At 50.0% G+C, this 144,179-nt stretch overlaps 1 protein-coding gene across 1 annotated transcript; it reads left to right on the plus strand.

The window, feature by feature from the left end:
* Window positions 1-14,644: 14,644 nt before the first annotated feature.
* LOC132386070 (glutathione S-transferase theta-1-like) lies at window positions 14,645-94,040 on the plus strand. The gene is made up of 5 exons (XM_059958357.1): window positions 14,645-14,791; window positions 33,643-33,730; window positions 47,867-48,017; window positions 91,175-91,351; window positions 93,693-94,040. The coding sequence occupies exons 1-5, from the start codon at window positions 14,680-14,682 to the stop codon at window positions 94,038-94,040; spliced, it is 876 nt and encodes a 291-aa protein (XP_059814340.1). The 5' UTR covers window positions 14,645-14,679.
* The last annotated feature ends 50,139 nt before the right edge of the window (window positions 94,041-144,179 follow it).

Below are 144,179 nucleotides of genomic sequence, written 5' to 3' on the forward strand. Positions count from 1 at the left end.
GTTTTGTGGGTGCACCATGGTACGTAATTCCATTTGGTTGTATATATGTACAGTCAGATGACAACAAACAAACTAGAACTTGAAAACAACAAATTTCATGACATATGCCAGAGATATTAAACCTGATTTTGATTCCAACACTACCCAACACCCCTTTTGGAAAGTGCTCTAGGGCTATTAAAATAGAAACTTAATGTCATCTTCAAAGACTTTTCTCTAGGTAGTTAATCTGATCAATCATTCTGAACAGCACCTGTCACCCTCACCCTTCACTCTTCACTCCCCACCCCTCCACCTTCACCCCCACCACTCATCCCCCATCCCTCACCCCCACCCTGAGTCTGCTCTACCATTTCAGCATATCTGATTTATTACCCCATCATCCCCATTCTTGGCCTCCCCCAGTAAACCCTAATGCCCTTGTTAGTTTGCATCCAGAAGACAAGGGGGTATGTACAATGAACTTTAACAATGTTGTTGAAGAGATTACAACTTCTTTTTAAGTTAGTTGTTTGGGAGATGGTGATGAACAGTCGGCTTCCAGCAGAGAAAACAAAACACTGGCAAAGACTACAGGCTGAACATTTTCTTTCATTCTGCTCTGCTCGAGTGATGACTTTTTTATGTGGTCTTTATGCAATTTTTATTCCAAGTCTGTGTTTGACCTACAGTCGTCGAGGCTATCCCTCGAGGTCGAGGATGATGGTCTTCGTTCCATTGATCTATCACAGAGTGAAGACACCTGTGCGTGTATTTGTTTAACGTGTACTCGATATTGCACTCCAAGAAGCACACGATATTTCACAAATCAGCCAACTGATTATAGTGGCATGGAAACCACGACGACTGGAGCTGATGGATTTGTTGCAGCCTTCATCCGCCTTCACAGCCATTGAGTTTGAAGTAACTTCGTCTGCCTGTTCCACCGTTGAGGTTCTTTGTCAGGGACCTCACCCTCGACCTTACCGCCATGGGTGACCCTACCAGGAGCAAAGCGCCAGACGGCATCACTCTCGGTATCTCAGGACCACACAAGCTTCTCCAGCACGACAAGGTGACAATCCACGGAGAAGGTTTGACCTGTATTTATATTTGATATCATTCTTTATCATTGTTGAAAGTTGCAGATTCCTAATCTAAATATACTGCACCAAGTACACCAGTGGACCTGCTCGTTAGTACAATTATCTAAGCAGCCAATCTTCGTAAAGTGGCCACTGTGTACATTGATCATTGAATCCCACCAGTCTCACCTCCTCCCCTCCTCACCCCATCCCCTTTGTAGAAACTTCACCCCTGTTCGTCCAACTCCCAGGTGGCCGTGCGCGTGCCACACTCACAGGAAGTAGGCTCGGTCTCGTGACCGCGCTTGGCGCGAGAAGGGCCTCGTTTCGCATCCTCTCCCTTTCAGCTGGGTTCAGCAGTGGGCCGTGGAAGGCTTCCAACCGCACTACCTGGCTTGGCCCCCTGGTGGCAGCGGTTAGCACGAATTTGCAGCTCTCCCCCAAAGAGTGAATGATAAACAGAAGAAATTCTACAGAGGCACGCACAAGGCACTGGTGGGACTCAGCAGGCCAGGCAGCATCAATAAACCGTCAACGTTTCATCCGAGATCGCTCTTCAGGACTGGAAAGCAAGGGGGAAGACGCTCGCATGAAGAGATGGGGTGTCGGGGAGGAGGATAGCTAGGTGATAGGTGAAGCCAGGAGGGAAGGGGAGGGGCTGGAGAAGAAGCAATCTGATAGGAGAGGAGAGTGGACCACAGGAGAAAGGGAAGGGGAGGGGACCCAGGGAAACCTGATTCAAATGCCCTTAACTATTAGTTCTACTCTCTCCCAAGCTCAGTGGAAAAAGCCTGCTTGCATTTAACCTTTCTATAATGTTGTAGACCTCCATCAAATCTCCCCTCATCTCCTGTGCTCCATGAGTAGTTATTCACCTTTCCCCGTAAACCAGGAAACACCCTTGCAGCCACTCCTTTGAGGATTAACATGACAGAGTCACCGGTTGCTGTTGGTAACACCAGCTGAACTGTCAAACACCATTCTGTTTTCTGACCATGGCAGCAGCTCATGCTGAAGGGCTGAAACATCAATGGTCTCTTCCCCACATTGATTGCGCCTGGCTGGCTGGGTTCCGCAGTAGTTTGTGCGCTACTTTGTACGGGCTGAGGTTGGGCTCCATGAACCTTCGTCCACAAAGGGAGCAGATCAGGAGCTAGTGGTGCTGACCAGGCACGCGCACGGGGCTGCGTGGCCTGCTCCTCGCATTTCTTGTGCTCTGATGAAGCATGAAATTGAGAGTGGAGATGGACATCATCGCTGTTGCGGGTTTGAAATGGTCAGTAGTTCAAGGAGCCCCGGTGGAGAGAGAGGCAGGGGAACCCCTCCCAAGAACCACCCTGCACCCACTCCTGCCCTGAGCCTTTGCTCTGGACCCCACTTTCCCCTGCCATCGAGCCACACAGGCCCTCTGGCCCATCAGATTTGTGCCAACCATTTACACTGATCCTACATCAATCCCAGATCTTATCCTGCCCACGTTCCCATCAGCTCCGCCCTGCACCCATTCACCAGGGGCAATTAACTCACTGAGCTGCGTGCCTTTGGGTTACGGGAGGACCCGGAGCACCAAGAAAACTCACAAGGTTACCGGGAGAAGGTGCAAAGTCGAGGTTGAACCGGTCTCTGCTGTTGTGAGGTAGCAGCCCTACTCGGTGTGGTCCTGTACAGCACGTCTCCCAGCCCACAGACTGGACGGCATCCCTCCCTGGTCCCCTGCAACACCAAGTTCTCATGACCTCCTGCTTTCTCGAGTCAGTGAGGGCAGTGTTTGGGGCCTGGTGGTCGAAGTCCCATGATCAGCGAGGCCTAGTGACTCACTGGGGCGGTGGAAGGTTAAGGGCTGTGCTGGAGCTGGGGTTAGAAGGCTGGCTGTGTGAGGGAGGAATGGGGCTTGTTTTGTTGCTGAGCACCAGTTGGAACGTGTGGCGATGGTAGTCGGCAGCCCCGAGCACCACCCTCGTGTGTGCTGGCTGTCACTACTAACGCTGCCTTTCACTGTGTGTTTCAGTGTAAACGGGAATCCTGAATCTTGCTCCTTGTGGATTTATGCGACTCTGTGCTGCTGGAGCACCAGACTCCCTTCCTCCTTCCACAAAGATAGACAATAGACAATAGGTGCAGAAATAGACCATTCGGCCCTTCGAGCCTGCACTGCCATTCTGAGATCATGGCTGATCATCTACTATCAATACCCGGTTCCTGCCTTGTCCCCATATCCCTTGATTCCCCTATTCATGAGATACCTATCTAGCTCCTTCTTGAAAGCATCCAGAGAATTGGCCTCCACTGCCTTCCGAGGCAGTGCATTCCAGACCCCCACAACTCTCTGGGAGAAGAAGTTTTTCCTTAATTCTGTCCTAAATGACCTACCCCTCATTCTCAAACCATGCCCTCTGGTACTGGACTCTCCCAGCATCTAGAACATATTTCCTGCCTCTATCTTGTCCAATCCCTTAATAATCTTACATGTTGCAATCAGATCCCCTCTCAATCTCCTTAATTCCAGCGTGTACAAGCCCAGTCTCTCTAACCTCTCTGCGTAAGACAGTCCAGACATCCCAGGAATTAACCTCGTGAATCTACGCTGCACTTCCTCTACAGCCAGGATGTCCTTCCTTAACCCTGGAGACCAAAACTGTACACAATACTCCAGATGTGGTCTCACCAGGGCCCTGTACAAATGCAAGAGGATTTCCTTGCTCTTGTACTCAATTCCCTTTGTAATAAAGGCCAACATTCCATTAGCCTTCTTCACTGCCTGCTGCACTTGCTCATTCACCTTCAGTGACTGATGAACAAGGACTCCTAGATCTCTTTGTGTTTCTCCCTTACCTAACTTTACACCGTTCAGATAATAATCTGCCTTCCTGTTCTTATTCCCAAAGTGGATAACCTCACACTTATTCACATTAAACGTCATCTGCCAAGTATCTGCCCACTCACCCACCCTATCCAAGTCACCCTGAATTCTCCTAACATCCTCATCACATGTCACACTGCCACCCAGCTTAGTATTATCAGCAAACTTGCTGATGTTATTCTCAATGCCTTCATCTAAATCGTTGACGTAAATCGTAAACAGCTGTGGTCCCAATACCGCGCCCTCAGGCAAAGTGGGCTTGTTGAGGGAGAGATTGCACACCCCCAACCTGATTGACATCTACGACCCTGCGAGTCAGGATAAATGAGGGTCTGTAGGAACAGCCCCTCAGATGCACCAGAAGAAACGTTAAGTAACAGCAGGAAGTCATCTGACGGAGGCCACGTGCGTTCAGTTCCGTTGCTGGAATTGGTGGCTGGAACCACGGAAAACAGCTTTTAGCTAACAACGGGGAAGCCCGCTCCCCTGACTCAACGGATTGGCATCATAAAAGACCTGGGGCAAGTTTAAAACGCATCGCTCTTAAACCCAAAAACGCTGCAGCGTGAATGAACTAACAGTGACTGTTATCTTTCCATCGGACAATACATTAGCTCCTAGACAATGATAGAGCGATTTCTTATTGATTATTATTATACCCACGCTTTAGATTTAGTATTGACGACGTATATTATCTGTATGTTTGCATTAATCTTATTTTTGTGCCCTTTATCAATAAATACTTTTAAAAATAGTACCATCAGACTTCAACGGTCCTCTCTATCTTTGCTGGTAAGTGATCCAATTACGGGATTTCATAACAAAATTGGGGTTCTCGCCTTGAGATTTGACACCAAATTGGGGAGCCAGTGAATCGGGCTTGTAAGTCCAAAACTTGGATCTGGTACGCGGGTAGCCAGACGGGAAACCAGCAAAGATAGACGTGGGTGAATTTATAGAAAACCCGACTCTGGAGGCGCTGGAGGTGGCCTCCAAATCGGACTTGATAAAATTGGCGAAGGAGTTAAACCTCGCAGGGGAGAGGTTGTCAATGAAAAAGCAGGAGGTGCGAAGGGCCATAACTCAGTATTATATCGGGAAGGACGTGTTTGCAGCTGCAGTGTTGGAGAACATCTCTGAAAAGGTACCTGCTAGTGGGACGGCTCAGTTAGAGTTGGAGAAATTAAAGTTGGAACATGCAAATAAGTTAAAGCAGCTGGAGGCAGCTGAGAGAGAGAGAGAGAGAAGGAAAGCGTCGAGAGAGAGAGAGGGAGCATGTGCTCCAGCTGAAGGAGTTAGAGGTGAAACGAGAGCATGAAATTCAGTTAAAACAGCTGGAAGCAGCTGAGAAAGAGAAACAGAGGAAACATGACTTGGAGATGGAGAAGTTACGGCAGGAGCCACGAGTTCCGGGGTCAGACCGAGAGGAGTGGTTCAATGTTAGTCGAGAGTTGAGGCTAGTACCTCCGTTCGAGGAGACGGATGTGGATAGTTATTTCTTGCTTTTTGAAAAGATGGCCGTGAATCAGAAGTGGCCCAGAGGTCAGTGGGTGGTGATGCTACAAAGTGTGTTAAAAGGGAAGGCACAGCGGGTATATACGGCGTTGGCCATGGAGGAGGGGGAGGATGAGAGTTATGACAAAGGCGGCCATTCTCCGGAGTTATCAGCTAGTACCTGAGGCGTATAGACAAAAGTTTAGAAATTTAAAGAAAGGGTGGAATCAGACATATACTGAGTTTGCCTATGAGAAGGGGGTGCTCTTGGACCAGTGGTGCACCGCAGAGAGAGTGGGAGAGGATTATGGGCGTCTCAGGGAGTTAATTCTGATTGAGGAATTTAAAGGTTGTGTTTCAGAGGATATCCGGACGTATTTGAATGAGAAGCCACATAAATCCATCTCGGAATTTGCTAGGTTCGCAGATGAATATGCCCTAACACACAAGACAAAGTTTTCCTCGAATAAAAGTTCCCAGAGAGACCGTGGGAACGATCGAGAAAGTCCACCGACTGAGGCAGAGGTCCCGCTGGAAGCTAGTGGTAAGGTTGAGGGGGAAAGGCCAGACGGCCAGAGATTTCCGGGCTTGACCTGTTTTAATTGTGGAAGGGGGGAGCATATTGCATCTCAGTGCTTTGCTCCGAGGAAAGAGACAGGAAAAGGGAAAGCAGCAGTCCCTATCGGATGTGCCGTGGTAATCAGTAAATCGACAAGAGAGCCCCGGGTAGACAGAGTACGAGAAGGGTCTGAGACTTGTCTGTCACACGGAACCGTGTCTGTGAGGGAGGGGGACACACCAGTTCCCGTACGGATCTGGAGAGATACGGGGGCTGAGCTGTCGTTGATCAGCAGTAAGGTACTAGAGTTTGGTCGCAAGACGAGAATGGTAGCTGTGAAGGGAATAAGTAAAGGGACAGAAATGGTGCCCTTACATAGGTCATTATGGATTGTGAGCTGGTGTCTGGACCAGTTGAAATAGGGGTGCGGTCAGAATTCCCGAGAACTGACGCGGACGTCCTTCTCGGTAACGATTTAGCAGGTGGTAAGGTTTGGGCAGCAATGATGCCGACCCGCCGACCGGCGAGTGCGGTGGCCCCGTCCCTAGAGTCCCAGATCTATCCCGCATGCATGGTCACTCGCAGCCTGCCAAGAGAGGCAGCTGAGAACGAGAGCAGTTTAAATCCGGCCAGTTTTGATTTGGCCGAGACATTTCTACTGACCCTGTACCACGAGGGTTTAGAGGGTGGTAAAACGAAGAGTAGTAAAATGGAAGAGGGTAAGGGAGAGGAGGTAGACCTGCCCTTAGCGAGGAGAAAGGTCCTAGAGGCAGAAAATAAAGATGAGGAACTGATAGACCGGTTAAGAGGTCCAGGGTTGGACAGGGATGATCTGTCTGGTTTGGCAGAACTGTTTGAAGAAGTTGAAAATTCTGAAAGTGTTCCCAATAATGAAATGAGGACAGTCCTAGATGAAAAGGGTGCCCTTGCCTTGAAGAAGTCTGCTGGGTTGGCAGAGGAGGTTGTTTCAGCCCACGGGGTTGAGTTTACTCCGGAAGGGAGTTGCCCAGAGAGTAACTGGGAGGATCGGGGGAACTTAGAATTTGAAATGGGTACGGGTATTGAAAGCCTGGAAGAGGCCAATGTCCCGTTTGAGTGTGTCCAAGATGGGGATGCACGTGGTACTGAACCTAGTAATGGAGCTCAGAAAAAGTCTGAGGTATTTGATTCAGTGGAACGAGACGGCCGTCCTCGTGGGTCAGATAGATTTGGTTCAGTGAAGAAAGGGTTAGCCTTGGTAATAGTGGGAAGTGAGAGTTCCCAGGTGTTTGTGCTTGAAAGTGTGTTGAAAGTTAATGCGGAGTTCACAAATGGGGAGATAAATATTATCATTGAAGGAAACGGGAAATCTGTAGTTCCCAAATCGAATGAAGAAATTTTAAACCCTGCCGATCGCTTACCGATTCAGCCGGAAGGTGATGGGGCCCCCCACACTATTATTATTCCAAAATGCGGTGTGAAGAGGCAGAATTTGAAATGCTGCTCGAGCAAAGCGGTCAAACGAGAAACACATAGCCTGAAGGGTCCTGACTAGAGGGCTAGCCACCTGTGTAAAATTAAAGAGTTGGGTGGAAATTCAGAAGATGGTCTAAGTTTGGGACACGGTGTTGATAAAATAATTCCTATATTTCGCCACATTACCCAAGCTCCCCACGTGGGAAGTACCTGGAAACAAGGCGAGGGTTAATGGGGACCCCATTTTAAAATAGCAAAGCCGGTTGTACGGGATTTCGACGCAGCCTGTGAATAATAAAGACAACCCCCTGGAAGCCTGTCTGTTCAGTTTGAAAACGACAGAAAGATTAGTATTTACATAAACTTTTGTAGATGCGCGGAAGCTAAGATCACACCTCCTTAGTTTTGTTGCTGAAGGAAAGAAATAAAAATTAGGTGGTTATTAAATTGAAGTCTGATGCTACAAGACTTTAGTACGGTACACGATGGTAAGATATTGAAGAAAGTGACACTGTAATCGTTAACTGTTTAGATACTGAAGTGAATGTATCACTGTATTGCTCCGTAGAAAAAACACTTTGGTGTTGTGTTAGATTCTAACACCCTGTAAGACTCTGTATTATTTCGTTTTTTCCCGATGGTAAAAAAACGCGGTGAAGAAAGGGGGTGTTACGTCTGTAGCCCCCTCCTTTGTGAGAATCGCAAGATCACTGTTTGGTTGGGTGAAGGGGCCCAGGAAATGAGAGAGAGATGTGCAGAATGTCTCATTTCCCCGGCGATGTAAAGCTACGGGACATGGCCATTGTCTCCGGAAGACAAAGTTGTGGATTGAGATACTATGCTGCTACGTGAACGCCCTCAGGCAAAGTGGGCTTGTTGAGGGAGAGATTGCACACCCCCAACCTGATTGACATCTACGACCCTGCGAGTCAGGATAAATGAGGGTCTGTAGGAACAGCCCCTCAGACGCACCAGAAGAAACGTTAAGCGACCACGTAACAGCAGGAAGTCATCTGACGGAGGCCACGTGCGTTCAGTTCCGTTGCTGGAATTGGTGGCTGGAACCACGGAAAACAGCTTTTAGCTAACAACGGGGAAGCCCGCTCCCCTGACTCAACGGATTGGCTTCATAAAAGACCTGGGGCAAGTTTAAAACGCATCGCTCTTAAACCCAAAAACGCTGCAGCGTGAACGAACTAACAGTGACTGTTATCTTTCCATCGGACAATACATTAGCTCCTAGACAACGATAGAGCTATTTCTTAATGGTTATTATTATACCCGCGCTTTAGATTTAGTATTGACAACGTATATTATCTGTATGTTTGCATTAATCTTATTTTTGTGCCCTTTATCAATAAATACTTTTAAAAATAATACCATCGGACTTCACCGGACCTCTCTATCTTTGCTGGTAAGTGATCCAGTTATGGGATTTCGTAACAATTGCAACAGACAGCTACGGATTCGTTGGGAACATTTAAAGCAGAGGTTGATAGGTTCCTGATTATTAAAGGTGTCAAAGGTCACAGGGAGAAAGCAGGAGAATGGGGTTGAGAAGGATAATTAATCAGCCATGATCTGCTGTGGAGTAGACTCGATGTGCAGAACGGCCTAATTTTGCTTGGACAGAACGTCTCAAGGTCTCATGATCTGACCTCTTACTTCCACCAAGATCGATTGAATCACCAACCTTCGTCCAAACTTACTTCCTCGTCCAAGTCTGAAATATTGTGAGGGTCTCTGCCCCCACCAACCCTCAGGCAGTGAGAAATCCAAACTCCACTTTCCCTCAGGGGCAAACATTCTTCATCAGTTACCCTTCAAACCTTTTACCACTTAAATACAATGCAATGGAATCAATGCTGTACCTCTCCTAATTTTGTATCTCCCCATCAGGTCCTCCACCTCAAGGGAACAGAAACGCTTGTATCCTGTCAGTCCTCCCGCTTCACACGTAGCGGTACTAACCCAGGGGATGTAGAGACCAAATAGCAGGGCACTGGAGAACACAGTCAAACAGAGAGACCTTGGGTACAGGTACACAGTTCCCTGAAAGCAGAGACACAGGCAGACAGGGTGGTGAGGAAGGTGTACAGACACAGCACTGAGCACGGCAAGTCCATCTCTACCATGTGTTGGTGAGAGCTCAGTGCACAGTTTTACTGCCAAACTCTGGGAAGGATGGGATTCAGTAAGAGAGGATGCAGAAAACATTCAAACTGGCGTTGCTGGGACTGGAGGGCTTGTGTTATAAGGAGAGGCTGGATTGGCTGGGATTGAAGGGCTTGTGTTATAAGGAGAAGCTGGATTGGCTAGGATTGGAGCAGTGGCATATCTAAGGTATGGCAGGTATGGCACGTACCCTGGGCACCACTGAGTAGTTTCTATTAAAGTCAGACAAGCCATCCTCGGATAGTGAAAAAGGAATTTTCTCCAGATGTATGACCTGTCTTTGATTATCATGGGTGAGAAGCACTAGGATGGCCTTATTTCAGAGCATTGTGTAAGACCATGAAACGTTTCTTCACGAAGAAGAAGGAAAGTGGAGCTGAAGGACAGAAGAGATGAAAGTTGGAAGTGGAGGAAGCCAAGAAGTCGAACAAGTTCTTCATGCCCTTCTTTGAAAAGCCCGGAACAAGTAGTTCGACACGTTCCATGGAGTCGCCTGCACCTGCTACAAATTTGTTAGAATCCGAAGGTGGATCAGGTGGAAATGCGTCACAAGCCGAGGAGGAAGTCAAGTCAGATAAATCCGAGTATGATGAGATAAGAGTGAGGCTGCCACGGAGAACGTGGACGTGACAAGAGGGGAAGATGATGGTGGTGGTGGTGACGTCAGGTTTATTGACGAGATTGTACCTGACGACACTGAGCCCAGTGAACTGGATGGTGTCAAAGAGCCTCAAACTGTCATACCAGAAGTGATTAAACTGCACGATGCTGGACTTCTGAACTTCGACTAGGATACTGGAAAAGCAATTCTGCCTGAGGCGTTGAGAACAGGTATTGTTGAGAACAGATGTTGGAGCAGCATCTCCAACACCATCACACTGAGCACGAGGGCTCCCCAGGTTTGCGTGCTCAGTCCACTGCTGTTCACTCTACTGACCCATGACTGTGCTGCAACACACAGCTTGAACCACATCATCAAGTTCACCGATGACACGACCGTGGTGGGTCTCATCAGCAAGAACAACGAGTCAGCTTACAGAGAGGAGGTGCAGCAGCTAACGGACTGGTGCAGAGCCAACAACCTGTCTCTTAATGTGAACAAAACAAAAGAGATGGTTGTTGACTTCAGGAGGGCACAGAGTGACCACTCCCCGCTGAACATCGACGGCTCCTCGGTAGAGATCGTAAACAGCACCAAATTTCTTAGTGTTCACCTGGCGGAGAATGTCACCTGGTCCCTCAACTCCAGCTCCATAGCAAAGAAAGCCCAGCAGCGTCTCTACTTTTTGCAAAGGCTGAGGAAAATCCATCTCCCACCCTCCATTCTCATCACATTCTACAGGGGTTGTATTGCGAGCATCCTGAGCAGCTACATCACTGACTGGTTCGGGAATTGCACCGTCTCGGATCGCAAGACCCTGCAGCAGATAGTGAGGTCAGCTGAGAAGATCATCGGGGTCTCTCTTCCTGCCAACATGGACATTTACACTACATGCTGCATGCACAAAGGAAACAGCATTATGAAGGACCCCATGCACCCCTCATACAATCTCTTCTCCCTCCTGCATCTGGGAAAAGGCTCCGAAGCATTCGGGCTCTCATGTCCAGACTTCCCCCAAGCTATCAGTTTCTTCCCCCAAGCTATCAGTTTCTTCCCCCAAGCTATCAGACTCCACAATACCCGAATCCCGGACTGACACCTTGCCCTACAGTCCTGTTTATTATTTATTGTAATGCCTGCACTGTTTTTGTGCACTTTATGCTGTCCAGTGTAGGTCTGTAGCTTTCTCTGTGTTTTTTTAATTATGCAGTTCAGTCTAGTTTTTGTACTGTGTCATGTAACACCATGGTCCTGAAAAACGTTTTCTGATTTTTACTATGCACTGTACCAGCAGTTATGGTCAAAATGACAATAAAAGTTGACTTGACTTGACTAAAGCTAGGTTCAAAGTATTTCCAGAACAGTGAGGGGCCTTTCCTACCAACAAATAACCATTCAATGAACAAAACTTGATTGAAGAGGAAATTGGGAAATTGGAAGTGCTGTTGTCTTCTCTACTCCCAGTCAGAACACCAATCCTCATTGGAGCAGGAAAGTGGATTCAACCAGTGGAAAGCACCTGAAAGGATTAGTGTTCATGAAAACGCCAAGAATCATTGGGAATGCTTCACACAGTGGAAAGAAATGGCAAGACATTTAGCTGGAAATGGAGTTATTGACACAGTATTTCGGTCACAGATTGAGAAGGAAAAGCAGAAGTGGCGTGATATCTTGACAAGAATCCTTCACTGCATAAAATTCCTTGCGACTCAGAACCTGGCTTTGCGAGGACACAGGAAGTCACTTCAGCTAGACGATAAGTCCAATGTGGGAAATTTCTTTGGCTTACTGAAACTACTGACCATCTTTGACCCTGTCATAAAAGAACACCTCACTCATTTGGAAAGTCATCCTGGATCCACATCTTATCTTTCACCGGGTGTCCAGAACGAATTCGTCCACATGACGGCATCCACTGCTTGCCAGAGTTTACTGAGAAGTATTCGTAAAGCCAAGTACTATGGTCTCATGTTCGACTCAACTCCTGATCAGGCACACCTTTGGCAGATGTCAGAAGTAGTGGGGTGTGTGGAAGTTGATTCTGACAGGAAAACAGTCCGTGTTAGAGAGTCTTTCCTTGGTTTTATCCACTTAAGCCAGAAGGATGCTGAGGAACTGGTTGAAGACATCTTGGAACAGCTAGAAAAGGACGAAATGGAGCTACAAGATTGTCGGTCACAGTGCTATGACAACGCTCCTGTGATGGCTGGACACAGAAGTGGTGTTCATCAGAGAATGTGAGAAAAACAACCTGGCAGTGTTTGTGAACTGTGACAATCACTCACTCAGCTTGATGGGTGTACATGCAGCCAAGCAGGATACAATGATGGTCACATTTTTTGGAACCATCAAAGCTCTCTACATGTTTTTCTCTCATTCAACACAGCGCTGGGAAAAACTCAAAACTGCTGTGCCTGTGGTTGTTAAGTCGGAGTTGTTAACCCGGAAACCAGGTGGAGTGCAAGGACAGAAGCAGTGAAGCCCATCAGCAATTACCTTCAGGAGATACTACAAGTTCTCCAGGACCGGATAGAAAATGAAAACGAGACCAATGTAACAAGAAATGATGCAAGGCAGCTGTACAACTGCATGTTGAGTTAAGATTTTCTGATTTTGCTAGGATTTTGGAATAAAGTACTCATTTGACTGTGTTCAAGAGGCTGCAGAATCCTAGCATGAACTTCCACGATGCTGCCCTGGATTTGAAAGCCCTCCGAGATCATTTTTATGATGAAAGAGAAGTGTTGGTCAGTGAGTCACTCAAAGAAAGAGTCGGTCTCTGTCAAGAATGGAATATTGAAGTTGAAAGTCGTCAGAGACAAAAGAAGCGAATGGCTGATGAGAACTCGAGAGACGCTGGGTTAACAGCTAAGGAAGAAATGGAAAGAGTCATGAAGGGAACACTCGACCATCTTCACAGAGAAATGGATGAAAGGATCACTCGTTTACACGACACTGACGCCAAGTTTGGGTTCCTTCTCGATGTAGAGGGACTGTGTTACGGTGCTGACAGTAACGACCTAAAGAAGAAGTGTGAAAATTTGGGCGAATTGTACAGCTCTGATGCTGGTGGACAGCAGCTATATGAAGAAATTTTGGATTGCAGAATGTTGCTATCAAGGCGGGTCAACATGAAAATATCAAGGCCTGAAGAGCTTCTTGAATTTATTGTTCAGTATGGAGATGAGAGCATCTTCCCCAATCTTCGCATTGCTATTCAGATAACGCTAACCATTGTAGTTTCCATCGCCAGCTGTGAGAGATCATTCAGCGAGTTAAAACCAATACTTTGGTATTTGAGAGCCTCCACGGGTCAAGGCAGACTCTGTGATCTTGCTCTGCTGAGTGTAGAAAGAGAAACTGAGTTTGATCACATCATCGACCAACTTGCGTCAGTGAAAGCAAGGAAGGTGCAGTTATAATTTTCACATAGTGCCGTAATCTGTTAATTAAAAGATTAATGAGCTTGACTTGTATTTTTGAGCTGATATTATTGGTAAAGTTATCTAAAAGATGGGTGTCAGATGTTTGGACAGGGGCGCAATTTCAGTGCTTGCCATAGGCGCTATTTTCCATAGATTCGCCCCTAGATTGGCGGGTTTGTGTTATAAGGAGAAGCTGGATGGCTGGAACTGGTTTCCCTGGAATGAAGGAGATGCTTATCAGTCATGAGCCATGGGGATAAACTGAATGATCACTTTGTTTTTGGTAGGGGAACATAAAAATAGAGAGTATAGGTTTAGAGTGGTAGTGGTTGGGGAGGGGAGATTTAAACGGAACTTGAGTTTAGTTTTTCACACAGAGGTTAGTGCTTATATGAAACAAGCTCCCAGAGGAGATGGTACAATGACATATATAAAAAGTATTTGGGCAGCTACATGGATAGGAAAGGTTGAGAGGGACATTGGCCATTTGCAGGAAGGCAGGGATGAGTTGAGCCGAACAGCCTAATTCTGTGTTATATAACTATTCTCTCGCAGCTGGCCGACACCTCTCTGTAACCTCCACTGACTTTCCTCCAATTTGCAAACTTACTCCTGTACCCACACTCAAATCACCAACATAGATGACTCCTGTGCTACACTGTTGGTCACTGACTTCTAAGATATCCCTCCACCATCACCCTCTGCCAGCTGTCCCCAGGCCTGTCATTTATTCAATTCCCTGGATCCCTTGTGCTCTGGTCTTTAGGGCCGGTCCTTCTCAGAGACTCACTGAAACCCAGCTGGACCAAAGCAGCTACATTATACTCATGGGTACACTTCAGTAACTTTCTGAAAACATTCAAATCAACGAGGCCAGGTGTGGGAGGGGCATGAGGCCAGGTGTGGGAGGGACATGAGATCAGGTGTGGGAGGGGCATGAGGCCAGGTGTGGGAGGGACATGAGATCAGGTGTGGGAGGGGCATGAGATCAGGTGTGGGAGGGCCCAGGGATTAGTTTGGGTGGGGAAGAGCTTTAGGAAGTAGCCATGGCTCTGCAGCTGTATGGAGATCTGAGCTCCCAGCCCTGCCGCTCCGTCTACATCTTCCTGAAGAAGAATGCCATTCCTTTTGAGTACAAGGAGGTGCAGTTGTTCATGGGTAAGATCCATCTGTCTGAGGATGTGTGTGAGGTGGTGAGGGCTGGGGAAATATGGTGGAGGGGGGAGAGAGAGAGAGAGGGGGAAAGAAAGTGAAAGCAAGTGACAGTGAGATAGAGAGAGTGAGACAGACTGAGAGAGAAAGTGAGAGAGAGAGAGAGAGAGAGAGAGAGGGGGAAAGAAAGTGAAAGCAAGTGACAGTGAGATAGAGAGAGTGAGACAGACTGAGAGAGAAAGTGAGAGAGAGAGAGAGAGAGAGAGAGAGAGGGAGAGAGAGAGAGAGGGAGAAAGAAAGTGAAAGCAAGTGACAGTGAGATAGAGAGAGTGAGAGCGAAAGAGTGAGACAGACTGAGAGAGAAAGTGACAGAGAGTGAGAGAAAGAGAGTGAGATAGGGTGAGAGAAACTGAGAGAGTGAGAGAGAGAGTGAGAGAGAGAGTGAGAGAGAGAGTGAGAGAGAGAGTATATGAAGGTATCAGCAGCTTCTTGTTACGTCAGTCTCCCTGTAAGAATAGTTTTTGAAGATAAAGCTGCAAGGGCCAGTAAAGGTGAGCTTTATTTGTTACACACACGGAAACATATGGTGAAATATTTCATTTTGTGTCGAGTCAAACAAATCAGGGTTGAGCTGTGCAGTCCACACTTGCAACACCAACAGAGCTTGCCTGCAACTTTTTCATCTTTATTGTACTTCAGTGGAGTGTGGGAGGAAACCGGAGCACCCGGAGGAGACCCTCGCAGTCACGGGGAGAACATGCAAACTCCTTACAGACAGCGACGGGAATTAAACCCTGATCTGATTGGTGCTTTTATTTACATGAAGGCATTGGAAGTGAAGTAGGGAACTCTGCAGCAGACTCAGGGCCCAGGTTCTAGGCATGATCTGCACTGGCCTAGATGATTCTGAGAAAGATGTGACATAACGTGACCCTATTATCTAAAGTTGTGTTCATATTCCACCAATCAGTCATCCCGTGTGATATCTGCCCACATCCTCTCTGTTAACACGAGTCCCAAGCTGGGCCATCTCAGTTCACCCGACAGCGCTCACACGCAGAGCACCGACCCCCCACCCCCATGGCGAGTGGCTGCTCCTGCTAACACAACACCATCATCATAGTGTCCTACTGCAAGCAAACAGGCCACTCAGCTAGTCCCAAATACAGGCAAATGGAATGAGACAGCACTGTATCGGTACTACCATGTCAGCAACCCCGGCCCAATGCCCCCACTGTCTGTACTTTCTCCCCGGATCCATGTGTTTCAGCTTCTTGCTCTGCGGGTTAATCAGTAAATGGTAGCACAGCTTCCATGCTGTATCAGTAAATAAAATTAATTTCAACCTTTATATCTATACAACCGTCCAAAAGCTTTTTCAACCATCTCCTCTTCCAAATATCAGCAGTGAAAATGTAGGTTCATTGGAGACAGAACCATAGAACATTACAGCACAGAAACAGGCCTTTTGGCCCTTCTTGGCTGTGCCGAACCATTTTTCTGCATAGTCCCACTGACCTGCACCTGGACCATATCCTTCCATACACCTCTCATCCATGTACCTGTCGAAACTTTTTCCTTAAATGTTAAAAGTGAGCCTGCAATTACCACTTCATCTGGCAGCTCATTCCACACTCCCACCACTCTGTGTGAAGAAGCTCCTACTAATGATCCCTTTAAACTTTTCTCCCTTCACCCTTAACCCATGTCCTCTGGTTTTTTTCTCCCCTAACCTCAGTGGAAACAGCCTGCTTGCATTCACTCTATCTATACCCATCATAATTTTATACACCTCTATCAAATCTCCCCTCATTCTTCTACACTCCAGGGAATAAAGTCCTAACCTATTCAACCTTTCTCTGTAACTCAGTTTCTCAAGTCCTGACAACATCCTTGTAAACCTTCTCTGCACTCTTTCAACCTTATTAATATCCTTCCTGTAATTAGGTGACCAAAACTGCTCACAATACTCCAAATTCGGCCTCACCAATGTCTTATACAACCTCACCATAACATTCCAACTCTTTTAATATTTTGATATATAAAGGCCAATGTACCAAAAGCTCTCTTTACGACCCTATGACGCCCCTTTTAGGGAATTATGTATCTGTATTCCCAGATCCCTCTGCTCTACTGCACTCCTCAGTGCCCTACCATTTACCTTGTATGTTCTACCTTGATTTGTCTTACCAAAGTGCAATACCTCACACTTGTCTGCATTAAACTCCATCTGCCATTTGTCAGCCCATTTTTCCAGTTGGTCCAAACCCCTTTGCAAGCTTTGAAAATCTTCCTCACTGTCCACTACACCTCTAATATTTGTATCATCAGCAAATTTGCTGATCCAATTTACCACATTATCATGCAGATCATTGATATAGATGACAAATAACAATGGACCCAGCACTGATCCCTGTGGCACACCACTAGTCACAGGCCTCCACTCAGAGAAGCAAACCTCCACTACCACTCTCTGACTTCTCCCATTGAGCCAATGTCTAATCCAATTTACTACCTCTCCATGTATACCTAGTGACTGAATCTTCCTAACTATCCTCCCATGCAGGAACTTGTCAAAGGCCTTACTGAAGTCCATGTAGACAACATCCACTGCCTTCCCTTCATCCACTTTCCTGGTAACCTCCTTGAAAAATTCTAATACATTGGTTAAACATGACCTACTATGCACAGAGCCATGTTGACTCTCCCCAATAAGTCCCTGTGTATCTAAATACTTGTAGATCCTATCTCTTAGTATTCCTTCTGTTACATACTTGTGACACGTGACAGTGGTACCCTTGTCACGTGACTGGGGTTGAAGCTATACTGGACTTGAGGTAATGGTCTTGTGATGGTGGAGTGACGTCATTTTCCCACCAGTAGAGGTCATGTGACAGGTTTTTTTTACAGGGTATAAAAGGAGTGTTCCACAGGGGTCTGTATTGGGACAGCTTGTTTTTTACATCATGTATCAATGATTTGGATGGCAGAGTTGATGGCTTTGTTGCCAAGTTTGAGGATGATTCGAAGTTATGTGGAGTGCAGGTAGTGTTGAGGAAGCAAGGAGCCACAGGACTTAGACAGATGAGGAGAATGGGCAAACTGGCTGATGGAATACAGTACAGGGAAGTGTAGGGTCATGCACTTTGGTAGAAGGAATAAAGATCTAGATGATTTTCTAAACGGGCAGAAAATTCAAAAATCCAAGGTGCCAAGGGATTTGGGAATCCTTATGCAGGATTTCCAAAAGGTTAACATGGAGGTTGAATTGGTGATGTTAGGATTCATTTCAAGAGGACTAGAATATAAAAGCAAAGATGAAATGCTGAAGCTTTGAAAGACACAGGTGAGGCCTCACTTGGAGTATTGTGAGCAGTTTTGACCCCATATCTAAGAAAAGATGTGTTGATTGATGCACCATCAATAACTCTCGGAGACGTGAGGCGAGATATCAGCTTTCATTGGCTGGAAGAAAGAACAAGCAGCAATTGACCACCACACTACATCCTGGAGACTGAGGCCGGGGCTGTGTCTCCAATCGCCTTTATACTGGGGTCTGTGGGAGGAGCCACAGGAGCAGTCAGCGGAGGTGGGGGGGGGGGGGCATGTCCAGACAGGTATATGTAGTTCACCACACTGATATGGAGAGGGTTCGGAGCAGGTTCACAAGGATGGTTCCGATAATGAAAGGTTTATCGTACAAGAAGCATTTGATGGCTCTGGACTTGTACTCACTGGAATTTAGAAGAATGAGGGGAGATCTCACTAAAACTTATCCAATGTTGAAAGGCCTGGAGAGAGTGGATGCGAAGAGGATGTTTCTTATAGTGGGGGAGTCTAGAACCAGAGGACACAGCCTCAGAATAGAGGGGTATCCTTTGAGAATGGAGATGAGGTGGAATTTCTTTAGTCAGAGGGTCGTGAATCTGTAGAATTCATTGCCACGGGCAGCTGTGGAGGTCAGATCAATGGGTGTATTTAATGCAGAGGTTGACAGGTTCTTGATTAGACAGGGTGTCAAAAGTTATGGGGAGAAGGCAGGAGAATGGGGTTGAAAAGGGAAAATGGATCAGCCATGGTAAAATGGCAGAGCAGACTCAATGGCTGAATTGCTCATTTATCATCCACCACACAAGCTGCTCTGTAGAATTCTGACAAACTTTCATGTAGCTTTCTCTCTCTCTCGGCATACTCTGAATCTCTCGACATATGTACATGTCTCTATCCAGTACTAGTCCTAAGAGATGAATCCCTCTCCCTTTCTCATCTCTCCTTCTCTCTCTCCCTCTTCCCCCCTCTATTCCTCTCTCTCTCCCTCTCTCTCTCCCTCCCCCTCTCCCCCTCCAACCTCCCCTCCCCTGCCCCTCCCTTTGCCCCATTTTATACCCTTCAAACCCCCTTACACAAGTAATTCCCCATAATGTTCCCTTGCATTTGGTTCCTGCACCCACAGAATGCTCTCACCTTCCCCGGACAAACACATTTTTTACCATTATCCATAATCATGGCTGAAGCCTTGCACTCCCATAACTTTCTCAAAACATTGCTGTGGACTTGTTCTCTTGAACTTCCCCACTCCATGCTAACACCATTTTCTCTTACATACTTCCATTGTTTTTCAGCATACACCAATGGGGCATTGCATTTAACTCTTTCCTTACAATCCTCTTCAGCAGGAGGGGATCAGTACATTGGGTATGTCAGGGAGAGAGGGGGCCTTTCACCGCAGAAAAATATTGCAGGTGCTGGAAACTACAAACGTTTGTAGAAAGCAAAACAGAAAATCCTGGAAATACTCAGCAGATCCGCCAGCACATGTGGGGAAAGAAACTGAGTCAATGTTTAGGACCAGGGACTCTCCTACAGAATTGGAAAACTGAGAAAACTCCAGACAAATGGACTCAGAATGAAATGTTGACTGTTTGCCCGACAACCATAGATGCTGCCTGACCTGCTGAGTTCCTCCAGGTTTTGTGTGTGATATTCCGGATTTGCAGAATCTGCAGAGTCTTCTGTGTCTAGAAAACAAACATGATTACTGTTCTGCAGCAAAAAAAAACTGCTGGAGACACAAGAGACTTAGCACTAAATGTCAATGATTAGGAAATCTCCCAGTGGTTACTGAAGAGTATGGAATTCAGGAAATCTCCCAGTGGTTACTGAAGAGTATGGAATTCAGGAAATCTCCCAGTGGTTACTGAAGAGTATGGAATTCAGGAAATCTCCCAGTGGTTACTGAAGAGTAGGGAATTCAGGAAATCTCCCAGTGGTTACTGAAGAGTACGGAATTCAGGAAATCTCCCAGTGGTTACTGAAGAGTATGGAATTCAGGAAACCTCCCAGTGGTTACTGAAGAGTATGGAATTCAGGAAACCTCCCAGTGGTTACTGAAGAGTATGGAATTCAGGAAATCTCCCAGTGGTTACTGAAGAGTATAGAATTCAGGAAATCTCCCAGTGGTTACTGAAGAGTATGGAATTCAGGAAACCTCCCAGTGGTTACTGAAGAGTATGGAATTCAGGAAATCTCCCAGTGGTTACTGAAGAGTAGGGAATTCAGGAAACCTCCCAGTGGTTACTGAAGAGTACGGAATTCAGGAAATCTCCCAGTGGTTACTGAAGAGTATGGAATGAAGAACTCACACCTGGGTTAATTTCCAGAAGCAGGGAATCAACGTTCATGCCATCAGGTTGGAGGCTACCTAGATGGAGTGTGGGATGTTGCTCCTCCACCCTGAGAGTGGCCTCATTGTGGCAGTAGAGGAGGCCATGGACCGACATGTCAAATTGGGAATAGGCATTGGAATTAAGTTGTTTGGCCACCGGGAAATCCTGCTCTTGCTGGATGAAGCAGAGGTGCTCAACACAGCAGTCTCCGATTTATATTCTCAGTATTCCTTTTGTTTGCAGTTTGTCTTCTTTCTACGTCAGTTGTCTGCCAGTCTTGTATCTTTCTGGATAGCTTCCATAAAATTACATTTTATTGTTTCCTTGTAAATAACTGCAGGAAAATGAAACTTTCTTAGTAAATTTACTTTGCTCTTTGAATAATTACAGCCTGTGAGGAATATTTGCTGTAGAACACAAATTTGGAGTTTAATGCTGAGAAGTGTGAGGTTCTACATTTTGGCAGGAATAATCCAAATAGAACATACAGAGTAAATGGTAGGGCATTGAGGAATGCAGTGGAACAGAGAGATCTAGGAATAACAGTGCATAGGTCCCTGAAGGTGGAGTCTCATGTAGATAGGGTGGTGAAGAAGGCTTTTGGAACGCTGGCCTTTATAAATCAGAGCATTGAATACAGAAGTTGGGATGTAATGTTAAAATTGTACAAGGCATTGGTAAGGCCAAATTTGGAATATTGTGTACAGTTCTGGTCACCGAATTATAGGAAAGATATCAATAAATTAGAGAGAGTGCAGAGACGATTTATTAGGATGTTACCTGGGTTTCAGCACTTAAGTTACAGAGAAAGGTTGAACAAGTTAGGTCTCTATTCATTGGAGTGTAGAAGGTTGAGGGGGGATTTGATCGAGGTATTTAAAATTTTGAGAGGGATAGATAGAGTTGACGTGAATAGGCTGTTTCCATTGAGAGTAGGGGAGATTCAAACAAGAGGACATGATTTGAGAGTTAGGGGGCAGAAGTTTAAGGGAAACACGAGGGGGTATTTCTTTACTCAGAGAGTGAAAGCTGTGTGGAATGAGCTTCCTGAAGAAGTAGTAGAGGCCAGTTCAGATGTGTCATTTAAGGTAAAATTGGATAGGTATATGGAGAGGAAAGGAGTGGAGGGTTATGGGCTGAAGTCAGGTAGGTGGGACTAGGTGAGATTAAGAGTTCGGCACAGACTAGGAGGGCCGAGATGGCCTGTTTCCGTACTGTGATTGTTATATGGTTATATGTTATATGGTTAACACCCAAAACGTTACCAACTTTAGGCATGTTATTCAGGGAGGATGCATTCTGGCAGTGTGCCAGCGGTCAGGAGCGGCCAGTGGTATAAGAAAAATCTCGCAGAACCAGATATTGTTGCCAGGTTGGAACAATACTCATTCAGAACAGCCAGAGATTGTATTCTGGCAGAAATGCAGGACCAGAAAGGCTGCTCAGATGTGAAATCAAGCCAGTGATCTCAGTGAGTGGGAGAGAGAAGCAGCAGTGGTGGTCTAGAGCAACTAACAAAGTGCTGAGGAACTCTGTGGGTCAGGCAGCATCTATGGAAAGGAATAGACAGTCGACATTTCGAGTCAAAACCCTCTTCAGGATCGGAAAGGAAGGGTGAAGACACCAGAATAAAAAGATGGGGGGAGGGAACTGAGGATAGTTGAAGGTGATAAGTGAAGCCAGGTGGGTAGGAAAGGTCAAAGGCTGGAGAAGAAAGAATCTGATAGGAGAAGATTTTGGACCATGGGAGAAAGAGAAGGAGGAGGGGACTCAGGGGGAGTGTGATAGGCATGTGAGAGGAGGTAAGAGGCCAGAGTGAGGAAGAGGAGATAAGGGGAGGGGAGGGACTGCTTTTACAGGAAGGAGAAATCAATATCCATGCCATGAGGTTGGAGGCTACCCAGACAGAATATAAAGAGTTGCTCCTGCACCACGAGGGTCATCCTAGCACAACAGGAGGCCACGGACTGACATGTCAGAATAGGATGGGAACTGGAATTAGAATGTTTGGCCAATGTGACGTTCTGCCTTTGCTGGCTGGAGCGGAGGTGCTCGACAAAGCCCTCCCCCAGTGTTGTAGAGGAGGCATAGTCAATGTGGTTTCTTCAAGGGAAGATATTGCATGACAAATCTGTTGGAATTCTTTGAAGAAATAACAAGCAGAATAAACAAAGGAGAATCAGCGGATGTTGTGTACTTGTATTTTCAGAAGGCCTTTTACAAGGTGCTACGCATAAGTCTGTTTAACAAGTCAAGAGCGCATGGTATTACAGGATAGATACTAGAATGGATAGAGCATTGACTGATTGGCAGAAGTTAAAGAGTGGGAATAATGGGGGCCTTTTCTGGTTGGCTGCCAGTGACTAGTAGTGTTCCACAGGGGTCCAAGTTAAGAGCCCATGGTATTACAGGAAAGTTACCGGCATGGTTAGAGCATTGGCTGATTGGTAGGAGGCAGTGAGTGGGAATAAAAGGATCCTTTTCTGGTTGGCTGCCAGTGACTAGTGGTGTTCCGTAGGGGTCGGCGTTGGGACCACTTCTTTTTATGCTGTATATCAATGATTTAGATGATGGAATAGATGGCTTTGTTGCCAAGTTAGCAGATGATACGAAGATTGGTGGAGGAGCAGGTAGTGTTGAGGAAACAGGTAGGATGCAGGAGGACTTAGACAGATTAGGAGAATGGGCAAGCAAGTGGCAAATGAAATATAATGTTGGAAAATACATGTTCCTACACTTTGGCAGTAGAAATAAATGTGTGGACTATTTCCTAAGTGGGGAGAATATCCAAAAATCTGAAAGGCAAAGGGGTTTGGGAGCCCTTGTGCAGAACACCCTAAAGATTAACTTGCAGGTTGGGTCGGTGGTGAGGAAGGCAAATGACATGTTGGCATTCATTTCAAGAGGTCTAGAATACAAAAGCAAGGATGTGATGCTGAGGCTTTATAAGGTACTGGTGAGGCCTCACCTTGAGCATTGTGAACAGTTTTGGGCCCCTCATCTTAGAAAAGGTGTGCTGGCATTGGAGAGGGTCCAGAGGAGGTTCACAAGGATGATTCTGAGAGTGACAAGGTTATCATACGAGGAACGTTTGATGGCCCTGCATCTGTACTCACTGGAATTCAGAAGGATAAGGGTGGGGGATCTCATTCAAGCCTTTTGAATGTTGAAAGGCCTAGAAACATAGAAAACCTACAGCACAATACAAGCCTCTTGGTCCACAAAGCTGTGCTGAACATGTACTTACTTTAGAAATTACCTACGGTTACCCATAGCCTTCTATTTTTCTAAGCTCAATGCACCTATCCTAGAGTCTCTTAAAAGACCCTATCGTATCTGCCTCCACCACAGTTGTCGGCAGCCCATTCCATACACACACCACCCTCTGCATAAAAACTTATCCCTGACATCTCCTCTGTACCAGGCACCTTAAAACTGTGCCCTCTCATGTTAGCCTTTTCAGCCCTGGGAAAAAGCCTCTGACTATCCACGCGATCAAAGCCTCTCATTATCTTATACACCTCTATCAGGTCACCTCTCGTACTCCATTGCTCCAAGGAGAAAAGGCCGAGTTCACTCAACCTATTCTCACAAGGCATGCTCCCCAATCCAGGGAACATCCTTGTAAATCTCTCCTGCACCCTTTCAATGTTTTCCACATCCTTCATGTAGTGAGGTGACCAGAACTGAGCACAGTACTCCGAGTGGGATCTGACCAGGGTCCTATATAGCTGTAAAATTGCCTCTTAGCTCTTAAACTCAATCCCATGGTTGATGAAGGCCAATGCACTGTACGCCTTCTTAACCACAGAGTCAACCTGCGTAACAGCTTTGAGTGTCCTGTGGATTTGAACCCCAAGATTCCTCTGACCCTCCACACTGCCAAGAGTCTTACCATTAATACTATATTCTGCCATCATATTTGACCTACCACAATGAACCACCTCACACTTACCTGGGTTGAACTCCATCTGCCACTTCTTAGCACAGTTTTGCATCCTATCGATGTCCCACCATAACCTCACCCCAAGCCTTGGGGTTTTCCTTAACCCTGCTCACCAAGGCCTTCTCATGGCCCCTTCTGCTCTCCTAATTTTATTCTTAAGGTCATTCCTGCTGGTCTTATAATTTTCTAGATCTCTAGCATTACCTGGTCAGAGTAGATGTGAAAAGGATGTTTCCCACGGTGGGAGAGTCCAGGAAAAGAGGGCGCACTCAGAATAGAGGGGTGCCCTTTCAATACAGAGATGCAGAGAAATCTCCTTAGCCAAAGTGTAGTGAATTTGTTGCCACATGCAACTGTGGAGGCCAGGTTTTTAGGTGTATTTAAGGCAGATCTTGATTGGATCTTGATTGGACATGGCCTCAAACCAAGACCAATCAAGAACCTATCAATCTCTGCCTTAAATATGGGGAGAAGGCCGGGAACTGGGTTTGAGGAGGAGAGGGAAAAAAGGACCAGCCATGATTGATGGAGGAGCAGACTTGATGGAGTAGATGGCCAAATTCTTCTCCTATGTTTTATGGTCTTATGGCATCTGTGTAAGTAATCAGATTGAGTTAATTATTATTATTCTTTTTGTATTTGCACTATTTGTTGGCTTTTGCACTTTGGCTGTTGTCTGTTTCTGTGTGCAGTGTTTCACTGATTCTATTGTGTTTCTTTGTATTTACTATGAATGCCCACAGGAAAACAAATCTCAGGGTAGAACATGGTGACGCATATGTACTTTGATAATAAATTTACATTGAACTGTAAACTTCGAGTAAAAAAGTGATACAGAGAACATGAGATGTAGAGTCCTGATTTGTGAAATCAGCTCAGTGTTGAGGTGAGTGAAATTCTCCAAGCTGGTTCCGGAGCCTGATAGTTGTAGGATGATAAGCTCTGCTGAACCCGGTGGTGTGGAACCTGCTTCCCATTAGTATCAGGAGCTTGGCCTGGATGGTGGGAACCCATCGTGCCTATCATGGGGAGCTTTCCTTTGCTTTCTTCCCTGGATAACCCATTTCAGCCCCACTGTGCACGAGCAGAGAAGATGCAAGTGTGGTCAGCTTTATTATCACTGAGAAATGCCACAAAACGTGTTGCTTCATGGCAGCAGTACTATGCGGTACATGAAAAATCACCGTTACAATTCAGAGTATAACCCCCAGTGGAAAGGAGGGACAGTTAGGTCATGTTCACGGTCTGTTTAGAAATCTGAAGGCAGAGGGGAGAGGCTGCTCCTGACTTGTTGTGTGCATATCTCAGGCTCCCGAATCTCCTCTCTGATGGTAGTGATGACTTGTCCTTGACGGTGATGGTCCTTAGAGATGAATGTCCCTTTCCTGAAGCATTGCCTTCTAAAGATGTCTCCACAGATGGGGAGGGAGCTGACTGAAGCTGCCAGCTTTTTCCGATCCTGTTCAGTGGCCTCTCCACACCTGACAGCAATGCAACTCATCAGAATGCTCTGTGGAACGTTGCTAGAGTCTTAGGGAGCATCCTGAACCTCGAACGTTCTGAGACCAAGGCATCCACATGTGTCTGTGCACACGTACACTGACTCTTTCCAAGGACAAATACTGGGTCAGTGAGGCCTGTGCTGACACACATTGTCCACAGGTGACCTCTCCACACGTACACTGACTCTTTCCAAGGACAAATACTGGGTCAGTGAGGCCTGTGCTGACACACATTGTCCACAGGTGACCTCTCCACACGTACACTGACTCTTTCCAAGGACAAATACTGGGTCAGTGAGGCCTGGGCTGACACACATTGTCCACAGGTGACCTCTCCACATGTACACTGACTCTTTCCAAGGACAAATACTGGGTCAGTGAGGCCTGTGCTGACACACATTGTCCACAGGTGACCTCTCCACACGTACACTGACTCTTTCCAAGGACAAATACTGGGTCAGTGAGGCCTGTGCTGACACACATTGTCCACAGGTGACCTCTCCACACGTACACTGACTCTTTCCAAGGACAAATACTGGGTCAGTGAGGCCTGGGCTGACACACATTGTCCACAGGTGACCTCTCCACACAGACCCTGCCTCCTCCAGAACATCCCTATGTACACACACACACACACACACACACACACACAGATACACAGACACACACACAAACAAGTATATGCGCACTCACTCACATACACTCACACAAAACTACCAACATAAAAACATACCCACACACACATACACACAGACATACACAGACACATACACCCACACACGCGCACTCACACATACACACTCACAAACTGATGCACACACACAAAAATACCAACACAAAAACACACAAACACATATAGACACACACACAGATGCACACACAGAGACACACACACACATACACAAACACTTGCATATGCACACTAATGCGTGCACTCATACACACATGCACACACACACTCACAGACACACAGAGACTCATACTATACATGCACACTGACTCTCGCGCGCGCGCACACACACACACAAACACGCAGAAATACATACACAGACACTCACACACACATTAACATGCACACACACACACACAGAAGCACACATATAGACACGCATGCACACACACAAACACTTGCACATGCATACTAACATGCACACTAACACACACTCACAAACACACAGAGACACATACTACACACACACACTCACACATAAACACGCATGCACACACTCACTCACATATACATACTCACAAACTCACACACACACGGACACACACACAGACGCACAGACATGTACTGAGACACAGTCACACACACACTCGAACATGCACACTCACACATGCACACTCACTCACATATGCTCACACGTATACACTCACAAATTCACACACACACAAAAATACCAACACAAAAACATACACACACAAAACTGACAGACACACGTAGACACACACTCACACACACTGACACGCACACTCGCACACTCATAAACACACAGAGACGCATACTACACACGTGCACTCACACATGCACACACACTTGCACACACACATTCATACTCACGTTCACACTCATGCAGACTTTCACTCACATACACTCACACATACACACTCACAAACCCACCTACATACACACACAAATACCAACACAAAACATACACAAACACAGAGAAACACATTCATACACTTGCACACTCACACACAGACACACAGAAACACAAAAACACAGGGACACACACACACACACAAACACTCACACATGCACACTCACACACATGCATACACACTAACACACTCATGTGCACACACACACATACGCACATGCAGATGCACACACTCACATGTGCACACACATACTCACCCACAAACTCACACACACAGACAAACATACTCACAGATAAACATACTCACCCATATACACACACAAACACACTCACTCACAGATAAACATACTCACCCATACACACACACAAACACACTCACTCACAGAGATGCATACACAGACACGCATCACACAGAGACCCAGACCCATGATCTAGACCCAGTATTAGATCGTTCTTCTCTTAAGTCTGCCACACCTAATAAATCAGCTTTATTTATTCAATCCTTTCTAACAAAGTATGATATTGTTAATGTCTGGCAGTTTTTTCACCCAGCAGAAAGGTAGTATTCATTTTTCTCTCATGTCCATCATTCCTTTACCAGGATTAATTATGTTTTTATTGATAATCAAATGATTCCATTAGTTCGATCCACTGAATATAAAGAAATAGCTCTATCTGACCATTCTTCTGTATTTCTATCTTTAAAGCTTCCTGTTTTCACTCATATGTACAGATCCTGGCATTTTAATTTAACTTGGTTATGTGATAAGGACTTTTTTAAGTTTCTGGAGAATCAAATGACTCTATTTTTGAAGAAAATTATTATTATTTGGATGCTTTTAAGGCATATATTAGAGGACAAATTATCTCCTATACTGCGCATATTAAGAAAAATGCTAATAAAGAGAGAACTGATTTAGTTAATCAATTAAAACAATTAGACCAGAAATATGTTTTGGCACCAGACCCTGAACTATACAAAAGACGTATTGAAATTAAAACTAAATATGATCTTCTTAAATCATATCCAATTGAAAGCCAACTTTTAATAGATAGAAGCCAATTCTATATACATGGAGAAAAAAAACAAGTAAACTATTGGCTAATCAATTGAAGACCTCTATATCTAAACAGCAAATTAAAGAAATTTTCAAAACCAATGGTGATATGACAACTGACCATTTTGAAATAAATGACACTTTTAGAGAATTATATTCTAAATTGTATAGCCCTGATTCTGTTAAAGATAATACTGAAAGGAACAATTTTTAGACCAATTAAATATTCCTGGACTTTCAGTAAATAATCAAAAGTAGTTGGATCAACCTATTTCTCAGGAGGAAATCAATGAAGCTATACGTTTATTGTTTTCTGGGAAATCTCCAGGTCCTGACGGATTCTCTGGAGAATTTTATAGTCTTTTTCTTCATTGCTTGTACCTTATTTATGTTCTACCCTTTCTGATTCCTTCAAGATGGGTAGGTTGCCACAGTCTTTTCATGAAGCTTCCATTCCACTTATTCTTAAAAAGACTAAAAATCACACTGAATGCTCTTCATATAGACCAATCTCTTTACTCAATGTTGATGCTAAGATCTTATCTAAAGTTCTGGCCTGTAGACTCAAAAATATTTTACATTCTTTAATATCTGATGATCAGACAGGAGTTATTAAAATCGATATTCCCATTTTAATATATGGCAATTGTTAAATGTTACGTATTCACCATCTAAGGAAATATTGGAAGGTGTGATTTCTTTGGATGCGGAGAAGGCCTTTGATCGAGTTAAATGGAATTACCTATTTAAAACCTCAGAAAAATTTAATTTTGGGCCCAATTTTATTTATTGGATTAAATTACTTCACTTATCTCCCTCTGCTTGGGTCCTTACTAATTCTCAGATTTCCAAACCAATTAAACTCCAACATGGAACCAGACAAGGATGTCTGTTGAGCCCTTTGCTTTTTGATTTGGTATTAGAACCTTTAGCAATTGCCTTTCAAGAGTCTAAAGATATCACCGGCATCTTAAGGAAAGGTACTATTCCAAAAGTCTCGCTTTATGCTGATGACCTATTGCTTTTTATATCTAATGTTACAACTTCTTTACCCTCTAAGTTTCTTTTGCTGACTAATTTTAGTCCATTTTCGGGATATAAATTGAATTTACGTAAGAATGAATTGTTTCCTTTAAATAATTTGATACCAACCGATATTAACCTTCCTTTTAAAATTGTAAAAAAAACAATTTACATATTTGGGTGTAACAATCACTAAGAATTATAAAAACCTATTCAAAGAAAATTTTCTAACAAAGAATTATGTGAAAAAGACACTTTCTAATTGGTCACCTCTCTCTTTATCATTGATTGGTCGAAACAGTTCTATTAAGATGAATATTTTACCTAAGTTTATATACCTTTTTCAAGCCATACCTGTTTTTATTCCTAAGTCTTTTTTTGATTCTTTAGATTTGACTCTTTCTTCCTATATATATGGAAGAATGAAAAACCTCGATTAAATAAAGCCCACCTTCAAAAAATTAAAAAGAATGGAGGCCTTGCTCTACCCAATTTTAAGTTATATTATTGGGCAACTAATATATGAAATCTTATGTTCTGGTTATATTATATTAATTGTGAGGATTGTCCAGTGTGAGTCTTTTTGGAAGCCAACTCTGTTATGAAATTTTCTATTATTTCTCTTATATATAATCATATAACAATTTCGTCACAGAAACAGGCCATCTCGGCCCTTCTAGTCCGTGCTGAATGTTTACTCTCACCTAGTCCCACTGACCCACACTCAGCCCATAACCCTCCATTCCTTTCCTGTCCATATACCTATCCAATTTTACTTTAAATGACAATACCGAACCACCCTCTCTCACTTCTACTGGAAGCTCGTTCCACACAACTACCATTCTCTGAGTAAAGAAATTCCCCCTCGTGCTGCCCCTAAACTTTTGCCCCCTAACTCTCAACTCATGTCCTCTTGTTTGAATCTCCCCTCCTCTCAGTGGAACCTCTCTTCTTGGATCCTCTCTTCCTCTATCTTTAAATAAACTATCTGACAGTTCGGTGGTTAAACACACTTTGAGGATCTAGCTACAATTTAGAAAACATTTTGGTTTATTGAGATTTTCCCTTTCTAGTCCTATTTTTTCTAAGTTTTATTTAAACCATCTATGACCGATCTGGTTTTTAGAGAATGGGATAGATCAGGCATTAAACAATTTCAGGATCTGTTTGTTGGAGGGACTCTTCCTTCTTTTGAGCAGCCCTCAGTGACATATAACCTATGAAGTACCCTCTTATTTTGATATCTACAGATTAAAGATTGTTTAAGATTTAAACTACATATATTTCCTACCAACCCAGATAAGAACATAATAGATGTAATTTTTAATTTGAAACTTTTTGATAATGGCTCAATATCTTCTATTTATGGTCTGTTGTTGGGATTGAGAATGGCTCCTTTAGACAAAATTAAAAAAGATTGGGAAAAGAATTTACAGACTTCATTATCTGATGAGACCCGGAGGGCTATTTTCAAAATGGTTAATTCTTCATCATTATGTGCTCATCATTCCCTCCTACAATTTAAAGTGGTACAGAGGGCTCATATGTTTAAAGATAAGCTTTCTCGTTTTTTTGCAGATATATCTCCTTATTGTGACAGATGTAATAACGAAGAAGCTTCATTAATTCATATGTTTTGGTCATGTTCAAGCCTTGAAAAATTTTGGAAAGATGTATTCCAAACTTTTTTTGTCCTTTTTAAAGTTAATTTTAAGCCCAATCCTTTAACTGCCTTATTTGGTATTGTTGAGGAAAGAGCTCTAATTTTGGAGCCTTCTCATTTGCGGTACTGGTTTTTATTTCTCTTATGGCTAGGAGGGCGATCTTGCTTAATTGCTTTGTGGATCCAGAACTGGCTTGCCCACAGAAGGCAAAGAGTGGTTGTAGAGGGGTCATATTCTGCGTGGAAGTCAGTGACCAGTGGTGTGCCTCAGGGATCTGTTCTGGGACCTCTACTTTTCGTGATTTTTATAAATGACCTGGATGAGGAAGTGGAGGGATGGGTTAGTAAATTTGCTGATACACAAAGGTTGGGGGTGTTGTGGATAGTGTGGAGGACTGTCAGAGGTTACAGTGGGACATTGATAGGATGCAAAACTGGGCTGAGAAGTGGCAGATGGAGTTCAACCCAGATAAGTGTGAGGTGGTTCATTTTGGTAGGTCAAATATGATGGCAGAATATAGTATTAATGGTAAGACTCTTGGCAGTGTGGAGGATCAGAGGGATCTTGGGGTCCGAGTCCACAAAGCTGCTGTGCAGTTTGACTCTGTGGTTAAAAAGGCATACGGTGTATTGGCCTTCATCAATCGTGGGACTGAGTTTAGGAGCCGAGAGGTAATGTTGCAGCTATATAGGACCTGGGTCAGACCCCACTTGGAGTACTGTACTCAGTTCTGGTTGCCTCAATACAGGAAGGATGTGGAAACCATAGAAAAGGTGCAGAGGAGATTTACAAGGATGTTGCCTGGATTGAGGAGCATGCCTTATGACAATAGGTTGAGTGAGCTTGGCCTTTTTTCCTTTGAGCGACGGAGGATGAGAGGTGACCTGATAGAGGTGCATAAGATGATGAGAGGTATTGATCGTGTGGATAGTCACAGGCTTTGCCCCAGGATTGAAATGGCTAGCACTAGAGGGCATAGTTTTAAGTCACTTGGAAGTAGGTACAGAGGAGATGTAAGGGATAAGTTCTTTACACGGAGAGTGGGCTGCCGGCAACGGTGGTGGAGGTGGATACGATAGGGTCTTTTAATAGACTCTTGGACAGGTACATAGAGCTCAGAAAAATAGAGGGCTATGAGTAACCCTGGGTAATTTCTAAGGTAAGGACATGTTCAGCACAGCTTTGTGGACCAAAGGGCCTGTATTGTGCTGTAGGTTTTCTATGTTTCTAAATGGAAGGAGGTTACCCCCCCCGCACACATGCTCAATGGTTACGTGATGTTATGTCATGTTTAAGTCTAGAGGAGGTTCATTGTTTGATTTCTAATTCTAACCAAGATGTTCAAATGCTATGGGGACCCTTTCTGAACTATTTTAAAATATTTGAATTGTTATTAAAGTATAGATCTGGGCTATTATTATAAAACACAATGTGGTAAAGTACTCTTTTTTCTCTTGTTTTTTTTACCAACCAGCTTTGTCTTGGTAGTGGGTGTAGATTTTTTATATAATATAATTAACCATATTATTATTGTATTTCATAATTCAATGTATTTTATTTGATTGATCGTGAATATGGGATACCATGATTGTATCAGTGTGATTTATATATAGTGCATTTTGTGCTATCTTATTTTGATTTATAATAAGTATCCTTATGAATTCTGTATTTGTGTACATGAAATTTAATAAAAATATTGAAAGAAAGAAACACACACACCCATACACACACACAACCACACTCACACACAGAGATGCATACACAGACACGCATCACACAGAGGAACACACCAAGACACAGATAGACATACAGACACTCACACACACAGGTACTCACACAAGCACATGCAAACACACACACACACACACACACACACACACACACACACACACACACACACACACTCTCTCACACACACACACACACACACTCACACACACACATGCAAACACACACACACACACACACACACACACTCACACACACACATGTAAACACACACACACACACACACAGACACACACACACACACACACACACACACACACAGACACACACACACACACACACAGAGTCACACACACACACTCTCACAGACACAGTCACACACACACACACACACACACACACACACACACACACACACACACATGTAAACACACACACACACACACACAGACACACACACACACACACACACAGAGTCACACACACACACTCTCACAGACACAGACACACACACACACACACACACACACACACACACACACATTCACACTCACAGACTCACGCACACACACACACGCACGAGCCAGGGTGAATGAACGCGATTGGGGAAAGGCAGAGGGAGAGACAGGACTGACACAAAATGACCTGAAGCCATATGTTTCTACACAGGAGAACAGTATGCTGCACAATTCCAGAAAATCAACCCCTTGGGGAAGGTGCCAGTTATAAAGGAGGGGGACTTTGTGCTGACTGAGAGGTGGGTAAACTATGGCTTCTCTGATATCTGGAATGTTCTGCAACCACTGGGAGAGCTGGGCTGTGTGGAGGGGATTGGCTGTTGTGGGAGATGGGCTGTGAGGGGAGACAGGCTGTGAAGGGGGACGGGCTGTGGGAGAGACAGGTAGTGGGGGTGATGTGGTGTGGGGTACGGGGATGGGAAGGGAGGGATGTGGGGAGGGGGTATGGGGAAGGGAGGGGAGGGATGTGGGGAAGGGGATATGGGGAGGGGAGGGGAGGGATGTGGGGAAGGGGATATGGGGAGGGGAGGGGAGGGATGTGGGGAAGGGGATATGGGGAGGGGAGGGGAGGGGAGGGATGTGGGGAAAGGGATATGGGGAGGGGAGGGATGTGGGGAAGGGGATATGGGGAGGGGAGGGGAGGGATGTGGGGAAGGGGATATGGGGAGGGGAGGGGAGGGGAGGGATGTGGGGAAAGGGATATGGGGAGGGGAGGGATGTGGGGAAGGGGATATGGGGAGGGGAGGGGAGGGATGTGGGGAAGGGGATATGGGGAGGGGAGGGGAGGGATGTGGGGAAGGGGATATGGGGAGGGGAGGGGAGGGGAGGGATGTGGGGAAAGGGATATGGGGAGGGGAGGGATGTGGGGAAGGGGATATGGGGAGGGGAGGGGAGGGATGTGGGGAAGGGGATATGGGGAGGGGAGGGATGTGGAGGGGGGAGAATGTGTCCGTGAGGTTTTGGCCTGAGTCCTCCAGCTTCTTTTGTTTCCACTTCTTCAAACTGCTGTTTCATACCGCTAGGACGCTCAACAGGACATCTGTAAAAGTTTGTCAGATCAGTTAGTGACCAGCTGAACCTCCTTAGGAGTGCAGAGTGCAGGTAGTGTTGAGGAAGCAAGGAGCCACAGGACTTAGACAGATGAGGAGAATGGGCAAACTGGCTGATGGAATACAGTACAGGGAAGTGTAGGGTCATGCACTTTGGTAGAAGGAATAAAGATCTAGATGATTTTCTAAACGGACAGAAAATTCAAAAATCCAAGGTGCCAAGGGATTTGGGAATCCTTATGCAGGATTCCCAAAAGGTTAACATGGAGGTTGAATTGGTGATGGTAGGATTCATTTCAAGAGGACTAGAATATAAAAGCAAAGATGAAATGCTGAAGCTTTGAAAGACACAGGTGAGGCCTCACTTGAAGTATTGTGAGCAGTTTTGACCCTTTACCTAAGAAAAGATGTGCTGATTGATGCACCATCAATAACTCTCGGAGACGTGAGGCGAGATATCAGCTTTCATTGGCTGGAAGAAAGAACAAGCAGCAATTGACCACCACACTACATCCTGGAAACTGAGGCCGGGGCTGTGTCTCCAATCGCCTTTATACTGGGGTCTGTGGGAGGAGCCACAGGAGCAGTCAGCAGGTGGGGGGGGGGGGGGGCATGTCCAGACAGGTATATGTAGTTCACCACACTGATATGGAGAGGGTTCGGAGCAGGTTCTCAAGGATGGTTCCGATAATGAAAGGTTTATCGTACAAGAAGCATTTGATGGCTCTGGACTTGTACTCACTGGAATTTAGAAGAATGAGGGGAGATCTCACTAAAACTTATCCAATGTTGAAAGGCCTGGAGAGAGTGGATGCAAAGAGGATGTTTCTTATAGTGGGGGAGTCTAGAACCAGAGGACACAGCCTCAGAATAGAGGGGTATCCTTTGAGAATGGAGATGAGGTGGAATTTCTTTAGTCAGAGGGTAGTGAATCTGTAGAATTCATTGCCACGGGCAGCTGTGGAGGTCAGATCAATGGGTGTATTTAATGCAGAGGTTGACAGGTTCTTGATTAGACAGGGTGTCAAAAGTTATGGGGAGAAGGCAGGAGAATGGGGTTGAAAAGGAAAATGGATCAGCCATGGTAAAATGGCAGAGCAGACTCAATGGCTGAAGGCTTCTATAGCTAAAGCAAAAAGTAAAGGACTAAGAGGACAACCTTGTCTAGTTCTCCGCTGTAATTTAAAGGGCTTAGAAATCTGAGAGTTAGTAATAATCTGAGCGGTAGGAGACAAGTAAACTAATTTAACCCAACAAATAAAATTAGGCCCAAAATTAAACTTTTCTAAGGTCTTAAGATAATTCCACTCAATCCTATCAAAGGCTTTTGCTGCATCTAAGGATAATATACACCCTGATTTTTTTTTTGGTTGGTGAATATATCACATTCAATAACCGACGTATATTAAAATGTGAGTAACGATTTTTAATAAATCCTGTCTGGTCATGTGATATAATAGATGGTAAAATATTTTCAAATTAAAATCTCCACCCATCACTAAGGAATACCGATTCAAATCAGGCAGAAAAGAGAAAAGCCATTCAAAGAACAAGGAGTCATCTGTATTTGGAGCGTATACATTCACAAATACGATTAGTTTATTCTCAAGACTACCCAAAACAATAACAAAACGGCCATTTATATCAGAAATTACATTATGTTGAATAAAGGATACATTCTGATCAAACAAGATAGAGACGACTCTCAATCTAGATTCAGAGGGTGAGTGAAAATGTATACCCTTCCATCCTTTGAAAGAACATGAAATATCATCTTTACGAATATAGGTTTCTTGAAGAAAGATTATACGAGTTTTAAGTTTCCGGATATGAGAAAATCTTATTTCGTTTAACAGGGTTATTTAGATCTTTCACATTAAAACTGAGTACATTAATAAAAGAATCCAACAAGTATCCTTTAGTAATGTATAAAAGAATATCACAGACATGTAGAAGGCGAATAAATAAAACAGTAAAAACTTCCAATCAGCTTTATGGAAGATCCCATTTCCCCCCTCGTTCCCCCCAAAGAGAGAAATCAGCCAAGGGAGGCTGAAGACTAATTCTAACGTTCCCAACCCAAAACTCTGGTGGCTCCAGAAAATATATATGTGTACCTGTGCTGAATAAACGATTGTAAATATATATATATACAAAAACAAAATATCAAAGTAAATAAGTTCGCTATTTACGAAAAAAAACCATGGGAAGATATAAGTATGAGTCTCGGTAAAAAGGAAAGACAATAAAATCAAGTATCAGTAGAAGCCAATCAGGAAAACAACATATGCTTGCGGGTGTAAAAAGTAAGAAGTATAGTATACTATTGAAAACCAGTAAAAGACCGAAAGGTATATAAATAATCAAAAGATAGGAAAAATCAGAGAGAATTTAAAGTGAACCAAAACACCCTACAGTTTCATTCCTCAGTAATTACTACATGTACACCCTACATAATCACTTTCAGTCAAGTTACCAAAAGGAAGGTAAAAATCAACATAACACTGAGAGAATATAACATATTGTTTAAAAAGAGCTGCGAAAAAGTAACATCAGAGAACCCGTGTAATGGCGGAAAACAGCAAAAGAAAAATTGGATGCGATCTGCCTGCATATTTTGCATAGTTTGAAAGATAACAAGGCTTCAATTACTTAAATCAAACAAATAATTAAGGCTTCGTAAACCAAGAAACCTTGTTATCAACGAAGCGCCAATTACTTGATTGAACACCTGAAATTAAAACATTTAGCATCAAGCAACTCAAGGTTGAATTTAAGTATGGAGACTATGTAAAAATTTCTTAGCTTTTTCAGGCTTCGTAAACCAAGCAACCTTATTATCAGAAGTAGTAACCTTGAGTTTACACGGATCTCTGAGAGAAAGGCGACAGCCAAGCTTAAAAAGATCAGACATGAGACATGACCGCTTTAAAAGCATGTCTAGCTCTTAGAACTTCCGGTGGATAATCTTGAACGATCCGAAACTGTTGATCACGAAATTCACAAAGGATCTGTTCTTTAATCTGATAGTCATGAAAGTGAATGATAATAGAGCGAGGTTTGGCAGGATCCCAGTTAGGCAGGGTAACTCGGTGAAGGCGTTCAAATTTTGGTCGTTCCGATAATATATCAGGGAATAAATCTTTCAGCATTTGAGCACAAAAATCGGTAGGTTGATTCCCCTCCAGTTTTTTAGGAAGCCCAAGAATTCTGATATTGCACCTTCGGTTCCTGGTCTCCAAATCTGTCAGTTTCTTCAGTAACGTGTTGTATTTTTTAAGTTGTTCCTTAGAAGTTTTCTTGTGACCTGCAACACTGGCAGGGATTCTTCGTGTAGCTTAATACAAATTTCCTGGTCATTCACAGTCTGCTGTATACTTCCAAGTTTCCGATTAAGCGTTTTCAGTTCAGATTTAACCAGGTCGAAGGAATTCTGTAACAAGTCAAACTTGGATTCCAAGTCGTCCAGTTTATCCAATTTTTTGAGTCTCTCTGACATTTGTTGAAACATTTCAGTCAAAGTCTCTAAAGTAGCCTCTTTTTTAGAGTGTTAGGCCAGCTTAGTCACAGCCGGGCATAGGTGCAGGGGTCACTTGCTGTGTCAGTCTCGTTGGGTGTGAGGAGAGGGATGTTTCCTGGCTGGGTCCTTGTAGACTAAGGGAGGTTTACTTGAGGTGGGATCAGGAGGGAGATGTGTGATGCACCATCAATAACTCACACTGAGACGTAAGGCGAGATATCGGCTTTTATTGACTGGAAGAAGGAACCAGGAGTGAGTGTCTATCATACAATGTCCTGGAGACTGAGGCCGAGCGTCAGGCCTCAGATCTCCTTTATACAGGGGCCTGTGGGAGGAGCCACAGGAGCAGTCAGCAGGGGGCGTGTCCCGACAGGCACATAGTTCACCACAATGTGCCGTGAGGTGAGGCTCCTTCCCCAGTGTGTAGGGACTGATGAAGGAGGGAGCTGGAGGGCTGTGAAGAGCTGATGGTGGGCAGTGATGTCCTCTGGGCTGTCCCTGGATGCTGTCAGAAGATGTTACCGAAGTTCTGCCGTTTATGGATGGGACAGGACTCTTTCAGTTTGATGGGTTTCAGATTTTGTGATTTCACCCAGTCTTTCTCATTACTGTTTGGCAAGATTTTAAGCTTTTGTGCGGGGGGTGGGGGGGGGGGTGTGGTGTGGGGGGTTTGGTGTTCTTGTCATTTTGACCAATTCTGTTAGTTTTTGTGCAGGTGGCGCGGGGGGGGGGGGGCGGTTGTTGGTAGGCAGGGGGTGAGGGGGTAGCAGTTAGATTTTCTTCCCATTTCTACGACTTGTTTTTTGGTATGAGGAGGATGCTTGATGTTCTAGGTGCTGTTTGCACGATGTTTTCATATCGGGGGTGTGATGATGGTGTTGGCATTCTTTCTTGTTGCTGTTTGGCACAATTTGTTATTTTTTTGTGCAGGGAGTTGGGTTTAATGTTCTTGCCGTTTGCATGATTTGTTTTTCTGCCTGTTGGGAGGAGTTGATGTTTTTCTTTGTTTATGGCTATCTGGAGAAGAGGAATCTCAGAGTTGTATAGTGCACGTGTACTTTGATGATAAGTGAACCTTTGAGATCCAGGTGCAGGTGAATGACCTGCAGGCTTCCCTGCCTCCTGCTGGCCAACACATTACTGGAGCTCCTGCACTGACGAGTGAGTTCCTGGGACCTCAGCGGCTGTGAACTACATATCTCTGTTGTGCAAAGACTGTGGTGTCAGTGAGTGGCTCAGCTCCCTCCCCTTCCTCTGGAGGGTGTGTGAAAGTCACTGAGAGGGTCAGTTTGGGAAGGGAAGGGGGCAGACTGAGGGAGGGAGCTTAAGTACCAATGGGGGATATAGGGGAAGGAGAGGAACCGAGGACGAGGGTGTGAGGATATTCACGTGTGTGTGATTCAAGGTCAAAATTGAGTTTGTTTTCTATGGGATAACGGATAACCTGACTGGCAGACCACAGTCTGTGCGATTTCAGAGCTGTGTGTCAGACATGGCTATGAGCAGCACTGGGGCAATACTGAGCCATGTCATTCACAGAAATTCTCTGATGACTCTGGGTGTCTAATGGGAGGACGGGAGGATGAGTACAGGGCCCTGGTGGAGGAATTTGTCAAATGTGCAAGTTGAATCATCTGCAGCTCAACACCAGCAAGACAAGTGAGATGGTGAAGGGCTTCAGAAAGACTAAGGCTGCACTGCTCCCTATTATAGTTGATGGTGAGGATCCGGTAAGGGCCTACAAGCACCTGGAGGTGAAGCTGGATGACAGACTGTGTACAAGAAGGTGCCAGAGTCACCTCTACTTCCTGAGGAGACTGAGGTCTTTTGGAGTGTGCAGGCCCCTCCTTCACATGTTCTACCAGTCTGTTGTTGACAGTACAATCTCTATGTGGCGTGTGCTGGGGCAATGGCATCAGCAAAATGATTAGAAAGGCTGGCTTTGATATATGGACAAAATGGACCCACTGGAGGCTGTGGTAGAACAAAGGACCCTACTGAAAATCCTGGCAATTCTGGACATGTTTCTCACCCTCTGCATACCACCTTGGCTGAACAGAGGAGCAACTTTGAGCAACAGACTAAGACAACAGCGCTACTCCAAAGGGTGCTATGGGAGGTCGTTCTTACCCTTGGCATTAGGCTCTCTAATGATCGCCGGAGAAGTGATGACCCCCATTAGACTGTTCTTGGTAACCTTTTGTTACTCCTCTTTTAATATTTATTTAGCTGTGCATTTGTGCTGAATCAAAGGGACATTAGGACCGCTTGTGTCCTTTGTTTCATGGAATCCTGGTTAACCCTTCTGTGCCGGATGCAGCGATGCAGATCAACGGGTTTACTATACACTGCCAGGATAGATCCATAGATTCTCTCAAAAGTCAGAGGTGGAGGAGTATGTCTCATGATCGACTCTTCATGGTGCACAATTATATCAGTGCTGTCCCAATTCTGCTCACCAGACCTGGAATATCCAGCAGTAAAGTGCCATCCATTTTACCCACCACGGGAGTTCTCCAGGGTCATTTTGGTAGCTGATTACATTCCACCTCAGGTAAATGTCAATCGGGCTTTAGATGATCTGAGCAATGGCATCAGCATTCAGGAAACGCCTTTGCCATCGTTTTGGGAGATTTTAACCAGGCCAGTCTGAAAAAATCACTAAGTAACTACCATCAACAGATCACTTGCAATACTAGAGGAAACAACACACTGGACCATTGTTAAGACACCATCTAGAATGCCTACCGTGCTATTCCACACCCTCACTTCGGGAAGTCTGATCACCTGGCTGTACTTCTACTCCCCGAGTACAGGCAGAGACTGAAGGCTGCAGCACCAGCAGAGAGGACCAAGAAGGTTTGGACAAGGGAAGCACAGGAGCATCTGCAGGACTGCTTTGAATCGGTGGACTGGACTGTATTCAGGGATTCATCTTCAAACCTGGATGAGTATGCTGCAGTTGTTACCAACTTCATTAAAACCTGTGGGGATAAGAGTGTGCCCACAAAGACTTACTGTACATTCCCAAACCAAAAGCCGTGGATGAACCAGAAGGTTTGTCATCTGCTGAAGGCTGGATCTGTGGCATTCAAGTCTGGTCACCCAGGCCTGTACCTGGAAACCAGGTATAATTTGTGGAGGGCTATTTCAAGGGTGAAGAGACAATTTGAAATGAGGTTGGAGTCAACATTGGATGAACAGCAACTCTGGCAGAGTCTGCAAGACATTATTTCCTACAAAGCGAAACCCAGTAGCATGAATGACAGTGATTCTTCACTACCAGATGAACTCAACACCTTCTATGCCCACTTTGAAAGGGAGAACACAACTACAGCTGTGAAGATCCCTGCTGCACCTGATGACCCTGTGATCTCTGTCTCAGAGGCCGATGTTAGACGGTCTTTAAAGAGAGTGAACCCTTCAAGGCAGAAGGTCCCGATGGAGTACCTGGTAAGGCTCTGAAAATCTGTGCTGACCAACTGGGAGGAGTATTCAAGGACATTTTTAACTTCTTACTGTTACGAATTCCCGTAACTGGATCACTTACCTGGAAAGATAGAGAGGTCCGTTGAAGTCTGATGGTACTATTTTTAAAAGTATTTATTGATAAAGGGCACAAAAATAAGATTAATGCAAACATACAGATAATATACGTCGTCAATACTAAATCTAGCGCGCGGGTATAATAATAATCAATAAGAAATCGTTCTATCGTTGTCTAGGGGATAATGTATTGTCCGATGGAAAGATAACAGTCACTATCAGTTCGTTCAAGCTGCAGCGTTGTTGGGTTTAAAAGTGATGCAGTTTAAACTTGCCCCAGGTCTTTTATGATGCCAACCCGTTGAGTCAGGGTAGCGGGCTTCCCCGTTGTTAGCTAAAAGCTGTTTTCCGTGGTTCCAGCCACGGAATTGAATGCACGTGACCTCCTTCTAATGACTTCCTGCTGTTATGTGGTCGCTTAACGTTTCTTCTGGTGCATCTGAAGGGATTGTTCCCCAGACCCTCTTTTATACTTCCTCACGGGGTCTCAGAAGTCAATCAGGTTGGGATGATGCAATCCCTCAACCAGCCCACTCTGGTCATTCCCTGAGGGGCTTCAATGAATAGTACAGTATTCAATACACAACTTGGTCTTCCGGAGACAATGGCCATGTCCCTTAGCTTTACATCGCCGGGGAAACGAGCCAGCCTGCAGGTCTCTCTCTCATTTCCTGGGCCCCTTTACCCAACCCAACAGTGATCTTGCGATTCTCACAAAGGAGGGGGCTATGGACGTAAAACCCCCCTTCTTCAGGGCGTTTTTTACCATTGAAAAAAAACGAATACAGAGTTTCACAGGGTGTTAGAATCTAACACAACACCAAAGTGTTTTTTTCTACGGAGCAATACAGTGATACATTCACTTCAGTATCTAAACAGTTAACGATTACAGTGTCACTTTCTTCAATATCTTAACATTGTGTACCATACTAAAGTCTTGTAGCATCAGACTTCAATTTAATAACCACCTAATTTTTATTTCTTTCCTTCAGCAACAAAACTAAAGAGGTGTGCTCTTAGCTTCCGCGCATCTACAAAAGTTTATGTAAATACTAATCTTTATGTTGTTTCCAAACTGAACAGGCAGGCTTCCAGGGGGTTGTCTTTATTATTCACAGGCTGTGTCAAAATCCCGTACAACCGGCTTTGCTATTTTAAAATGGCGTCCCCATTAACCCTCGCCTTGTTTCCAGGTACTTCCCACGTGGGGAGCTTGGGTAATGTGGCGAAATATAGGAAAGATTTTATCAACACCGTGTCCCAAACTTAGACCATCTTCTGACTTTCCACCCAACTCTTTAATTTTACACAGGTGGCTAACCCTCTAGTCAGGACCCTTCAGGCTATGTGTTTCTCGTTCGACCGCTTTGCTCGAGCAGCATTTCAAATTCTGCCTCTTCACACCGCATTTTGGAATAATAATAGCGTGGGGGGCCCCATCACCTTCCGGCTGAATCGGTAAGCGATTGGCAGGGTTTTAAATTTCTTCATTCGATTTGGGAACTACAGATTTCCCGTTTCCTTCAATGATAATATTTATCTCCCCATTTGTGAACTCCGCATTAACTTTCAACACACTTTCGAGCACAAACACCTGGGAACTCTCACTTCCCACTATTACCAAGGCTAACCCTTTCTTCACTGAACCAAATCTATCTGACCCACGAGGACGGCCGTCTCGTTCCACTGAATCATATACCTCAGACTTTTTCTGAGCTCCATTACTAGGTTCAGTACCACGTGCATCCCCATCTTGGACACACTCAAACGGGACATTGGCCTCTTCCAGGCTTTCAATACCCGTACCCTTTTCAAATTCTAAATTCCCCCGATCCTCCCAGTTACTCTCTGGGCAACTCCCTTCCGGAGTAAACTCAACCCCGTGGGCTGAAACAACCTCCTCTGCCAACCCAGCAGACTTCTTCAAGGCAAGGGCACCCTTTTCATCTAGGACTGTCCTCATTTCATTATTGGGAACACCTTCAGAATTTTCAACTTCTTCAAACAGTTCTGCCAAACCAGACAGATCATCCCTGTCCAACCCTGGACCTCTTAACCGGTCTATCAGTTCCTCATCTTTATTTTCTGCCTCTAGGACCTTTCTCCTCGCTAAGGGCAGGTCTACCTCCTCTCCCTTACCCTCTTCCACTTTACTACTCTTCGTTTTACCACCCTCTAAACCCTCGTGGTACAGGGTCAGTAGAAATGTCTCGGCCAAATCAAAACTGGCCGGATTTAAACTGCTCTCGTTCTCAGCTGCCTCTCTTGGCAGGCTGCGAGTGACCGCGCATGCGGGATAGATCTGGGACTCTAGGGACGGGGCCACCGCACTCGCCGGTCGGCGGGTCGGCATCATTGCTGCCCAAACCTTACCACCTGCTAAATCGTTACCGAGAAGGACGTCCGCGTCAGTTCTCGGGAATTCTGACCGCACCCCTATTTCAACTGGTCCAGACACCAGCTCACAATCCATAATGACCTCATGTAAGGGCACCATTTCTGTCCCTTTACTTATTCCCTTCACAGCTACCATTCTCATCTTGCGACCAAACTCTAGCACCTTACTGCTGATCAACGACAGCTCAGCCCCCGTATCTCTCCAGATCCGTATGGGAACTGGTGTGTCCCCCTCCCTCACAGACACAGTTCCGTGTGACAGACAAGTCTCAGACCCTTCTCGTACTCTGTCTACCCGGGGCTCTCTTGTCGATTTACTGATTACCACGGCACATCCGATAGGGACTGCTGCTTTCCCTTTTCCTGTCTCTTTCCTCGGAGCAAAGCACTGAGATGCAATATGCTCCCCCCTTCCACAATTAAAACAGGTCAAGCCCAGAAATCTCTGGCCGTCTGGCCTTTCCCCCTCAACCTTACCACTAGCTCCCAGCGGGACCTCTGCCTCAGCCAGCGGGCTTTCTCTATCGTTCCCACGGTCACTCTGGGAACTTTTATTCGAGGAAAACTTTGTCTTGTGTGTTAGGGCATATTCATCTGCGAACCTAGCAAATTCCAAGATGGACTTATGTGGCTTCTCATTCAAATACGTCCGGATATCCTCCGAAACACAACCTTTAAATTCTTCAATCAGAATTAACTCCCTGAGATGCCCATAATCCTCTCCCACTCTCTCTGCGGTGCACCACTGGTCCAAGAGCACCCCCTTCTCATAGGCAAACTCAGTATATGTCTGATTCCACCCTTTCTTTAAATTTCTAAACTTTTGTCTATACGCCTCAGGTACTAGCTGATAACTCCGGAGAATGGCCGCCTTTACTTTGTCATAACTCTCGTCCTCTCCCTCCTCCATGGCCAACGCCGTATATACCCGCTGTGCCTTCCCTTTTAACACACTTTGTGGCATCACCACCCACTGACCTCTGGGCCACTTCTGATTCACGGCCATCTTTTCAAAAAGCAAGAAATAACTATCCACATCCGTCTCCTCGAACGGAGGTACTAGCCTCAACTCTCGACTAACATTGAACCACTCCTCTCGGTCTGACCCCGGAACTCGTGGCTCCTGCCGTAACTTCTCCATCTCCAAGTCATGTTTCCTCTGTTTCTCTTTCTCAGCTGCTTCCAGCTGTTTTAACTGAATTTCATGCTCTCCCTCTCTTTCTCTCTCTCAGCCCTTTCCCTCTCTTGCTCTCTCCCGGCCCTTTCCCTCTCTTGCTCTCTCCCGGCCCTTTCCCTCTCTTGCTCTCTCTCGGCCCTTTCCCTCTCTTGCTCTCTCTCGGCCCTTTCCCTCTCTTGCTCTCTCTCCTGGCCCTTTCCCTCTCTTTCTCTCTCTGGGCTGCCTCCAGCTGCTTTAACTTAATTGCATGTTCCAACTTTAATTTCTCCAACTCTAACTGAGCCGTCCCACTAGCAGGTACCTTTTCAGAGATGTTCTCCAACACTGCAGCTGCAAACACGTCCTTCCCGATATAATACTGAGTTATTGCCCTTCGCACCTCCTGCTTTTTCATTGACAACCTCACCCCTGCGAGGTTTAACTCCTTCACCAAATTTACCAAGTCCGATTTGGAGGCCACCTCCAGCGCCTCCAGAGTCGGGTTTTCTATAAATTCACCCACGTCCACCTTTGCTTGTTTCCCGTCTGGCTACCCACGTACCAGATCCAAGTTTGGACTTACAAGCCCGATTCACTGGCTCCCCAATTTGGTGTCAAATCTCGAGACGAGAACCCCAACTTTGTTACGAATTCCTGTAACTGGATCACTTACCAGCAAAGATAGAGAGGTCCATTGAAGTCTGATGGTACTATTTTTAAAAGTATTTATTGATAAAGGGCACAAAAATAAGATTAATGCAAACATACAGATAATATACGTCGTCAATACTAAAACTAGCACGTGGGTATAATAATAATCAATAAGAAATCGTTCTATCGTTGTCTAGGGGATAATGTATTGTCCGATGGAAAGATAACAGTCTCTATCAGTTCGTTCAAGCTGCAGCGTTGTTGGGTTTAAAAGTGATGCAGTTTAAACTTGCCCAGGTCTTTTATGATGCCAATCCGTTGAGTCAGGGGAGCGGGCTTCCCCGTTGTTAGCTACAAGCTGTTTTCCGTGGTTCCAGCAACGGAACTGAACCAACGTGACCTCCTTCTAATGACTTCCTGCCGTTACGTGGTCACTTAACGTTTCTTCTGGTGCGTCTGAAGGGGTTGTTCCCCAGACCCTCTTTTATCCTTACTCACGGGGTCTCAGATGTCAATCAGGTTGGGATGATGCAATCCCTCAACCAGCCCACTCTGGTCATCCCCTGAGGGGCTTCAATGAATAGTACAGTACTCAATACACAACCTGGTCTTCCGGAGACAATGGCCATGTCCCGTAGCTTTACATCGCCGGGGAAACGAGCCAGCCTGCACGTCTCTTTTCCCCTTTTCTGGGCCCCTTGACCCAACCCAACAGTGATCTTGCAATTCTCACAAAGGAGGGGGCTACAGACGTAACATTACTGCTACGGGCGGAAGTTCCCACTTGCTTCAAAAAAGCAAAAATTATACCAGTGTCCAAGAATAATCATGTGGGCTGCCTTAATGACTACTGCCCGGTAACACTCACATCGACAGTGATGAGATGCTTTGAGAGGTTGGTCATGACTAGACTGAACTCCTGCCTCAGCAAAGACCTGGACCCACTGCAATTGGCCTATCGCCACAATAGGTCAACGGCAGATGCAGTCTCAGTGGCTCTCCACACGGCTTTAGACCACCCGGACAACACAAACACCTACGTCAGAATGCTGTTCATCAACTATACCACAGCATTTAATACCATAACACATAGAAAACCTACAGTACAAAACAGGTTCTTCGGCCCACAAAGCTTTGCCGAACGTACTTTAGAAATTACCTAGGGTTACCTATTTTTCTAAGCTCCATGTACCTATCCAGGAATCTCTTAAAAGACCCTATCGTATCCACCTCCACAACTGCCACCAGCACCCCATTCCACGCACTCACCAGTCTTCTGTGTAAAAAACTTACCCCTGACATCCCCTCAGTACCTACTTCCAAGCACCTTAAACCTGTGCCCTCTCGTGTTAGCCATTTCAGCCCTGGGGAAAAGCTTCTGACTATACAGTGCATTGGACTTCTTCAACTGTGGGATTGAGGTTAAGAGCCGAGAAATAATGTTGCAGCTATATAGGACCCTGGTCAGACCCCACTTGGAGTACTGTGCTCAGTTCCGGTCACCTCACTATACAGGAAGGACGTGGAAAACATAGAAAGGATGCAGAGGAGATTTACAAGGATGTTGCCTGTATTGGGGAGCATGCCTTATGAGACTAGGTTGAGTGAACTCGGCCTTTTCTCCTTGGGGTGACAGAGATTGAGAGGTGACCTGACAGAGGTGTATAAGATGATGAGAGGCATTGATTGTGTGGATAGTCAGAGGCTTTTTCCCAGGGCTCCAAGTGGGGTCTGACCAGGGTCCTATACAGCTGTAACATTACCTCCCGGCTCTTGAACTCAATCCAACAATTGAAAAAGACCAATGCACTGTATAAGAACACAAAATGCTAGCAGAACTCAGCAGGCCAGACAGCATCTATGGGAGGAGGTAGTGAAGATGTTTTGGGCTGAAACCCCTCATCAGGAGTGAAGTAAAATGGGATGGCCGAGGGGGGATAAGAGGTGAGGGGAGGGATGAAGTAGAGAGCTGGGAAGCGGAAGAGGGTGTTTGATGTTGGCTGGAAGGTAACCTGATAAGAGAATGATGCTCCCTATCTCCTCCCCCCCCTCCCAGTGTGGCCATCCTGAAGTACCTGGCTGGTAAATACCGGACCCCCAACCACTGGTACCCCTCCGATCTGAAGCTGAGAGCCCGTGTGGACGAGTACCTGGCCTGGCAGCACACCAATCTGCGCCCACACGCTTCAAAAGTCTTCCTGCTCAAGGTGAGAGGCACTGGGATGAGTTGTCCAGAAATCTCCCCTGGGCCATGTTCGACAGTGACCCTCCTATCACACCAATGCCAAGTCACCAGTAGGGTTGTACTGGGTCTCTGAATACCCTGGAACAAGGACCTTTCTTGGTTCGATCCCTCTCTGTGAACAGCCTGGAGTCAGAAATAGACACTGAGATTCCTGTCCTCTAATTCCTCTCCCAAATCCATACCGTGCCCCCTCCCCCAGGCACCCGGCACTGGGCACACTGACACATCCCATGCTGGTTTTACTCCACCCAGTGTCCCCTCCCTGGGCACCGGGCACACTGACACATCCCATGCTGGTTTTACCACCCAGTGTCACCTCCCTGGGCACCGGGCACACTGACACATCCCATGCTGGTTTTATCACCCAGTGTCACCTCCCTGGGCACCGGGCACACTGACACATCCCATGCTGGTTTTACCACCCAGTGTCCCATCCCTGGGCACCGGGCACACTGACACATCCCATGCTGGTTTTACCACCCAGTGTCCCCTCCCTGGGCACCGGCACACTGACACATCCCATGCTGATTTTATCACCCAGTGTCACCTCCCTGGGCACCGGGCACACTGACACATCCCATGCTGGTTTTACCACCCAGTGTCCCCTCCCCGGGCACTGGCACACTGACACATCCCATGCTGATTTTACTCCACCCAGTGACCCCTCCCCAGGCACCGGGCACACTGACACGTCCCATGCTGGTTTTACCACCAAGTGTCCCCTCCCAGGGCACCGGGCACACTGACACATCCCATGCTGGTTTTACCACCCAGTGTCCCCTCCCTGGGCACCGGGCACACTGACACATCCCATGCTGGTTTTACCACCCAGTGTCCCCTCCCCAGGCACCGGGCACACTGACACATCCCATGCTGGTTTTACTCCACCCAGTGTCCCCTCCCTGGGCACTGGGCACACTGACACATCCCATGCTGGTTTTACCACCCAGTGTCCCCTCCCTGGGCACCGGGCACACTGACACATCCCATGCTGGTTTTACTCCACCCAGTGTCCCCTCCCTGGGCACCGGGCACACTGACAACATCCCATGCTGGTTTTACTCCACTCAGTGACCCCTCCCTGGGCACCGGGCACACTGACACATCCCATGCTGGTTTTACTCCACCCAGTGTCCCCTCCCTGGGCACCGGGCACACTGACACATCCCATGCTGGTTTTACTCCACCCAGTGTCCCCTCCCTGGGCACCGGGCACACTGACACATCCCATGCTGGTTTTACCACCCAGTGACCCCTCCCTGGGTACCGGGCACACTGACAACATCCCATGCTGGTTTTACTCCACTCAGTGACCCCTCCCTGGGCACCGGGCACACTGACACATCCCATGCTGGTTTTACTCCACCCAGTGTCCCCTCCCTGGGCACCGGGCACACTGACACATCCCATGCTGGTTTTACCACCCAGTGTCCCATCCCTGGGTACCGGGCACACTGACACATCCCATGCTGGTTTTACTCCACCCAGTGTCCCCTCCCTGGGCACCGGGCACACTGACACATCCCATGCTGGTTTTACTCCACCCAGTGACCCCTCCCTGGGCACCGGGCACACTGACACATCCCATGCTGGTTTTACCACCCAGTGTCCCCTCCCCGGGCACCGGGCACACTGACACATCCCATGCTGGTTTTACCACCCAGTGTCCCCTCCCTGGGAACTGGGCACACTGATACATCCCATGCTTGTTTTACCACTCAGTGTCCCCTCCCCGGGCACTGGGCACACTGACACATCCCATGCTGGCTTTACCACCCAGTGACCCCTCCCTGGGCACCGGGCACACTGACACATCCCATGCTGGCTTTACTCCACCCAGTGTCCCCTCCCTGGGCACCGGGCACACTGTCACATCCCATGCTGGTTTTACCACCCAGTGACCCCTCCCTGGGCACCGGGCACACTGACACATCCCATGCTGGTTTTACCACCCAGTGTCACCTCCCTGGGCACCGGGCACACTGACACATCCCATGCTGGTTTTACCACCCAGTGTCCCCTCCCTGGGTACCGGGCACACTGATAACATCCCATGTTGGTTTTATCACCCAGTGAACCCTCCCTGGGCACTGGGCACACTGACACATCCCATGCTGGTTTTACTCCACCCAGTGTCCCCTCCCTGGGCACCGGGCACACTGACACATCCCATGCTGGTTTTACCACCCAGTGTCCCCTCCCTGGGCACCGGGCACACTGACACATCCCATGCTGGTTTTACTCCACCCAGTGTCCCCTCCCTGGGCACTGGGCACACTGACACATCCCATGCTGGTTTTACTCCACCCAGTGTCCCCTCCCTGGGCACTGGGCACACTGACACATCCCATGCTGGTTTTACCACCCAATGACCCCTCCCCCGGCACCGGGCACACTGACACATCCCATGCTGGTTTTACCACCCAGTGTCCCCTCCCTGGGCACTGGGCACACTGACACATCCCATGCTGGTTTTACCACCCAGTGTCCCCTCCCTGGGCACCGGGCACACTGACAACATCCCATGCTGGTTTTACTCCACCCAGTGTCCCCTCCCTGGGCACCAGGCACACTGACACATCCCATGCTGGTTTTACCACCCAGTGACCCCTCCCTGGGTACCGGGCACACTGTCACATCCCATGCTGGTTTTACCACCCAGTGACCCCTCCCTGGGCACTGGGCACACTGACACATCCCATGCTGGTCTTACTCCACCCAGTGTCCCCTCCCTGGGCACCGGGCACACTGTCACATCCCATGCTGGTTTTACCACCCAGTGACCCCTCCCTGGGTACCGGGCACACTGTCACATCCCATGCTGGTTTTACCACCCAGTGTCCCCTCCCTGGGTACCGGGCACACTGACAACATCCCATGCTGGTTTTACCACCCAGTGTCCCCTCCCTGGGCACTGGCACACTGACACATCCCATGCTGGTTTTACTCCACCCAGTGTCCCCTCCCTGGGTACCGGGCACACTGACACATCCCATGCTGGTTTTACTCCACCCAGTGTCCCCTCCCTGGGCACTGGGCACACTGACACATCCCATGCTGGTTTTACCACCCAGTGACCCCTCCCTGGGCACCGGGCACACTGACACATCCCATGCTGGTTTTACTCCACCCAGTGACCCCTCCCAAGGCACCGGGCACACTGACACATCCCATGCTGGTTTTACTCCACCCAGTGACCCCTCCCAAGGCACTGGGCACACTGACACATCCCATGCTGCTTTTACCACCCAGTGTCCCCTCCCTGGGCACTGGGCACACTGACACATCCCATGCTGGTTTTACTCCACCCAGTGTCCCCTCCCAGGGCACCGGGCACACTGACACATCCCATGCTGGTTTTACTCCACCCAGTGTCCCCTCCCCGGGCACCGGGCACACTGTCACATCCCATGCTGGTTTTACCACCCAGTGACCCCTCCCTGGGCACCGGGCACACTGACACATCCCATGCTGGTTTTACTCCACCCAGTGTCCCCTCCCCCGGCACCGGGCACACTGACACATCCCATGCTGGTTTTACCACCCAGTGTCCCCTCCCTGGACACCAGGCACACTGACACATCCCATGCTGGTTTTACTCCACCCAGTGACCCCTCCCTGGGCACCGGGCACACTGACACATCCCATGCTGGTTTTACCACCCAGTGTCCCCTCCCTGGGCACCGGGCACACTGACACATCCCATGCTGGTTTTACTCCACCCAGTGTCCCCTCCCTGGGCACCGGGCACACTGACACATCCCATGCTGGTTTTACCACCCAGTGTCCCCTCCCTGGGCACCGGGCACACTGACACATCCCATGCTGGTTTTACCACCCAGTGTCCCCTCCCTGGGCACCGGGCACACTGACACATCCCATGCTGGTTTCATCACCCAGTGACCCCTCCCTGGGCACTGGGCACACTGACAACATCCAATGCTGGTTTTACCAGCCAGTGTCCCCTCCCCGGGCACCGGGCACACTGACAACATCCAATGCTGGTTTTACTCCACCCAGTGTCCCCTCCCTGGGCACTGGGCACACTGACACAACCCATGCTGGTTTTACCACCCAGTGTCCCCTCCCTGGGCACCGGGCACACTGACAACATCCCATGCTGGTTTTACTCCACCCAGTGTCCCCTCCCTGGGCACTGGGCACACTGACACATCCCATGCTGGTTTTACTCCACCCAGAAACCCCTCCCCAGGCACCGGGCACACTGACTCATCCCATGCTGGTTTTACCATCCAGTGTCCCCTCCCTGGGCACCGGGCACACTGACACATCCCATGCTGGTTTTACCACCCAGTGACCCCTCCCTGGGCACTGGGCACACTGACACATCCCATGCTGGTTTTACCACCCAGTGACCCCTCCCTGGGAACTGGGCACACTGACACATCCCATGCTGGTTTTACCACCCAGTGTCCCCTCCCTGGGCACCGGGCACACTGACAACATCCCATGCAAGTTTTACCACCCAGTGTCTCCTCCCTGGCACCAGGCACACTGACACATCCCATGCTGGTTTTACTCCACCCTGTGTCCCCTCCCTGGGCACCGGGCACACTGACACATCCCATGCTGGTTTTACTCCACCCTGTGTCCCCTCCCTGGGCACCGGGCACACTGACACATCCCATGCAGGTTTTACTCCACCCAGTGTCCCCTCCCTGGGCACCGGGCACACTGACACATCCCATGCTGGTTTTACTCCACCCAGTGTCCCCTCCCCGGGCACTGGGCACACTGACACATCCCATGCTGGTTTTACCACCCAGTGTCCCCTCCCTGGGCACTGGGCACACTGACACATCCCATGCTGGTTTTACCACCCAGTGTCCCCTCCCTGGGCACCGGGCACACTGACACATCCCATGCTGGCTTTACTCTACCCAGTATCCCCTCCCTGGGCACTGGGCACACTGACACATCCCATGCTGGTTTTACTCCACCCAGTATCCCCTCCCTGGGCACTGGGCACACTGACACATCCCATGCTGGTTTTACCACCCAGTGACCCCTCCCCAGGCACCGGGCACACTGACACATCCCATGCTGGTTTTACTCCACCCAGTGTCCCCTCCCTGGGTACCGGGCACACTGACACATCCCATGCTGGTTTTACTCCACCCAATGACCCCTCCCCAGGCACCGGGCACACTGACACATCCCATGCTGGTTTTACTCCACCCAGTGTCCCCTCCCTGGGTACCGGGCACACTGACACATCCCATGCTGGTTTTACTCCACCCAGTGTCCCCTCCCCGGGCACCGGGCACACTGACAACATCCCATGCTGGTTTTACCAGCCAGTGTCCCCTCCCCGGGCACCGGGCACACTGACAACATCCAATGCTGGTTTTACTCCAACCAGTGTCCCCTCCCTGGGCACCGGGCACACTGACACATCCCATGCTGGTTTTTCTTCACCCAGTGTCCCCTCCCTGGGCACCGGGCACACTGACACATCCCATGCTGGTTTTACTCCACCCAGTGTCCCCTCCCTGGGCACCGGGCACACTGACACATCCCATGCTGGTTTTCCTCCACCCAGTGACCCCTCCCTGGGCACCGGGCACAATGACACATCCCATGCTGGTTTTCCTCCACCCAACGACCCCTCCCTGGGCACCGGGCACACTGACACATCCCATGCTGGTTTTACCACCCAGTGTCCCCTCCCTGGGCACCGGGCACACTGACACATCCCATGCTGGTTTTACCACCCAGTGACCCCTCCCTGGGCACCGGGCACACTGACACATCCCATGCTGGTTTTCCTCCACCCAGTGACCCCTCCCTGGGCACCGGGCACACTGACACATCCCATGCTGGTTTTACTCCACCCAGTGACCCCTCCCTGTACACCAGGCACACTGACACATCCCATGCTGGTTTTACCACCCAGTGTCCCCTCCCTGGGCACTGGGCACACTGACACATCCCATGCTGGTTTTACCACCCAGTGTCCCCTCCCTGGGCACTGGGCACACTGACACATCCCATGCTGGTTTTACTCCACCCAGTGACCCCTCCCTGGGCACCGGGCACAATGACACATCCCATGCTGGTTTTACCACCCAGTGTCCCCTCCCTGGGCACTGGGCACACTGACACATCCCATGCTGGTTTTACCACCCAGTGTCCCCTCCCTGGGCACTGGGCACACTGACACATCCCATGCTGGTTTTACCACCCAGTGACCCCTCCCTGGGCACCGGGCACACTGACACATCCCATGCTGGTTTTACTCCACCCAGTGACCCCTCCCTGGGCACCGGGCACACTGATAACATCCCATGCTGGTTTTACCACCCAGTGACCCCTCCCTGGGCACTGGGCACACTGACACATCCCATGCTGCTTTTACCACCCAGTGTCCCCTCCCTGGGCACCGGGCACACTGACACATCCCATGCTGGTTTTACTCCACTCAGTGACCCCTCCCTGGGCACCGGGCACACTGACACATCCCATGCTGGTTTTACTCCACCCAGTGACCCCTCCCTGGGCACCGGGCACACTGACACATCCCATGCTGGTTTTACCACCCAGTGTCCCCTCCCAGGGCACCGGGCACACAGACACATCCCATGCTGGTTTTACTCCACCCAGTGACCCCTCCCTGGGCACCGGGCACACTGACACATCCCATGCTGGTTTTACTCCACTCAGTGACCCCTCCCTGGGCACCGGGCACACTGACACATCCCATGCTGGTTTTACTCCACCCAGTGTCCCCTCCCTGGGCACCGGGCACACTGACACATCCCATGCTGGTTTTACCACCCAGTGTCCCCTCCCTGGGCACTGGGCACACTGACACATCCCATGCTGGTTTTACTCCACCCAGTGACCCCTCCCTGGGCACCGGGCACACTGACACATCCCATGCTGGTTTTACCACCCAGTGTCCCCTCCCTGGGCACCGGGCACACTGACAACATCCCATGCTGGTTTTACCACCCAGTGTCCCCTCCCTGGGCACTGGGCACACTGACACATCCCATGCTGGTTTTACCACCCAGTGTCCCCTCCCTGGGCACCGGGCACACTGACACATCCCATGCTGGCTTTACTCTACCCAGTATCCCCTCCCTGGGCACTGGGCACACTGACACATCCCATGCTGGTTTTACTCCACCCAGTGACCCCTCCCTGGGCACCGGGCACACTGACACATCCCATTCTGGTTTTACCACCCAGTGTCCCCTCCCCGGGCACCGGGCACACTGACAACATCCCATGCTGGTTTCATCACCCAGTGACCCCTCCCTGGGTACCGGGCACACTGACACATCCCATGCTGGTTTTACTCCAACCAGTGTCCCCTCCCCGGGCACCGGGCACACTGACACATCCCATGCTGGTTTTACTCCACCCAGTGTCCCCTCCCTGGGCACCGGGCACACTGACACATCCCATGCTGGTTTTTCTCCACCCAGTGACCCCTCCCTGGGCACCGGGCACACTGACACATCCCATGCTGGTTTTCCTCCACCCAGTGACCCCTCCCTGGGCACCGGGCACACTGACACATCCCATGCTGGTTTTACCACCCAGTGTCCCCTCCCTGGGCACTGGGCACACTGACACATCCCATGCTGGTTTTACCACCCAGTGTCCCCTCCCTGGGCACTGGGCACACTGACACATCCCATGCTGGTTTTACCACCCAGTGTCCCCTCCCTGGGCACTGGGCACACTGACACATCCCATGCTGGTTTTACTCCACCCAGTGACCCCTCCCTGGGCACTGGGCACACTGACACATCCCATGCTGGTTTTACTCCAGCCAGTGTCCCCTCCCTGGGCACTGGGCACACTGACACATCCCATGCAGGTTTTACCACCCAGTGTCCCCTCCCTGGGCACCGGGCACACTGACACATCCCATGCTGGTTTTACCACCCAGTGTCCCCTCCCTGGGCACTGGGCACACTGACACAACCCATGCTGGTTTTACTCCACCCAGTGACCCCTCCCTGGGCACCGGGCACACTGACACATCCCATGCTGGTTTTACCACCCAGTGTCCCCTCCCTGGGCACCGGGCACACTGACACATCCCATGCTGGTTTTACCACCCAGTGTCACCTCCCTGGGCACCGGGCACACTGACACAACCCATGCTGGTTTTACTCCACCCAGTGACCCCTCCCTGGGCACCGGGCACACTGACACATCCCATGCTGGTTTTACTCCACCCAGTGACCCCTCCCTGGGCACCGGGCACACTGACACATCCCATGCTGGTTTTACTCCACCCAGTGACCCCTCCCTGGGCACCGGGCACACTGACACATCCCATGCTGGTTTTACTCCACCCAGTGTCACCTCCCTGGACACCGGGCACACTGACACAACCCATGCTGGTTTTACTCCACCCAGTGACCCCTCCCTGGGCACCGGGCACACTGACACATCCCATGCTGGTTTTACTCCAGCCAGTGTCCCCTCCCTGGGCACCGGGCACACTGACACATCCCATGCTGGTTTTACTCCAGCCAGTGTCCCCTCCCTGGGCACTGGGCACACTGACACATCCCATGCAGGTTTTACCACCCAGTGTCCCCTCCCTGGGCACCGGGCACACTGACACATCCCATGCTAGTTTTACTCCACCCAGAAACCCCTCCCCAGGCACCGGGCACACTGACACATCCCATGCTGCTTTTACCACCCAGAGTCCCCTCCCTGGGCACCGGGCACACTGACACATCCCATGCTGGTTTTACCACCCAGTGTCCCCTCCCTGGGCACCGGGCACACTGACACATCCCATGCTGGTTTTACCACCCAGTGTCCCCTCCCTGGGCACCGGGCACACTGACACATCCCATGCTGGTTTTACCACCCAGTGTCCCCTCCCTGGGCACCGGGCACACTGACACATCCCATGCTGGTTTTACCACCCAGTGTCCCCTCCCTGGGCACCGGGCACACTGACACATCCCATGCAGGTTTTACTCCACCCAGTGTCCCCTCCCTGGGCACCGGGCACACTGACACATCCCATGCAGGTTTTACTCCACCCAGTGTCCCCTCCCTGGGCACTGGGCACACTGACACATCCCATGCTAGTTTTACCACCCAGTGTCCCCTCCCTGGGCACCGGGCACACTGACACATCCCATGCTGGCTTTACTCTACCCAGTATCCCCTCCCTGGGCACCGGGCACACTGACACATCCCATGCTGGTTTTACCACCCAGTGACCCCTCCCCAGGCACCGGGCACACTGACACATCCCATGCTGGTTTTACCACCCAGTGACCCCTCCCTGGGCACCGGGCACACTGACACATCCCATGCTGGCTTTACTCCACCCAGTGACCCCTCCCTGGGCACTGGGCACACTGACACATCCCATGCTGCTTTTACCACCCAGAGTCCCCTCCCTGGGCACCGGGCACACTGACACATCCCATGCTGGTTTTACTCCACCCAATGACCCCTCCCCGGGCACTGGGCACACTGACACATCCCATGTTGGTTTTACCACCCAGTGTCCCCTCCCTGGGCACTGGGCACACTGACACATCCCATGCTAGTTTTACCACCCAGTGTCCCCTCCCTGGGCACCGGGCACACTGACACATCCCATGCTGGCTTTACTCTACCCAGTATCCCCTCCCTGGGCACTGGGCACACTGACTCATCCCATGCTGGTTTTACTCCACCCAGTGTCCCCTCCCTGGGCACCGGGCACACTGACACATCCCATGCTGGTTTTACTCCACCCAGTGCCCCCTCCCCGGGCACCGGGCACACTGACACATCCCATGCTGGTTTTACCACCCAGTGTCCCCTCCCTGGGCACCGGGCACACGGACACATCCCATGCTGGTTTTACCACCCAGTGACCCCGCCCTGGGCACTGGGCACACTGACACATCCCATGCTGGCTTTACTCTACCCAGTATCCCCTCCCTGGGCACTGGGCACACTGACTCATCCCATGCTGGTTTTACCACCCAGTGTCCCCTCCCTGGGCACTGGGCACACTGACACATCCCATGCTGGTTTTACTCCACTCAGTGTCCCCTCCCTGGCTACCGGGCACACTGACACATCCCATGCTGGTTTTACCACCCAGTGTCCCCTCCCTGGGCACTGGGCACACTGACGCATCCCATGCTGGTTTTACTCCACCCAGTGTCCCCTCCCTGGGCACCGGGCACACTGACACAACCCATGCTGGCTTTACCACCCAGTGTCCCCTGCCCCGGCACCGGGCACACTGATAACATCCCATGCTGGTTTTACCACCCAGTGTCCCCTCCCTGGGCACTGGGCACACTGACACATCCCATGCTGGTTTTACTCCACTCAGTGTCCCCTCCCTGGGTACCGGGCACACTGACACATCCCATGCTGGTTTTACCACCCAGTGTCCCCTCCCTGGGCACTGGGCACACTGACGCATCCCATGCTGGTTTTACTCCACCCAGTGTCCCCTCCCTGGGCACCGGGCACACTGACACATCCCATGCTGGTTTTACTCCACCCAGTGTCCCCTCCCTGGGCACCGGGCACACTGACACATCCCATGCAGGTTTTACCACCCAGTGTCCCCTCCCTGGGCCCTGGGCACACTGACACATCCCATGCTGGTTTTACCACCCAGTGTCTCCTCCCTGGGCACTGGCACACTGACACATCCCATGCTGGTTTTACTCCACCCAGTGTCCCCTCCCTGGGCACCGGGCACACTGACACATCCCATGCTGGTTTTACCACCCAGTGTCCCCTCCCTGGGCACCGGGCACACTGACACATCCCATGCTGGTTTTACTCCACCCAGTGACCCCTCCCCAGGCACCGGGCACACTGACAACATCACATGCTGGTTTTACCGCCCAGTGTCCCCTCCCTGGGCACCGGGCACACTGACACATCCCATGCTGGTTTTACTCCACCCAGTAACCCCACCCCGGGCACTGGGCACACTGACACATCCCATGCTGGTTTTACCACCCAGTAACCCCACCCCGGGCACTGGGCACACTGACACATCCCATGCTGGTTTTATCACCCAGTGTCCCCTCCCCGGGCACCGGGCACACAGACACATCCCATGCTGGTTTTACTCCACCCAGTGTCCCCTCCCTGGGTACCAGGCACACTGACACATCCCATGTTGGTTTTACCACCCAGTGTCCCCTCCCTGGGTACCAGGCACACTGACACATCCCATGTTGGTTTTACCACCCAGTGTCCCCTCCCCAGGCACCGGGCACACTGACAACATCCCATGCTGGTTTTACTCCACCCAGTGTCCCCTCCCTGGGTACTGGGCACACTGACACATCCCATGCTGGTTTTACTCCACCCAGTGTCACCTCCCCGGGCACCGGGCACACTGACAACATCCCATGCTGGTTTTACCACCCAGAAACCCCTCCCCAGGCACCAGGCACACTGACACATCCCATGCTGGTTTTACAACCCAGTGTCCACTCCCTGGGCACTGGGCACACTGACACATCCCAAGCTGGTTTTACCACCCAGTGTCCCCTCCCTGGGCACTGGGCACACTGACACATCCCATGCTGGTTTTACCACCCAGTGTCCCCTCCCTGGGCATCGGGCACACTGACACATCCCATGCTGGTTTTACCACCCAGTGTCCCCTCCCTGGGTACCGGGCACACTGACACATCCCATGCTGGTTTTACCACCCAGTGACCCCTCCCTGGGCACCGGGCACACTGACACATCCCATTCTGGTTTTACTCCACCCAGTGTCCCCTCCCCAGGCACCGGGCACACTGACACATCCCATGCTGGTTTTACTCCACCCAGTATCCCCTCCCTGGGTACCGGGCACACTGACAACATCCCATGCTGGTTTTACTCCACCCAGTGTCCCCTCCCTGGGCACCGGGCACACTGACACATCCCATGCTGGTCTTACCACCCAGTGTCCCCTCCCTGGGCACTGGGCACACTGACACATCCCATGCTGGTTTTACTCCACCCAGTATCCCCTCCCTGGGTACCGGGCACACTGACAACATCCCATGCTGGTTTTACTCCACCCAGTGTCACCTCCCCGGGCACCGGGCACACTGATACATCCCATGCTGGTTTTACTCCACCCAGTGTCCCCTCCCTGGGCACTGGGCACACTGACAAATCCCATGCTGGTTTTACCACCCTGTGTCCCCTGCCTGGGCACCGGGCACACTGACAACATCCCATGCTGGTTTTACTCCACCCAGTGAACCCTCCCCGGGCACTGGGCACACTGACACATCCCATGCTGGTTTTACTCCACCCAGTGACCCCTCCCCGGGCACCGGGCACACTGTCACATCCCATGCTGGTTTTACTCCACCCAGTGTCCCCTCCCTGGGTACCGGGCACACTGACACATCCCATGCTGGTTTTACCACCCAGTGTCCCCTCCCTGGGCACCGGGCACACTGACAACATCCCATGCTAGTTTTACCACCCAGTGTCCACACCCTGGGCACTGGGCACACTGACACATCCCATGCTGGTTTTACTCCACCCAGAAACCCCTCCCCAGGCACATGGCACACTGACAACATCCCATGCTAATTTTACCACCCAGTGTCCACTCCCTGGGCACTGGCACACTGACACATCCCATGCTGGCTTTACTCCACCCAGTGTCCCCTCCCTGGGCACCGGGCACACTGACACATCCCATGCTGGCTTTACCACCCAGTGTCCCCTGCCCCGGCACCGGGCACACTGATAACATCCCATGCTGGTTTTACCACCCAGTGTCCACTCCCTGGGCACCGGGCACACTGACACAACCCATGCTGGCTTTACCACCCAGTGTCCCCTGCCCCGGCACCGGGCACACTGATAACATCCCATGCTGGTTTTACCACCCAGTGTCCCCTCCCTGGACACCAGGCACACTGACACATCCCATGCTGGTTTTACTCCACCCAGTGTCCCCTCCCTGTGCACCGGGCACACTGACACATCCCATGCTGGTTTTACTCCACCCAGTGTCCCCTCCCTGGGCACTGGGCACACTGACACATCCCATGCTGGTTTTACCACCCAGTGTCCCCTCCCTGGGCACTGGGCACACTGATAACATCCCATGCTGGTTTTACCACCCAGTGACCCCTCCCTGTGCACCGGGCACACTGATAACATCCCATGCTGGTTTTACCACCCAGTGACCCCTCCCCGGGCACCGGGCACACTGACACATCCCATGCTGGTTTTACCACACAGTGTCCCCTCCCTGGGAACTGGGCACACTGACACATCCCATGCTGGTTTTACTCCACCCAGTGTCCCCTCCCAGGGCACCGGGCACACTGACACATCCCATGCTGGTTTTACTCCACCCAGTGTCCCCTCCCCGGGAACCGGGCACACTGTCACATCCCATGCTGGTTTTACCACCCAGTGACCCCTCCCTGGGCACCGGGCACACTGACACATCCCATGCTGGTTTTACTCCACCCAGTGTCCCCTCCCCGGGCACTGGGCACACTGACAACATCCAATGCTGGTTTTACCACCCAGTGTCCCCTCCCAGGGCACCGGGCACACTGACACATCCCATGCTGGTTTTACTCCACCCAGTGTCCCCTCCCCGGGCACCGGGCACACTGACACATCCCATGCTGGTTTTACTCCACCCAGTGACCCCTCCCTGGGCACCGGGCACACTGACACATCCCATGCTGGTTTTACCACCCAATGTCCCCTCCCCGGGCACCGGGCACACTGACACATCCCATGCAGGTTTTACTCCACCCAGTGTCCCCACCCCGGGCACTGGGCACACTGACACATCCCATGCTGGTTTTACCACCCAGTGACCCCTCCCCGGGCACCGGGCACACTGACACATCCCATGCTGGTTTTACCACCCAGTGTCCCCTCCCTGGGCACCGGGCACACTGACAACATCCCATGCTAGTTTTACCACCCAGTGTCCACACCCTGGGCACTGGGCACACTGACACATCCCATGCTGGTTTTACTCCACCCAGAAACCCCTCCCCAGGCACATGGCACACTGATAACATCCCATGCTGGTTTTACCACCCAGTGTCCACTCCCTGGGCACCGGGCACACTGACACAACCCATGCTGGCTTTACCACCCAGTGTCCCCTGCCCCGGCACCGGGCACACTGATAACATCCCATGCTGGTTTTACCACCCAGTGTCCCCTCCCTGGACACCAGGCACACTGACACATCCCATGCTGGTTTTACTCCACCCAGTGTCCCCTCCCTGTGCACCGGGCACACTGACACATCCCATGCTGGTTTTACTCCACCCAGTGTCCCCTCCCTGGGCACTGGGCACACTGACACATCCCATGCTGGTTTTACCACCCAGTGTCCCCTCCCTGGGCACTGGGCACACTGATAACATCCCATGCTGGTTTTACCACCCAGTGACCCCTCCCTGTGCACCGGGCACACTGATAACATCCCATGCTGGTTTTACCACCCAGTGACCCCTCCCCGGGCACCGGGCACACTGACACATCCCATGCTGGTTTTACTCCACCCAGTGACCCCTCCCCGGGCACCGGGCACACTGACACATCCCATGCTGGTTTTACTCCACCCAGTGACCCCTCCCCGGGCACTGGGCACACTGACACATCCCATGCTGGGTTTACAACCCAGTGTCCCCTCCCTGGGCACTGGGCACACTGACACATCCCATGCTGGTTTTACCACCCGGTGTCCCCTCCCTGGGCACCGGGCACACTGACACATCCCATGCTGGTTTTACCACCCAGTGTCCCCTCCCTGGGCACTGGGCACACTGACACATCCCATGCTGGTTTTACTCCACCCAGTGTCCCCTCCCAGGGCACCGGGCACACTGACACATCCCATGCTGGTTTTACTCCACCCAGTGTCCCCTCCCCGGGCACCGGGCACACTGTCACATCCCATGCTGGTTTTACCACCCAGTGACCCCTCCCTGGGCACCGGGCACACTGACACATCCCATGCTGGTTTTACTCCACCCAGTGTCCCCTCCCCGGGCACTGGGCACACTGACAACATCCAATGCTGGTTTTACCACCCAGTGTCCCCTCCCAGGGCACCGGGCACACTGACACATCCCATGCTGGATTTACTCCACCCAATGTCCCCTCCCCGGGCACCGGGCACACTGACACATCCCATGCTGGTTTTACCACCCAGTGTCCCCTCCCTGGGCACCGGGCACACTGACACATCCCATGCTGGTTTTACCACCCAGTGTCCCCTCCCTGGGCACTGGGCACACTGACACATCCCATGCTGGTTTTACCACCCAGTGTCCCCTCCCTGGGCACTGGGCACACTGACACATCCCATGCTGGTTTTACTCCACCCAGTGTCCCCTCCCCCGGCACCGGGCACACTGATAACATCCCATGCTGGTTTTACCACCCAGTGTCCCCTCCCTGGGCACAGGGCACACTGACACATCCCATTCTGGTTTTACCACCTAGTGTCCCCTCCCTGGGCACTGGGCACACTGACACATCCCATGCTGGTTTTACTCCACCCAGTGTCCCCTCCCCCGGCACCGGGCACACTGACACATCCCATGCTGGTTTTACTCCACCCAGTGTCCCCTCCCTGGGCACAGGGCACACTGACACATCCCATGCTGGTTTTACCACCCAGTGTCCCCTCCCTGGGCACTGGGCACACTGACACATCCCAATGCTGGTTTTACCACCCAGTGTCCCCTCCCTGGGCACCGGGCACACTGACACATCCCATGCTGGTTTTACCACCCAGTGACCCCTCCCTGGGCACTGGGCACACTGATAACATCCCATGCTGGTTTTACCACCCAGTGACCCCTCCCTGGGCACCGGGCACACTGACACATCCCATGCTGGTTTTACTCCACCCAGTGTCCCCTCCCTGGGCACCGGGCACACTGACACATCCCATTCTGGTTTTACTCCACCCAGTGACCCCTCCCTGGGCACCGGGCACACTGACACATCCCATGCTGGTTTTACCACCCAGTGTCCCCTCCCTGGGCACCGGGCACACTGACACATCCCATGCTGGTTTTACTCCACCCAGTGACCCCTCCCTGGGCACCGGGCACACTGACACATCCCATGTTGGTTTTATCACCCAGTGTCCCCTCCCCGGGCACCGGGCACACTGATAACATCCCATGCTGGTTTTATCACCCAGTGACCCCTCCCTGGGCACTGGGCACACTGACACATCCCATGCTGGTTTTACCACCCAGTGTCCCCTCCCTGTACACCAGGCACACTGACACATCCCATGCTGGTTTTACCACCCAGTGTCTCCTCCCCGGGCACCGGGCACACTGTCACATCCCATGCTGGTTTTACTCCACCCAGTGTCTCCTCCCCGGGCACCGGGCACACTGACACATCCAATGCTGGTTTTACTCCACCCAGTGTCCCCTCCCTGGGCACAGGGCACACTGACACATCCCATGCTGGTTTTACCACCCAGTGTCCCCCCCTGGGCACCGGGCACACTGACACATCCCATGCTGGTTTTTCCACCCAGTGTCCCCTCCCTGGGCATCGGGCACACTGACACATCCCATGCTGGTTTTACTCCACCCAGTGAACCCTCCCCGGGCACTGGGCACACTGACACATCCCATGCTGGTTTTACTCCACCCAGTGACCCCTCCCCGGGCACCGGGCACACTGACACATCCCATGCTGGTTTTACCACCCAGTGTCCCCTCCCTGGGCACCGGGCACACTGACACATCCCATGCTGGTTTTACTCCACCCAGTGAACCCTCCCCGGGCACTGGGCACACTGACACATCCCATGCTGGTTTTACTCCACCCAGTGACCCCTCCCCGGGCACCGGGCACACTGACACATCCCATGCTGGTTTTACCACCCAGTGTCCCCTCCCTGGGCACCGGGCACACTGACAACATCCCATGCTAGTTTTACCACCCAGTGTCCACTCCCTGGGCACCGGGCACACTGACACAACCCATGCTGGTTTTACCACCCAGTGTCCCCTCCCCGGGCACTGGGCACACTGACACATCCCATGCTGGTTTTACTCCACCCAGTGTCCCCTGCCCCGGCACCGGGCACACTGATAACATCCCATGCTGGTTTTACCACCCAGTGTCCCCTCCCTGTGCACCGGGCACACTGATAACATCCCATGCTGGTTTTATCACCCAGTGACCCCTCACTGGGCACTGGGCACACTGACACATCCCATGCTGGTTTTACCACCCAGTGTCCCCTCCCTGGACACCAGGCACACTGACACATCCCATGCTGGTTTTACCACCCAGTGACCCCTCCCTGTGCACCGGGCACACTGATAACATCCCATGCTGGTTTTATCACCCAGTGACCCCTCCCCGGGCACCGGGCACACTGACACATCCCATGCTGGTTTTACCACCCAGTGACCCCTCCCTGTGCACCGGGCACACTGATAACATCCCATGCTGGTTTTACCACCCAGTGTCCCCTCCCTGTGCACCGGGCACACTGATAACATCCCATGCTGGTTTTATCACCCAGTGACCCCTCACTGGGCACTGGGCACACTGACACATCCCATGCTGGTTTTACCACCCAGTGTCCCCTCCCTGGACACCAGGCACACTGACACATCCCATGCTGGTTTTACCACCCAGTGACCCCTCCCTGTGCACCGGGCACACTGATAACATCCCATGCTGGTTTTATCACCCAGTGACCCCTCCCCGGGCACCGGGCACACTGACACATCCCATGCTGGTTTTACTCCACCCAATGACCCCTCCCCGGGCACCGGGCACACTGACACATCCCATGCTGGTTTTACTCCACCCAGTGACCCCTCCCCGGGCACCGGGCACACTGACACATCCCATGCTGGGTTTACAACCCAGTGTCCCCTCCCTGGGCACTGGGCACACTGACACATCCCATGCTGGTTTTACCACCCGGTGTCCCCTCCCTGGGCACCGGGCACACTGACACATCCCATGCTGGTTTTACTCCACCCAGTGCCCCCTCCCCGGGCACCGGGCACACTGACACATCCCATGCTGGTTTTACTCCACCCAGTGCCCCCTCCCCGGGCACCGGGCACACTGACACATCCCATGCTGGTTTTACCACCCGGTGTCCCCTCCCTGGGCACCGGGCACACTGACACATCCCATGCTGGTTTTACTCCACCCAGTGCCCCCTCCCCGGGCACCGGGCACACTGACACATCCCATGCTGGTTTTACTCCACCCAGTGCCCCCTCCCCGGGCACCGGGCACACTGACACATCCCATGCTGGTTTTACCACCCAGTGTCCCCTCCCCGGGCACTGGGCACACTGACACATCCCATGCTGGTTTTACCACCCAGTGTCCCCTCCCTGGGCACCGGGCACACTGACAAATCCCATGCTGGTTTTACTCCACCCAGTGTCCCCTCCCAGGGCACTGGGCACACTGACAACATCCCATGCTGGTTTTACTCCACTCAGTGACCCCTCCCTGGGCACCGGGCACACTGACAAATCCCATGCTGGTTTTACCACCCAGTGACCCCTCCCCGGGCACTGGGCACACTGACACATCCCATGCTGGTTTTACTCCACCCAGTGTCCCCTCCCAGGGCACCGGGCACACTGACACATCCCATTCTGGTTTTACCACCTAGTGTCCCCTCCCTGGGCACCGGGCACACTGACACATCCCATGCTGGTTTTACCACCCAGTGTCCCCTCCCTGGGCACCGGGCACACTGACACATCCCATGCTGGTTTTACCACCCAGTGTCCCCTCCCCGGGCACTGGGCACACTGACACATCCCATGCTGGTTTTACTCCACCCAGTGACCCCTCCCTGGGCACTGGGCACACTGACACATCCCATGTTGGTTTTACCACCCAGTGTCCCCTCCCTGGGCACCGGGCACACTGACACATCCCATTCTGGTTTTACCACCCAGTGTCCCCTCCCTGGGCACAGGGCACACTGACACATCCCATTCTGGTTTTACCACCTAGTGTCCCCTCCCTGGGCACTGGGCACACTGACACATCCCATGTTGGTTTTACTGCACCCAGTGTCCCCTCCCCCGGCACCGGGCACACTGACACATCCCATGCTGGTTTTACCACCCAGTGTCCCCTCCCTGGGCACTGGGCACACTGACACATCCCATGCTGGTTTTACCACCCAGTGTCCCCTCCCTGGGCACCGGGCACACTGACACATCCCATTCTGGTTTTACCACCTAGTGTCCCCTCCCTGGGCACCGGGCACACTGATAACATCCCATGCTGGTTTTACCACCCAGTGACCCCTCCCTGGGCACTGGGCACACTGATAACATCCCATGCTGGTTTTACCACCCAGTGACCCCTCCCTGGGCATCGGGCACACTGACACATCCCATGTTGGTTTTATCACCCAGTGTCCCCTCCCCGGGCACCGGGCACACTGACACATCCCATGCTGGTTTTACTCCACCCAGTGACCCCTCCCTGGGCACCGGGCACAATGACACATCCCATGCTGGTTTTATCACCCAGTGACCCCTCCCTGGGCACTGGGCACACTGACACATCCCATGCTGGTTTTACCACCCAGTGACCCCTCCCTGGGCACTGGGCACACTGACACATCCCCTGCTGGTTTTACCACCCAGTGTCCCCTCCCTGGGCACTGGGCACACTGACACATCCCCTGCTGGTTTTACCACCCAGTGTCCCCTCCCTGGGCACTGGGCACACTGACACATCCCATGCTGGTTTTACCACCCAGTGTCCCCTCCCTGTACACCAGGCACACTGACACATCCCATGCTGGTTTTACTCCACCCAATGACCCCTCCCCGGGCACCGGGCACACTGACACATCCCATGCTGGTTTTACTCCACCCAGTGACCCCTCCCCGGGCACCGGGCACACTGAGACATCCCATGCTGGTTTTACCACCCAGTGACCCCTCCCTGGGCACCGGGCACACTGACACATCCCATGTTGGTTTTATCACCCAGTGTCCCCTCCCCGGGCACCGGGCACACTGATAACATCCCATGCTGGTTTTATCACCCAGTGACCCCTCCCTGGGCACTGGGCACACTGACACATCCCATGCTGGTTTTACCACCCAGTGTCCCCTCCCTGTACACCAGGCACACTGACACATCCCATGCTGGTTTTACCACCCAGTGTCCCCTCCCTGGGCACCGGGCACACTGACACATCCCATGCTGGTTTTACTCCACCCAGTGACCCCTCCCCGGGCACCGGGCACACTGAGACATCCCATGCTGGTTTTACCACCCAGTGTCCCCTCCCTGGGCACCGGGCACACTGACACATCCCATGCTGGTTTTACCCCCCAGTGTCCCCTCCCTGGGAACTGGGCACTCTGACAACATCGCATGCTGGTTTTACCACCCAGTGTCCCCTCCCTGGGCACCGGGCACACTGACACATCCCATGCTGGTTTTACTCCACCCAGTGTCCCCTCCCTGGGCACTGGGCACACTGACACATCCCATGCTGGTTTTACCACCCAGTGTCCCCTCCCTGGGCACCGGGCACACTGACACATCCCATGCTGGTTTTACCACCCAGTGTCCCCTCCCTGGGCACCGGGCACACTGACACATCCCATGCTGGTTTTACCACCCAGTGACCCCTCCCTGGGCACCGGGCACACTGACACATCCCATGCTGGTTTTACCACCCAGTGTCCCCTCCCTGGGCACCGGGCACACTGACACATCGCATGCTGGTTTTACCACCCAGTGTCCCCTCCCCGGGCACTGGGCACACTGACACATCCCATGCTGGTTTTACCACCCAGTGACCCCTCCCTGGGCACCGGGCACACTGACACATCGCATGCTGGTTTTACCACCCAGTGTCCCCTCCCCGGGCACCGGGCACACTGACACATCCCATGCTGGTTTTACTCCACCCAGTGACCCCTCCCCAAGCACCGGGCACACTGACACATCCCATGCTGGTTTTACCACCAAGTGTCCCCTCCCTGGGCACCGGGCACACTGACACATCCCATGCTGGTTTTACCACCCAGTGTCCCCTCCCTGGGCACCGGGGACACTGACACATCCCATGCTGGTTTTACCACCCAGTGTCCCCTCCCCGGGCACTGGGCACACTGACACATCCCATGCTGGTTTTACCACCCAGTGACCCCTCCCTGGGCACCGGGCACACTGACACATCCCATGCTGGTTTTACCACCCAGTGACCCCTCCCTGGGCACCGGGCACACTGACACATCCCATGCTGGTTTTACCACCCAGTGTCCCCTCCCTGGGCACTGGGCACACTGACACAACCCATGCTGGTTTTACCACCCAGTGTCCCCTCCCTGGGCACCGGGCACACTGACACATCCCATGCTGGTTTTACCACTCAGTGTCCCCTCCCTGGGCACTGGGCACACTGACACATCCCATGCTGGTTTTACTCCACCCAGTGTCCCCTCCCCGGGCACTGGCACACTGACACATCCCATGCTGGTTTTACTCCACCCAGTGTCCCCTCCCTGGGCACCGGGCACACTGACACATCCCATGCTGGTTTTACCACTCAGTGACCCCTCCCCGGGCACCGGGCACACTGACACATCCCATGCTGGTTTTACTCCACCCAGTGTCCCCTCCCTGGGCACCGGGCACACTGACACATCCCATGCTGGTTTTACCACCCAGTGTCCCCTCCCTGGGCACTGGGCACACTGACACATCCCATGCTGGTTTTACCACCCAGTGTCCCCTCCCTGGGCACTGGGCATACTGACACATACCGTGCTGGTTTTACCACCCAGTGACCCCTCCCTGGGCACTGGGCACACTGACACATCCCATGCTGGTTTTACTCCACCCAGTGACCCCTCCCCAAGCACCGGGCACACTGACACATCCCATGCTGGTTTTACTCCACCCAGTGTCCCCTCCCCGGGCACCGGGCACACTGACACATCCCATGCTGGTTTTCCCACCCAGTGTCCCCTCCCTGGGCACCGGGCACACTGACACATCCCATGCTGGTTTTTCCTCCCCCCGGTGTCCCCTCCTTGGGCACTGGGCACACTGACACATCCCGTGCTGGTTTTACCACCCAGTGACCCCTCCCCGGACACATCCCTTGCTGGTGTTACTCCAGCCCTGTGCCCTCTCCCCGGGCACTGGCACATCTGAAGGTGTGTCTGAATTCCCTCTGCCCTGTACTTGCTCTCTATAAAGTGCATTCTCCACAGCTGGCAAAGCACTAATCCTTGGCCTGATTCTCCACGTGGTCAGTGGGGGAACTCCCAGCCTTAACTCAGCTTACGTCCCAGACTTGCAGGCAAACTGTGGCAGTGTGATCTGTCACAGGGCAGAGGGTAGAATTCAGTATCCCACGGGCCAGGTACCCCTCTGTGGGGAGGTGGGGGTTCTGGGGGGCTGGAAGGGAGGGGAAGGTAGGGGAAGGGAGGGGAGAGAAGTGGACCGGAAGGTAGAGGAGTGGACAGGAGGGAAGTGGAGTGTAAGGGAGAGGATGGGCATGGACAGTAGGAGAGGGGAGGGAAGGGAAGTGGAAGTAAGATGAGTGGGTGGGGTGGGGTGGGAAGGAAAGGGAAGGGGAGAGGAATGTAGTGAGTCGGAGGGGAGGGATGGGGAGTTGAAGGGAGGGGACAGGGAGTGTTGGGGGGGGGGGAGAAATTCTGATTCTCCATGCCACAGCCCCAGGCCCTGGAATGACTTTGCACAATTTCAAAGTGTGTGCTGTAATACCTTGGTGTTTGTGGAATCATGAGACCATGAATCAGCCCCTCAAACCTCCTCCCATATATCTCAACCCCTGTAAACTCCTCCCCATATAACTCAACCCCTCTAACCTCCTCCCCATGTAACCCAACCCCCCTAATCTCCACAACACATAACCCAACCCCCCTAACCTCCAGACCACATAACCCAACCACCCTAATCTTCCATACCACATAACCCAACACCCCTAATCTCCTCCCCAGATAACCCAACCCCCTAATCTCCACACCACATAACCCAACCCCTCTAATCTCCACTCCACATAACCCAACCCCCCTAATCTCCACACCACATAACCCAACCCCCTAATCTCCACACCACATAACCCAACCCCTCTAATCTCCACTCCACATAACCCAACCCCTCTAATCTCCACTCCACATAACCCAACCCCCCAAATCTCCTCCCCAATTAACCAACCCCCCTAATCTCTCCCCACATAACCCAACACCCTTAATCTCCACACACAATAACCCAACCCCCTAATCTCCTCCACACATAACCCAACCCCCTAATCTCCACACCACATAACCCAACCCCCTAATCTCCACACCACATAACCCAACCCCCCTAATCTCCACACCACATAACCCAACCCCTCTAATCTCCACTCCACATAACCCAACCCCCCTAATCTCCACACCACATAACCCAACCCCCCTAATCTCCACACCACATAACCCAACTCCCCAATCTTCTCCCCACATAACCCAAACCCTCTAATCTCCACTCCACATAACCCAACCCCCCTAATCTCCACACCACATAACCCAACCCCCCTAATCTCCTCCCCACATAACCCAACCCCCTAATCTCCACACCACATAACCCAACCCCCCTAATCTCCACTCCACATAACCCAACCCCTCTAATCTCCACTCCACATAACCCAACCCCCCAAATCTCCTCCCCAATTAACCAACCCCCCTAATCTCTCCCCACATAACCCAACACCCCTAATCTCCTCCACACATAACCCAACCCCCTAATCTCCACACCACATAACCCAACCCCCTAATCTCCACACCACATAACCCAACCCCCCTAATCTCCACACCACATAACCCAACCCCTCTAATCTCCACTCCACATAACCCAAACCCCCTAATCTCCACACCACATAACCCAACCCCCCTAATCTCCACACCACATAACCCAACCCCCCAATCGTCTCCCCACATAACCCAAAACCTCTAATCTCCACTCCACATAACCCAACCCCCCTAATCTCCACACCACATAACCCAACCACCCTAATCTTCTCCCCACATAACCCAACCACCCTAATCTCCACACCACATATATCAACCCCCCTAATCTCCACACCATATAACCCAACCCCCCAAATCTCCACTCCACATAACCCAACACCCCTAATCTCCACAACACATAACCCAACCCCCCTAATCTTCACCCCACATAACCCAACCCCTCTAATCTCCACTCCACATAAACCAACCCCCCTAATCTCCACACCACATAACCCAACCCCCCTAATCTCCTTCCCACATAACCCAACCACCCTAATCTCCACACCACATAACTCAACCCCCAATCTCCTCCCCACATAACCCAACCCCCCCTAATCTCCTCACCACATAACCCAACACCCCAATCTCCACACCACATAACCCAACGCCCCTAATCTCCTCACCAGATAACCCAACCCCACTAATCTCCTCCCCACATAACCCAACCCCCCTAATCTCCACACCACATAACCCAATCGCCCAATCTCCTCCCCACATAACCCAACCCCCTAATCTCCACACCACATAACCCAACCCTCCTAATCTCCTCACCAAATAAGCCAACCCCCTAATCTCACCATATAACCCAACCCCCCCTAATCTCCACACCACATAACCCAATCCCCCTAATCTCCTCTCCAGATAACCCAACCCCCCTAATCTCCTCCCCAAATAACCCAACCACCCTAATCTCCACACCACATAACCCAACCCCCCCAGTCTCCTCCCCACATAACCTAACCCACCTAATCTCCACCCCACATAAACCAACCCCACCGAATCTACACACCACATAACCCAACCCCCCAATCTCCTCCCCACATAACCCAACCCCTCTAATTTCCACACCACATAACCCAATCCCCCAATCTGCTCCCCACATAACCCAACCCCCTGATCTCCACACCACATAACCCAATACCCCTAATCTCCTCACCAGATAACCCAACCCACCTAATCTCCTCCCCATATAACCCAACCCCCATAATCTCCACACCACATAACCCAACCCCACTAATCTCCTCCCCACATAACCCAACCACCCTAATCTCCACCCCACATAACCCAACTCCCCCTAATCTCCACACCACATAACCCAACCCCTCTAATCTCCACTCCACATAACCCAACCCCCCTAATCTCCACACCACATAACCCAACCCCCCTAATCTCCACACCACATAACCCAACCCCCCAATCGTCTCCCCACATAACCCAAACCCTCTAATCTCCACTCCACATAACCCAACCCCCCTAATCTCCACACCACATAACCCAACCCCCCTAATCTCCTCCCCACATAACCCAACCACCCTAATCTCCACACCACATATATCAACCCCCCTAATCTCCTCCCAACATAACCCAATCCCCCTAATCTCCTCACCACATAACCCAACCCCCCTAATCACACCACATAACCCAACCCACTAATCTCCACACCACATAACCCAATCCCCCAATCTCCTCCCCACATAACCCAACCCCCATAATCTCCACACCACATAACCCAACCCCCCTAATCTCTCCCCACATAACCCAACCCCCCAAATCTCTCCCCACATAACCCAAACCCCCTAATCTCCACACCACATAACTCAACCCCCTAATCTCCACACCACATAACGCAACCCCCCTAATCTCTTCCCCATATAACTCAACCCCCTAATCTCCTCCCCACATAACTCAACCCCCCTAGTCTCCACACCACATAACACAACCCCCCAATCTCCACACCGCATAACCCAACCCCCCTAATCTCCTGCCCATATAACCCAACCCCCTAATCTCCTCACCACATAACCCAACCACCCTAATCTTCTCCCCATATAACCCAACCCCCCTAATCTGCACACCACATAACCCAACCCCCCTAATCTCCACACCATATAACCCAACCCCCCAAATCTCCACAACATATAACCCAACCCCCCTAATCTGTCCCCACATAAACCAACCCCCCTAATCTCCACACCACATAACTCAACCCCCCAATCTCCACACCACATTACTCAACCCCCCTAATCTCCTCACCATTTAACCCAACCCCCCTAATCTCGACCCCACATAACTCAACCCCCCCGAAGCTCCTCACCACATAACGCAACCCCCCAAATCTCCTCCCCACATAACCCACCCCCCTAATCTCCACACCTCATAACCCAACCCTCCTGATCTCCTCCCCACATAACCCAACCCCTCTAATCTCCACTCCACAAAACCCAAACCCCCTAATCTCCTCCCCACATAGCCCAACCCCCCTAATCTCCACACCACATAACCCAAACCCCCTGATCTCCTCCCCACATAACCCAACCCCCCTAATCTCCTCCCCACATAACCCAACCCCCAGTCTCCTCCCCAGATAACCCAACCCCCCTAATCTCCACACCACATAACCCAACCCCCTAATCTCCTCACCAGATAACCCAACCCCCCTAATCTCCTCCCCACATAACCCAACCCCCTAATCTCGACAGCACATAACCCAATCCCCAATCTCCTCCCCACATAAACTAACCCCCTAATCGCCACACCACATAACCCAACCCCCCTAATCTCTCCCCACATAACCCTACCCCCCTAATCACTCCCCAAATAACCCAACCCCCCTAATCTCCACACCACATAACCCAACCCCTCTAATCTCCACTCCACATAACCCAACACCCCTAATCTCCACAACACATAACCCAACCCCCCTATTCTTCACCCCACATAACCCAACCCCTCTAATCTCCACTCCACATAAACCAACCCCCCTAATCTCCACACCACATAACCCAACCCCCCTAATCTCCTCCCCACATAACCCAACCACCCTAATCTCCACACCACATAACTCAACCCCCAATCTCCTCCCCACATAACCCAACGCCCCCAATCTCCACACCACATAACCCAACCCCCCAATCTCCACACCACATAACCCAACGCCCCTAATCTCCTCACCAGATAACCCAACCCCACTAATCTCCTCCCCACATAACCCAACACCCCTAATCTCCACACCACATAACCCAATCGCCCAATCTCCTCCCCACATAACCCAACCCCCTAATCTCCACACCACATAACCCAACCCTCCTAATCTCCTCCCCAAATAAGCCAACCCCCTAATCTCACCATATAACCCAACCCCCCCTAATCTCCACACCACATAACCCAATCCCCCTAATCTCCTCTCCAGATAACCCAACCCCCCTAATCTCCTCCCCAAATAACCCAACCCCCCTAATCTCCACACCACATAACCCAACCCCCACAGTCTCCTCCCCACATAACCTAACCCCCCTAATCTCCTCCCCACATAAACCAACCCCACCGAAACTACACACCACATAACCCAACCCCCCAATCTCCTCCCCACATAACCCAACCCCTCTAATTTCCACACCACATAACCCAATCCACCAATCTGCTCCCCACATAACCCAACCCCCTGATCTCCACACCACATAACCCAACCCCGCTAATCTCCTCCCCACATAACCCAACCACCCTAATCTCCACCCCACATAACCCAACTCCAACTAAACTCCACTCCACATAACCCAACCCCCCTAATCTCCACACCACATAACCCAAAACCCCAGATCTCCTCCACCATAACCCAACCCCCCAATCTCCTCCCCGCATAACCCAACCCCCCTAATTTCCACACCACAAAACCCAAACCCCCTGATCTCCTCCCCACATAACCCAACCCCCCTAATCTCCACACCACATAACCCAACCCCATAATCTCCTCCCCATATATCCCAAGCCCGCTAATCTCCTCACCACATAACCCAACCCCCCTAATCTCCACACCACATAACCCAACCCCCCTAATCTCCACACCATATAACCCAAACCCCCTAATCTCTCCCCACATAACCCAACCCGCCTAATCTCCACACCACATAACTCAACCCCCCAATCTCCACACCACATAACCCAACCCCCCTGATCTCCTCACCACATAACCCAACCCCCCTAATCTCCACACCACATAACGCAACCCCCCAAATCTCCTCCGCACTTAACCCAACCCCCTAATCGCCACACCACATAACTCAACCCCCCTAATCTCCACACCACATAACCCAACCCCCCTAATCTCCTCCCCAAATAACCCAATCCCCCTAATTTCCTCACCAGATAACCCAACCCCCCTAATCTCCTCCCCACATAACCCAACCCCCCTAATCTCCACACCACATAACCCAACCCCCCCAGTCTCCTCCCCACATAACCTAACACCCCCTAATCTCCTCCCCTCATAAACCAACCCCCCCGAATCTCCACACCACATAACCCAACCCTCCAATCTCCTCCCCACATAACCCAACCCCTCTAATTTCCACACCACATAACCCAATCCCCCAATCTGCTCCCCACATAACCCAACCCCCTTATCTCCACACCACATAACCCAACCCCCCTAATCTCCTCCCCACATAAACCAACCCCCTAATCTCACCATATAACCCAACCCCTCCAATCTCCACACCACATAACCCAACCCCCCTAATCTCCTCCCCACATAACCCAACCCCCCTAATCTCCACACCATATAACCCAAACCCCCTAATCACACCACATAACCCAACCCCACTAATCTCCACACCATATAACCCAACCCCCCTAATCTCTCCCCACATAACCCAACCCCCCTAATCTCCTCCCCACATAACCCAACCCCCTAATCTCCACACCACATAACCCAACCCCCTAATCTCCACACCACATAACCCAACCCTCCTGATCTCCTCCCCACAGAACCCAACCCCCCTAATCTCCACACCACATAACCCAATCCCGCTAATCTGCTCCCCACATAACCCAAAAACCCTAATCTCCACACCACATAACTCAACCCCCCTAATCTCCTCCCCAGATAACCCAACCCCCCTAATCTCCTTACCAGATAACTCAACCCACCTAATCTCCTCACCACATAACCCAACCCCCCTAATCTCCTTACCAGATAACCCAACCCCCCTAATCTCCTCCCCACATAACCCAACCCCCCTAATCTCCACACCACATAACCCAACCCCCCCATTCTCCTCCCCACATAACCTAACCCCCCCTAATCTCCTCCCCTCATAAACCAACCCCACCGAATCTCCACACCACATAACCCAACCCTCCAATCTCCTCCCCACATAACCCAACCCCTCTAATTTCCACACCACATAACCCAATCCCCCAATCTGCTCCCCACATAACCCAACCCCCTTATCTCCACACCACATAACCCAACCACCCTAATCTCCTCCCCACATAAACCAACCCCCTAATCTCACCATATAACCCAACCGCTCCAATCTCCACACCACATAACCCAACCCCCCTAATCTCCTCCCCACATAACCCAACCCCCCTAATCTCCACACCATATAACCCAAACCCCCTAATCACACCACATAACCCAACCCCACTAATCTCCACACCATATAACCCAACCCCCCTAATCTCTCCCCACATAACCCAACCCCCCTAATCTCCTCCCCTCATAACCCAACCCCCTAATCTCCACACCACATAACCCAACCCCCTAATCTCCACACCACATAACCCAACCCTCCTGATCTCCTCCCCACAGAACCCAACCCCTCTAATCTCCAATCCACATAACCCAACCCCCCTAATCTCCACACCACATAACCCAACCCCGCTAATCTGCTCCCCACATAACCCAAAAACCCTAATCTCCACACCACATAACTCAACCCCCCTAATCTCCTCCCCAGATAACCCAACCCCCCTAATCTCCTTACCAGATAACTCAACCCACCTAATCTCCTCACAACATAACCCAACCCCCCTAATCTCCTTACCAGATAACCCAACCCCCCTAATCTCCTCCCCACATATCCCAACACCCCTAATCTCCACACCACATAACCCAACCCCCCTAATCTCACCATATAACCCAACCCCCCCTAATCTCCACACCACATAACCCAATCCCCCTAATCTCCTCTCCAGATAACCCAACCCCCCTAATCTCCTCCCCAAATAACCCAACCCCCCTAATCTCCACACCACATAACCCAACCCCCCCAGTCTCCTCCCCACAAAACCCAAACCCCCTGATCTCCTCCCCACATAACCCAACCCCCCTAATCTCCACACCACATAACTCAACCCCCCAATCTCCACACCACATAACCCAACCCCCCTGATCTCCTCACCACATAACCCAACCCCCCTAATCTCCATACCACATAACGCAACCCCCCAAATCTCCTCCGCACTTAACCCAACCCCCTAATCGCCACACCACATAACTCAACCCCCCTAATCTCCACACCACATAACCCAAACCTCCTAATCTCCTCCCCAAATAAGCCAACCCCCTAATCTCACCATATAACCCAACCCCCCCTAATCTCCACACCACATAACCCAATCCCCCTAATCTCCTCTCCAGATAACCCAACCCCCCTAATCTCCTCCCCAAATAACCCAACCCCCCTAATCTCCACACCACATAACCCAACCCCCCCAGTCTCCTTCCCACATAACCTAACCCCCCTAATCTCCTCCCCACATAAACCAACCCCACCGAAACTACACACCACATAACCCAACCCCCCAATCTCCTCCCCACATAACCCAACCCCTCTAATTTCCACACCACATAACCCAATCCCCCAATCTGCTCCCCACATAACCCAACCCCCTGATCTCCACACCACATAACCCAATCCCCCTAATCTCCTCACCAGATAACCCAACCCCTCTAATCTCCTCCCCATATAACCCAACCCCCATAATCTCCACACCACATAACCCAACCCCGCTAATCTCCTCCCCACATAACCCAACCACCCTAATCTCCACCCCACATAACCCAACTCCCACTAAACTCCACTCCACATAACCCAACCCCCCTAAACTCCACACCACATAACCCAAAACCCCTGATCTCCTCCCCCCATAACCCAACCCCCCAATCTCCTCCCCGCATAACCCAACCCCCCTAATTTCCACACCACAAAACCCAAACCCCCTGATCTCCTCCCCACAAAACCCAACCCCCCTAATCTCCACACCACATAACCCAACCCCGTAATCTCCTCCCCATATATCCCAAGCCCGCTAATCTCCTCACCACATAACTCAACCCCCCAATCTCCACACCACATAACCCAACCCCCCTGATCTCCTCACCACATAACCCAACCCCCCTAATCTCCACACCACATAACGCAACCCCCCAAATCTCCTCCGCACTTAACCCAACCCCCTAATCGCCACACCACATAACTCAACCCCCCTAATCTCCACACCACATAACCCAACCCCCCTAATCTCCTCCCCACATAACCCAATCCCCCTAATTTCCTCACCAGATAACCCAACCCCCCTAATCTCCTCCCCACATAACCCAACCCCCCTAATCTCCACACCACATAACCCAACCCCCCCCAGTCTCCTCCCCACATAACCTAACCCCCCCTAATCTCCTCCCCTCATAAACCAACCCCCCCGAATCTCCACACCACATAACCCAACCCCCCAATCTCCTCCCCACATAACCCAACCCCTCTAATTTCCACACCACATAACCCAATCCCCCAATCTGCTCCCCACATAACCCAACCCCCTGATCTTCACACCACATAACCCAACCCCCCTAATCTACTCCCCACATAAACCAACCCCCTAATCTCACCATATAACCCAACCCCCCCAATCTCCACACCACATAACCCAACCCCCCTAATCTCCTCCCCACATAACCCAACCCCCCTAATCTCCACACCATATAACCCAAACCCCCTAATCTCCACACCACATAACCCAACCCCACTAATCTCCACACCATATAACCCAACCCCCCTAATCTCTCCCCACATAACCCAACCCCCCTAATCTCCTCCCCACATAACCCAACCCCCTAATCTCCACACCACATAACCCAACCCCCTAATCTCCACACCACATAACCCAACCCTCCTGATCTCCTCCCCACAGAACCCAACCCCTCTAATCTCCACTCCACATAACCCAACCCCACTAATCTCCACACCACATAACCCAACCCCGCTAATCTCCTCCCCACATAACCCAACCACCCTAATCTCCACACCACATAACTCAACCCCCCTAATCTCCTCCCCAGGTAACCCAACCCACCTAATCTCCTCACCACATAATCCAACCCCCCAATCTCCACACCACATAACCCAACCCCCCTAATCTGCTCCCCACATAACCCAACACCCCTAATCTCCACACCACATAACCCAACCCCCCTAATCTCACCATATAACCCAACCCCCCCTAATCTCCTCCCCAAATAACCCAACCCCCCTAATCTCCACACCACATAACCCAACCCCCCCAGTCTCCTCCCCACAAAACCCAAACCCCCTGATCTCCTCCCCACATAACCCAACCCCCCTAATCACCACACCACATAACCCAACCCCGTAATCTCCTCCCCACATATCCCAAGCCCGCTAATCTCCTCACCACATAACCCAACCCCCCTAATCTCCACACCACATAACCCAACCCCCTAATCTCCACACCATATAACCCAAACCCCCTAATCTCTCCCCACATAACCCAACCCCCCTAATCTCCACACCACATAACTCAACCCCCCAATCTCCACACCACATAACCCAACCCCCCTGATCTCCTCACCACATAACCCAACCCCCCTAATCTCCACACCACATAATGCAACCCCCCAAATCTCCTCCGCACTTAACCCAACCCCCTAATCGCCACACCACATAACTCAACCCCCCTAATCTCCACACCACATAACCCAACCCCCCTAATCTCCTCCCCACATAAGCCAATCCCCCTAATTTCCTCACCAGATAACCCAACCCCCCTAATCTCCTCCCCACATAACCCAACCCCCCTAATCTCCACACCACATAACCCAACCCCCCAGTCTCCTCCCCACATAACCTAACCCCCCCTAATCTCCTCCCCTCATAAACCAACCCCCCCGAATCTCCACACCACATAACCCAACCCCCCAATCTCCTCCCCACATAACCCAACCCCTCTAATTTCCACACCACATAACCCAATCCCCCAATCTGCTCCCCACATAACCCAACCCCCTGATCTCCACACCACATAACCCAACCCTCCTAATCTCCTCCCCACATAAACCAACCCCCTAATCTCACCATATAACCCAACCCCCCCAATCTCCACACCACATAACCCAATCCCCCTAATCTCCTCACCAGATAACCCAACCCCCCTAATCTCCTCCCCACATAACCCAACCCCCCCAAATCTCCACACCACATAACCCAACCCCCCAATCTCCTCCCCACATAACCCAACCCCTCTAATTTCCACACCACATAACCCAAACACCCTGATCTCCTCCCCACATAACCCAACCCCCCCAATCTCCTCCCCACATAACCCAACTCCCCAGTCTCCACCCCACATAACCCAACACCCCAGTCTCCTCCCCACATAACCCAACCCCCCTTATCTCCTCCCCACATAACCCAACCCCCCTAATCTCCACACCACATAACCCAACCCCCCTAATCTCCACATCACATAACCCAAGCCCCCTGATCTCCTCCCCACATAACCCAACCCCCACAATCTCCTCCCCGCATAACTCAACCCCCCTAATTTCCACACCACAAAACCCAAAGCCCCTGTTCTCCTCCCCACATAACCCAACCCCCGTAATCTCCACACCACATAACCCAACCCCCTAATCTCCTCCCCATATAACCCAAGCCCGCTAATCTCCTCACCACATAACCTAACCCCCCTAATCTCCACACCACATAACCCAACCCCCCTAATCTCCACACCATATAACCCAAACCCCCTAATCTCTCCCCACATAACCCAACCCCCCTAATCTCCACACCACATAACCCAACCCCCCCTAAGCTCCACACCACAAAACCCAACCCCCCTGATCTCCTCCCCACATAACCCAACCCCCCTAATCTCCACTCCACATAACCCAACCCCGTAATCTCCTCCCCATATATCCCAAGCCCGCTAATCTCCTCACCACATAACCCAACCCCCCTAATCTCCACACCACATAACCCAACCCCCCTAATCTCCACACCATATAACCCAAACCCCCTAATCTCTCCCCACATAACCCAACCCCCCTAATCTCCACACCACATAACTCAACCCCCCAATCTCCACACCACATAACCCAACCCCCCTGATCTCCTCACCACATAACCCAACCCCCCTAATCTCCACACCACATAACGCAACCCCCCAAATCTCCTCCGCACTTAACCCAACCCCCTAATCGCCACACCACATAACTCAACCCCCCTAATCTCCACTCCACATAACCCAACCCCCCTAATCTCCTCCCCACATAACCCAATCCCCCTAATTTCCTCACCAGATAACCCAACCCCCCTAATCTCCTCCCCACATAACCCAACCCCCCCAGTCTCCTCCCCACATAACCTAACCCCCCTAATCTCCTCCCCTCATAAACCAACCCTCCCGAATCTCCACACCACATAACCCAACCCCCCAATCTCCTCCCCACATAACCCAACCCCTCTAATTTCCACACCACATAACCCAATCCCCCAATCTGCTCCCCACATAACCCAACCCCCTGATCTCCACACCACATAACCCAACCCCCCTAATCTCCTCCCCACATAAACCAACCCCCTAATCTCACCATATAACCCAACCCCCCAATCTCCACACCACATAACCCAATCCCCCTAATCTCCTCACCAGATAACCCAACCCCCCTAATCTCCTCCCCACATAAACCAACACCCCCAAATCTCCACACCACATAACCCAACCCCCCAATCTCCTCCCCACATAACCCAACCCCTCTAATTTCCACATCACATAACCCAAACACCCTGATCTCCTCCCCACATAACCCAACCCCCCCAATCTCCTCCCCACATAACCCAACTCCCCAGTCTCCACCCCACATAACCCAACACCCCAGTCTCCTCCCCACATAACCCAACCCCCCTTATCTCCTCCCCACATAACCCAACCCCCCCCTAATTTCCACACCACAAAACACAAACCCCCTGATCTCCTCCCACATAACCCAACCCCCCTAATCTCCACACCACATAACCCAACCTCCTAATCTCCTCCCCATATAACCCAAGCCCGCTAATCTCCTCACCACATAACCCAACACCCCTAATCTCCACACCACATAACCCAACCCCCCTAATCTCCACACCATATAACCCAAACCCCCTAATCTCTCCCCACATAACCCAACACCCCTAATCTCCACACCACATAACCCAACCCCCCCTAAGCTCCACACCACATAACCCAACCCCCCAAATCTCCTCCCCACATAACCCAACCCCCTAATCTCCACACCACATAACCCAACCCCCCAAATCTCCTCCCCACATAACCCAACCCCCTAATCTCCACACCACATAATCCAACCCCCCTAATCTCCACACCACATAACCCAACCCCCCTAATCTCCTCCCCACATAACCCAACCCCCCTAATCTCCACACCATATAACCCAAACCCCCTAATCTCCACACCACATAACCCAACCCCACTAATCTCCACACCATATAACCCAACCCCCCTAATCTCTCCCCACATAACCCAACCCCCCTAATCTCCTCCCCACATAACCCAACCCCCTAATCTCCACACCACATAACCCAACCCCCTAAACTCCACACCACATAACCCAACCCTCCTGATCTCCTCCCCACAGAACCCAACCCCTCTAATCTCCACTCCACATAACCCAACCCCCTAATCTCCACACCACATAACCCAATCCCGCTAATCTCCTCCCCACATAACCCAACCACCCTAATCTCCACACCACATAACTCAACCCCCCTAATCTCCTCCCCAGATAACCCAACCCACCTAATCTCCTCACCACATAACCCAACCCCCCAATCTCCACACCACATAACCCAACCCCCCTAATCTCCTTACCAGATAACCCAACCCCCCTAATCTCCTCCCCACATAACCCAACACCCCTAATCTCCACACCACATAACCCAACCCCCCTAATCTCCTCACCACATAACCCAACCACCCAATCTCCACACCACATAACCCAACCCCCCTAATCTCCTCCCCACATAAGCCAACCCCCTAATCTCACCACATAACCCAACCCCCCCTAATTTCCATGCCACATAACCCCATCCCCCTAATCTCCTCACCAGATAACCCAACCCCACTAATCTCCTCCCCACATAACCCAACCCCCTAATCTCCACACCACATAACCCAACCCTCCTAATCTCCTCCCCAAATAAGCCAACCCCCTAATCTCACCATATAACCCAACCCCCCCTAATCTCCACACCACATAACCCAATCCCCCTAATCTCCTCTCCAGATAACCCAACCCCCCTAATCTCCTCCCCAAATAACCCAACCCCCCTAATCTCCACACCACATAACCCAACCCCCCCAGACTCCTCCCCACATAACCTAACCCCCCTAATCTCCTCCCCACATAAACCAACCCCACCGAATCTACACACCACATAACCCAACCCCTCTAATTTCCACACCACATAACCCAATCCCCCAATCTGCTCCCCACATAACCCAACCCCCTGATCTCCACACCACATAACCCAATCCCCCTAATCTCCTCACCAGATAACCCAACCCCACTAATCTCCTCCCCATATAACCCAACCCCCATAATCTCCACACCACATAACCCAACCCCACTAATCTCCACACCATATAACCCAACCCCCCTAATCTCTCCCCACATAACCCAACCCCCCTAATCTCCTCCCCACATACCCAACCCCCTAATCTCCACACCACATAACCCAACCCCCTAAACTCCACACCACATAACCCAACCCTCCTGATCTCCTCCCCACAGAACCCAACCCCTCTAATCTCCACTCCACATAACCCAACCCCCCTAATCTCCACACCACATAACCCAACCCCGCTAATCTCCTCCCCACATAACCCAACCACCCTAATCTCCACACCACATAACTCAACCCCCCTAATCTCCTCCCCAGATAACCCAACCCACCTAATCTCCTCACCACATAACCCAACCCCCCAATCTCCACACCACATAACCCAACCCCCCTAATCTCCTTACCAGATAACCCAACCCCCCTAATCTCCTCCCCACATAACCCAACAACCCTAATCTCCACACTACATAACCCAACCCCCCTAATCTCCTCACCACATAACCCAACCACCCAATCTCCACACCACATAACCCAACCCCCATAATCTCCTCCCCACATAAGCCAACCCCCTAATCTCACCATATAACCCAACCCCCCCTAATTTCCATGCCACATAACCCCATCCCCCTAATCTCCTCACCAGATAACCCAACCCCACTAATCTCCTCCCACATAACCCAACCCCCCTAATCTCCACACCACATAACCCAATCGCCCAATCTCCTCCCCACATAACCCAACCCCCTAATCTCCACACCACATAACCCAACCCTCCTAATCTCCTCCCCAAATAAGCCAACCCACTAATCTCACCATATAACCCAACCCCCCCTAATCTCCACACCACATAACCCAATCCCCCTAATCTCCTCTCCAGATAACCCAACCCCCTAATCTCCTCCCCAAATAACCCAACCCCCCTAATCTCCACACCACATAACCCAACCCCCCCAGTCTCCTCCCCACATAACCTAACCTCCCTAATCTCCTCCCCACATAAACCAACCCCACCGAATCTACACACCACATAACCCAACCCCTCTAATTTCCACACCACATAATCCAATCCCCCAATCTGCTCCCCACATAACCCAACCCCCTGATCTCCACACCACATAACCCAATCCCCCTAATCTCCTCACCAGATAACCCAACCCCCCTAATCTCCTCCCCATATTACCCAACCCCCATAATCTCCACACCACATAACCCAACCCCGCTAATCTCCTCCCCACATAACCCAACCACCCTAATCTCCACCCCACATAACCCAACTCCCACTAAACTCCACTCCACATAACCCAACCCCCCTAATCTCCACACCACATAACCCAAACCCCCTGATCTCCTCCCCTCATAAACCAACCCCCCCGAATCTCCACACCACATAACCCAACCCCCCAATCTCCTCCCCACATAACCCAACCCCTCTAATTTCCACACCACATAACCCAATCCCCCAATCTGCTCCCCACATAACCCAACCCCCTGATCTCCACACCACATAACCCAACCCCCCTAATCTCCTCCCCACATAAACCAACCCCCTAATCTCACCATATAACCCAACCCCCCAATCTCCACACCACATAACCCAATCCCCCTAATCTCCTCACCAGATAACCCAACCCCCCTAATCTCCTCCCCACATAACCCAACCCCCCCAAATCTCCACACCACATAACCCAACCCCCCAATCTCCTCCCCACATAACCCAACCCCTCTAATTTCCACACCACATAACCCAAACACCCTGATCTCCTCCCCACATAACCCAACCCCCCCAATCTCCTCCCCACATAACCCAACTCCCCAGTCTCCACCCCACATAACCCAACACCCCAGTCTCCTCCCCACATAACCCAACCCCCCTTATCTCCTCCCCACATAACCCAACCCCCCTAATCTCCACACCACATAACCCAACCCCCCTAATCTCCACACCACATAACCCAAACACCCTGATCTCCTCCCCACATAACCCAACCCCCCCAATCTCCTCCCCGCATAACTCAACCCCCCTAATTTCCACACCACAAAACCCAAACCCCCTGATCTCCTCCCACATAACCCAACCCCCGTAAACTGCACACCACATAACCCAACCTCCTAATCTCCTCCCCATATAACCCAAGCCCGCTAATCTCCTCACCACATAACCCAACCCCCCTAATCTCCACACCACATAACCCAACCCCCCTAATCTCCACACCATATAACCCAAACCCCCTAATCTCTCCCCACATAACCCAACCCCCTAATCTCCACACCACATAACCCAACCCCCCTAATCTCCACACCACATAACCCAACCCCCCTAATCTCCTCCCCACATAACCCAACCCCCCTAATCTCCACACCATATAACCCAAACCCCCTAATCTCCACACCACATAACCCAACCCCACTAATCTCCACACCATATAACCCAACCCCCCTAATCTCTCCCCACATAACCCAACCCCACTAATCTCCTCCCCACATAACCCAACCCCCTAATCTCCACACCACATAACCCAACCCCCTAATCTCCACACCACATAACCCAACCCTCCTGATCTCCTCCCCACAGAACCCAACCCCTCTAATCTCCACTCCACATAACCCAACCCCCCTAATCTCCACACCACATAACCCAACCCCGCTAATCTCCTCCCCACATAACCCAACCACCCTAATCTCCACACCACATAACTCAACCCCCCTAATCTCCTCCCCAGATAACCCAACCCACCTAATCTCCTCACCACATAACCCAACCCCCCAATCTCCACACCACATAACCCAACCCCCCTAATCTCCTTACCAGATAACCCAACCCCCCTAATCTTCTCCCCACATAACCCAACACCCCTAATCTCCACACCACATAACCCAACCCCCCTAATCTCCTCACCACATAACCCAACCACCCAATCTCCACACCACATAAGCCAACCCCCTAATCTCACCATATAACCCAACCCCCCCTAATTTCCATGCCACATAACCCCATCCCCCTAATCTCCTCACCAGATAACCCAACCCCCCTAATCTCCTCCCCACATAACCCAACCCCCCTAATCTCCACACCACATAACCCAATCCCCCCAGTCTCCTCCCCGCATAACCTAACCCCCCTAATCTCCTCCCCACATAACCCAACCCCCCGAATCTCCACACCACATAACCCAACCCCCCTAATCTCCACACCACATAACCCATCCCCCCAGTCTCCTCCCCACATAACCTAACCCCCCTAATCTCCTCCCCACATAACCCAACCCCCAGTCTCCTCCCCACATAACCTAACCCCCCTAAACTCCGCCCCATATAACCCAACCCCCCAGTCTCCTCCCCACATAACTCAACCCCCCTAATCTGCTCCCCAGATAATCCAACCCACCTAATCTCCTCACCACATAACCCAACCCCCCAGTCTCCACACCACATAACCCAACCCCCCTAACCTCCTTACAAGATAACCCAACCCCCCTAATCTCCGCCCCATATAACCCAACCCCCCAGTCTCCTCCCCACATAACCCAACACCCCTAATCTCCACACCACATAACCCCATCCCCCTAATCTCCTCACCAGATAACCCAACCCCCCTAATCTCCTCCCCACATAACCCAACCCCCCTAATCTCCACACCACATAACCCAATCCCCCTAATCTCCACACCACATAACCCATCCCCCCAGTCTCCTCCCCACATAACCTAACCCCCCTAATCTCCTCCCCACATAACCCAACCCCCCAGTCTCCTCCCCACATAACCTAACCCCCCTAATCTCCGCCCCATATAACCCAACCCCCCAGTCTCCTCCCCACATAACCCAAACCCCCTAATCTCCGCACCACATAACCCAATCCCCCAATCTCCTCCCCACATAACCCAACCCCCCTAATCTCCTCCCCACATAACCCAACCCCCTAATCTCCACACCACATAACCCAACCCCCCTAATCTTCTCCCCACATAACCCAACCCCTCTAATCTCCACTCCACATAACCCAACCCCTCTAATCTCCACACCACATAACCCAACCCCGCTAATCTCCTCCCCACATAACCCAACCACCCTAACCTCCACACCACATAAATCAACCCCCCTAATCTCCTTCCCACATAACCCAACCCCCCTAATCTCCTCACCACATAACCCAACCCCCCAATCTCCACACCACATAACCCAACCCCCCTAATCTCCTCACCAGATAACCCAACCCCCCTAATCTCCTCCCCCACATAACCCAACCCCCTAATCTCCTCACCACATAACCCAATCCCCCAATCTCCTCCCCACATAACCCAACCCCCTAATCTCCACACCACTTAACCCAACCCCCCTAATCTCCTCCGCACATAAGCCAACCCCCTAATCTCACCATATAACCCAACCCCCCTAATCTCATCCCCACATAACCCAAACCCCCTGATCTCCTCCCCACATAACCCAACCCCCCCAATCTCCTCCCCACATAACCCAACCCCCCTAATTTCCACACCACATAACCCAAACCCCCTGATCTCCTCCCCACATAACCCAACCCCCCTAATCTCCTCCCCACATAACCCAACCCCCCTAATCTCCACACCACATAACCCAAACCCCCTGATCTCCTCCCCACATAACCCAACCCCCCCAATCTCCTCCCCACATAACCCAACCCCTCTAATTTCCACACCACATAACCCAAACCCCCTGATCTCCTCCCCACATAACCCAACCCCCTAATCTCCACACCACATAACCCAACCCCCCTAATCACCCCCCGACATAACCCAACCACCCTAATCACCACACCACATAACCCAACCCCCCTAATCACCACACCACATAACCCAACCCCCCTAATCTCCACACCATATAACCCAACCCCATAATCTCCACACCACATAACCCAACCCCCCTAATCTCCACACCACATAACCCAACCCCCCTAATCTCCTCCCCACATAACCCAACCCCCCCAATCTCCTCCCCACATAACCCAACCCACTAATCTCCTCACCATATAACCCTACCCCCTTAATCTCCACACCACATAACCCAACCCACTAATCTCCACACCACATAACCCAACCCCCCTAATCTCCACACCACATAACCCAAACCCCCTAATCTCCTCCCCACATAACCCAACCCACTAATCTCCACACCATATAACCCAACCCCCCTAATCTCCACACCACATAACTCAACCCACTAATCTCCACACCATATAACACATCCACACCCCAACCTCCCCATATAACCCAACTGCCGGACAGCAGGCAGCCTGACAACAAGCCAATCTCCCGGTGCGTTTGTCTGCCAGGTCCTGGACCCAGCCTCAGCTCCCTGGTGCTGTGAACCCAGTGGTCAGGAGCAATATTGTATGAATTTACCTGTGCCCAACCCATCCCCCTGGAGAGTCACTATCACCCACATTTGGAATTCTCTTCTCCTCACCTACCCATCTAGTGCCCATCCTCCCCTTTCTTCCACGGGTTACTGTCCCCCTTCATCTTCACTCCTTTAACTCTTCCATCTATCAGACCAGCTTCTGACTTTGTCTCCAGCCATTCACCTTCCCCTCACCTTGGTCTCACCTATCACCTGCCAATTGTACATCCCCCCCCCCCACCCCACCCCACTCCTCCACCTTCTTATTCTGGCCTCTGCCTCTTTCCTTTCCAGTCCTGGTCGGAGGTCTCAGCCCAAAACATCCCACACAGATGCTACCTGCCCTGTGTGCGTTCTGAATTTACAGCTTCTGTAGAATCTCTTGTCTTTATTAAACATCTCCGCCACCAACCCTGACAGATTATTCCAGGCACCCACGATACTCTGTAAAAGACTTATCCAAACAGCTTCTTTAAATGTTCGCACTCTCACCTCAATACCTGCCCCATGCTAGAAGGCATTTTGACCCTTGGTAAAGATTCCTGCTCTCTACTCTATACCTCTCGTAGGTTTAAAAATCTCAGCTGGTCAGTCAGTGTCCGTGGAGGGGAATCAACAGTCAACATTTCAGGACTGGAAAGGAATGAGGAAGATGCCAGAGTAGGAAGTTGGGGAGGGAAGGAGTCCCAGCTGGCAGGGTGAAGGAGACAGGCAGTGGGTGAGGGGGAAAGGGAATGAAGTAAGAAGCTGCGAGGTGATAGGTAGAGAATCTGATAGGAGAGGAGAGTGGACAACAGAAAGGGAAGGAGGAGGAGGAGCAGCAGAGGAGAGGAGAAGGGATAAGAGAGGAGTCAGAATGAGGAATAGAAAAAGGGGGGGGAGAAGGAGAAATGCCCCCCCCCTTGTAGATGCCCATCCACAGGTTGCCAGGGGCAGCTCTCTGCCCTTCCCTCAGCCTCAGCCTGTGCTGTGTGGTTCCCACAGGGTCTGGTGCCGGTCATTGCTGGGAAGCTGGAGTCAGACACCGGGTCGACGGCAGCTGTGAACGAGCTGAGCCAGAGCCTGGGGAGGTTCCAGCAGAAGTTCCTGCAGGACAAGCCCTTCATCGCCGGAGCTGAGATCTCTCTGGCAGACCTGGTGGCCATTGTGGAGCTGATGCAGGTGGGTAGGAGATCTTCAGCACCAGAGACTGTTCATTTGTTATCATCCCGTTTCCTCTCTGTTTTCTCCCACATTCTTATCATCTGCATCCCTTGGCCGTTGGACCATAAAACACAGCAGCAGAATGAGGCCATCGAATGTCCTGTCAGAGAATATGGTACAGCACATTACAGGCCCTTCGGCCCACAATGTTGGGCTGAGCATGCAACAGCCTCGAGAAACTGCCGAGAATTCCCCGACAGCATAGCCCTCTACTTTTCTAAGCTCCATGTACCTATCTAAGAGGCCCTTAAAAGACCCTATCGTATCCACCTCCATCACCACTCGAAAGAGAAATTCTTCCTTCTTCATCTCTGTTCAGAGTGGACACCCCTCTATTCTGAGGCTGTGCCCTTTGGTCCTAGATTACCCCCCCATTACAGGAAACGTCCCCTCAACCTCCACTCTCAATAGGTGTTTCAATCACTCTCCCCACACCACCTCTGCAGTGAAGCCGTTGATGGTTGAGCAACCATTACCCCCACCACGGGGGGGGGGGGGGATCTCCCTGCGACACCACGCTGCCCACCGGAAAGCCCCTGTGATACCGCAAGCATGGGGAGAGGCCATGATCACTGACACTTTTCCACTTGCCCAAACACCTGGCTACGGGCTTTATGAGCTGGGATCTCCTCCTCATTCAAACACAAACAAGTTGTGTGGGGGGGGAGAGGTTGGGAAGGAATGGGGGAGAGAGTGGGTGGGGGAGGGAGGGGGAGAGGTTGGGAAGGAATGGGGGAGAGAGTGGGTGGGGGAGGTGGGAAGGAATGGGGGAGAGAGTGGGTGGGAGGGAGGGGGAGAGGTTGGGAAGGAATGGGGAGAGAGTGGGTGGGGGAGGGAGGGGGGAGAGGTTGGGAAGGAATGGGGGAGAGAGTGGGTGGGGGAGGGAGGGAGGTGGGAAGGAATGGGGGGAGAGAGTGGGTGGGGGAGGTGGGGAGGTGGGAAGGAATGGGGGAGAGAGTGGGTGGGGAGGGGGGAGAGGTTGGGAAGGAATGGGGAGAGAGTGGGTGGGGAGGGGGGAGAGGTTGGGAAGGAATGGGGGAGAGAGTGGGTGGGGAGGAGGGAGGGGAGAGGTTGGGAAGGAATGGGGGAGAGAGTGGGTGGGGGAGGGGGGGGAGAGGTTGGGAAGGAATGGGGGAGAGAGTGGGTGGAGGAGGGGGGAGAGGTTGGGAAGGAATGGGGGAGAGAGTGGGTTTGGGAGGGGGGGAGAGAGAGTGGGTGGGAGAGGGGGGGAGAGGTTGGGAAGGAATGGGGAGAGAGTGGGTGGGGGAGGTGAGAAGGAATGGGGGAGAGAGTGGGTGGGGGAGGTGGGAAGGAATGGGGAGAGAGTGGGTAGGGGAGGGAGGGGGAGAGGTTGGGAAGGAATGGGGGAGAGAGTGGGTTTGGGAGGGGGGAGAGAGAGTGGGTGGGAGAGGGGGGAGAGGTTGGGAAGGAATGGGGAGAGAGTGGGTGGGTGGGGAGGGGGGAGAGAGAGTGGGTGGGAGAGGGGGGGAGAGGTTGGGAAGGAATGGGGAGAGAGTGGGTGGGGGAGGTGAGAAGGAATGGGGGAGAGAGTGGGTGGGGGAGGTGGGAAGGAATGGGGGAGAGAGTGGGTGGGGGAGGGAGGGGGGAGAGGTTGGGAAGGAATGGGGGAGAGAGTGGGTGGGGGAGGGAGGGGGGAGAGGTTGGGAAGGAATGGGGGAGAGAGTGGGTGGGGGAGGGAGGGGGGAGAGGTTGGGAAGGAATGGGGAGAGAGTGGGTGGGGGAGGGGAGTGGGGAGAGGTTGGGAAGGAATGGGGGAAGAGAGTGGGTGGGGGAGGGGGTGGAGAGAGTGGGTGGGAGAGGGGGGAGAGGTTGGGAAGGAATGGGGGAGAGAGTGGGTGGGGGAGGGGGTGGAGAGAGTGGGTGGGAGAGGGGGGAGAGGTTGGGAAGGAATGGGGGAGAGAGTGGGTGGGGGAGGGGGGTGGAGAGAGTGGGTGGGGGAGGGAGGGGGGGAGAGGTTGGGAAGGAATGGGGAGAGAGTGGGTGGGGGAGGTGGGAAGGAATGGGGGAGAGAGTGGGTGGGGGGAGGGGGTGGAGAGAGTGGGTGGGAGAGGGGGGAGAGGTTGGGAAGGAATGGGAGAGAGTGGGTGGGGGAAGGAGGGGGGAGAGGTTGGGAAGGAATGGGGGAGAGAGTGGGTGGGGGAGGAAAGGAACACAGTCCCCCTCTCGCTCTCAGAGGTCTTGAGGTGAGTGTTGGGACACTGGCTCTCCCAGCAGGTGAGGTGTGTGATTACATTGCAGGCATCTCATTGGCGACACCTTGTGCCCTCTGTCCCACAGCCCCCTGGGTGCCGGTTATGACCCACTCGATGGAAACTCCTCCCTCACCGCCTGGCGAGAGCGGGTGATATCCGCGGTTGGGCGAGGTCTGTTTGATGAAGTCCACGAACCGGTCCTAAACACACAGCAGAGGTTGAAGTGGATTGCAGAGAACCCAGCCAGCTCTGTTAGAAGCCCTAAAAACGATGCTCCTCAAAGAGGGGAAGTAAAGTGTGGACCCAGAACACTCTCAGCTCTCCTGGACCCTGAGCCTGCGGAGAAGGCACTGTCCCACACGCCTGGAGACACACGAGGGAAGTCAGATGTTGGAGCAACACACGAGTCAGGCACCATCCCTGGATGGAAATGAAGAGTTTTGGGCCAGTCCTCATGAAGGGTCTCAGCCCGAAACATTGACTGTTTTTCCAGCATTTTGTGTGTTGTCCTACGCACACTGTACACGTACAAAAGCTGGATGAGCTCAGCAGGTCGGGCAGCATCCGTTGAAATGAGCAGTCAACGTTTCGGGCCGAGACCCTTCGTCAGGGTTGACTGCTCCTTTCAACGGATGCTGCCCGACCTGCACAGTTCATCCAGCTTGTTTGTACACACCCGTCCCTGCGCGCCACCCTGTGATGACATTTCTAGCAGGAATGGATTCGGTGTTGCTCGTCACAAAAGTCTCCCTGTGTCACTTCTCCTAGCAACAATGGAATAAATGTTTGTGCTGATGTTTGTTTACAGTCTTCACTGCCTCGCTGTCTGCTGTTGCTTCATTCGCCCTGGGCAGCAGCATCCGATCGCTCGTGCTCAGTCAGGATTGAAAGGGAAAGTGAGGCTGGTATTTATATCGTCCCTTCACCTTGTAGACGTGCCAAGGATCCACACAAACACAGATAACAAATCATACATGGGACCTCAGACAGTTTGGGCGGGGTTTTGCAGAACGGCTAGGTTATACAAATTAGAAGATAGAACACTACAGTAAGCCCAGGCCCTTCGGCCCACAATGCTGTGCTGACCTTTAAAACTAGTCTAAGATCAATGTAATCCTTCCCTCCTGTGCAGCCCTCTGTTTTTCTATCTTGTACCTACCTAAGAGTTTCTTAAACGTCCTGATGTATCTACCTCTGGCCCCAGTGTATTCCATGCACCCAGCACCCTCCGTGTAAAAATCCTACCTCCAACATTCCCGTTTAACAAATCATGTTAAAATTATGCTGCCTCGTATGGGATATTTCCACCCTGACCACTCTAACCATGTCTCTCACGTATTTCTGTTCATTCACCCTCATCCTCCTTTGATACAAAGAGAAAAGCCCTCGCTTGCTGAACCTATCCTCAAAAGACACGCTGTCTGATCCTGGTAAATCTACTCTGCATCCTCTCTGAAGTTTTCATATCTTTCCAGTCATGAGAACACCAGAAGTGACCACCCCAAGCTTAGTCTGACCAGAGCTGATACTTGGCCTTGGACTCAGTACCGTGACTAATGGAGACTAACACCTTGTTAACCACTCTGCCAACTTCCACGAGGGGTCTACGTACATCAGATTCCTAAATTCCCCCGCATCACCAAGAGTCCTAAGGGAGGGAATTTCCTGACATGATTAGTGAGGAATACAGCTGGTAACAATGGGGTGGCCGCAGAAAGTTTATTAAAACTGAGAGGCCTTAAGTGAAAGGGCTCCAATCTAAACAGCAGGGTAAACATTTCCACCCATGGGGTGTGTTTGTTCTTTGGCCTCTGGTGTGTCCAGGCCAATGCCCCACGGCATGAGCACAGCACACAGTGGCCTGCAGCAGGAGGCTCAGGCATCGGACCCCCCGCCATCTCCGAGGTCACACAGCCAACAGCCCACCGGGGTGACGAACAGGAACATGAACTGAGCAGGTGAAAGGCTGTATCCAAGGGTCAGGCCCCATGGACAGCTCGACCCACCCCGCCCGAGAGACTGTCTGAAACCACCTCCTTCTGCGACCGACCCTGAGTGGCCACCAGACCACAAACCTGAGTAGCCAGGCAATCATCCAGAGCCCCAGATGATCAGACAAGCAAGGACCACAATAACTCCAGCTCAGATCCCGTACATCAACTCCTATCCCACTTCTCATCTCCTATCCCTCTTCTCGTCTCCTATCCCACCCTCACCTCCTATCCCACTTCTCAGCTCCTCTCCCACTTCTCGTCTCCTATCCCACCCTCACCTCCTATCCCACTTCTCAGCTCCTATCCACTTCTCATCTCCTATCCCACTTCTCGTCTCCTATCCCACTTCTCGTCTCCTATCCCACTTCTCGTCTCCTATCCCACTTCTCGTCTCCTATCCCACTTCTCGTCTCCTATCCCACCCTCACCTCCTATCCCACCCTCACCTCCTATCCCACTTCTCGTCTCCTATCCCACTTCTCATCTCCTATCCCACTTCTCGTCTCCTATCCCTCTTCTCGTCTCCTATCCCACTTCTCGTCTCCTATCCCACTTCTCGTCTCCTATCCCACTTCTCATCTCCTATCCCACCTCTCGTCTCCTATCCCACTTCTTGTCTCCTATCCCTCTTCTCGTCTCCTATCCCACTTCTCGTCTCCTATCCCACCCTCACCTCCTATCCCTCTTCTCGTCTCCTATCCCACTTCTCGTCTCCTATCCCACTTCTCGTCTCCTATCCCACTTCTCGTCTCCTATCCCACTTCTCATCTCCTATCCCACCTCTCGTCTCCTATCCCACTTCTCGTCTCCTATCCCTCCTCTCGTCTCCTATCCCACTTCTCGTTTCCTATCCCACTTCTCGTCTCCTATCCCACCCTCACCTCCTATCCCTCTTCTCGTCTCCTATCCCTCTTCTCATCTCCTATCCCACTTCTCGTCTCCTATCCCAGTTCTCGTCTCCTATCCCACCCTCACCTCCTATCCCACCCTCACCTCCTATCCCACTTCTCGTCTCCTATCCCTCTTCTCATCTCCTATCCCACTTCTCGTCTCCTATCCCACTTCTCGTCTCCTATCCCACTTCTTGTCTCCTATCCCACTTCTCGTCTCCTATCCCACTTCTCGTCTCCTATCCCACTTCTCGTCTCCTATCCCACTTCTCATCTCCTATCCCACCCCTCAGCTCCTTCCCTACTTCTCAGACCCTATCCCACCCTTTGGCTCCTTTCTCATTCCTCACCAACCCACTCCTCAGCTCCTCTCCCATCCATAACCCGCTATCCCTGCCATCCACTCGTTTCCCACTCATCATCTCCATTGGGTTCAAGAGCCTGATGGTTGAGGGGTAATTCCTGTTCCTGGTGGCATCAGTGAGAAGAGAGCATGGCCTGTGTGGTGGGGGGTCTTGATGATGGACGCTGTTTTCCTGTAACTGCACTCCATGTCGGTGTGCTCAGTGGAGGGGAGGGCTTTACTCATGATGGACTGGGCCGAAGTACTGGCACTCACGTGCTGGTCCCAGGACAGATCCTTTGAAATGAAAACACCGAGGGTCTTAAAGTTGCCGACCCTCTCCACCTCCGATCTGCTGATGAGGACTGGCTCGGGGAGCTCCGCTTTCCTCCTCCTCTGATCAATAATCAGCTCTTCGGACATTGTGTGAGGGTTTGTCAATGGGGCACCTCCCTCCTACACGCTGATTCGTCACCACCTTTGACTCAGCCTACGACAGAGACTTCGTCAGCAAACTTGAACATGGCACTGGAGCTGCGCTTCACCACACAGTCGTAAGCGTAAGGTGAGTAGATCAGGGGGCTAGGCACACAGGCCTGTGCTGATGGAGATTGTGGAGGAGATGCTGTTGCCAATCCACACTGACCTGGATCTGCAAATGAGGAAATCAGGGATCCAGTTGCACAAGGAGATATTGAGGCTTAGGTTTTGAAGCTTATTGATGAGTTTGATGGGGTAGTGTTGAATGCAGAGCTGTAGTCGAAGATGATCATCCTGATGTATGCATCTTTACTGCCTAGATGTTCCAGGACTGAATGAAAAGAATGAAGTGGCGTTTGCTGTTGATCTGTTGTGCTGGTAGGCACATTTGATGGATCTAAGTCACCCCTCAGGCAGGAGTTAGAAACATAGAGAACCTACAGAGCAATACAGGCCCTTTGGCCCACAATGCTATGCTGAACATGTACTTATTTTAGAAATTACCTAGGGTAACCCATAGCCCTCTATTTTCCAAGCTAAATGATATGTTTCATCACCAACCTTTCAAAGCACTTCATTACAGTGGATTTAAGTGCTATTGAATGATAGTCACTGATGCAGGTAACCACATTCTTCTTGGGCACTGGTACAATCGAAGCCTGCTTGAAGGAGACGAGAACCTCAAACTCCCAAAGCAAGGTACACTGTCCGGGCACAATGCTTTCATCCTGCTGATGGATGCTCTGTCATCAATCTCAGAGACTGAAATCACAGGGTCATCGTGGGCTTTTCTGATGCTTTTCTGGAGATCATACCTGGATCTCTTGTATTTCACCTGCTTGCTAGACTCAGCCGATTGTGGATCTCTTGGTTCATCCAGGGCTTCTGATTGGGGAAGACTGAATGATTTTGTGGGGAATACTCATCCATGAGTGACTATTAAGTTTATGACAACCGTGGCTCATTTGTTCAGACCCCCGATGAGTCCTTGAACACGGCCAGTCCACCAACTCAACGCAGTCCTGTAGTTGCTCCTCTCCCTCTTGCAACCACCTCTTCGTTGTCCTTATCGCTGGAGCCTTGCTCACTGGCTTCTGCCTGTCTGCAGCCAGATGTTCAAATTTCCCTAAATGTGGTGTAGGGATGGGATAGTGGGCACTCCTAATTGTAGTGTAACAGTGGGTGAGCGTGTTTGAACCCTTGATGATGCAAGTTATATGTGATACATTTCTTCAACAAATCTGATTGAAATCCCCAGCAGTGACTTGAAGGTAGTGTCAGGAGCAGACATAGAATGGACCCAAATGCAGGACGCAGGCACTGAAGTACTAGGGGTAGGGTAGGATGAGGATGCCATGGCGTGCAAGGGGTAATGCAGGTGGGGCTGGACCCCAGAGTTCGGGCAGGCAGAAGAGCCCCCTGGGGCGGGCACATAACTCCTGGGCAGGGCTGCCTCCCATGCAGGAACACGGAGGCCCGGGCAAGACGTGGAACACCAGGGCAGGTGCGGGCACAACCCATGGGAAATGAGGGGAAGAAAGGGTAGGAGTCCTCGGGGGGTGGGGGGGGGGCCACATGGATCCCAGGCAGAAACACGGAGGCCTGGGCAGGTGCAGGGCACAACCCATCAGAGATGAGGGGTAGGAAGGGACAGAACAACCCATAGGGTAACAGCAACAACCTGGCTTACCCGACAGAGGCAAGGGACAGGAAGGGAGCTGGGTCCAGGGTGGGCAGCAGGACAACCGGGATACACCGGGAAATAGGAAAAGGCAAGCAGACAGTGCGACAGCCCGGGCAAGGCAGCAGGACCAGTGCACACGAGAGAAGCAGGGGAACAAGACCAACCGGACACAACAGATACAGATCAGGATGACCGCCCCCCCCCCCCCCCCAACTAGGCTCAGCCCCCGAGCCCCTTATAAACACCTGCCCCCTAATAGGCGACAGGTGTACCTCCTTAAGCCAAGATGATCCAATGGCTCCGGGTGACAGGAGTGCCGGCTGCACGGTCTGGAGTCTGGAGTCCGCGGACCGGAGCAACACCCGGCAGTTGGGCTCCGGACCGGACCCTAACAGGTAGGCATCAGGTGAACGAGGTACGATGACCCTTTAGGGTCATGAATCATTGAGACTGGAGTTTGAGGCCTAGTGTTTGGGATGCCATCACCAAGGCCTGTTGTTCAGGGTCAGTGGGTCCTGGGGTTGATGCTGAGGGTCAAATTGGAAGTCTGCAATTTGAAGCCCATTGGCCACAGACCTGGGTCTGCAAATCACTACAAGCCTGCTGAAGTGGTTGAAGGCCCAATGTCTGCATGTCCAAGCCTGCTGGTGGCCGGAGGCTGAAGAGATCAGCCTGCCTTGGGGTTAGAAGATCGTGTTTGTGTGTGTTTGCTTTGTTGTTGTCTTGTTGCTCGTGGTGTTCTGTGTTGTGCTGCCTGGCATTGTGGGCCTGCCATGTTGGCATTGGAGTGTGTGGTGACACTTGCAGGCTGCCCCTAACACATCCCTCACACTTGTTGGTTGCTAGGCAACATGGTGGTGTAGTGGTTGGCACCACGCTTTACAGTACAGCTGACCTGGGTTCAATTCCCGTCACTGCCCGTAAGGAGTTTGTATGTTTCCCCATCTGCTCTGGTTCCCTCCCACAGTCCAAGGACCTTTGGTCATTTGGTCATCGTAAATTGTCCCGCGATTAGGCTGGGGTTAAATCGGGGCAGTGCAGCTCAAATGGCTGGAGGGCCTATTTCACATCATAATAAATAAATGAACACAAACAACACATTTCACTAGAAAACATGAGGAAGTCTGCAGATGCTGGAAATTCAAACATCACACACAAAACGCTGGTGGAACACAGCAGGCCAAGCAGCATCTATAGGAGAAGCACTGTTTACGTTTCGGGCTGAGACCCTTCGCCAGGACTAACTGAAAGGAAAGATAGTAAGAGATTTGAAAGTAGGAGGGGGGAGGGGGAAATGTGAAATGATAGGAGAAGACCAGAGGAGGTGGGATGAAGCTAAGAGCTGGAAAGGTGATTGGCAAAAGGGATACAGAGCCAGAGAAGGGAAAAGGATCATGGAATGGGAGGCCTAGGGAGAAAGAAAGGGGGAGGGGAGCACCAGAGGGAGATGAAGAACAGGTAGAGTGATGGGCAGAGAGAGAGAAAAAAACAACTAAATATATCAGGGATGGAGTAAGAAGGGAAGGAGGGGCATTAACGGAAGTTAGAGAAGTCAATGTTCAAGTTTCACTGTGTGTTCCAATGTCGATGTGATTAATAAACCTGAACACGTCCATCTGGAGCTTGACCTCACCGTGAAACAGCAGGTTGTGGCCTTTACACTGTTTTGGGCCTCATTCCTCGAGGGATTCCCCTCCACAGCCTCCAGCCTCGTGGTGCCTCAGCCTGTGCTGGGGTCAGGGCAATACCTTTCTCTGAGGGTGTGGAACTCTCTCCCCCAATGGTCAGAGTCCGGAAGGCAGAGGGAGAGAGGTTCTCGGAAGAAGAGTGAGTGGTTATTGAGTGTGGAATCAAGTTTATATTCAGAGTAGTCATCAGCTTATCAGGTGCCAACATTATGGCATGAGCATCAATTTCTCCAACTCCTCTGTTTCCCCTCCCTCTTTCATTTGTTTTTTGCCCATTCTGGTGGCCCTCTCTCCCTTTCTCTTCTCCTCCCTGTCCTGATAACATGCCTTTTGCCCTTCTCTAGTTCCCTATCTCCTTCCCTTTCTTTAGCCCTTTCCCTTTTCCACCTGTCACCTCCCAGCTCCTCACTTCATCCTCCTCCCCCACTCCACCACCTTTCCCCTCACCTGTCACCTCCCAGCTCCTCACTTCATCCTCCTCCCCCACTCCACCACCTTTCCCCTCACCTGTCACCTCACAGCTCCTTACTTCATCCTCCTCCCCCACTCCACCACCTTCCCCCTCACCTGGTCTCACCTGTCAGCTCCCAGCTCCTCACTTCATCCTCCTCCCCCACTCTGCCACCTTTCCCCTCACCTGGTCTCACCTGTCACTTCCCAGCTCCTCACTTCATCCTCCTCCCCCACTCCGTCACCTTGCCCCTCACCTGTCACCTCCCAGCTCCTCACTTCATCCTCCTCCCCCACTCCAACACCTTTCCCCTCACCTGGTCTCACCTGTCAGCTCCCAGCTCCTCACTTCATCCTCCTCCCCCACTCCGTCACCTTTCCCCTCACCTGTCACCTCACAGCTCCTCACTTCATCCTCCTCCCCCACTCCAACACCTTTCCCCTCACCTGTCACCTCCCAGCTCCTCACTTCATCCTCCTCCCCCACTCCGCCACCTTCCCCCTCACCTGGTCTCACCTGTCACCTCCCAGCTCCTCACCATCCTCCTCCCCCACTCCACCACCTTTCCCCTCACCTGTCACCTCCCAGCTCCTCACCATCCTCCTCCCCCACTCCACCACCTTTCCCCTCACCTGTCACCTCCCAGCTCCTCACCATCCTCCTCCCCCACTCCGCCACCTTTCTCCTCACCTGGACTCACCTGTCACCTTCCAGCTCCTCACTTCATCCTCCTCCCCCACTCCGTCACCTTGTCCCTCACCTGTCACCTCACAGCTCCTCACTTCATCCTCCTCCCCCACTCCACCACCTTTCCCCTCACCTGTCATCTCCCAGCTCCTCACTTCATCCTCCTCCCCCACGCCGTCACCTTTCCCCTCACCTGGTCTCACCTGTCACCTCACAGCTCCTCACTTCATCCTCCTCCCCCACTCCGTCACCTTGCCCCTCACCTGTCACCTCACAGCTCCTCACTTCATCCTCCTCCCCCACGCCGTCACCTTTCCCCTCACCTGGTCTCACCGAACGTGCAGCCAAAGTCAAGTGAAAGAACACTTGGTACTGAACTACACATCGGTCACAATATCCACCCTTGGGTTTCATTTTCCCCGGGCATTTACAGGAAAATAAAGAAATACCATAGCACTTGTGAATAAGTATAGATAAAGAAAAGCTGCCAAACGTATGTCACATGTTGAGAAGCAGATGTAATGATTTCTGATTTACAGCCTGGGGGAATTGCTGCACAGTGGAAAGTCAGTGAGAATTAAATATGTGGCAGGAAGTTTGTGGTGGGAGAAGTGGGGTTCAAAAGGGTAATGGGAACAGTGGAAAGAGGCAACTGTGGGACAGGTTTAATTTGACCTGGGGTGGCATTGAGTCCTGGGGAAACAAACGACTGATGTTCATGACAAGGGTTCAAAGCTAAATAGTGGGTTGGGTTTGATGAAGGAAAATTTATCAGGTTGAAGGAGAAGGTGATGGGCACCACGTAACTGAGTGGTTGGAACGACATCGTCACAACTCGGGTCAATTCCCACGTCACGTGCCAAGAGTCTGGAATGTGTGGGTTTCCTCCGGATCCTCTCACAGTCCGAAGACATACCGGTCAGTAGGTTAATTGGACTTTGTAAATTGTCCTGTGATTAGGGCTGGGTTAAATCGGGGGTTGCTGACTGTCGAGGCCCTGTGCTGTCCTTCTGACTAACTCAGATTTGTGAAAGAGGTGATGCAGTCCTGAGTTTCTCTGGGACAGAACATATAAATGTAGCGGAGTGTCTCCAGTTAGAGTCAAAAGGGGACAAATGGTGAATAGACAGAAACAAAATGCTTCATCGGAAAGCAAACAGCGTTTTCAACAAGATGGATGAATTAGAGTTCAACAGGTTTGAACTGATAATGAACCAACTTATTCCCACATTAACCCCATTTTAATGGTAATTTCCCATCAGCTCCCCACTCACCACCGCACCAGCAGCCTCTTAGCCCAATGGCCCCCACGTCTTTGGGATGTGGGAGGAAGCTAAGGAGGACATGGTGATTTTCTTCTGAAGAAGAATACAGGTTAGCTCTGCAGATAGCACAAAGGTGCAGTTACAAAGTCACTAGGCTGGCAGCTAAATACTCCCAAATACTTAACTTTGAAAGAACTAGGGAAAATGGAAAAAGAAGCGAGAAAGGTTGGGTGGAACTCAAGGGGATGCAAGGGCAGAGGTTTACAGACCTCCCCCCACCAGCCCAGCAGTGACACAGAGCAGAGCAGAAACTAGGAGGTGAGAGGCAGGTGTAACAACAGCAACTGTAATAGATTAGGGAAAATATAGTGAAGTTATGGAAACAGTATCAGGGTGCTGTCAAGAGAGGAATTTTACAACAGTCTCTGGAGGAACCAATCAGGGAAAAGGTTATTTTGGATTCAGCATCATGTAATGAAAGTTAAGAGAGCTTTCTAATTATTATAACAATATGGTAGATTTTTGGATAAACGTTTGGGATGTGGGAGGAAATGGTGGAAATGTGACGTGGCCACAGAGCGGCACACCAGCAGCACCTGGGGTCAGGATAGAAGCTAGTTCAGTGGAACTGTGAGACAGCAAGTCTACAAGTTGTGACACCAGGCTGCTTGGTTAACAGACTGTTTACCAAAGTTATGTTTATCACATTGAGGTACTAAGTCCAACAGGAAGCCTGTTCTGGTCTGGTCAGTAAACTGAAGAAAAACATATTACAGGCCCCATTAAAGAGCGCTGAACATTGCCAAAAAATGCATCGACCTGGAATGGGAAAGCTCAGAATTCAACTGAGGAGGTTGAAGGCAGTCTGTCGGCTCAGAATTCAACTGAGGAGGTTGAAGGCAGTCTGCAGGCTCAGAATTCAACTGAGGAGGTTGAAGGCAGTCTGTCGGCTCAGAATTCAACTGAGGAGGTTGAAGGCAGTCTGTAGGCTGAGATTTCAACTGAGGTGGTCGAAGGCAGTCTATAGGCTGAGATTTCAACTGAGGAGGTTGAAGGCAGTCTATAGGCTGAGATTTCAACTGAGGAGGTTCAAGACAGTCTGTAGGCTCCGAATTCAACTGAGGAGGTTTAAGGCAGTCTGTAGGCTCCGAATTCAACTGAGGAGGTTGAAGGCAGTCTGCAGGCTCCGAATTCAACTGAGGAGGTTGAAGGCAGTCTATAGGCTGAGATTTCAACTGAGGAGGTTCAAGACAGTCTGTAGGCTCCGAATTCAACTGAGGAGGTTTAAGGCAGTCTGTAGGCTCCGAATTCAACTGAGGAGGTTGAAGGCAGTCTGCAGGCTCCGAATTCACCTGAGGAGGTTGAAGACAGTCTGTAGGCTCAGAATTCAACTGAGCAGGTTGAAGGCAGTCTGTAGGCTCAGAATTCAACTGAGGAGGTTGAAGGCAGTCTGTAGGCTCCGAATTCAACTGAGGAGGTTGAAGGCAGTCTGTAGGCTCAGAATTCAATTGCGGAGGTTGAAGGCAGTCTACAGGCTGAGAATTCAATGGAGGAGGTTGAAGGCAGTCGGTAGGCTCAGAATTCAACTGAGCAGGTTGAAGGCAGTCTACAGGCTGAGAATTCAATGGAGGAGGTTGAAGGCAGTCGGTAGGCTGAGAATTCAACTGAGGAGGTTGAAGACAGTCTGCAGGCTCCGAATTCAACTGAGGAGGTTGAAGACAGTCTAGGCTGAGAATTCAACCGAGGAGGTTGAAGACAGTCTATAGGCAGAAAATTCAACAGGAGGTTGAAGGCAGTCTATAGGCTGAGAATTCAACAGAGGAGGTTGACGGCAGTCGGTAGGCTGATAATTCAACTGATGAGGTTGAAGACAGTCTGTAGGCTGAGAATTCAACGGAGGAGTTTGAAGGCAGTCTATAGGCTGAGAATTCAACAGAGGAGGTTGACGGCAGTCGGTAGGCTGATAATTCAACTGAGGAGGTTGAAGACAGTCTGTAGACTGAGAATTTAACTGAGGAGGTTGAAGACAGTCTGTAGGCTCCGAATTCAACTGAGGAGGTTGAAGGCAGTCTGTAGACTGAGAATTCAACTGAGGAGGTTGAAGGCAGTCTGTAGGCTCCGAATTCAACTGAGGAGGTTGAAGGCAGTCTGTAGGCTCCGAATTCAACTGAGGAGGTTGAAGGCAGTCTGTAGACTGAGAATTCAACTGCGGAGGTTGAAGGCAGTCTATAGGCTGAAAATTCAACAGGAGGTTGAAGGCAGTCTTTAGGCTGAGAATTCAACTGAGGAGGTTGAAGGCAGTCTGTAGGCTGAGATTTCAACTGAGGTGGTTGAAGGCAGTCTTTAGGCTGAGAATTCAACTGAGGAGGTTGAAGGCAGTCTGTAGGCTGAGATTTCAACTGAGGTGGTTGAAGGCAGTCTATAGGCTGAGATTTCAACTGAGGAGGTTGAAGGCAGTCTATAGGCTGAGATTTCAACTGAGGAGGTTCAAGACAGTCTGTAGGCTCCGAATTCAACTGAGGAGGTTGAAGGCAGTCTATGGGCTCAGAATTCAAATGAGGAGGTTGAAGGCAGTCTATAGGCTCAGAATTCAACTGAGGAGGTTGAAGGTAGTCTATAGGCTGAGAATTCAACTAGGGAGGATGATAGCAGTCTACTGGCTGAGAATTCAACTGAGGAGGCTGAAGACAGTCTGGAGGCTCAGAATTCAACTGAGTAGGTTGAAGGCAGTCTGCAGGCTCCGAATTCAACTGAGGAGGTTGAAGACAGTCTGCTGGCTCCGAATTCAACTGAGGAGGTTGAAGACAGTCTATAGGCTGAAAATTCAACAGGAGGTTGAAGTTAGTCTTTAAGCTGAGAATTCAACTGAGGAGGCTGAAGGCAGTGTATAGGCTGAGAATTCATCTGAGGAGGTTGAAGGCAGTCTATAGGCTGAGAATTCAACAGGAGGTTGAAGGCAGTCTATAGGCTCAGAATTCAAATGAGAAGGTTGAAGGCAGTCTATAGGCTCAGAATTCAAATGAGAAGGTTGAAGGCAGTCTATAGGCTGAGAATTCAACTGAGGAGGATGATAGCAGTCTACAGGCTGAGAATTCAATGGAGGTGGTTGAAGGTAGTGAAAAGGCTGTGAATTCAACTGAGGAGGTTGAAGGCAGTCTGTAGGCTCAGAATTCAACTGAGGAGTTTGAAGACAGTCTGCAGGCTCCGAATTCAACTGAGGAGGTTGAAGACAGTCTGTAGGCTCAGAATTCAACTGAGGAGGTTGAAGACAGTCTGCAGGCTCCGAATTCAACTGAGGAGGTTGAAGGCGGTCTGTAGGCTCAGAATTCAACTGAGGAGTTTGAAGGCAGTCTGCAGGCTCCGAATTCAACTGAGGAGGTTGAAGGCGGTCTGTAGGCTCAGAATACAACTGCGGAGGTTGAAGGCAGTCTGTAGGTTCAGAATTCAACTGAGGAGGTTGAAGACAGTCTATAGGCTGAGAATTCAACAGAGGAGGTTGAAGGCAGTCGGTAGGATGATAATTCAACTGAGGAGGTTGAAGACAGTCTGTAGGCTGAGAATTCAACTTAGGAGGTTGAAGGCAGTCTGTAGGCTCAGAATTCAACTGAGGAGGTTGAAGACAGTCTGCAGGCTCAGAATTCAACTGAGGAGGTTGAAGACAGTCTGCAGGATCCGAATTCAACTGAGGAGGTTGAAGACAGTCTGTAGGCTCCGAATTCAACTGAGGAGGTTGAAGACAGTCTGTAGGCTCAGAATTCAACTGAGGAGGTTGAAGACAGTCTGCAGGCTCAGAATTCAACTGAGCAGGTTGAAGACAGTCTGCAGGATCCGAATTCAACTGAGGAGGTTGAAGACAGTCTGTAGGCTCCGAATTCAACTGAGGAGGTTGAAGACAGTCTAGGCTGAGAATTCAACCGAGGAGGTTGAAGACAGTCTATAGGCAGAAAATTCAACAGGAGGTTGAAGGCAGTCTATAGGCTGAGAATTCAACAGAGGAGGTTGACGGCAGTCGGTAGGCTGATAATTCAACTGATGAGGTTGAAGACAGTCTGTAGGCTGAGAATTCAACGGAGGAGTTTGAAGGCAGTCTATAGGCTGAGAATTCAACAGAGGAGGTTGAAGACAGTCTGCAGGCTCCGAATTCAACTGAGGAGGTTGAAGACAGTCTAGGCTGAGAATTCAACCGAGGAGGTTGAAGACAGTCTATAGGCAGAAAATTCAACAGGAGGTTGAAGGCAGTCTATAGGCTGAGAATTCAACAGAGGAGGTTGACGGCAGTCGGTAGGCTGATAATTCAACTGATGAGGTTGAAGACAGTCTGTAGGCTGAGAATTCAACGGAGGAGTTTGAAGGCAGTCTATAGGCTGAGAATTCAACAGAGGAGGTTGACGGCAGTCGGTAGGCTGATAATTCAACTGAGGAGGTTGAAGACAGTCTGTAGACTGAGAATTTAACTGAGGAGGTTGAAGACAGTCTGTAGGCTCCGAATTCAACTGAGGAGGTTGAAGGCAGTCTGTAGACTGAGAATTCAACTGAGGAGGTTGAAGGCAGTCTGTAGGCTCCGAATTCAACTGAGGAGGTTGAAGGCAGTCTGTAGGCTCCGAATTCAACTGAGGAGGTTGAAGGCAGTCTGTAGACTGAGAATTCAACTGCGGAGGTTGAAGGCAGTCTATAGGCTGAAAATTCAACAGGAGGTTGAAGGCAGTCTTTAGGCTGAGAATTCAACTGAGGAGGTTGAAGGCAGTCTGTAGGCTGAGATTTCAACTGAGGTGGTTGAAGGCAGTCTTTAGGCTGAGAATTCAACTGAGGAGGTTGAAGGCAGTCTGTAGGCTGAGATTTCAACTGAGGTGGTTGAAGGCAGTCTATAGGCTGAGATTTCAACTGAGGAGGTTGAAGGCAGTCTATAGGCTGAGATTTCAACTGAGGAGGTTCAAGACAGTCTGTAGGCTCCGAATTCAACTGAGGAGGTTGAAGGCAGTCTATGGGCTCAGAATTCAAATGAGGAGGTTGAAGGCAGTCTATAGGCTCAGAATTCAACTGAGGAGGTTGAAGGTAGTCTATAGGCTGAGAATTCAACTAGGGAGGATGATAGCAGTCTACTGGCTGAGAATTCAACTGAGGAGGCTGAAGACAGTCTGGAGGCTCAGAATTCAACTGAGTAGGTTGAAGGCAGTCTGCAGGCTCCGAATTCAACTGAGGAGGTTGAAGACAGTCTGCTGGCTCCGAATTCAACTGAGGAGGTTGAAGACAGTCTATAGGCTGAAAATTCAACAGGAGGTTGAAGTTAGTCTTTAAGCTGAGAATTCAACTGAGGAGGCTGAAGGCAGTGTATAGGCTGAGAATTCATCTGAGGAGGTTGAAGGCAGTCTATAGGCTGAGAATTCAACAGGAGGTTGAAGGCAGTCTATAGGCTCAGAATTCAAATGAGAAGGTTGAAGGCAGTCTATAGGCTCAGAATTCAAATGAGAAGGTTGAAGGCAGTCTATAGGCTCAGAATTCAAATGAGAAGGTTGAAGGCAGTCTATAGGCTGAGAATTCAACTGAGGAGGATGATAGCAGTCTACAGGCTGAGAATTCAATGGAGGTGGTTGAAGGTAGTGAAAAGGCTGTGAATTCAACTGAGGAGGTTGAAGGCAGTCTGTAGGCTCAGAATTCAACTGAGGAGTTTGAAGACAGTCTGCAGGCTCCGAATTCAACTGAGGAGGTTGAAGACAGTCTGTAGGCTCAGAATTCAACTGAGGAGGTTGAAGACAGTCTGCAGGCTCCGAATTCAACTGAGGAGGTTGAAGGCGGTCTGTAGGCTCAGAATTCAACTGAGGAGTTTGAAGGCAGTCTGCAGGCTCCGAATTCAACTGAGGAGGTTGAAGGCGGTCTGTAGGCTCAGAATACAACTGCGGAGGTTGAAGGCAGTCTGTAGGTTCAGAATTCAACTGAGGAGGTTGAAGACAGTCTATAGGCTGAGAATTCAACAGAGGAGGTTGAAGGCAGTCGGTAGGATGATAATTCAACTGAGGAGGTTGAAGACAGTCTGTAGGCTGAGAATTCAACTTAGGAGGTTGAAGGCAGTCTGTAGGCTCAGAATTCAACTGAGGAGGTTGAAGACAGTCTGCAGGCTCAGAATTCAACTGAGGAGGTTGAAGACAGTCTGCAGGATCCGAATTCAACTGAGGAGGTTGAAGACAGTCTGTAGGCTCCGAATTCAACTGAGGAGGTTGAAGACAGTCTGTAGGCTCAGAATTCAACTGAGGAGGTTGAAGACAGTCTGCAGGCTCAGAATTCAACTGAGCAGGTTGAAGACAGTCTGCAGGATCCGAATTCAACTGAGGAGGTTGAAGACAGTCTGTAGGCTCCGAATTCAACTGAGGAGGTTGAAGACAGTCTGTAGGCTCAGAATTCAACTGAGGAGGTTGAAGACAGTCTGCAGGCTCCGAATTCATCTGAGGAGGTTGAAGACAGTCTGTAGGCTCGGAATTCAACTGAGGAGGTTGAAGAGAGTCTGCAGGCTCCGAATTCAACTGAGGAGGTTGAAGACAGTATATAGGCAGAAAATTCAACAGGAGGTTGAAGGCAGTGTGTAGGCTGAGAATTCAACTGAGCAGGTTGAAGGCAGTCTATAGGCTGAGAAGTCAACTGAGGAGGCTGAAGACAGTCTGTAGGCTCAGAATTCAACTGCGGAGCTTGAAGGCAGTCTGCAGGCTCAGAATTCAACTGAGGAGGTTGAAGGCAGTCTATAGGCTCAGAATTCAACTGAGGAGGTTGAAGGCAGTCGGTAGGCTGAGAATTCAACTGCGGAGGTTGAAGACAGTCTGTAGGCTGAGAATTCAACTGAGGAGGTTGAAGACAGTCTGCAGGCTCCGAATTCAACTGACGGGATTGAAGACAGTCTATAGGCTGAAAATTCAACAGGAGGTTGAAGGCAGTCTATAGGCTCAGATTTCAACTGAGGTGGTTGAAGACAGTCTACAGGCTGAGAATTCAATGGAGGAGGTTGAAGGCAGTCGGTAGGCTCAGAATTCAACTGAGCAGGTTGAAGGCAGTCTACAGGCTGAGAATTCAATGGAGGAGGTTGAAGGCAGTCGGTAGGCTGAGAATTCAACTGAGGAGGTTGAAGACAGTCTGCAGGCTCGGAATTCAACTGAGGAGGTTGAAGACAGTCTAGGCTGAGAATTCAACCGAGGAGGTTGAAGACAGTCTATAGGCAGAAAATTCAACAGGAGGTTGAAGGCAGTCTATAGGCTGAGAATTCAACAGAGGAGGTTGACGGCAGTCGGTAGGCTGATAATTCAACTGATGAGGTTGAAGACAGTCTGTAGGCTGAGAATTCAACGGAGGAGTTTGAAGGCAGTCTATAGGCTGAGAATTCAACAGAGGAGGTTGACGGCAGTCGGTAGGCTGATAATTCAACTGAGGAGGTTGAAGACAGTCTGTAGACTGAGAATTTAACTGAGGAGGTTGAAGACAGTCTGTAGGCTCCGAATTCAACTGAGGAGGTTGAAGGCAGTCTGTAGACTGAGAATTCAACTGAGGAGGTTGAAGGCAGTCTGTAGGCTCCGAATTCAACTGAGGAGGTTGAAGGCAGTCTGTAGGCTCCGAATTCAACTGAGGAGGTTGAAGGCAGTCTGTAGACTGAGAATTCAACTGCGGAGGTTGAAGGCAGTCTATAGGCTGAAAATTCAACAGGAGGTTGAAGGCAGTCTTTAGGCTGAGAATTCAACTGAGGAGGTTGAAGGCAGTCTGTAGGCTGAGATTTCAACTGAGGTGGTTGAAGGCAGTCTTTAGGCTGAGAATTCAACTGAGGAGGTTGAAGGCAGTCTGTAGGCTGAGATTTCAACTGAGGTGGTTGAAGGCAGTCTATAGGCTGAGATTTCAACTGAGGAGGTTGAAGGCAGTCTATAGGCTGAGATTTCAACTGAGGAGGTTCAAGACAGTCTGTAGGCTCCGAATTCAACTGAGGAGGTTGAAGGCAGTCTATGGGCTCAGAATTCAAATGAGGAGGTTGAAGGCAGTCTATAGGCTCAGAATTCAACTGAGGAGGTTGAAGGTAGTCTATAGGCTGAGAATTCAACTAGGGAGGATGATAGCAGTCTACTGGCTGAGAATTCAACTGAGGAGGCTGAAGACAGTCTGGAGGCTCAGAATTCAACTGAGTAGGTTGAAGGCAGTCTGCAGGCTCCGAATTCAACTGAGGAGGTTGAAGACAGTCTGCTGGCTCCGAATTCAACTGAGGAGGTTGAAGACAGTCTATAGGCTGAAAATTCAACAGGAGGTTGAAGTTAGTCTTTAAGCTGAGAATTCAACTGAGGAGGCTGAAGGCAGTGTATAGGCTGAGAATTCATCTGAGGAGGTTGAAGGCAGTCTATAGGCTGAGAATTCAACAGGAGGTTGAAGGCAGTCTATAGGCTCAGAATTCAAATGAGAAGGTTGAAGGCAGTCTATAGGCTCAGAATTCAAATGAGAAGGTTGAAGGCAGTCTATAGGCTCAGAATTCAAATGAGAAGGTTGAAGGCAGTCTATAGGCTGAGAATTCAACTGAGGAGGATGATAGCAGTCTACAGGCTGAGAATTCAATGGAGGTGGTTGAAGGTAGTGAAAAGGCTGTGAATTCAACTGAGGAGGTTGAAGGCAGTCTGTAGGCTCAGAATTCAACTGAGGAGTTTGAAGACAGTCTGCAGGCTCCGAATTCAACTGAGGAGGTTGAAGACAGTCTGTAGGCTCAGAATTCAACTGAGGAGGTTGAAGACAGTCTGCAGGCTCCGAATTCAACTGAGGAGGTTGAAGGCGGTCTGTAGGCTCAGAATTCAACTGAGGAGTTTGAAGGCAGTCTGCAGGCTCCGAATTCAACTGAGGAGGTTGAAGGCGGTCTGTAGGCTCAGAATACAACTGCGGAGGTTGAAGGCAGTCTGTAGGTTCAGAATTCAACTGAGGAGGTTGAAGACAGTCTATAGGCTGAGAATTCAACAGAGGAGGTTGAAGGCAGTCGGTAGGATGATAATTCAACTGAGGAGGTTGAAGACAGTCTGTAGGCTGAGAATTCAACTTAGGAGGTTGAAGGCAGTCTGTAGGCTCAGAATTCAACTGAGGAGGTTGAAGACAGTCTGCAGGCTCAGAATTCAACTGAGGAGGTTGAAGACAGTCTGCAGGATCCGAATTCAACTGAGGAGGTTGAAGACAGTCTGTAGGCTCCGAATTCAACTGAGGAGGTTGAAGACAGTCTGTAGGCTCAGAATTCAACTGAGGAGGTTGAAGACAGTCTGCAGGCTCAGAATTCAACTGAGCAGGTTGAAGACAGTCTGCAGGATCCGAATTCAACTGAGGAGGTTGAAGACAGTCTGTAGGCTCCGAATTCAACTGAGGAGGTTGAAGACAGTCTGTAGGCTCAGAATTCAACTGAGGAGGTTGAAGACAGTCTGCAGGCTCCGAATTCATCTGAGGAGGTTGAAGACAGTCTGTAGGCTCGGAATTCAACTGAGGAGGTTGAAGAGAGTCTGCAGGCTCCGAATTCAACTGAGGAGGTTGAAGACAGTATATAGGCAGAAAATTCAACAGGAGGTTGAAGGCAGTGTGTAGGCTGAGAATTCAACTGAGCAGGTTGAAGGCAGTCTATAGGCTGAGAAGTCAACTGAGGAGGCTGAAGACAGTCTGTAGGCTCAGAATTCAACTGCGGAGCTTGAAGGCAGTCTGCAGGCTCAGAATTCAACTGAGGAGGTTGAAGGCAGTCTATAGGCTCAGAATTCAACTGAGGAGGTTGAAGGCAGTCGGTAGGCTGAGAATTCAACTGCGGAGGTTGAAGACAGTCTGTAGGCTGAGAATTCAACTGAGGAGGTTGAAGACAGTCTGCAGGCTCCGAATTCAACTGACGGGATTGAAGACAGTCTATAGGCTGAAAATTCAACAGGAGGTTGAAGGCAGTCTATAGGCTCAGATTTCAACTGAGGTGGTTGAAGACAGTCTACAGGCTGAGAATTCAATGGAGGAGGTTGAAGGCAGTCGGTAGGCTCAGAATTCAACTGAGCAGGTTGAAGGCAGTCTACAGGCTGAGAATTCAATGGAGGAGGTTGAAGGCAGTCGGTAGGCTGAGAATTCAACTGAGGAGGTTGAAGACAGTCTGCAGGCTCGGAATTCAACTGAGGAGGTTGAAGACAGTCTAGGCTGAGAATTCAACCGAGGAGGTTGAAGACAGTCTATAGGCAGAAAATTCAACAGGAGGTTGAAGGCAGTCTATAGGCTGAGAATTCAACAGAGGAGGTTGACGGCAGTCGGTAGGCTGATAATTCAACTGATGAGGTTGAAGACAGTCTGTAGGCTGAGAATTCAACGGAGGAGTTTGAAGGCAGTCTATAGGCTGAGAATTCAACAGAGGAGGTTGACGGCAGTCGGTAGGCTGATAATTCAACTGAGGAGGTTGAAGACAGTCTGTAGACTGAGAATTTAACTGAGGAGGTTGAAGACAGTCTGTAGGCTCCGAATTCAACTGAGGAGGTTGAAGGCAGTCTGTAGACTGAGAATTCAACTGAGGAGGTTGAAGGCAGTCTGTAGGCTCCGAATTCAACTGAGGAGGTTGAAGGCAGTCTGTAGGCTCCGAATTCAACTGAGGAGGTTGAAGGCAGTCTGTAGTCTGAGAATTCAACTGCGGAGGTTGAAGGCAGTCTATAGGCTGAAAATTCAACAGGAGGTTGAAGGCAGTCTTTAGGCTGAGAATTCAACTGAGGAGGTTGAAGGCAGTCTGTAGGCTGAGATTTCAACTGAGGTGGTTGAAGGCAGTCTTTAGGCTGAGAATTCAACTGAGGAGGTTGAAGGCAGTCTGTAGGCTGAGATTTCAACTGAGGTGGTTGAAGGCAGTCTATAGGCTGAGATTTCAACTGAGGAGGTTGAAGGCAGTCTATAGGCTGAGATTTCAACTGAGGAGGTTCAAGACAGTCTGTAGGCTCCGAATTCAACTGAGGAGGTTGAAGGCAGTCTATGGGCTCAGAATTCAAATGAGGAGGTTGAAGGCAGTCTATAGGCTCAGAATTCAACTGAGGAGGTTGAAGGTAGTCTATAGGCTGAGAATTCAACTAGGGAGGATGATAGCAGTCTACTGGCTGAGAATTCAACTGAGGAGGCTGAAGACAGTCTGGAGGCTCAGAATTCAACTGAGTAGGTTGAAGGCAGTCTGCAGGCTCCGAATTCAACTGAGGAGGTTGAAGACAGTCTGCTGGCTCCGAATTCAACTGAGGAGGTTGAAGACAGTCTATAGGCTGAAAATTCAACAGGAGGTTGAAGTTAGTCTTTAAGCTGAGAATTCAACTGAGGAGGCTGAAGGCAGTGTATAGGCTGAGAATTCATCTGAGGAGGTTGAAGGCAGTCTATAGGCTGAGAATTCAACAGGAGGTTGAAGGCAGTCTATAGGCTCAGAATTCAAATGAGAAGGTTGAAGGCAGTCTATAGGCTCAGAATTCAAATGAGAAGGTTGAAGGCAGTCTATAGGCTCAGAATTCAAATGAGAAGGTTGAAGGCAGTCTATAGGCTGAGAATTCAACTGAGGAGGATGATAGCAGTCTACAGGCTGAGAATTCAATGGAGGTGGTTGAAGGTAGTGAAAAGGCTGTGAATTCAACTGAGGAGGTTGAAGGCAGTCTGTAGGCTCAGAATTCAACTGAGGAGTTTGAAGACAGTCTGCAGGCTCCGAATTCAACTGAGGAGGTTGAAGACAGTCTGTAGGCTCAGAATTCAACTGAGGAGGTTGAAGACAGTCTGCAGGCTCCGAATTCAACTGAGGAGGTTGAAGGCGGTCTGTAGGCTCAGAATTCAACTGAGGAGTTTGAAGGCAGTCTGCAGGCTCCGAATTCAACTGAGGAGGTTGAAGGCGGTCTGTAGGCTCAGAATACAACTGCGGAGGTTGAAGGCAGTCTGTAGGTTCAGAATTCAACTGAGGAGGTTGAAGACAGTCTATAGGCTGAGAATTCAACAGAGGAGGTTGAAGGCAGTCGGTAGGATGATAATTCAACTGAGGAGGTTGAAGACAGTCTGTAGGCTGAGAATTCAACTTAGGAGGTTGAAGGCAGTCTGTAGGCTCAGAATTCAACTGAGGAGGTTGAAGACAGTCTGCAGGCTCAGAATTCAACTGAGGAGGTTGAAGACAGTCTGCAGGATCCGAATTCAACTGAGGAGGTTGAAGACAGTCTGTAGGCTCCGAATTCAACTGAGGAGGTTGAAGACAGTCTGTAGGCTCAGAATTCAACTGAGGAGGTTGAAGACAGTCTGCAGGCTCAGAATTCAACTGAGCAGGTTGAAGACAGTCTGCAGGATCCGAATTCAACTGAGGAGGTTGAAGACAGTCTGTAGGCTCCGAATTCAACTGAGGAGGTTGAAGACAGTCTGTAGGCTCAGAATTCAACTGAGGAGGTTGAAGACAGTCTGCAGGCTCCGAATTCATCTGAGGAGGTTGAAGACAGTCTGTAGGCTCGGAATTCAACTGAGGAGGTTGAAGAGAGTCTGCAGGCTCCGAATTCAACTGAGGAGGTTGAAGACAGTATATAGGCAGAAAATTCAACAGGAGGTTGAAGGCAGTGTGTAGGCTGAGAATTCAACTGAGCAGGTTGAAGGCAGTCTATAGGCTGAGAAGTCAACTGAGGAGGCTGAAGACAGTCTGTAGGCTCAGAATTCAACTGCGGAGCTTGAAGGCAGTCTGCAGGCTCAGAATTCAACTGAGGAGGTTGAAGGCAGTCTATAGGCTCAGAATTCAACTGAGGAGGTTGAAGGCAGTCGGTAGGCTGAGAATTCAACTGCGGAGGTTGAAGACAGTCTGTAGGCTGAGAATTCAACTGAGGAGGTTGAAGACAGTCTGCAGGCTCCGAATTCAACTGACGGGATTGAAGACAGTCTATAGGCTGAAAATTCAACAGGAGGTTGAAGGCAGTCTATAGGCTCAGATTTCAACTGAGGTGGTTGAAGACAGTCTACAGGCTGAGAATTCAATGGAGGAGGTTGAAGGCAGTCGGTAGGCTCAGAATTCAACTGAGCAGGTTGAAGGCAGTCTACAGGCTGAGAATTCAATGGAGGAGGTTGAAGGCAGTCGGTAGGCTGAGAATTCAACTGAGGAGGTTGAAGACAGTCTGCAGGCTCGGAATTCAACTGAGGAGGTTGAAGACAGTCTAGGCTGAGAATTCAACCGAGGAGGTTGAAGACAGTCTATAGGCAGAAAATTCAACAGGAGGTTGAAGGCAGTCTATAGGCTGAGAATTCAACAGAGGAGGTTGACGGCAGTCGGTAGGCTGATAATTCAACTGATGAGGTTGAAGACAGTCTGTAGGCTGAGAATTCAACGGAGGAGTTTGAAGGCAGTCTATAGGCTGAGAATTCAACAGAGGAGGTTGACGGCAGTCGGTAGGCTGATAATTCAACTGAGGAGGTTGAAGACAGTCTGTAGACTGAGAATTTAACTGAGGAGGTTGAAGACAGTCTGTAGGCTCCGAATTCAACTGAGGAGGTTGAAGGCAGTCTGTAGACTGAGAATTCAACTGAGGAGGTTGAAGGCAGTCTGTAGGCTCCGAATTCAACTGAGGAGGTTGAAGGCAGTCTGTAGGCTCCGAATTCAACTGAGGAGGTTGAAGGCAGTCTGTAGACTGAGAATTCAACTGCGGAGGTTGAAGGCAGTCTATAGGCTGAAAATTCAACAGGAGGTTGAAGGCAGTCTTTAGGCTGAGAATTCAACTGAGGAGGTTGAAGGCAGTCTGTAGGCTGAGATTTCAACTGAGGTGGTTGAAGGCAGTCTTTAGGCTGAGAATTCAACTGAGGAGGTTGAAGGCAGTCTGTAGGCTGAGATTTCAACTGAGGTGGTTGAAGGCAGTCTATAGGCTGAGATTTCAACTGAGGAGGTTGAAGGCAGTCTATAGGCTGAGATTTCAACTGAGGAGGTTCAAGACAGTCTGTAGGCTCCGAATTCAACTGAGGAGGTTGAAGGCAGTCTATGGGCTCAGAATTCAAATGAGGAGGTTGAAGGCAGTCTATAGGCTCAGAATTCAACTGAGGAGGTTGAAGGTAGTCTATAGGCTGAGAATTCAACTAGGGAGGATGATAGCAGTCTACTGGCTGAGAATTCAACTGAGGAGGCTGAAGACAGTCTGGAGGCTCAGAATTCAACTGAGTAGGTTGAAGGCAGTCTGCAGGCTCCGAATTCAACTGAGGAGGTTGAAGACAGTCTGCTGGCTCCGAATTCAACTGAGGAGGTTGAAGACAGTCTATAGGCTGAAAATTCAACAGGAGGTTGAAGTTAGTCTTTAAGCTGAGAATTCAACTGAGGAGGCTGAAGGCAGTGTATAGGCTGAGAATTCATCTGAGGAGGTTGAAGGCAGTCTATAGGCTGAGAATTCAACAGGAGGTTGAAGGCAGTCTATAGGCTCAGAATTCAAATGAGAAGGTTGAAGGCAGTCTATAGGCTCAGAATTCAAATGAGAAGGTTGAAGGCAGTCTATAGGCTCAGAATTCAAATGAGAAGGTTGAAGGCAGTCTATAGGCTGAGAATTCAACTGAGGAGGATGATAGCAGTCTACAGGCTGAGAATTCAATGGAGGTGGTTGAAGGTAGTGAAAAGGCTGTGAATTCAACTGAGGAGGTTGAAGGCAGTCTGTAGGCTCAGAATTCAACTGAGGAGTTTGAAGACAGTCTGCAGGCTCCGAATTCAACTGAGGAGGTTGAAGACAGTCTGTAGGCTCAGAATTCAACTGAGGAGGTTGAAGACAGTCTGCAGGCTCCGAATTCAACTGAGGAGGTTGAAGGCGGTCTGTAGGCTCAGAATTCAACTGAGAAGTTTGAAGGCAGTCTGCAGGCTCCGAATTCAACTGAGGAGGTTGAAGGCGGTCTGTAGGCTCAGAATACAACTGCGGAGGTTGAAGGCAGTCTGTAGGTTCAGAATTCAACTGAGGAGGTTGAAGACAGTCTATAGGCTGAGAATTCAACAGAGGAGGTTGAAGGCAGTCGGTAGGATGATAATTCAACTGAGGAGGTTGAAGACAGTCTGTAGGCTGAGAATTCAACTTAGGAGGTTGAAGGCAGTCTGTAGGCTCAGAATTCAACTGAGGAGGTTGAAGACAGTCTGCAGGCTCAGAATTCAACTGAGGAGGTTGAAGACAGTCTGCAGGATCCGAATTCAACTGAGGAGGTTGAAGACAGTCTGTAGGCTCCGAATTCAACTGAGGAGGTTGAAGACAGTCTGTAGGCTCAGAATTCAACTGAGGAGGTTGAAGACAGTCTGCAGGCTCAGAATTCAACTGAGCAGGTTGAAGACAGTCTGCAGGATCCGAATTCAACTGAGGAGGTTGAAGACAGTCTGTAGGCTCCGAATTCAACTGAGGAGGTTGAAGACAGTCTGTAGGCTCAGAATTCAACTGAGGAGGTTGAAGACAGTCTGCAGGCTCCGAATTCATCTGAGGAGGTTGAAGACAGTCTGTAGGCTCGGAATTCAACTGAGGAGGTTGAAGAGAGTCTGCAGGCTCCGAATTCAACTGAGGAGGTTGAAGACAGTATATAGGCAGAAAATTCAACAGGAGGTTGAAGGCAGTGTGTAGGCTGAGAATTCAACTGAGCAGGTTGAAGGCAGTCTATAGGCTGAGAAGTCAACTGAGGAGGCTGAAGACAGTCTGTAGGCTCAGAATTCAACTGCGGAGCTTGAAGGCAGTCTGCAGGCTCAGAATTCAACTGAGGAGGTTGAAGGCAGTCTATAGGCTCAGAATTCAACTGAGGAGGTTGAAGGCAGTCGGTAGGCTGAGAATTCAACTGCGGAGGTTGAAGACAGTCTGTAGGCTGAGAATTCAACTGAGGAGGTTGAAGACAGTCTGCAGGCTCCGAATTCAACTGACGGGATTGAAGACAGTCTATAGGCTGAAAATTCAACAGGAGGTTGAAGGCAGTCTATAGGCTCAGATTTCAACTGAGGTGGTTGAAGACAGTCTACAGGCTGAGAATTCAATGGAGGAGGTTGAAGGCAGTCGGTAGGCTCAGAATTCAACTGAGCAGGTTGAAGGCAGTCTACAGGCTGAGAATTCAATGGAGGAGGTTGAAGGCAGTCGGTAGGCTGAGAATTCAACTGAGGAGGTTGAAGACAGTCTGCAGGCTCCGAATTCAACTGAGGAGGTTGAAGACAGTCTAGGCTGAGAATTCAACCGAGGAGGTTGAAGACAGTCTATAGGCAGAAAATTCAACAGGAGGTTGAAGGCAGTCTATAGGCTGAGAATTCAACAGAGGAGGTTGACGGCAGTCGGTAGGCTGATAATTCAACTGATGAGGTTGAAGACAGTCTGTAGGCTGAGAATTCAACGGAGGAGTTTGAAGGCAGTCTATAGGCTGAGAATTCAACAGAGGAGGTTGACGGCAGTCGGTAGGCTGATAATTCAACTGAGGAGGTTGAAGACAGTCTGTAGACTGAGAATTTAACTGAGGAGGTTGAAGACAGTCTGTAGGCTCCGAATTCAACTGAGGAGGTTGAAGGCAGTCTGTAGACTGAGAATTCAACTGAGGAGGTTGAAGGCAGTCTGTAGGCTCCGAATTCAACTGAGGAGGTTGAAGGCAGTCTGTAGGCTCCGAATTCAACTGAGGAGGTTGAAGGCAGTCTGTAGACTGAGAATTCAACTGCGGAGGTTGAAGGCAGTCTATAGGCTGAAAATTCAACAGGAGGTTGAAGGCAGTCTTTAGGCTGAGAATTCAACTGAGGAGGTTGAAGGCAGTCTGTAGGCTGAGATTTCAACTGAGGTGGTTGAAGGCAGTCTTTAGGCTGAGAATTCAACTGAGGAGGTTGAAGGCAGTCTGTAGGCTGAGATTTCAACTGAGGTGGTTGAAGGCAGTCTATAGGCTGAGATTTCAACTGAGGAGGTTGAAGGCAGTCTATAGGCTGAGATTTCAACTGAGGAGGTTCAAGACAGTCTGTAGGCTCCGAATTCAACTGAGGAGGTTGAAGGCAGTCTATGGGCTCAGAATTCAAATGAGGAGGTTGAAGGCAGTCTATAGGCTCAGAATTCAACTGAGGAGGTTGAAGGTAGTCTATAGGCTGAGAATTCAACTAGGGAGGATGATAGCAGTCTACTGGCTGAGAATTCAACTGAGGAGGCTGAAGACAGTCTGGAGGCTCAGAATTCAACTGAGTAGGTTGAAGGCAGTCTGCAGGCTCCGAATTCAACTGAGGAGGTTGAAGACAGTCTGCTGGCTCCGAATTCAACTGAGGAGGTTGAAGACAGTCTATAGGCTGAAAATTCAACAGGAGGTTGAAGTTAGTCTTTAAGCTGAGAATTCAACTGAGGAGGCTGAAGGCAGTGTATAGGCTGAGAATTCATCTGAGGAGGTTGAAGGCAGTCTATAGGCTGAGAATTCAACAGGAGGTTGAAGGCAGTCTATAGGCTCAGAATTCAAATGAGAAGGTTGAAGGCAGTCTATAGGCTCAGAATTCAAATGAGAAGGTTGAAGGCAGTCTATAGGCTCAGAATTCAAATGAGAAGGTTGAAGGCAGTCTATAGGCTGAGAATTCAACTGAGGAGGATGATAGCAGTCTACAGGCTGAGAATTCAATGGAGGTGGTTGAAGGTAGTGAAAAGGCTGTGAATTCAACTGAGGAGGTTGAAGGCAGTCTGTAGGCTCAGAATTCAACTGAGGAGTTTGAAGACAGTCTGCAGGCTCCGAATTCAACTGAGGAGGTTGAAGACAGTCTGTAGGCTCAGAATTCAACTGAGGAGGTTGAAGACAGTCTGCAGGCTCCGAATTCAACTGAGGAGGTTGAAGGCGGTCTGTAGGCTCAGAATTCAACTGAGGAGTTTGAAGGCAGTCTGCAGGCTCCGAATTCAACTGAGGAGGTTGAAGGCGGTCTGTAGGCTCAGAATACAACTGCGGAGGTTGAAGGCAGTCTGTAGGTTCAGAATTCAACTGAGGAGGTTGAAGACAGTCTATAGGCTGAGAATTCAACAGAGGAGGTTGAAGGCAGTCGGTAGGATGATAATTCAACTGAGGAGGTTGAAGACAGTCTGTAGGCTGAGAATTCAACTTAGGAGGTTGAAGGCAGTCTGTAGGCTCAGAATTCAACTGAGGAGGTTGAAGACAGTCTGCAGGCTCAGAATTCAACTGAGGAGGTTGAAGACAGTCTGCAGGATCCGAATTCAACTGAGGAGGTTGAAGACAGTCTGTAGGCTCCGAATTCAACTGAGGAGGTTGAAGACAGTCTGTAGGCTCAGAATTCAACTGAGGAGGTTGAAGACAGTCTGCAGGCTCAGAATTCAACTGAGCAGGTTGAAGACAGTCTGCAGGATCCGAATTCAACTGAGGAGGTTGAAGACAGTCTGTAGGCTCCGAATTCAACTGAGGAGGTTGAAGACAGTCTGTAGGCTCAGAATTCAACTGAGGAGGTTGAAGACAGTCTGCAGGCTCCGAATTCATCTGAGGAGGTTGAAGACAGTCTGTAGGCTCGGAATTCAACTGAGGAGGTTGAAGAGAGTCTGCAGGCTCCGAATTCAACTGAGGAGGTTGAAGACAGTATATAGGCAGAAAATTCAACAGGAGGTTGAAGGCAGTGTGTAGGCTGAGAATTCAACTGAGCAGGTTGAAGGCAGTCTATAGGCTGAGAAGTCAACTGAGGAGGCTGAAGACAGTCTGTAGGCTCAGAATTCAACTGCGGAGCTTGAAGGCAGTCTGCAGGCTCAGAATTCAACTGAGGAGGTTGAAGGCAGTCTATAGGCTCAGAATTCAACTGAGGAGGTTGAAGGCAGTCGGTAGGCTGAGAATTCAACTGCGGAGGTTGAAGACAGTCTGTAGGCTGAGAATTCAACTGAGGAGGTTGAAGACAGTCTGCAGGCTCCGAATTCAACTGACGGGATTGAAGACAGTCTATAGGCTGAAAATTCAACAGGAGGTTGAAGGCAGCCTGTAGGCTGAGAATTCAACTGAGCAGGTTGAAGGCAGTCTATAGGCTCAGATTTCAACTGAGGTGGTTGAAGACAGTCTAGAGGCTGAGAATTCAACAGAGGAGTTTGAAGGCAGTCGGTAGGCTAATAATTCAACTGAGGAGTTTGAAGGCAGTCTATAGGCTGAGAATTCAACTGAGGAGGTTGAAGGTAGTGTATAGGCTGTGAATTCAACTGAGGAGGTTGAAGACACTCTGCAGGCTCCGAATTCAACTGAGGAGGTTGAAGGCAGTGTTGGCTCAGAATTCAACTGCGTAGGTTGCAGGCAGTCTGCACGCTCCGAATTCAACTGAGGAGGTTGCAGGCAGTCTGTAGACTGAGAATTCAACTGATGAGGTTGAAGGCAGTCTGCACGCTCCGAATTCAACTGAGGAGTTGAAGGCAGTCTATAGGCTGAGAATTCAACTGAGGAGTTTGCAGGCAGTCTGTAGTCTGAGAATTCAACTGCGTAGGTTGAAGGCAGTCTATAGGCTGAGATTTCTACTGAGGTGGTTGAAGACAGTCTATAGGCTGAGAATTCAACAGAGGAGGTTGAAGGCAGTCGGTAGGATGATAATTCAACTGAGGAGGTTGAAGACAGTCTGTAGGCTGAGAATTCAACTGAGGAGGTTGAAGGCAGTCGGTAGGCTCAGAATTCAACTGAGGAGGTTGAAGACAGTCTGCAGGCTCAGAATTCAACTGAGGAGGTTGAAGACAGTCTGCAGGATCCGAATTCAACTGAGGTGGTTGAAGGCAGTCTGCAGGCTCCGAATTCAACTGAGGAGGTTGAAGACAGTCTATAGGCTGAAAATTCAACAGGAGGTTGAAGTTAGTCTTTAAGCTGAGAATTCAACTGAGGAGGCTGAAGGCAGTGTATAGGCTGAGAATTCATCTGAGGAGGTTGAAGGCAGTCTATAGGCAGAGAATTCAACAGGAGGTTGAATGCAGTCTAGAGGCTGAGAATTCAACTGAGTAGTTTCAAGGCAGTCTTTAGGCTGAGAATTCAACCGAGGAGGTTGAAGGCAGTATATAGGCTGAGAATTCAACAGGAGGTTGAAGGCAGTCTATAGGCTCAGAATTCAAATGAGGAGGTTGAAGGCAGTCTATAGGCTCAGAATTCAACTGAGGAGGTTGTAGGTAGTCTATAGGCTGAGAATTCAACTGAGGAGGATGATAGCAGTCTACAGGCTGAGAATTCAATGGAGGAGGTTGAAGGCAGTGAAAAGGCTGTGAATTCAACTGAGGAGGTTGAAGGCAGTCTGTAGGCTCAGAATTCAACTGAGGAGGTTGAAGACCGTCTGCAGGCTCCGAATTCAACTGAGGAGGTTGAAGACAGTCTGTAGGCTCAGAATTCAACTGAGGAGGTTGAAGACAGTCTGCAGGCTCCGAATTCAACTGAGGAGGTTGAAGGCGGTCTGTAGGCTCAGAATTCAACTGAGGAGGTTGAAGACAGTCTGCAGGCTCCGAATTCAACTGAGGAGGTTGAAGGCAGTCTGCAGGCTCCAAATTCAACTGAGGCGGTTGAAGGCGGTCTGTAGGCTCAGAATTCAACTGAGGAGGTTGAAGGCAGTCTATAGGCTGAGATTTCTACTGAGGTGGTTGAAGACAGTCTATAGGCTGAGAATTCAACAGAGGAGGTTGAAGGCAGTCGGTAGGATGATAATTCAACTGAGGAGGTTGAAGACAGTCTGTAGGCTCAGAATTCAACTGAGGAGGTTGAAGACAGTCTGCAGGATCCGAATTCAACTGAGGAGTTTGAGGACAGTCTGCAGGCTCCGAATTCAACTGAGGAGGTTGAAGACAGTCTGTAGGCTCAGTATTCAACTGAGGAGGTTGAAGACAGTCTGCAGGCTGAGAATTCAACTGAGCAGGTTGAAGGCAGTCTATTGGCTGAGATTTCAACTGAGGTGGTTGAAGACAGTCTAGAGGCTGACAATTCAACAGAGGAGTTTGAATGCAGTCGGTAGGCTAATAATTCAACTGAGGAGTTTGAAGGCAGTCTATAGGCTGTGAATTCAACTGAGGAGGTTGAAGGCAGTCTGTAGGCTCAGAATTATACTGAGGAGGTTGAAGACAGTCTGCAGGCTCCGAATTCAACTGAGGAGGTTGAAGGCAGTCTGTAGGCTGAGAATTCAACTGAGGAGGTTGAAGGCAGTCTGTAGACTGAGAATTCAACTGAGGAGGTTGAAGGCAGTGTTGGCTCAGAATTCAACTGCGTAGGTTGCAGGCAGTCTGCACGCTCCGAATTCAACTGAGGAGGTTGCAGGCAGTCTGTAGACTGAGAATTCAACTGAGGAGGTTGAAGGCAGTCTGCACGCTCCGAATTCAACTGAGGAGGTTGAAGGCAGTCTGCACGCTCCGAATTCAACTGAGGTGGTTGAAGGCAGTCTATAGGCTGAGAATTCAACTGAGGAGGTTGCAGGCAGTCTGTAGACTGAGAATTCAACTGCGTAGGTTGAAGGCAGTCTATAGGCTGTGATTTCTACTGAGGTGGTTGAAGACAGTCTATAGGCTGAGAATTCAACAGAGGAGGTTGAAGGCAGTCGGTAGGATGATAATTCAACTGAGGAGGTTGAAGGCAGTGTATAGGCTGTGAATTCAACTGAGGAGGTTGAAGGCATTCTGTAGGCTGAGAATTCAACTGAGGAGATTGAAGGCAGTCGGTAGGCTCAGAATTCAACTGAGGAGTTTGAAGACAGTCTGCAGGCTCAGAATTCAACTGAGGAGGTTGAAGACAGTCTGCATGATCCGAATTCAACTGAGGAGGTTGAAGGCAGTCTGCAGGCTCCGAAATCAACTGAGGAGGTTGAAGACAGTCTATAGGCTGAAAATTCAACAGGAGGTTGAAGTTAGTCTTTAAGCTGAGAATTCAACTGAGGAGGCTGAAGGCAGTGTATAGGCTGAGAATTCATCTGAGGAGGTTGAAGGCAGTCTATAGGCAGAGAATTCAACAGGAGGTTGAATGCAGTCTAGAGGCTGAGAATTCAACTGAGAAGTTTGAAGGCAGTCTTTAGGCTGAGAATTCAACCGAGGAGGTTGAAGGCAGTCTATAGGCTGAGAATTCAACAGGAGGTTGAAGGCAGTCTATAGGCTCAGAATTCAAATGAGGAGGTTGCAGGCAGTCTGTAGACTGAGAATTCAACTGCGTAGGTTGAAGGCAGTCTATAGGCTGAGATTTCTACTGAGGTGGTTGAAGACAGTCTATAGGCTGAGAATTCAACAGAGGAGGTTGATGGCAGTCGGTAGGATGATAATTCAACTGAGGAGGTTGAAGACAGTCTGTAGGCTGAGAATTCAACTGAGGAGATTGAAGGCAGTCGGTAGGCTCAGAATTCAACTGAGGAGGTTGAAGACAGTCTGCAGGCTCAGAATTCAACTGAGGAGGTTGAAGACAGTCTGCAGGATCCGAATTCAACTGAGGAGGTTGAAGGCAGTCTGCAGGCTCCGAAATCAACTGAGGAGGTTGAAGACAGTCTATAGGCTGAAAATTCAACAGGAGGTTGAAGTTAGTCTTTAAGCTGAGAATTCAACTGAGGAGGCTGAAGGCAGTGTATAGGCTGAGAATTCATCTGAGGAGGTTGAAGGCAGTCTATAGGCAGAGAATTCAACAGGAGGTTGAATGCAGTCTAGAGGCTGAGAATTCAACTGAGAAGTTTGAAGGCAGTCTTTAGGCTGAGAATTCAACCGAGGAGGTTGAAGGCAGTCTATAGGCTGAGAATTCAACAGGAGGTTGAAGGCAGTCTATAGGCTCAGAATTCAAATGAGGAGGTTGAAGGCAGTCTATAGGCTCAGAATACAACTGAGGAGGTTGAAGGTAGTCTATAGGCTGAGAATTCAACTGAGGAGGATGATAGCAGTCTACAGGCTGAGAATTCAATGGAGGAGGTTGAAGGCAGTGAAAAGGCTGTGAATTCAACTGAGGAGGTTGAAGACATTCTGCAGGCTCCGAATTCAACTGAGGAGGTTGAAGACAGTCTGTAGGCTCCGAATTCAACTGAGGAGGTTGAAGACAGTCTGCAGGCTCCGAATTCAACTGAGGAGGTTGAAGACAGTATATAGGCAGAAAATTCAACAGGAGGTTGAAGGCAGTCTGTAGGCTGAGAATTCAACTGAGCAGGTTGAAGGCAGTCTATAGGCTGAGATTTCAACTGAGGTGGTTGAAGACAGTCTATAGGCTGAGAAGTCAACTGAGGAGGCTGAAGACAGTCTGTAGGCTCAGAATTCAACTGCGGAGGTTGAAGGCAGTCTGCAGGCTCAGAATTCAACTGAGGAGGTTGAAGGCAGTCGGTAGGCTGAGAATTCAACTGCGGAGGTTGAAGACAGTCTGTAGGCTGAGAATTCAACTGAGGAGGCTGAAGACAGTTTGCAGCCTCCGAATTCAACTGACGGGGTTGAAGACAGTCTATAGGCTGAGAATTCAACAGGAGGTTGAAGGCAGTCTATAGGCTGAGATTTCAACTGAGGTGGTTGAAGACAGTCTAGAGGCTGAGAATTCAACAGAGGAGTTTGAAGGCAGTCGGTAGGCTAATAATTCAACTGAGGAGTTTGATGGCAGTCTATAGGCTGAGAATTCAACTGAGGAGGTTGAAGGCAGTGTATAGGCTGTGAATTCAACTGAGGAGGTTGAAGGCTGACTGTAGGCTCAGAATTAAACTGAGGAGGTTGAAGACAGTCTGCAGGCTCCGAATTCAACTGAGGAGGTTGAAGGCAGTCTGTAGACTGAGAATTCAACTGAGGAGGTTGAAGGCAGTGTTGGCTCAGAATTCAACTGCGTAGGTTGCAGGCAGTCTGCACACTCCGAATTCACACTGAGGAGGTTGCAGGCAGTCTGTAGACTGAGAATTCAACTGAGGAGGTTGAAGGCAGTCTGCACGCTCCGAATTCAACTGAGCAGGTTGAAGGCAGTCTATAGGCTGAGAATTCAACTGAGGAGTTTGCAGGCAGTCTGTAGACTGAGAATTCAACTGCGTAGGTTGAAGGCAGTCTATAGCCTGAGATTTCTACTGAGGTGGTTGAAGACAGTCTATAGGCTGAGAATTCAACAGAGGAGGTTGAAGGCAGTCGGTAGGATGATAATTCAACTGAGGAGGTTGAAGACAGTCTGTAGGCTGAGAATTCAACTGAGGAGGTTGAAGGCAGTCGGTAGGCTCAGAATTCAACTGAGGAGGTTGAAGACAGTCTGCAGGCTCAGAATTCAACTGAGGAGGTTGAAGACAGTCTGCAGGATCCGAATTCAACTGAGGAGGTTGAAGACAGTCTGCAGGCTCCGAATTCAACTGAGGAGGTTGAACACAGTCCGTAGACTCAGAATTCAACTGAGGAAGTTGAAGACAGTCTGCAGGCTCCGAATTCAACTGAGGAGGTTGAAGACAGTCTGTAGGCTCGGAATTCAACTGAGGAGGTTGAAGACAGTCTGCAGGCTCCGAATTCAACTGAGGAGGTTGAAGACAGTATATAGGCAGAAAATTCAACAGGAGGTTGAAGCAGTCTGTAGGCTGAGAATTCAACTGAGCAGGTTGAAGGCAGTCTATAGGCTGAGATTTCAACTGAGGTGGTTGAAGGCAGTGTATAGGCTGTGAATTCAACTGAGGAGGTTGAAGGCAGTCTGTAGGCTCAGAATTCAACTGAGGAGGTTGAAGACAGTCTGCAGGCTCCGAATTCAACTGAGGAGGTTGAAGACAGTCTGTAGGCTCAGAATTCAACTGAGGAGGTTGAAGACAGTCTGCAGGCTCAGAATTCAACTGAGGAGGTTGAAGGCAGCCTGTAGGCTCAGAATTCAACTGAGGAGGTTGAAAACAGTCTGCAGTCTCCGAATTCAACTGAGGAGGTTGAAGGCAGTCTGCAGGCTCCGAATTCAACTGAGGAGGTTGAAGACAGTCTATAGGCTGAAAATTCAACAGGACGTTGAAGTTATTCTTTAAGCTGAGAATTCAACTGAGGAGGCTCAAGGCAGTGTATAGGCTGAGAATTCATCTGAGGAGGTTGAAGGCAGTCTATAGGCAGAGAATTCAACAGGAGGTTGAATGCAGTCTAGAGGCTGAGAATTCAACTGAGAAGTTTGAAGGCAGTCTTTAGGCTGAGAATTCAACTGAGGAGGTTGAAGACAGTCTATAGGCTGAGAATTCAACTGAGGAGGTTGAAGTCAGACTGCAGGCTCCGAATTCAACTGAGGAGGTTGAAGACAGTATATAGGCAGAAAATTCAACAGGAGGTTGAAGGCAGTCAGTAGGCTGAGAATTCAACTGTGCAGGTTGAAGGCAGTCTATAGGCTGAGATTTCAACTGAGGTGGTTTAAGACAGTCTATAGGCTGAGAAGTCAACTGAGGAGGCTGAAGACAGTCTGCAGGCTCAGAATTCAACTGCGGAGGTTGAAGGCAGTCTGCAGGCTCAGAATTCAACTGAGGAGGTTGACGGCAGTCTGTAGGCTGAGAATTCAACTGAGGAGGTTGAAGGCAGTCGGTAGGCTGAGAATTCAACTGCGGAGGTTGAAGACAGTCTGTAGGCTGAGAATTCAACTGAGGAGGTTGAAGACAGTCTGCAGGCTCCGAATTCAACTGACGGGGTTGAAGACAGTCTATAGGCTGAAAATTCAACAGGAGGTTGAAGGCAGTCTGTAGGCTGAGAATTCAACTGAGCAGGTTGAAGGCAGTCTATAGGCTGAGATTTCAACTGAGGTGGTTGAAGACAGTCTATAGGCTGAGAATTCAACAGAGGAGGTTGAAGGCAGTCGGTAGGCTAATAATTCAACTGAGGAGTTTGAAGGCAGTCTATAGGCTGAGAATTCAACTGAGGAGGTTGAAGGCAGTCTGTAGGCTCAGAATTAAACTGAGGAGGTTGAAGACAGTCTGCAGGCTCCGAATTCAACTGAGGAGGTTGAAGGCAGTCTGTAGACTGAGAATTCAACTGAGGAGGTTGCAGGCAGTCTGCACGCTCCGAATTCAACTGAGGAGGTTGCAGGCAGTCTGTAGACTGAGAATTCAACTGAGGAGGTTGAAGGCAGTCTGCACGCTCCGAATTCAACTGAGGAGGTTGAAGGCAGTCTAGAGGCTGAGAATTCAACTGAGGAGGTTGCAGGCAGTCTGTAGACTGAGAATTCAATTGAGGAGGATGATAGCAGTCTACAGGCTGAGAATTCAATGGAGGAGGTTGAAGGCAGTGAAAAGGCTGTGAATTCAACTGAGGAGGTTGAAGACATTCTGCAGGCTCCGAATTCAACTGAGGAGGTTGAAGACAGTCTGTAGGCTCCGAATTCAACTGAGGAGGTTGAAGACAGTCTGCAGGCTCCGAATTCAACTGAGGAGGTTGAAGACAGTATATAGGCAGAAAATTCAACAGGAGGTTGAAGGCAGTCTGTAGGCTGAGAATTCAACTGAGCAGGTTGAAGGCAGTCTATAGGCTGAGATTTCAACTGAGGTGGTTGAAGACAGTCTATAGGCTGAGAAGTCAACTGAGGAGGCTGAAGACAGTCTGTAGGCTCAGAATTCAACTGCGGAGGTTGAAGGCAGTCTGCAGGCTCAGAATTCAACTGAGGAGGTTGAAGGCAGTCGGTAGGCTGAGAATTCAACTGCGGAGGTTGAAGACAGTCTGTAAGCTGAGAATTCAACTGAGGAGGCTGAAGACAGTTTGCAGCCTCCGAATTCAACTGACGGGGTTGAAGACAGTCTATAGGCTGAGAATTCAACAGGAGGTTGAAGGCAGTCTATAGGCTGAGATTTCAACTGAGGTGGTTGAAGACAGTCTAGAGGCTGAGAATTCAACAGAGGAGTTTGAAGGCGGTCGGTAGGCTAATAATTCAACTGAGGAGATTGATGGCAGTCTATAGGCTGAGAATTCAACTGAGGAGGTTGAAGGCAGTGTATAGGCTGTGAATTCAACTGATGAGGTTGAAGGCTGACTGTAGGCTCAGAATTAAACTGAGGAGGTTGAAGACAGTCTGCAGGCTCCGAATTCAACTGAGGAGGTTGAAGGCAGTCTGTAGACTGAGAATTCAACTGAGGAGGTTGAAGGCAGTGTTGGCTCAGAATTCAACTGCGTAGGTTGCAGGCAGTCTGCACACTCCGAATTCAACTGAGGAGGTTGCAGGCAGTCTGTAGACTGAGAATTCAACTGAGGAGGTTGAAGGCAGTCTGCACGCTCCGAATTCAACTGAGCAGGTTGAAGGCAGTCTGTAGGCTGAGAATTCAACTGAGGAGTTTGCAGGCAGTCTGTAGACTGAGAATTCAACTGCGTAGGTTGAAGGCAGTCTATAGCCTGAGATTTCTACTGAGGTGGTTGAAGACAGTCTATAGGCTGAGAATTCAACAGAGGAGGTTGAAGGCAGTCGGTAGGATGATAATTCAACTGAGGAGGTTGAAGACAGTCTGTAGGCTGAGAATTCAACTGAGGAGGTTGAAGGCAGTCGGTAGGCTCAGAATTCAACTGAGGAGGTTGAAGACAGTCTGCAGGCTCAGAATTCAACTGAGGAGGTTGAAGACAGTCTGCAGGATCCGAATTCAACTGAGGAGGTTGAAGACAGTCTGCAGGCTCCGAATTCAACTGAGGAGGTTGAACACAGTCCGTAGACTCAGAATTCAACTGAGGAAGTTGAAGACAGTCTGCAGGCTCCGAATTCAACTGAGGAGGTTGAAGACAGTCTGTAGGCTCGGAATTCAACTGAGGAGGTTGAAGACAGTCTGCAGGCTCCGAATTCAACTGAGGAGGTTGAAGACAGTATATAGGCAGAAAATTCAACAGGAGGTTGAAGGCAGTCTGTAGGCTGAGAATTCAACTGAGCAGGTTGAAGGCAGTCTATAGGCTGAGATTTCAACTGAGGTGGTTGAAGGCAGTGTATAGGCTGTGAATTCAACTGAGGAGGTTGAAGGCAGTCTGTAGGCTCAGAATTCAACTGAGGAGGTTGAAGACAGTCTGCAGGCTCCGAATTCAACTGAGGAGGTTGAAGACAGTCTGTAGGCTCAGAATTCAACTGAGGAGGTTGAAGACAGTCTGCAGGCTCAGAATTCAACTGAGGAGGTTGAAGGCAGCCTGTAGGCTCAGAATTCAACTGAGGAGGTTGAAAACAGTCTGCAGTCTCCGAATTCAACTGAGGAGGTTGAAGGCAGTCTGCAGGCTCCGAATTCAACTGAGGAGGTTGAAGACAGTCTATAGGCTGAAAATTCAACAGGACGTTGAAGTTATTCTTTAAGCTGAGAATTCAACTGAGGAGGCTCAAGGCAGTGTATAGGCTGAGAATTCATCTGAGGAGGTTGAAGGCAGTCTATAGGCAGAGAATTCAACAGGAGGTTGAATGCAGTCTAGAGGCTGAGAATTCAACTGAGAAGTTTGAAGGCAGTCTTTAGGCTGAGAATTCAACTGAGGAGGTTGAAGACAGTCTATAGGCTGAGAATTCAACTGAGGAGGTTGAAGACAGACTGCAGGCTCCGAATTCAACTGAGGAGGTTGAAGACAGTATATAGGCAGAAAATTCAACAGGAGGTTGAAGGCAGTCAGTAGGCTGAGAATTCAACTGTGCAGGTTGAAGGCAGTCTATAGGCTGAGATTTCAACTGAGGTGGTTTAAGACAGTCTATAGGCTGAGAAGTCAACTGAGGAGGCTGAAGACAGTCTGCAGGCTCAGAATTCAACTGCGGAGGTTGAAGGCAGTCTGCAGGCTCAGAATTCAACTGAGGAGGTTGACGGCAGTCTGTAGGCTGAGAATTCAACTGAGGAGGTTGAAGGCAGTCGGTAGGCTGAGAATTCAACTGCGGAGGTTGAAGACAGTCTGTAGGCTGAGAATTCAACTGAGGAGGTTGAAGACAGTCTGCAGGCTCCGAATTCAACTGACGGGGTTGAAGACAGTCTATAGGCTGAAAATTCAACAGGAGGTTGAAGGCAGTCTGTAGGCTGAGAATTCAACTGAGCAGGTTGAAGGCAGTCTATAGGCTGAGATTTCAACTGAGGTGGTTGAAGACAGTCTATAGGCTGAGAATTCAACAGAGGAGGTTGAAGGCAGTCGGTAGGCTAATAATTCAACTGAGGAGTTTGAAGGCAGTCTATAGGCTGAGAATTCAACTGAGGAGGTTGAAGGCAGTCTGTAGGCTCAGAATTAAACTGAGGAGGTTGAAGACAGTCTGCAGGCTCCGAATTCAACTGAGGAGGTTGAAGGCAGTCTGTAGACTGAGAATTCAACTGAGGAGGTTGCAGGCAGTCTGCACGCTCCGAATTCAACTGAGGAGGTTGCAGGCAGTCTGTAGACTGAGAATTCAACTGAGGAGGTTGAAGGCAGTCTGCACGCTCCGAATTCAACTGAGGAGGTTGAAGGCAGTCTAGAGGCTGAGAATTCAACTGAGGAGGTTGCAGGCAGTCTGTAGACTGAGAATTCAATTGAGGAGGATGATAGCAGTCTACAGGCTGAGAATTCAATGGAGGAGGTTGAAGGCAGTGAAAAGGCTGTGAATTCAACTGAGGAGGTTGAAGACATTCTGCAGGCTCCGAATTCAACTGAGGAGGTTGAAGACAGTCTGTAGGCTCCGAATTCAACTGAGGAGGTTGAAGACAGTCTGCAGGCTCCGAATTCAACTGAGGAGGTTGAAGACAGTATATAGGCAGAAAATTCAACAGGAGGTTGAAGGCAGTCTGTAGGCTGAGAATTCAACTGAGCAGGTTGAAGGCAGTCTATAGGCTGAGATTTCAACTGAGGTGGTTGAAGACAGTCTATAGGCTGAGAAGTCAACTGAGGAGGCTGAAGACAGTCTGTAGGCTCAGAATTCAACTGCGGAGGTTGAAGGCAGTCTGCAGGCTCAGAATTCAACTGAGGAGGTTGAAGGCAGTCGGTAGGCTGAGAATTCAACTGCGGAGGTTGAAGACAGTCTGTAAGCTGAGAATTCAACTGAGGAGGCTGAAGACAGTTTGCAGCCTCCGAATTCAACTGACGGGGTTGAAGACAGTCTATAGGCTGAGAATTCAACAGGAGGTTGAAGGCAGTCTATAGGCTGAGATTTCAACTGAGGTGGTTGAAGACAGTCTAGAGGCTGAGAATTCAACAGAGGAGTTTGAAGGCAGTCGGTAGGCTAATAATTCAACTGAGGAGATTGATGGCAGTCTATAGGCTGAGAATTCAACTGAGGAGGTTGAAGGCAGTGTATAGGCTGTGAATTCAACTGAGGAGGTTGAAGGCTGACTGTAGGCTCAGAATTAAACTGAGGAGGTTGAAGACAGTCTGCAGGCTCCGAATTCAACTGAGGAGGTTGAAGGCAGTCTGTAGACTGAGAATTCAACTGAGGAGGTTGAAGGCAGTGTTGGCTCAGAATTCAACTGCGTAGGTTGCAGGCAGTCTGCACACTCCGAATTCAACTGAGGAGGTTGCAGGCAGTCTGTAGACTGAGAATTCAACTGAGGAGGTTGAAGGCAGTCTGCACGCTCCGAATTCAACTGAGCAGGTTGAAGGCAGTCTGTAGGCTGAGAATTCAACTGAGGAGTTTGCAGGCAGTCTGTAGACTGAGAATTCAACTGCGTAGGTTGAAGGCAGTCTATAGCCTGAGATTTCTACTGAGGTGGTTGAAGACAGTCTATAGGCTGAGAATTCAACAGAGGAGGTTGAAGGCAGTCGGTAGGATGATAATTCAACTGAGGAGGTTGAAGACAGTCTGTAGGCTGAGAATTCAACTGAGGAGGTTGAAGGCAGTCGGTAGGCTCAGAATTCAACTGAGGAGGTTGAAGACAGTCTGCAGGCTCAGAATTCAACTGAGGAGGTTGAAGACAGTCTGCAGGATCCGAATTCAACTGAGGAGGTTGAAGACAGTCTGCAGGCTCCGAATTCAACTGAGGAGGTTGAACACAGTCCGTAGACTCAGAATTCAACTGAGGAAGTTGAAGACAGTCTGCAGGCTCCGAATTCAACTGAGGAGGTTGAAGACAGTCTGTAGGCTCGGAATTCAACTGAGGAGGTTGAAGACAGTCTGCAGGCTCCGAATTCAACTGAGGAGGTTGAAGACAGTATATAGGCAGAAAATTCAACAGGAGGTTGAAGGCAGTCTGTAGGCTGAGAATTCAACTGAGCAGGTTGAAGGCAGTCTATAGGCTGAGATTTCAACTGAGGTGGTTGAAGGCAGTGTATAGGCTGTGAATTCAACTGAGGAGGTTGAAGGCAGTCTGTAGGCTCAGAATTCAACTGAGGAGGTTGAAGACAGTCTGCAGGCTCCGAATTCAACTGAGGAGGTTGAAGACAGTCTGTAGGCTCAGAATTCAACTGAGGAGGTTGAAGACAGTCTGCAGGCTCAGAATTCAACTGAGGAGGTTGAAGGCAGCCTGTAGGCTCAGAATTCAACTGAGGAGGTTGAAAACAGTCTGCAGTCTCCGAATTCAACTGAGGAGGTTGAAGGCAGTCTGCAGGCTCCGAATTCAACTGAGGAGGTTGAAGACAGTCTATAGGCTGAAAATTCAACAGGACGTTGAAGTTATTCTTTAAGCTGAGAATTCAACTGAGGAGGCTCAAGGCAGTGTATAGGCTGAGAATTCATCTGAGGAGGTTGAAGGCAGTCTATAGGCAGAGAATTCAACAGGAGGTTGAATGCAGTCTAGAGGCTGAGAATTCAACTGAGAAGTTTGAAGGCAGTCTTTAGGCTGAGAATTCAACTGAGGAGGTTGAAGACAGTCTATAGGCTGAGAATTCAACTGAGGAGGTTGAAGACAGACTGCAGGCTCCGAATTCAACTGAGGAGGTTGAAGACAGTATATAGGCAGAAAATTCAACAGGAGGTTGAAGGCAGTCAGTAGGCTGAGAATTCAACTGTGCAGGTTGAAGGCAGTCTATAGGCTGAGATTTCAACTGAGGTGGTTTAAGACAGTCTATAGGCTGAGAAGTCAACTGAGGAGGCTGAAGACAGTCTGCAGGCTCAGAATTCAACTGCGGAGGTTGAAGGCAGTCTGCAGGCTCAGAATTCAACTGAGGAGGTTGACGGCAGTCTGTAGGCTGAGAATTCAACTGAGGAGGTTGAAGGCAGTCGGTAGGCTGAGAATTCAACTGCGGAGGTTGAAGACAGTCTGTAGGCTGAGAATTCAACTGAGGAGGTTGAAGACAGTCTGCAGGCTCCGAATTCAACTGACGGGGTTGAAGACAGTCTATAGGCTGAAAATTCAACAGGAGGTTGAAGGCAGTCTGTAGGCTGAGAATTCAACTGAGCAGGTTGAAGGCAGTCTATAGGCTGAGATTTCAACTGAGGTGGTTGAAGACAGTCTATAGGCTGAGAATTCAACAGAGGAGGTTGAAGGCAGTCGGTAGGCTAATAATTCAACTGAGGAGTTTGAAGGCAGTCTATAGGCTGAGAATTCAACTGAGGAGGTTGAAGGCAGTCTGTAGGCTCAGAATTAAACTGAGGAGGTTGAAGACAGTCTGCAGGCTCCGAATTCAACTGAGGAGGTTGAAGGCAGTCTGTAGACTGAGAATTCAACTGAGGAGGTTGCAGGCAGTCTGCACGCTCCGAATTCAACTGAGGAGGTTGCAGGCAGTCTGTAGACTGAGAATTCAACTGAGGAGGTTGAAGGCAGTCTAGAGGCTGAGAATTCAACTGAGGAGGTTGCAGGCAGTCTGTAGACTGAGAATTCAACTGCGTAGGTTGAAGGCAGTCTGTCGGCTCAGAATTCAACTGAGGAGGTTGAAGGCAGTCTACAGGCTGAGAATTCAAATGAGGAGGTTGAAGGCTGTCTGTAGGCTGAGAATTCAACTGAGGAGGTTGAAGGCAGTGTATAGGCTGAGAATTCAACTGCAGAGGTTGACGGCTGTCTATAGGCTGAGAATTCAACTGAGGAGGTTGAAGACAGTCTATAGGCTGAGAATTCAACTGAGTAGGTTGAAGACAGTCTGTAGGCTGAGAATTCAACTGAGGAGGTTGAAGGCAGTGTATAGGCTGAGAATTCAACTGCAGAGGTTGAAGGCAGTCTATAGCCTGAGAATTCAACTGAGGAGCTTGAAGACAGTCTATAGGCTCAGAATTCAACAAAGGATGAAGGCATTTTATAGGCTGAGAATTCATCTGAGGAGTTTGAAGACATTCTATAGGCTGAAAATTCAACTGAGGAGGCAGAAGGCAGTGTATAGGCTGAGAATTCATCTGAGGAGGTTGAAGACAGTCTGTAGGCTGAAAATTCAACTGAGGAGGTTGAAGGCAGTCTGTAGGCTCAGAATTCAACTGAGGAGTTTGAAGGCAGTTTATAGGCTGAGAATTCAACTGAGGAGTTTGAAGGCAGTGTATAGGCTGTGAATTCAACTGAGGAGGTTGAAGGCATTCTGTAGGCTCAGAATTCAACTGAGGAGGTTGAAGACAGTCTGTAGGCTCAGAATTCAACTGAGGAGGTTGAAGGCAGTCTGCAGGCTCCGAATTCAACTGAGGAGGTTGAAGACAGTCTGTAGGCTCAGAATTCAACTGAGGAGGTTGAAGACAGTCTGCAGTCTCCGAATTCAACTGAGGAGGTTGAAGGCAGTCTGCAGGCTCCGAATTCAACTGAGGAGGTTGAAGACAGTCTATAGGCTGAAAATTCAACAGGAGGTTGAAGTTAGTCTTTAAGCTGAGAATTCAGCTGAGGAGGCTGAAGGCAGTGTATAGGCTGAGAATTCATCTGAGGAGGTTGAAGGCAGTCTATAGGCAGAGAATTCAACAGGAGGTTGAATGCAGTCTAGAGGCTGAGAATTCAACTGAGAAGGTTGAAGGCAGTCTATAGGCTGAGAATTCAACAGGAGGTTGAAGGCAGTCTATGGGCTCAGCATTCAAATGAGTAGGTTGAAGGCAGTCTATAGGCTCAGAATTCAACTGAGGAGGTTGAAGGTAGTCTATAGGCTGAGAATTCAACTAGGGAGGATGATAGCAGTCTACTGGCTGAGAATTCAACTGAGGAGGCTGAAGGCAGTCTGCACGCTCCGAATTCAACTGAGGAGGTTGAAGGCAGTCTGCAGGCTCCGAATTCAACTGAGGAGGTTGAAGGCAGTCTAGAGGCTGTGAATTCAACTAAGGAGGTTGCAGGCAGTCTGTAGACTGAGAATTCAACTGCGTAGGTTGAAGACAGTCTATAGGCTGAAAATTCAACAGGAGGTTGAAGTTAGTCTTTAAGCTGAGAATTCAACTGAGGAGGCTGAAGGCAGTGTATAGGCTGAGAATTCATCTGAGGAGGTTGAAGGCAGTCTATAGGCAGAGAATTCAACAGGAGGTTGAATGCAGTCTAGAGGCTGAGAATTCAACTGAGAAGTTTGAAGGCAGTCTTTAGGCTGAGAATTCAACTGAGGAGGTTGAAGGCAGTCTGCAGGCTCCGAATTCAACTGAGGAGGTTGAAGACAGTCTATAGGCTGAAAATTCAACAGGAGGTTGAAGTTAGTCTTTAAGCTGAGAATTCAACTGAGGAGGCTGAAGGCAGTGTATAGGCTGAGAATTCATCTGAGGAGGTTGAAGGCAGTCTATAGGCAGAGAATTCAACAGGAGGTTGAATGCAGTCTAGAGGCTGAGAATTCAACTGAGAAGTTTGAAGGCAGTCTTTAGGCTGAGAATTCAACTGAGGAGGTTGAAGGTAGTCTATAGGCTGAGAATTCAACTGAGGAGGATGATAGCAGTCTACAGGCTGAGAATTCAATGGAGGAGGTTGAAGGCAGTGAAAAGGCTGTGAATTCAACTGACGGGGTTGAAGACAGTCTATAGGCTGAAAATTCAACAGAGGAGGTTGAAGGCAGTCGGTAGGCTAATAATTCAACTGAGGAGTTTGAAGGCAGTCTATAGGCTGAGAATTCAACTGAGGAGGTTGAAGGCAGTCTGCAGGCTCCGAATTCAACTGAGGAGGTTGAAGGCAGTCTGTAGACTGAGAATTTAACTGAGGAGGTTGAAGGCAGTCTGCAGGCTCCGAATTCAACTGAGGAGGCTGAAGGCAGTCTGCAGGCTCCGAATTCAACTGAGGAGGTTGAAGACAGTCTGTAGGCTCCGAATTCAACTGAGGAGGTTGAAGACAGTCTGCAGGCTCCGAATTCAACTGAGGAGGTTGAAGACAGTATATAGGCAGAAAATTCAACAGGAGGTTGAAGGCAGTCAGTAGGCTGAGAATTCAACTGTGCAGGTTGAAGGCAGTCTATAGGCTGAGATTTCAACTGAGGTGGTTTAAGACAGTCTATAGGCTGAGAAGTCAACTGAGGAGGCTGAAGACAGTCTGCAGGCTCAGAATTCAACTGCGGAGGTTGAAGGCAGTCTGCAGGCTCAGAATTCAACTGAGGAGGTTGACGGCAGTCTGTAGGCTGAGAATTCAACTGAGGAGGTTGAAGGCAGTCGGTAGGCTGAGAATTCAACTGCGGAGGTTGAAGACAGTCTGTAGGCTGAGAATTCAACTGAGGAGGTTGAAGACAGTCTGCAGGCTCCGAATTCAACTGACGGGGTTGAAGACAGTCTATAGGCTGAAAATTCAACAGGAGGTTGAAGGCAGTCTGTAGGCTGAGAATTCAACTGAGCAGGTTGAAGGCAGTCTATAGGCTGAGATTTCAACTGAGGTGGTTGAAGACAGTCTATAGGCTGAGAATTCAACAGAGGAGGTTGAAGGCAGTCGGTAGGCTAATAATTCAACTGAGGAGTTTGAAGGCAGTCTATAGGCTGAGAATTCAACTGAGGAGGTTGAAGGCAGTCTGTAGGCTCAGAATTAAACTGAGGAGGTTGAAGACAGTCTGCAGGCTCCGAATTCAACTGAGGAGGTTGAAGGCAGTCTGTAGACTGAGAATTCAACTGAGGAGGTTGCAGGCAGTCTGCACGCTCCGAATTCAACTGAGGAGGTTGCAGGCAGTCTGTAGACTGAGAATTCAACTGAGGAGGTTGAAGGCAGTCTGCACGCTCCGAATTCAACTGAGGAGGTTGAAGGCAGTCTAGAGGCTGAGAATTCAACTGAGGAGGTTGCAGGCAGTCTGTAGACTGAGAATTCAATTGAGGAGGATGATAGCAGTCTACAGGCTGAGAATTCAATGGAGGAGGTTGAAGGCAGTGAAAAGGCTGTGAATTCAACTGAGGAGGTTGAAGACATTCTGCAGGCTCCGAATTCAACTGAGGAGGTTGAAGACAGTCTGTAGGCTCCGAATTCAACTGAGGAGGTTGAAGACAGTCTGCAGGCTCCGAATTCAACTGAGGAGGTTGAAGACAGTATATAGGCAGAAAATTCAACAGGAGGTTGAAGGCAGTCTGTAGGCTGAGAATTCAACTGAGCAGGTTGAAGGCAGTCTATAGGCTGAGATTTCAACTGAGGTGGTTGAAGACAGTCTATAGGCTGAGAAGTCAACTGAGGAGGCTGAAGACAGTCTGTAGGCTCAGAATTCAACTGCGAGGTTGAAGGCAGTCTGCAGGCTCAGAATTCAACTGAGGAGGTTGAAGGCAGTCGGTAGGCTGAGAATTCAACTGCGGAGGTTGAAGACAGTCTGTAAGCTGAGAATTCAACTGAGGAGGCTGAAGACAGTTTGCAGCCTCCGAATTCAACTGACGGGGTTGAAGACAGTCTATAGGCTGAGAATTCAACAGGAGGTTGAAGGCAGTCTATAGGCTGAGATTTCAACTGAGGTGGTTGAAGACAGTCTAGAGGCTGAGAATTCAACAGAGGAGTTTGAAGGCAGTCGGTAGGCTAATAATTCAACTGAGGAGATTGATGGCAGTCTATAGGCTGAGAATTCAACTGAGGAGGTTGAAGGCAGTGTATAGGCTGTGAATTCAACTGAGGAGGTTGAAGGCTGACTGTAGGCTCAGAATTAAACTGAGGAGGTTGAAGACAGTCTGCAGGCTCCGAATTCAACTGAGGAGGTTGAAGGCAGTCTGTAGACTGAGAATTCAACTGAGGAGGTTGAAGGCAGTGTTGGCTCAGAATTCAACTGCGTAGGTTGCAGGCAGTCTGCACACTCCGAATTCAACTGAGGAGGTTGCAGGCAGTCTGTAGACTGAGAATTCAACTGAGGAGGTTGAAGGCAGTCTGCACGCTCCGAATTCAACTGAGCAGGTTGAAGGCAGTCTGTAGGCTGAGAATTCAACTGAGGAGTTTGCAGGCAGTCTGTAGACTGAGAATTCAACTGCGTAGGTTGAAGGCAGTCTATAGCCTGAGATTTCTACTGAGGTGGTTGAAGACAGTCTATAGGCTGAGAATTCAACAGAGGAGGTTGAAGGCAGTCGGTAGGATGATAATTCAACTGAGGAGGTTGAAGACAGTCTGTAGGCTGAGAATTCAACTGAGGAGGTTGAAGGCAGTCGGTAGGCTCAGAATTCAACTGAGGAGGTTGAAGACAGTCTGCAGGCTCAGAATTCAACTGAGGAGGTTGAAGACAGTCTGCAGGATCCGAATTCAACTGAGGAGGTTGAAGACAGTCTGCAGGCTCCGAATTCAACTGAGGAGGTTGAACACAGTCCGTAGACTCAGAATTCAACTGAGGAAGTTGAAGACAGTCTGCAGGCTCCGAATTCAACTGAGGAGGTTGAAGACAGTCTGTAGGCTCGGAATTCAACTGAGGAGTTTGAAGACAGTCTGCAGGCTCCGAATTCAACTGAGGAGGTTGAAGACAGTATATAGGCAGAAAATTCAACAGGAGGTTGAAGGCAGTCTGTAGGCTGAGAATTCAACTGAGCAGGTTGAAGGCAGTCTATAGGCTGAGATTTCAACTGAGGTGGTTGAAGGCAGTGTATAGGCTGTGAATTCAACTGAGGAGGTTGAAGGCAGTCTGTAGGCTCAGAATTCAACTGAGGAGGTTGAAGACAGTCTGCAGGCTCCGAATTCAACTGAGGAGGTTGAAGACAGTCTGTAGGCTCAGAATTCAACTGAGGAGGTTGAAGACAGTCTGCAGGCTCAGAATTCAACTGAGGAGGTTGAAGGCAGCCTGTAGGCTCAGAATTCAACTGAGGAGGTTGAAAACAGTCTGCAGTCTCCGAATTCAACTGAGGAGGTTGAAGGCAGTCTGCAGGCTCCGAATTCAACTGAGGAGGTTGAAGACAGTCTATAGGCTGAAAATTCAACAGGACGTTGAAGTTATTCTTTAAGCTGAGAATTCAACTGAGGAGGCTCAAGGCAGTGTATAGGCTGAGAATTCATCTGAGGAGGTTGAAGGCAGTCTATAGGCAGAGAATTCAACAGGAGGTTGAATGCAGTCTAGAGGCTGAGAATTCAACTGAGAAGTTTGAAGGCAGTCTTTAGGCTGAGAATTCAACTGAGGAGGTTGAAGACAGTCTATAGGCTGAGAATTCAACTGAGGAGGTTGAAGACAGACTGCAGGCTCCGAATTCAACTGAGGAGGTTGAAGACAGTATATAGGCAGAAAATTCAACAGGAGGTTGAAGGCAGTCAGTAGGCTGAGAATTCAACTGTGCAGGTTGAAGGCAGTCTATAGGCTGAGATTTCAACTGAGGTGGTTTAAGACAGTCTATAGGCTGAGAAGTCAACTGAGGAGGCTGAAGACAGTCTGCAGGCTCAGAATTCAACTGCGGAGGTTGAAGGCAGTCTGCAGGCTCAGAATTCAACTGAGGAGGTTGACGGCAGTCTGTAGGCTGAGAATTCAACTGAGGAGGTTGAAGGCAGTCGGTAGGCTGAGAATTCAACTGCGGAGGTTGAAGACAGTCTGTAGGCTGAGAATTCAACTGAGGAGGTTGAAGACAGTCTGCAGGCTCCGAATTCAACTGACGGGGTTGAAGACAGTCTATAGGCTGAAAATTCAACAGGAGGTTGAAGGCAGTCTGTAGGCTGAGAATTCAACTGAGCAGGTTGAAGGCAGTCTATAGGCTGAGATTTCAACTGAGGTGGTTGAAGACAGTCTATAGGCTGAGAATTCAACAGAGGAGGTTGAAGGCAGTCGGTAGGCTAATAATTCAACTGAGGAGTTTGAAGGCAGTCTATAGGCTGAGAATTCAACTGAGGAGGTTGAAGGCAGTCTGTAGGCTCAGAATTAAACTGAGGAGGTTGAAGACAGTCTGCAGGCTCCGAATTCAACTGAGGAGGTTGAAGGCAGTCTGTAGACTGAGAATTCAACTGAGGAGGTTGCAGGCAGTCTGCACGCTCCGAATTCAACTGAGGAGGTTGCAGGCAGTCTGTAGACTGAGAATTCAACTGAGGAGGTTGAAGGCAGTCTAGAGGCTGAGAATTCAACTGAGGAGGTTGCAGGCAGTCTGTAGACTGAGAATTCAACTGCGTAGGTTGAAGGCAGTCTGTCGGCTCAGAATTCAACTGAGGAGGTTGAAGGCAGTCTACAGGCTGAGAATTCAAATGAGGAGGTTGAAGGCTGTCTGTAGGCTGAGAATTCAACTGAGGAGGTTGAAGGCAGTGTATAGGCTGAGAATTCAACTGCAGAGGTTGACGGCTGTCTATAGGCTGAGAATTCAACTGAGGAGGTTGAAGACAGTCTATAGGCTGAGAATTCAACTGAGTAGGTTGAAGACAGTCTGTAGGCTGAGAATTCAACTGAGGAGGTTGAAGGCAGTGTATAGGCTGAGAATTCAACTGCAGAGGTTGAAGGCAGTCTATAGCCTGAGAATTCAACTGAGGAGCTTGAAGACAGTCTATAGGCTCAGAATTCAACAAAGGATGAAGGCATTTTATAGGCTGAGAATTCATCTGAGGAGTTTGAAGACATTCTATAGGCTGAAAATTCAACTGAGGAGGCAGAAGGCAGTGTATAGGCTGAGAATTCATCTGAGGAGGTTGAAGACAGTCTGTAGGCTGAAAATTCAACTGAGGAGGTTGAAGGCAGTCTGTAGGCTCAGAATTCAACTGAGGAGTTTGAAGGCAGTTTATAGGCTGAGAATTCAACTGAGGAGTTTGAAGGCAGTGTATAGGCTGTGAATTCAACTGAGGAGGTTGAAGGCATTCTGTAGGCTCAGAATTCAACTGAGGAGGTTGAAGACAGTCTGTAGGCTCAGAATTCAACTGAGGAGGTTGAAGGCAGTCTGCAGGCTCCGAATTCAACTGAGGAGGTTGAAGACAGTCTGTAGGCTCAGAATTCAACTGAGGAGGTTGAAGACAGTCTGCAGTCTCCGAATTCAACTGAGGAGGTTGAAGGCAGTCTGCAGGCTCCGAATTCAACTGAGGAGGTTGAAGACAGTCTATAGGCTGAAAATTCAACAGGAGGTTGAAGTTAGTCTTTAAGCTGAGAATTCAGCTGAGGAGGCTGAAGGCAGTGTATAGGCTGAGAATTCATCTGAGGAGGTTGAAGGCAGTCTATAGGCAGAGAATTCAACAGGAGGTTGAATGCAGTCTAGAGGCTGAGAATTCAACTGAGAAGGTTGAAGGCAGTCTATAGGCTGAGAATTCAACAGGAGGTTGAAGGCAGTCTATGGGCTCAGCATTCAAATGAGTAGGTTGAAGGCAGTCTATAGGCTCAGAATTCAACTGAGGAGGTTGAAGGTAGTCTATAGGCTGAGAATTCAACTAGGGAGGATGATAGCAGTCTACTGGCTGAGAATTCAACTGAGGAGGCTGAAGGCAGTCTGCACGCTCCGAATTCAACTGAGGAGGTTGAAGGCAGTCTGCAGGCTCCGAATTCAACTGAGGAGGTTGAAGGCAGTCTAGAGGCTGTGAATTCAACTAAGGAGGTTGCAGGCAGTCTGTAGACTGAGAATTCAACTGCGTAGGTTGAAGACAGTCTATAGGCTGAAAATTCAACAGGAGGTTGAAGTTAGTCTTTAAGCTGAGAATTCAACTGAGGAGGCTGAAGGCAGTGTATAGGCTGAGAATTCATCTGAGGAGGTTGAAGGCAGTCTATAGGCAGAGAATTCAACAGGAGGTTGAATGCAGTCTAGAGGCTGAGAATTCAACTGAGAAGTTTGAAGGCAGTCTTTAGGCTGAGAATTCAACTGAGGAGGTTGAAGGCAGTCTGCAGGCTCCGAATTCAACTGAGGAGGTTGAAGACAGTCTATAGGCTGAAAATTCAACAGGAGGTTGAAGTTAGTCTTTAAGCTGAGAATTCAACTGAGGAGGCTGAAGGCAGTGTATAGGCTGAGAATTCATCTGAGGAGGTTGAAGGCAGTCTATAGGCAGAGAATTCAACAGGAGGTTGAATGCAGTCTAGAGGCTGAGAATTCAACTGAGAAGTTTGAAGGCAGTCTTTAGGCTGAGAATTCAACTGAGGAGGTTGAAGGTAGTCTATAGGCTGAGAATTCAACTGAGGAGGATGATAGCAGTCTACAGGCTGAGAATTCAATGGAGGAGGTTGAAGGCAGTGAAAAGGCTGTGAATTCAACTGACGGGGTTGA

Source organism: Hypanus sabinus, unplaced genomic scaffold, assembly GCF_030144855.1.
Source record: "Hypanus sabinus isolate sHypSab1 unplaced genomic scaffold, sHypSab1.hap1 H_5, whole genome shotgun sequence".
In the NCBI taxonomy this organism is placed as follows: Eukaryota; Metazoa; Chordata; class Chondrichthyes; order Myliobatiformes; family Dasyatidae; genus Hypanus; species Hypanus sabinus.

Excerpts from the sequence above, each read along its gene's own strand:
- LOC132386070 (XM_059958357.1), top strand. The coding sequence starts at position 14,680 with ATGGCTCTGCAGCTGTATGGAGATCTGAGCTCCCAGCCCTGCCGCTCC. Across the intron at positions 48,018-91,174 it reads CAAAAGTCTTCCTGCTCAAG|GGTCTGGTGCCGGTCATTGC; the intron begins GTGAGAGGCACT and ends TGGTTCCCACAG. Across the intron at positions 91,352-93,692 it reads CCATTGTGGAGCTGATGCAG|CCCCTGGGTGCCGGTTATGA; the intron begins GTGGGTAGGAGA and ends CTGTCCCACAGC.